Here is a 144179-nt window from a genome sequence, read left to right on the forward strand (position 1 = left end):
AATTTTACCACCAAAAACTGGGAAAACCTATTGACTCGAGTATAAGCCGAGGGTAGGAAATGCATTGGTCATAGCCACCCCCCAGTATACAGCCAACCAGCCCCCTATAGTATACAGCCTGTCCCCAGTAGTATACAGCCAGCCCAGCCTGCCCCCAGTAGTATAAAGCCAGTCCAGCTTGCCCCCAGTAGTATACAGCCAGCCCAGCTTGCCCCCAGTAGTAAACAGCCAGCCCTATGTAGTAAACAGCCAGCCCTATGTAGTATACAGCTAGCCCCATGTAGTATACAGCCTGCCCCCGGTAGTATACAGCCTGCTCCCAGTAGTATACAGCACCCCAGACTGCCCCGTGTAGTATACAGCCCAGCCCAGCCTGCCCCCAGTGGTATACAGCCTGCCCCGTGTAGTATACAGCCACCCCAGCATAACAAAAATAAATAAACTTATATACTCACCCTCCGGTGGCCCCGATGTGCAGCGCTGCTCCCCCGATGTCCGCGCCGCTTGTCTTCAGGCTTCCGCGCCCGTCTTCTGTCTTCTGCGGGGCGCGGCCATTGCTCTCTCCCGGGCTGGCGCCTAGTATGACGCGCCGCTGCTGACGTCATGCTAGGCGCCGCCCAGGGGAAAAACAATGGCGGCTCCCTGCAGAAGACAGAAGATGGGCGCGGATGCCTGAAGACGAGCCGCGCGGACATCGGGGGAGCAGCGGGGCCACCGGAGGGTGAGTATATAAGTTTATTATTTTTTTAAGTAATTTTTGCTGACTGACTGACTGACTGACTCGTGTATAAGCCGAGGGGATGTTTTTCAGCACATTTTTTGTGCTGAAAAACTCGGCTTATACACGAGTATATACGGTACCATCAAAATCCATCATGATACACCAGGGGAATTTACTCATAGATCTAAGCACTGTGACTGAGACAATCTTCTTAAATGTTTTATCCATGGCCTCCTTCTAAAATCAACATTTAAAATTAAGCAAATGAGCCTGAAGGGCTCCTGGGGGTGTTACCAAAGACCCTCCAAGCTGTAGCTTCACAAGCTGTTACTGTCTTCCCCTCTGATTCCTAAGCACTTTCCCCTCTCTCTTTCTGATGTAGTCTCACTGCAACAGAGGAAGCTGTAGCACACAGTGGGGAAGAGGGGAATTGCTTAAGCGCAGTGTAGCATCCTGTGAATCAGCAGCACGGAGAGGCTCTGGTAACAACCCCAGTAGCATTTCAAGCTTACAGTATTAGCATTATTTCAGAGGTTGATTTTAGAAGAAGTGAGGCCATGGATAAAAAATTTAACATGTCACATGTAGTGCAAGTGTTAGGTTTACAAATGCAGCGCCAATGTACAGAGTCAGGCTTTGGTCCAATCGCATATGCTTTTCTAATTCAAGACCCCGGGTCCTGGTTACGGATCGCTTGCGTTTCCATAGAAACACATATATCAGGCTTAGGTTTGCCCACATATGCTAACGTTGGGTTTGTATGGAGAGGGGCGGGGCACTGCCGTGCTACGGTAAGGCGGGCAACGGTAGTGTGAATGTAGCCTTATTGTTGGTAGACTTCTCAAACTTACGTGCATGTTCCTTTTTCAAAGTAAATGGCACCATTTTTTTTATGTATTGAAATGGCCTGATTCTTCTAAAAAAGACTTTTTAAAAATACGAAAACTACAGCGCTAGCAGCCATAGCAGCTTCTATGGGGTCTGCGGTGTCAGGGGGCCCAAGCATCTGAGCTGCCACACTGAAATGTAAGATATGCACTACTATATACATATTGTGCTGCACATTGTACACCATAATTGTATATCCTTGTACATACATAGATTTATCTTCCAACAAGACAATGATCCCAAACATAAAGCAAAATCTATAATGGAAGGTTCACAAGTAAATGTATCCAGGCGTTAGAATGGCCAAGTCACAATCCAGACCTGAATCCAATCGAGAAACTGGGAAAGAGCTGAAAACTGCTGCTCACAAACTCTCTCCATCCAACATCACTGAGCGTGAGCTGTTTTCCAAGGAGGAATGGGCAGAAATTTCTGTCTCTCGATGTGCAAAATCGATAGTGACCTGAGACCCCAAGCGACTTGTAGCTGTAATCGCAGCAAAAGGTGGCTCTACAAAGTATTAACAAATAATAATAATATTCCACATCTCACTTTTCAATTTATTATTTTTTTAAGTTTAAAATATCCAAAAAATTGTGTCCCACTTGTAGATTCTTCACCAAAAAAATTACAATTTTATATCTTTATGTTTGAAGCCTGAAATTTCGCAAAAGGTAGAAAAGTTCAAGGGGGCTGAATACTTTCACAAGGCAATGTATGTACATTTTCTAATGGCACTTTTTCGATGTGTGATGAATGTTTGAGAGGCGCTGGATGATTGAGTTGGTGGTTTCAAGTCTGATTTAATAATTAAAATTAACACATTTTAAAAATAAGAAAATATAAAACAAGAAATTTGTCCTGAGAACTACGCGTTTCACGCTCGGACTGAGCGCTTCATCTGGTTCATATAGAAAAGTATGATGAAGCGCTCAGTCCGACTGCAAAACGCGTAGTTCTCAGTATAAATTTCTTGTTTTATATTTTTATACTGTGTTAATTTTTAATTAATAAATCGGACTTGAAACCACCAACCTAGTCGTCAAGCGCCTCTCAAACGCTCATCACACATAAAAAAGTGCCATGGGAAGTTTTGCCCAAGGAGCCATTTTCTCATGTTGGAGAAGGAATTGCTCCAAGGGTGTAGCTGCAGGAAGACGCCAACAACAAAAAGACATATGCGAGTTGGGCCTGCTACCACAACCATGCTAGGTTAGTCGTTTCAGTACTACTCCTATTTCATACTAATCAACGGAGGGTACTACACTATAGGAGCGCCCCTTTCTCCACTATCTTTCAGATATGTATATTTTCTGAGGCGGGGAGGGGACGTCCCCATTCACAAGTCTGCTATGGGGCTTCGCTTCTCTTAGTGACACCCAAACTTTTAGCCCACCATTTTACTGAAAGAACCTGGGCCTTCATTCCTGATCCCTCCATTGGTGGTTCTCTTTATGAAACCCTGTTGCTTGGTTCCCTTATTTCTATCGGGATCCATCATCTATGGCACGTGCCTCACCGACATGCATTTTAATTATATATAGGATTTGCCGAATCCAACGATGGCTCTAGGGAGCACTGGTATTCCTGAGGAGTCATCATAGATCTGTGCCTGGTGGTTTATACTTCTCATGAATAAGATAACCCGGGAGTCAGACATGGAGAGAAGAATAGAGGTCAGTCAGTGTTCTCGTCTTTGATGTCTGTGTTATTTCAGATAGTACTGGGAATTCCTGGCCGCAGCGTCTATCTCTCCAGGACTCTGCGGTGGGAGCAGCCGTCCTCTGTTTACCATTATCTGCTCTTATCTGGGCACAGGAAAACACAGGCTGCAGGAAGTCCTCTAGGCCTCACTGTAATAAACTAAACTTTAGTGACCTACAGTTGAATGACCAGAGTCTTGTATTGAAGTTATTATTAATCTTATATAAGTTTTCCTGCTGCTTATATAGCACCGACATATTCCACAGCGCTGTACAGTACATCACTGCCATCAGTCCATAATGGGACTCACAGGCTGATTTCTGACACACATCAATTTTATCCAAAGACATTAAAGAAGTTGTTTAGTTTCAGAAAATAATTGATATTTGTTGTACAATGCAAAGTTACATTTTCCAATATACAGGCGGTCCCCCACTTAAGAACACTCGACTTACATACGACCCCTAGTTACAAACGGACCTCTGGATATTGGTAATTTATTGTACTTTAGCCCTAGGCTACAATGATCAGCTGTAACAGTTATCACAGGTGTCTGTAATGAAGCTTTATTGATAATCCTGGTTCATATGACAATCCAACATTTTTAAAATCCAATTGTCAAAGAGACCAAAAAAGTTCTGGCTGGAATTACAATGATTAAATATACAGTTCCGACTTACATACAAATTCAACTTAAGAACAAACCTACAGACCCTATCTTGTATGTAACCCAGGGACTGCCTGTACTTTCTATATCAGTTCCTAGTGGTTTTCTATCGTTCTGTCATTCAGTAGGAGCCTTTATTGTTCTCATTGGACCTTAGAGTTTAATCCGAGTCAAATCTTCTATGTCTTGAGATATATCATCATACAAACAGTAACATGTATTTCCGAGACTGGACAACATCTTTAACCCCTTAAGGACGCAGCCACTTTATAGCTTAAGGCTCAGCTCCATTTTTTGGATTCTGACTTGCGTCTCTTTATATGGTTATAACTTTTGAACTCTGTTACTTATCAAAGCGATTCTGAGATTGTTTTTCCCCCACATGTTGTACTTCATTTTAGTGGTAAATTGTGGCTGATAAGTTTTGCGTTTATTTACAAAAAAAAAAGAAAAAATTATGAATCTTTTGAAAAATTTGCCATTTTCGAAATTCAAAATCATTGTCCACTTTACATTTTCATAATTTTTGAAATGTCTGAATAATTTTTTTTGATGTCACGCGCCTTACAAATCGAATATCGCTTTTCCGGATTTTCAGAATTGACTATTTTGGGGATAAATACATTTTTAAATGAAATGTTACATAGTTAACATCAAAGCCCCCTATATAACCAACCCATTTTCAAATCTGCACCCCTCAAACTATCAGAAACAACTTTTAGGAAGATTGTTAACCCCTTGAGATCTTCATAGTAATTGAATCAAAATGGAGGTGAAATTTAGAATGGTCAAATTTTGACGGTCGCAGAGCGGGAAGGGGTTAAAGGGGTTCTCCAGCCACATACAAGTTAAAACCCTATCAACAGGATAGGGTCAAGCTTGCTGATCTCGCTCAGTGATGGGACCCCCACGGGTAACGTGATTGCGGCGTCACCTGTGTCCAGATGGTGGACTATGCAATGGATGGTGCCCTCTAACTATCTCTGACTCGCCTGCATGAGCTCATTGAAAATTTGAGTTCCCCCATCATTAAAGGGGTTTCCAACTAAACAAGTTTGGCCCTATCCACAGGTTAAGGACGAACTTGCTGATCGGTGGAGACCACAGGTCACGAGAAAAAGGAAGTTTGATGGGCTCCGGACGGCACTCGGCAAACTCCGCAAGCTCTATAGAGATGAATGGGACAGCACGGACATGCAGGGCCATCTGCTCCACTCATCTCGGGGAGCGACGGGAACCTCGGACTTCCCATTCTCATGATCTGTGGGAATCCCATCACTGAGACCCCCAATAATCAGCAAGTTAAGCCTTATCTAGTAGATAGGGCCTAACTTGTTTCGTGGGAAAAACCCTTTAAATAATCATGTAATTAGGTCCTCCATATTTTCATTGAATCATTGTAATGTTTTATTTATTATTTTTATATGTAGGTATAGGTTATATATTAGTCTGGCCCTCTAAACCCATTCTTTTGATTTGGCAAAATGGCCTGGAGTGCATCGTGTACAGCAGTCATCTATCTCTCACCGATAGGTACACTAGGTAAAAGTAGCCTCTAGGAGTTTTCATATTGGTCTCTTGTGACAAGACCCAGTGTCAAGACACCACATTTGCTATCATTGACATATGCGTTCCCATACTACTGTCTACAAGTGGTGAAGGAAGGTCCATACTTTGCTAGTTGAATACGTCATGAGGACTCCTGACCCATACCTCCAACAGGGGGCTCGAAATAGACATGTACATTGGGGGTTTCCTGGTATACCTGCTGAACATCATCAAAAACTAGTCATGAACTTTGCCTTAGGTCAGTGGTGGCGAACCTATGGCACGGGTGCCAGAGGTGGCACTCAGAGCCATTTCTATGGGCACTCAGACCATCACTTCAGGATAGAGTTCACCATGTAGAACCAAATCCTGAAATCCCAGGCTACTTAAGAGATAATGTTTTAAAGCGACATTTCATCCACTGTTTGTAACTGTGGGAAAAGTGAGAGGCTGTTGACAGAACTGCAATGTCTTTGGAGGTCCTCCTGCTGGACCCACCATTCTCCTTCTACAGAGAGATCTCAGAGAGAAGCTACAATGAGAGTCTGCATTTGCCCTTCTTTCAACTGTATTGGTGGCCTCAGGGGGTTAATACGATTGAAAATTGAGAAAGAACAGGTAGTAATAAGTTACTGCTTAAAATGCCATGTTGGCACTTCACGGTAAATAAGAGGATTTTAGTTGTAGCTTGGGTACTTGGTCTGTAAAAGGTTCACCATCACTGCCTTAGGTAGCTCTTCTATGGGAGACACAAACACTCTCCCTAGTGCCACCTATAGGTAGCGCTCTGTATTAGTTTGAAATCGATGTCGCATATATATTTATCCATGTAACCGTCATGTAAAAGTGGCATAAATGAAGTGGTATAAAACTCCTCCTGCCAGGCTGCCAGCCATCAGTTCTGTTACCCAGCCGTTTATTAGTTGCATCATTCAATAGGCTTCTGCACAGTGTGAGTCAAGTGTAAGTGTATGTGGACACAGAGTATGTGTCAATTGCTTTTAATGCTTCCTCTTTGACATTGGCAAAGTCTCCAAGAGGAACTTAAACAAGACCTTATCAGCACTGAGCAAAGAAGCAAACTAACAAAAGAAACAATGGGGGGTATTTAACAGGGCTTCTGCACCACGCTAGTGGCATAGAAGCCACAAAATGATCACAAATGCTACCTTATGGCCAGTACTTGCGATTCTTTTCCCCTTTCTGCCTCCACCACTCATCTTTGCTGGGTTATAAAACAGACATGTTCGGCATCATTCTATATTCTCCTCAGACCTGACCTACACATATATCATATATACTCCTGACACCACAACTGACCACACTGTGCCCCCACATATATCATATATACCCCTTACACCACAACTGACCACACTGTGCCCCCACATATATCATATATACCCCTTACACCACAACTGACCACACTGTGCCCCCACATATATCATATATACCCCTCACACCACAACTGACCACACTGTGCCCCCACATATATCATATATACCCCTCACACCACAACTGACCACACTGTGCCCCCCACATATATCATATATACCCCTCACACCACAACTAACCACACTGTGCCCCCCACATATATCATATATATTCCTCCCACCACACCTGACCACACTGTGCCCCCACATATATCATATATACTCCTGACACCACAACTGACCACACTGTGCCCCCACATATATCATATATACCCCTTACACCACAACTGACCACACTGTGCCCCCACATATATCATATATACCCCTCACACCACAACTGACCACACTGTGCCCCCCACATATATCATATATACCCCTCACACCACAACTGACCACACTGTGCCCCCCACATATATCATATATACCCCTCACACCACAACTGACCACACTGTGCCCCCCACATATATCATATATACTCCTCACACCACAACTGACCACACTGTGCCCCCCACATATATCATATATACCCCTCACACCACCACTGACCACACTGTACCCCTCACATACATCATATATACCCCTCACACCACAACTGACCACACTGTACCCCCACATATATCATATATACCCCTCACACCACAACTGACCACATTGTGCCCCCACATATATCATATATACCCCTCACACCACAACTCGCGATATACCGCCCCCAGCAATCACTGTATACTGCTCCCCCAGCAACCACTGTATACAGCTCCCCCAGCAATCACTATATACAGCTCCCACAGCAATCACTATATACATCTCCCCCCCAGCAATCACTATATACATCTCCCCCCAGCAATCACTATACAGGCGGTCCCCTACTTCAGAACACTCGACTTACATACGACCCCTAGTTACAAACGGACCTCTGGATGTTGGTAATTTATTGTACTTTAGTCCTAGGCTACAATAATCAGCTGTAACAGTTATCACAGGTGTCTGTAATGAAGCTTTATTGTAAATCCTGGTTCTTATGACAACCCAACATTTTTAAAATCCAATTGTCACAGAGACCAAAAAAGTTCTGGCTGGGGTTACAATGATAAAATATACAGTTCCGACTTACATACAAATTCAACTTAAGAACAAACCTACAGACCCTATCTTGTATGTAATACCACTGTAGTAGAAAAAGCAAAAAGCGGCACTCACCGGATTCGTGCAGAGAGTTCATTCGGATACACAGAGTATAGACGTGGACATGGTGCAGACCGCGGCAAGCGACGGGCCGTTTCGCGCCTGTATGGCGCTTTTTCAAGCCTACCTATCTTGTAAGTAAACCGGGGACTGCCTGTATACATCTCCCCCCAGCAATCACTATATACATCTCCCCCCAGCAATCACTATATACATCTCCCCCCAGCAATCACTATATACATCTCCCCCCAGCAATCACTATATACAGCTCCCCCCGCAACCACTGTATACAGCTCCCCCAGAAATCACTGTATACTGCTCCCTCAGCAATCACTGTATACAGCCCCCCCAGCAACCACTATAAACAGCTCCCCCAGCAATCATTGTATACAGCTCCCCCAGCAATAAATATATACAGCCACCTATAATAACTATATACAGTCCCCCTATAATATCTAAATACAGTCCCCCTATAACTACATACAGCCCCCTATAACTACATACATCCCCCTATAATAACTGTATACTGTCCCCCTATAATAACTATATACACCCCCTATAACTACATACAGCCCCCTACAACTATATACAGTCCCCCTATAACTATACACACACCCCCTATAACAACTATATACAGTGCCCCTATAACTATACAAACACTCTGTATAGAAACTCCTATAATAACTATATACAGTCCCCATAGAATAACTAGTCCCCCTAAAGCTACATACAGCCCCCTATAACTACATACAGCCCCCTGTAACTACATACAGCCCTTTATAACTACATACAGCCCCCTATAACTACATACAGCCCCCGGTAACTACATACAGCCCCCTGTAACTACATACTGCCCCCTATGACTGCATACAGCCCCATATGACTACATACAGCCCCCTATAACTACACACACATCCCTATAATAAATAACTATATACAATCCTAGGTATAAATAATAAAATTGTTCTCACCTTCCATTGTTCCCATGCACAACGTCCTCATCCTCTCTCGCGGTGTCAGGGTGGATGTAAACAAAGATGGCGGTGCCCTGCTACAGGCGGCGCAGTGATGTTGCGGCGCCGTGATGTCATACGCTGGCACTTCACACTATGTGCCGCAGCCATCTTTGCTGAAGTCCGATCGTCTTTGGCAGAGGAAGGGAAGTTCCCTCGCTCTGCCATAGACTAAAGAAAAGACACCGGCGGGCATCCGGCCCGCCGCCTGGGACCAAATAAACTGTTGGCGATTCGGGTGGTCATGCGACCGCCCGCATCGCCTGCATTTGGTGGGGGCCCCTTGGGGGGGGGGCAAAGTGGTGGCGCCCCGGGAGACCCCCTTATGATCCTGCCCTGTGTACCGCTAGCGCAGGGGCCATGCTGCGACCTGATCTCATTGGCATTGGCTCACTGCAAACGAAATTTGTTAGGGCCAAGGCATGGCCCCCTGTGCTAGTGCTTGAAAACGCAGCGCTAGCGGTACATATGAATGCACTCAATTAATTATTTAATATACTGCCCCACCCTTGTGAACTATTTTATATATTGGTCCAATTAATTCATTAATTGGGTCAATTAATTATTAAATATATTGGGACCCCTAACCATTAATTATTGAATATATTAATTATTTCCTATGCTGCCCCCCACCATTAATTATTTCCTATGCTGCCCCTCATAATTAATGATTTCCTATGCTGCCCCTCATAATTAATGATTTCCTATGCTGCCCCCCACCATTAATTATTTCATATGCTGCCCTCCACCATTAATTATTTCCTATACTGCCCCTCACTATTAATTATTTCCTATGCTGCCCCCCACCATTAATTATTTCCTATTTCCAAAGAGTGAAAAATAGGGGTCTGAATACTTTCCTTACTTATGGTATAATGGGGCACAAAACATTGTCCTATGGTAAAGGTTTTATTTCCCCTTACACAGTGCCACTCATAGTCCGTAGTATAAGTGCGGTATTGCAGCTTCTCAAGTAAATAATGTTGTCCTGCAATATCAGCTGCTGCTCATGGACAAAAGTTCAGGAATGAACAAAACTTTATGTAATCCTATAATCTTTTTAACCATGAGAGAACCTGAGCGTCGCAACGTGCATGCTCCTGCCATGTGCCTGGTGAGGCTATAGTTACTCAACATGCGTTTCTGCGTATTTACCATGCATTTGGCTGGTTTCAATCTGTTTTTCTTCATTAGCTGTGAAAATGTTAAAACACGATTGAAAACAGCCAAACGCGTGCATTTTTGACCCGTTTTAATTAAGATCATTGATAAAACCTGTCAAAAACGGATGCGTTTTTTAACGGACTGCTTAAAAACGGCCCAAAACTGGTTCAAAACGCAACGTGTGCCGCGGGCCTAAGTACTGGAGTCGTTATCATGGGTATATTTTAGTTTAACACTTTCAATGCCGCAGTGTAGAAAAGCTCAGGTGATGGGAAGTAGGGCGTTCTGGTAGGTTATCAATTAATGCATAAGACTTCCAGAAAACTGATTGTTACTTCTTTATTGTTTCTATGTTTAGAAAATATCCCAAGCAGCAGGAAAGGAAGTGGGAGCATGAAGAATAGGACATTATAATATTCCACTGAGTCAAAGGTTGTGATGTGTGGAAGCTTCTCATCATCAGGATATCATGATGGGAGCCCCTAGTATATATTATGAGTAATGTGTGCCGTATACATCTAGTATATGAGTGATGTGTGCGCTGTATACATCTAGTATATGAGTGATGTGTGCGCTGTATACATCTAGTATATGAGTGATGTGTGTGCTGTATACATCTAGTATATGAGTGATGTGTGCGCTGTATACATCTAGTATATGAGTGATGTGTGCGCTGTATACATCTAGTATATGAGTGATGTGTGCGCTGTATACATCTAGTATATGAGTGATGTGTGCGCCGTATACATCTAGTATATGAGTGATGTGTGCGCCGTATACATCTAGTATATGAGTGATGTGTGCGCTGTATACATCTAGTATATGAGTGATGTGTGAGCTGTATACATCTAGTATATGAGTGATGTGTGCGCTGTATACATCTAGTATATGAGTGATGTGTGCGCTGTATACATCTAGTATATGAGTGATGTGTGCGCTGTATACATCTAGTATATGAGTGATGTGTGCGCTGTATACATCTAGTATATGAGTGATGTGTGCGCCGTATACATCTAGTATATGAGTGATGTGTGCGCCGTATACATCTAGTATATGAGTGATGTGTGCGCTGTATACATCTAGTATATGAGTGATGTGTGAGCTGTATACATCTAGTATATGAGTGATGTGTGAGCTGTATACATCTAGTATATGAGTGATGTGTGCGCTGTATACATGTAGTATATGAGTGATGTGTGCGCTGTATACATCTAGTATATGAGTGATGTGTGCGCTGTATACATCTAGTATATGAGTGATGTGTGAGCTGTATACATCTAGTATATGAGTGATGTGTGAGCTGTATACATCTAGTATATGAGTGATGTGTGCGCTGTATACATCTAGTATATGAGTGATGTGTGCTGTATACATCTAGTATATGAGTGATGTGTGCGCTGTATACATCTAGTATATGAGTGATGTGTGTGCCGTATACATCTAGTATATGAGTGATGTGTGTGCCGTATACATCTAGTATATGAGTGATGTGCGCTGTATACATCTAGTATATGAGTGATGTGTGCGCTGTATACATCTAGTATATGAGTGGTGTGTGAGCTGTATACATCTAGTATATGAGTGATGTGTGCGTTGTATACATCTAGTATATGAGTGATGTGTGCCGTATACATCTAGTATATGAGTGATGTGTGCGTTGTATACATCTAGTATATGAGTGATGTGTGCTGTATACATCTAGTATATGAGTGATGTGTGCGCTGTATACATCTAGTATATGAGTGATGTGTGCGCTGTATACATCTAGTATATGAGTGATGTGTGCGCTGTATACATCTAGTATATGAGTGATGTGTGAGCTGTATACATCTAGTATATGAGTGATGTGTGAGCTGTATACATCTAGTATATGAGTGATGTGTGCGCTGTATACATCTAGTATATGAGTGATGTGTGCGCTGTATACATCTAGTATATGAGTGATGTGTGCGCTGTATACATCTAGTATATGAGTGATGTGTGAGCTGTATACATCTAGTATATGAGTGATGTGTAAGCTGTATACATCTAGTATATGAGTGATGTGTAAGCTGTATACATCTAGTATATGAGTGATGTGTGCGCTGTATACATCTAGTATATGAGTGATGTGTGCGCTGTATACATCTAGTATATGAGTGATGTGTGCGCTGTATACATCTAGTATATGAGTGATGTGTGCGCTGTATACATCTAGTATATGAGTGATGTGTGAGCTGTATACATCTAGTATATGAGTGATGTGTGAGCTGTATACATCTAGTATATGAGTGATGTGTGCGCTGTATACATCTAGTATATGAGTGATGTGTGCGCTGTATACATCAAGTATATGAGTGATGTGTGAGCTGTATACATCTAGTATATGAGTGATGTGTAAGCTGTATACATCTAGTATATGAGTGATGTGTAAGCTGTATACATCTAGTATATGAGTGATGTGTGCGCTGTATACATCTAGTATATGAGTGATGTGTGCGCTGTATACATCTAGTATATGAGTGGTGTGTGCGCTGTATACATCTAGTATATGAGTGATGTGTGCGCTGTATACATCTAGTATATGAGTGATGTGTGCGCTGTATACATCTAGTATATGAGTGATGTGTGCGCTGCATACATCTAGTATATGAGTGATGTGTGTGCTGTATACATCTAGTATATGAGTGATGTTATTTAAAATTATGCTAATGAGCCTGAAAGCTTCTGTGGGTGTTACCAGAGCCACTCCATGCTATAGCTTCAAAGGCCTGTTTAGGAACACTACCCTGTCCCACTGCCTGCTTTAATCTTACACCGTGGCTCTGTACAGTGTGACAGCCTGTGAAGCTACAGCATGAAGCGCCTCTGGTAACAACTCCCAGAGTCCTTTAGGCTTATTAGCAGAATTGTAAAAGTTTTAGAAGGAAGGAGAACATGGATAACAACTATGAGAGGATCACAACAGTCCCGGTGCCTGGATCTATCAGTAAGTGTCCCTGGTTTATCATGATGGATTTTCATGGGAGATTTCCTTTAAGTAAATATGAAACAACTATTGTGTCATTAGTCACCTGACTGTGTACAGGGAAGGGAAAGCAGGGATGTTTAGGGTGAAGACCTTTCTAGCGGGACACTGGAATTCCGAAAATTCCTCATTTATCCTGGATACAGAACAATCCTTTGTTTTACCTCCCATGTAGTTCTCCTGCAGCTGACAATGATCTGTCCTGGGGGGATCTATTATTAGACGTTATTATTAACCTAAAAATGTAATAATATACAGTATATTTATACTCACACTGCCGTATTAATATCAGACCCTCTAAATGCGCTTTGACCCCCGCAAAAAAATCACTAAATACATTTCTCTTGTTCTTAATGAGATCCAGCACACAGACGCATTATTAACTCTTGTTTCACTTCCCACAGGGGTTCATCATTTTGTATCCAGAAATTGGCCACAGATAAGAGACAAAAAGCTGAATTATAGCCATCATTTTAGGTTGCCCTATACCTAGACAGCTCTGGTAACTTCAGATGAGACATTCTGCTGTATTTCTGTACAGATTGGTCCCTGTACTGTATATCTGTTGCTGTATTTATAATTCTAGCATTGTTTTGGGGCTGCATTTCTGTATATTGCTTGGTTCTGGTGCTGTATTTATAAAAAAAAAGGGTGTATTCAGGCTGTATTCTGTATAGTGCTCGGTTCCGGTGCTGTATTTATATTTTTAAAAAAAGCTATATTCAGGCTGTATTTCTGTTTTGAACTTGGCTCTATTGTTGTGTTTCTATATTGAGCTTCATTCTGGTTCTGTTTTGAATTTGGTTATGGTGTCGTGTTTCTATGTTGAGCTTGTTTCTTGTGCTGTATTGCTGTTGGTTCTAGTATTGTATTTCTGTATTGAACTTAGTTCTAGTTCTGTATGTACTGAGCTAGATTCTGTTGCTGCATTTATATACTGAGTTTATTTCTCATACTGTGCTTAGTTCTGATGTTGTGTTTCCGTAGTGAGATTGTTTCTGGTGCATTATTGTACTTTGTACTGAGGATTGCTTATTGTGCTGTGTTTCTGTGATGAACTTGTTTCTGGTGCTGTATTTCTGTAAAGAGATTGGTTAATATGTTGTGTTTCTGTATTAAGATTCTTTCAGGTGCTGCATTGCCATTGGTTCTAGTATTTCTCTATTGAGCTTGATTCTAGTGCTGAATGTATTTAATGAGCTTGTTTCTCATACTGGGGCACATTTACTTACCCGGTCCTGTCGTGATCCAGTGGCACTTTCTCTGTGGAGGATTCGGGTCTGCCGGGATTCACTAAGGTAGTGCGCCGGATGTCCACTAGGTGTCGCTGCTGCACTGAAGTCCGTCGGAGTTCACCAAGCTACCCTGGGTGTAGGTAAGTGCGAGTATTTTTTTTTTTAAATACGGCGTTTTTTCCGAATCTGTCAGGTTTTCTTACGGCCACGCCCCCCCCCCCCCGATTTCCGTCACGTGCATGCCGGCACCGATGCGCCACAATTCGATCGTGTGCGCCAAAAACCCGGGGCAATTCAGGGAAAATCGGCGCAAAATGGTAAAATTTGGGTAACCCGACGGAGAAATGCGATTCAGGCCCTTAGAAAATGTCCCCCATTGAGTTTGGTTCCGGTGCAGTGTTTCTGTAATGAACTTGTTTCCTGTGCTGTATATCCCTTGGTTCTACTATAGGAAAACAGATTGGAACGGCACCGTGCAGAAGTCGGGTGCAGGTCTTCAGAGCGGGTCTGACGTGGCTCGCTAGATACAATGAGAAAGTAGGATGAAGCAGCACTCCAATATATAGTAAAGAAGAAAAAAGTTTATTCCACCATTGATGCGACGTTTCGCCTTATCGTTAAAGGCATTTTCAAGCATTGGTTCTAGTGTTGCATTTCTCTATTGAGCTTGGTTCTAGTGCTGCATGTATGTACTGAACTTGTTTCTGTTACTGTATTTATGTACTGAGCTTGTTTCTCATACCGATGCAGTGTTTCTGTAGTGAACTTGTTTCCTGTGCTGTATATCCCTTGGGTCTAGTGTTGCATTTCTCTATTGAGCCTGGTTCTAGTTCTGTATGTATGTACTGAGCTGGTTATTGTTGCTGTATTTATGTAAAGAGCTTGGTTATGTTGCTGTATTTATGTACAAAGCTCAGGGGTGGATGAAGACTGCCATGGTCCTTCGGCTGTATGAATATTATAGCCCCTACATGTCTGGAATCCCCTTACAACATATGGTTATAGAATCAAGCATCTTGGGGATTGGAGGATGTGCCTGCTTTCAATATTCGGTTTCAGGATCTTCAGAGGACCTTCAAAGGTCCTGAAATGGCTCTTGTGTACATGTGTATTGAGAGCAGGAACAGATGTATGAGGATTTCATGGGTGGAGATCCTCCTAAGCATAAAATTTGGTGGGTGGTTTGGGTGACCATGGGCCCCTCTAGTAGGCTTGGGCCCCAGGATACTGCCAATTATAATTGATTCAGGGAGGCATTGTGCATATTTCAATTAAGGGTCCAAAAATGAATTTGAAAGAAACATTGTATACGGCATGTTCTAAACAGTATTTGTATATTTATATATTATATAATTGGGGGGGGGGGGGGGTTATATATATTTTAATGACTTCTGGGGGTAGGGAGTAATTTTTTTTAGATTTGTAAGCTAATTTTCTAGGAACTGCCCTTGTTCACAGGGTTACTTGGTGACAATGGAGTAGTTTATATACTTCATATATTATTTCCTTGGTATTGCTGGGTTCTGATGGCTGCTTCCTGGGGGTCTGAACTCTGGAACACGCACAGGACAGCAGCCCCCAGGTGTCACATGTGCCATGGATACCTGAAAAATGTATTTTATGACAAAATCCTCTTTATATATAAGAAGATCATTTGCAGGTATCTGGGCAGAAGGGTCCCCAAAAAACTGCTAATTCCCACAGCTCAGTGTGTCTGCTCTAGCATCCAGGACGATTCTTACCACCGGGCCAGATGGGCACACATGTAAAATTATCAAGGGGGGAAGTGGCAGCACTGTGTAGCTGTAATGCCATACATATTATAGTCAGTGTGCTGTATACAGTATATACTACAGTGAGTGGGTTATATACAGTATATACTATAGTCAGTGTGACGTCTATAATATAGTTAGTGTGATGTATACAATATATACTATAGTCAGTGTGCTGTATACAGTATACACTACAGTCAGTGTGCTGTATATAGTATAGTCAGTGTTCTGTATACAGTATATACTACAGTCAGTGTGCTGTATACAATATGAACTACACTCAGAGTACTGTATACATTATATACTATAGTCAGTGTGCTGTATACAGTATACACTATAGTCAGTGTGCTGTATACAGTATATACTATAGTCAGTGTTCTGTATATACTATAGTCAGTGTACTGTATACAGTATTTACTATAGTTAGTGTGCTGTATACAGTATATACTATAGTCAGTGTGCTGTATACAGTATATACTACAGTCAGTGTGCTGTATACAGTATGAACTACACTCAGAGTACTGTATACAGTATATACTATAGTCAGTGTGCTGTATACAGTATATACTACAGTCAGTGTGCTGTATACAGTAAATACTAGTCAGTGTGTTGTATACAGTATATACTGCGGTTAGTGTGCTGTATATACTACAGTCAGTGTGCTGTATACACTATAGTGAGAGTGCTGTATACAGTTTATACTACAGTCAGTGTGCTGTATACAGTATATACTACAGTCAGTGTGCGGTATACACTATAGCGAGAGTGCTGTATACACTATAGTGAGAGTGCTGTATACAGCTGCGGCAGCACAGTGAGGGCAGGCAGGAGGCTGTGCTAGTCCCTGTACACACAGGAGGGGGTGAGGAGCACACATCTTCTCCCATCCTCCCTTCTTACTACCAGGACGGACGCGGCTCCTGTGCGGCTACAAGGCGGGGAGCTGGGACCTGCGCTACCGCCTGACTGACTGCCGGGTGTGGACGGTGCTCACAGGGGACTCCCGCCGGTTCCTCAGTAGAGGGGCTCATCACCGCCAGACAGGCGGACTGCGAGGAGGAGGCTGCGGCTGGACCCTGTGTCTCCCGGAGGTCAGTACGGCTGCACTGCTGTGCTGGATGTAGCTGAGCTGAGTTGGTCACATTGTCTGTGTTTACTTGTCTGCTATAACCAACACTAATGTTACCGGGGGGAACAAAAGCAGCGGCGCACGAGCAGCTCAGCTCTGCTACATCTGTATATAGGGGCTGGTATGTGCAGACATATAGATCTGGCTCACGTCACAGGATGTATACTGAATATATACTGCAGTTCTGATCTCCAAAAGACTGAGGATAATCTAATCTGGTCTGGTTCTGATTAGGTAATAATGGGTTCTGATCTTATAATGTGATGACAATTTTACCAGATCTGGGTTTATAATGGTGACTTGTTGGGTGGTTCTGATCTGATAAAGTTTGGAAGTGATCATTGATTTTCAATTGTATTGAGATTGATTGGATCTGAGTTTGATCAATGAGTGAGTCTGATGTGAAAGTGATTGGGCTTGGATCTAGTCTGATCTAATATTTACTGGGTCTTAATTGGTTTGGAACTGCTTTAGTTTTTCTGATTAGATAATGATTGGGTTTGATCTGTTTGTCCTCCTAGGTCTGATCTGTAAGGGATTTAATTAGATCTGATGTGATAGTAACTAAGTCTTTTTAAATTGATTTGGATCTGACATAGATTGGTTGGGTCTGATCTTTTTGCCTCTGACTTCACTTGGGTCTAGGTCTGATCTAAAATTGATTGATTTTTTTTATTGGTTTGGGTCTGAACCGTTCTGGTCTGGCTCCATGAAGATAATGATTTTGTCTGATCTGACAGTGACTAGGTCTTTTAATAATATGTTGGGATCTGCTGAGATCATCCCTATAAATCTTAGAGTTGGGTCTGATTGTCTCTTACCATTTGAAGTTAATCGCGCCTGATCTGATTGTCTGTGTCTACACTAAGATATCTGGGTCTGATCTGACATTGCTGACTAATCTGGTACTGATCATCTGTGTGTCTGAAATGATACAGATTGGGTCTGATCTGATAAGGATTTGGTGATGAGACCCAAACTGTAGATCAGATCATTATCTTAGGGTAAAGACACACAATGTGACAAGTGACAGGTACCGTTGTGTCCAAAGCCCATCCCACTCACTGTAACCGTCAGTGGCTGCACATAGTCCTAGGTCTCTTGGGGTGGGCAGGACTAATGACACTTCGCTGATCCCACCATGTGTCTTCACCCTAGGGTGCTTTCACACCCTTTCAGCGTGTTTGCTCCTCTACCGTTGTGCATCCGTTGCATTTTGTCTCCATTTTGCTTCCGTTTTGTCTCTGCGTCCACAAAAAAAAGAAGGTTCCGTTCCGTTTTAACGCATGCGTTTTCAGTCCGTTAAATAAGGATGGGATTTAGGCCACGGTCACACGTACCGCTAGGCGTCCGTTCATAACGTGACGCTAGCGCACAGGGGGAGGTCCTTGGCCCGAACCCACATGCGTTTCCAGAGAAACGCATGCAATCGGCTTAACAATCGCAAGCGTTTCCCCGGAAACGCATGTGCGTTCGTGCCGAGGACCTCCCCCTGTGCGCTAGCGTCGCTTTATGACGGACGCCTAGCGGTATGTGTGACCGCGGCCTAAAAAACACATATGTTTTTAAAGCGCATGCGTTTTTGACCGTTTATCGTGCGTTTGGCTGCTTAGAACCTGATTATCTATTAAGATAAACAGGTATTAAGATAAACGGATTGAGCCGCCGATGTTTTGCATTAAATTAAAGCAAAAGACCGGCGGCTCGTTCCCGATCGCAGGCGTTACCATAGAAACGCCAATGCGATCGGGCCGCGGCCCGCCCCGGTGGGTGCGGCTTTGTCTGCGTTTGAGTTTGCAAACGCAGACAAAGCTGCACGTCTGCCATCACCCTAAGGCCGGCGCCACACATAGCGCTTTGTCTGCGCTTGCAAACGCAGACAAAGTCAGGCCCGCCCGGCGACTTTGTCTGCGTTTGCAACACTAGCACACGGGGGCGTTTGCAACACTAGCACACGGGGGCGGGCCTCGACTACATGCGCTAGTGTTCTGTTATGAATGAAACACTTTCGGAACATGTGACCGCGGCCTCAGGCTGCATTAACACAACAATAATAATAACACATAACAATAAGGGTGATGTCACACATGGCGTTTTTGGGCCGTTTTTAGTTAGTGCGTTTTCAGATCGTAAAAAAATGCATGCATTAAACGCATCCTTTTTAAAAAACACATGCGCTTTTGTCTGTTTTAATTGCGCAAATTCGGAAAAATGGACAAAATGGCCTGCACGCCTTCTCTGCTCCAAGTGGGTGTAAAGGGGGTGTGGCAGGTGGTAGCGTTCTGTCTGTTGTGTAGATACAATGGATACGAGGGCTGATGGTTGTATCTGATGGGAATCTGTGTGTCTATGACCGCTTTCAGGTGATTTACATGTTTTCTTCCTCTGGTTATTGTGTGTAGGTTCCAGGGCCACCACCTGACAAATTTTGTGGGCTCACCACCCCCACAGAATGATAATTCGGGCCTGGTGCACAGTCGGTTCCCTTCACCTGGTAAGGAAGGAGGGTTTTCTGTTACTGGGGGCCCCTTGTCCTCCTCAGGGCCCCTTGAACGCCATCACACTAACCCCCCCCCTTATGGCGGCGCCCTTTATTGCTTCGTTTTATGAGCGGGGAAGGACTTCAGGAGCTGCGCTAGATGTTCTTTCTTGCATCATCTGTAAAAGTTGTTTCTTTGAAGTGTTCACATAAAGGATGTGTCATAAATACTGCATATAATGAATATAGTGGAAGAATTAGTCACCAGATGAAAAGACGAGGAGAGATCAACAACACGAGTTCCAAAATCATACAGGACATTGTCCTCTACACACAGAATCTTGATCGAGAGAGAAAGCTATGAGATGGATAGATAAAAAACAAAAAAGAAGCAGCACAGCAACATAAAATGACTTTATTCACCCGGCGTGCATTCTTCTCATTTTTTATTATTATTTTTTTATAAAATCAGGGGTGTGTTGAGGCACCATTTGGAGTGTGTACACACTTTGCTTACAGATTGGGTGCTGCTGTCTCCTTTTTTGTTGTATTTACCTGAAAAGGATAAAAGAGTGAAACAATAGATAACAGATAAGTGGATTCATACAAGAAAGATTAGAGAAAAGATAGATACAATAGATCATAGATACATAGGGGGAGATGTAGCAGAAGTTTCTGAGGTAAAACTGTTCTAGTTGCCCATGGAAACCAAACAGAGCTCAGCTTTAATTTTGTAAACAGCTGTGGAAAAATGAAAGCTGGGCTCTGATTGGTTGTCATGGGCAACTGGAACAGTTCTGCTCTCAGACACTTCTGATAAATCTCCCCTATACAATCTATAGATGATCCATAGAGCTAAGGACTCTTTCGCACTGGCGTTTCTCATCCTCTTACCAAACCAATCTTTTCTATGGATGTTTTCAGATTTCAGTTTTTTGTTCCGCTGATCTGTTGTCTGTGAAAAAAATGTAGAAGCTGTCCTTTTTTGTTTCACATATGTAGATCTCATAAGGTGATAGAAGTCTATGGGTGCACAAAAAGAAAATAAAACCTGGTGACAGGTCAGGTCCTTTTTTTCACTCAAGAAGCTAAGGGAACCAGGTTTTGGTTTTTCTAACCAATGTTAAACATTCATGCAATATCCGCGCCATTGTGATTCCACCCTAAGGCCTCATTCAGTTAGCGGTTTGTGGGCATGTATATGCTGGCTCATATATGTCCCCATAGACGGCAATGGCGGCACATCGGCGTTACGGTTCCACACACGATCCGCGCTGTAAACTGAGAAAAGATATGGCATGCTCTATCTTTCCCCGCGTCTGCGGCCGTGCTCCGCTGTTTTCTATTGAGGAGGGAGGGGTCATCTGCTCTCCAGCGCACGGCGGTATGCCCGCCCGGTGGGCATACCGCCTTGTGAATGTACCCTGAGGGCACCTTCCCACGTGGCGTTTTGGTTGCATTTTTAAACGCATCAAAAACGCAATTGGTAGTGGGGGGGTATGCATGAAACGCATGAGCGTATTGGCCAAACCCCCTCCCACTTTCATTTTGGATGTGTTTAAAAATGTGACAAAAACGCCACGTGGGAAGGCACCCTAAATATACATAGATAGAGTTAGGATAGATGTGAGATGGATAGATAGATAATTTGTAGGAAGGTAGATAGATATGACAGAGGGAATCCAGAGACACCATTATACTGCCCCCTACCCCCTTAGTATTGGTGGTGACCTGCGTGTAATGAATAGGCCATTTCCATATTTCATATCGCGGAGGGAAAACCTAATCTAAGCAGAATAGAAATCTTTATCCACAATCCCCGGCATAGAAAGTTTTAAGGGAAAAGAATAAGGGATTTCCTAAAATAAGCCCACTATTCTCTCACAGGAAATCGCACTATACATGGGAGAAGAAAAATGGTGAGTGGTCATGCACTAAGGCCACCTCGACCTCTGACCTCTGAGAGTTACAGGAAGTGACTGATTACTCTTTTGCCAAGTCAGTCTCCTTAACCCATCGTTTGCCAGTGCTCACAGGGCCATATTGTTTCTGCAGAGTGAATACAGGGTGACATGTAGGATCTGGGATGCATCGTGTTGGTGACATGTTACCAGCATTGTTCTGTGTTTTGCATGTTTCTTGAACTTCCCCATTTAAAGTGCAGCCTAGAGAGTGATGAAATTCTGTTTTATGCGGCTGCTTGGCCTTTTTTAGACTGCCCTATTCTCCCCCGGGCAGTGGCTGCTATAATACAGTCCTGACTTCTTCATACCGTATAGAGCCCATTGCTACTCTCTCTTCATCCCTCACCACTTGTAAAGTAGAGACTAACACTCTCCTGCAACAATTCCTTTCTATAGGGTCTGATATTTTTTGGTTCAGGGAATGTCATATTTTTTCCATAAACAAGAATCCACATTTATTTAAATATATAAATATTATTATCATAACTCACCGAACCCCGCATTTCAAACAGCTATAACTTCTGTACAGTTCAGTTCTGGTGTAATTTTAAAGTTGATAATCTACCCTTTATAATCGCACCAGGACTGTGTTTTTAGGTAGCACAAAAACTAGAAATATCCACAGTTGGGAGTGGGAGCTGTATATGAAAATCACATTCCCGACTGATATTTTAAGAGTGGATATCATTGATTCTGTGGAACCTAGAAAAACACGGGGAAATTTATCAGAAGTGTCTGAGGTAAAACTGTTCTAGTTGCCCATGGAAACCAATCAGTGCTCAGCTTTCATTTTATAAACCCCTATAAGAAAATGAAAGCTGAGTTCTGATTAGTAGCCATGGGCAGCTAGAACAGTTCTGCACTAAGCCACTTCTGATAAATCTCTCTCAAAGTCTTTGTGAATCAAAAGGAGAACACTTTAAACTGACACCAGAACTGTGGGTCTTGGTGCAGCAGTACAGGAGATTAAGCCGTTTGAAGTGTGCCATCTGTGATGTGTCATTTTTTTTTCAGGATAGGGATTGTAATTAAGCCTGACTTGAAAAGGCTGAAAATGTGATGCAGAGCTTATTTTTGAGGAATATTTAATTTTTTGGGAAACGGGGTAGCTTCCTGTGTTATTGATTCTGGAGAACCTACAAGGGTATTATGAGACCCTGCTTTGTTCCTATCCCAGAATCTGTCCTCCATGTGTACAGCTTTATTGTTATTAAAAAAAAAAAAAAAAGGGGGGCAACAAATAGATCAAAAACCAAAATCGAATACCATAACCGACAAATAACATAAAACAAGATAGATGCATACGGTCAGGATTTTCATACCAAAGATTAGCTTAAAAATGAGTGCCAAAGTATAATTCTGATGCTGCATCGTTAAGGTCCTGGAAGGTGTGGAGAATGAGGGTGCGGTCACACAGTGCGTTTTGGTTGCGTTTTCATTACATTTTTAAGCGCATTACAGTAGCTGAGGAGAGGTGATTTTACTAATTACATTACTGTTAACATTTGTGTTTACAAAACTGTGTAAATGCAATGTTAACACAAATATGTTAGCCATGTGTTAACTTTTCTGTTGTGTTAACATGTGTGTAAAGATCATTTTTACATTGCGTTTTGTAAACACAAATGTTAATAGTAATGTCATTGGGCGAATCACCGTTTAAAAACGGAATGAAAACGCAACCAAAAAGCACCATGTGACCGCACTCCTAGGATAGATGAATTGACCCCACAACAATAATATTCTATTGTGATGTTAACACAATAAAGATAATTTTAATTCTGTATTTTACCATTTTACACAGTTTTATTGCTGTTTTTGCTCCTATCACTCCCTCTGCTGCTCAGTGTAAAATCCCAGGGTATCGGCGGGGCCTCTCTAAGCAGACACATTATCATCCATATAGTTCTGTGGGGTGACAATGTGGTTAGATTATTAGGGTACAGGTGTATATACACTTTCATCTGACTACTGACATTATACTAACACACTGACACATAGAGTGATGAGATAGATCAGAGATGGATTAGATGAGATTACACAAAGGCTGATAGACCATTACACTGTTACACTGTGAGCACTGCTACATCTCTATGTGCCTGCCTCCCCCTTCCCCCCGGATCACTTATCTCCTTGTAGCTTGTAGTGTGCAGCCTCTTTCTCTGCTCACCATGTGCTGACAGGCTGTGAGTCGGTGACAGTCTCTGAGCTCCATGCAGGGGGCGGGGCTACAGCCAAACAGAAGAGACAGACAGAAACTCAGCTCCACGATCTTGCTCCATCATCCAAGATGGCGGCTCGACCCTAAGTGAGAAGTTACAGGGTCGTGTCTAGGGGCAACTGAAATTATGTACAGCAGGACTGATAGAGACAGGTTGGACTTATATCTGTGAAATGCTGCATTTTTGTTAATAACAGTGAATTAGAGAATGTGTTATTTTGTTATCCTGAGTTCATAAGGAACTTGTCTTTGTGGGAATACCCCTTTAACCATAACATGAATTGTACCTGTATATCTGTGACAGGCAGCACTGAGAGTGACATCTGTACATCTGGTTGATCCTGTTCTCTATCATTACGTAGCTGTCACACCGGTTTGGGAATTCTTTGAGAAAACCGCTTAATCTGCTTTAAGACTGTAAAACCAGCATCATCTTTTTTTCTTCTATGACATATTTTAATTTTCCCAATTAAATAGCACACAATTTTGAACCCAAATATTTTGTAAGTAAGAGTTTCCCCTAAGATAAGAAATGACTTCTATAACATTCTGGTCGTAAATGGGTTGTCTAGTTGAAAAATAAAATCTATGTCAGTGCACAGCCCTGATTTCCTGGTCACCCTTGTAGTGGTGACATAAATTCGGAAATTCCTCCCCGTTGCCTTTTTACCTCCTTATCTGTACAGATGAACTTTACTACTGAGCATGTACATAAAGTGCAGCATATTCATCTCATTTAAAAGCATTGATCAAGGGTGTACAACCTGCTGCTAACAGGTCACATGCAGCCTGTAAAGCCTAAAGTTGGGGCCTGTACCCTGCGATGAGGGGTTCCATAACTGTTGGGAACGTTCATTGGTGCAGGAGGCCGGGTAGCGGTGAGTGCAGCTAAGAAATCCTCACTCCTCCCCAGTATTATTAACTTCTCTAGGGGTCTCCAGTGTTATTATTATTGTCTGCTCTGGGGTCTCTTCATTATTATCGTTGGCTACTCTGGGGTCTCCACTATTGCCTGCTTTTAGTACAGTATTAATAATTTCTGAGGTGTTATTTTGTTCTGTAATGTGGCTGTTTCTGCATCTAGGGTGCTAGTTACAGGTACAGCCCCTTAATGTTGAGCAGTATGACAATGCGGCCCTCAGACAGATAAAGGTTGCTTTCAGCTGGCCTTATTCCTTAGATCAGGAATAGATCTGACTTTTAAAGGAAATTTCATAATTTTCCCAATTTCTTATGAAAATTTTATTGTGACTCCACCAAAATGGTCAATGACTCCACCCCCCTTGTTGCTTGACAAACAATAAATGACCACTACAACCACTACGCATCATATTGATCTCCTTTATCTCGTACACTGATACTGCTCAGATCTTCTACCATTCCTGGTCCCGCTTTCCATAAAGGAAGTAAATCAGCAAATCACTGAAACACAGCTGTAAATCCCGCCCCTGCGGAACTTCAGGTTCCCAATTAATTAAAATGAACTTATTCCATACCAAGTCTTGCGTTCCTGGGACCATTTTACAAGCTGGCCCTTTCTCCATAAGTGTTAGAGAGGGACTTGTCGCCATTGGGTCTATTGATTGGCCGCTTACTTTTGGCTATGTGGTGTCACTGCTGCTCCTGGCATAGGCTGCACTGTGGATGAATACAATCTCTGTACAGTGCTCTAGGATATTACTGTACAGTGATATTCCATTGCCATGACTCCATCTGGACACGAGTCTATTTTAGACAAAATTAACCCCTAGGCGCACCAGGACGTTATAGTACGTCCCCGGGGCTAGATGCTTAGCGCACGGGGACGTTCTATAACGTCCTGCTTCTGGCACCGGCTCACGAACGGAGCCGGTACCAGAAGCAGCGGCTGTCAGCTGTCTAGTACAGCTGACAGCCTGCGCTAACACCCGCGATCGGAGCCGGCTCCGATCGCGGGTGTTAACCCCTTACACGCCGCGGTCAAACATGACCGCGGCGTGTAAGTGTGTTTGAGCTGTGGATCGGATCCCCCGTGCCGCTTACCGGGTGATCCGATCCACTTCTGGGCAGCTCCGAGGACTGGCATGTGCCCCGGAGCTGCCCGGTCTCCATGGCAGCCAGACCCCTTCCGGGTCTGGCTGTAAACTGTCTGAGCATGCGCAAGCTTGCTCAGACAGTTTACACTGCTCTACAATAAAATAGTATTGTAGAGCAGTGTATTGAACTTAAACCAGTGATCAGAGCATCACTGGTTTAAGTTCAAGTATGTATAATTAAAAAAAAGTCAAACACTAAAGTTAACACATTAGAATAAATAAAAAATAAATACATAAAAATATAAGCCCCTAAAATGTCACTTTCCCATAAAAAAACTTAATAAAGTATAAAAAACATAAAAACACAAAAAACCCTGCATATTTGGTATTGCCGCGTCCGTAACAATCTGCATAATAAAACAGAATTGTTACTGGACCCGCACGGTAAACGCCGGAGGAAAAAAACGCAAAAAACATTCCGAAAAAAGATCATTTTTAATTAATACCCTATAAAAAATGCTCTAAAAAGTGATTTAAAAAATGTTATGCACTCCAAAATAAGCCCACTAAAAAGAACAACTGTTCTCGCAAAAAATAAGCCCCTAACAAGATTTATGTGCCAAAAAATAAAAAAGTTATGCATATAAAAAGATGGTGATGCTAAAATGAATAAGATTTTCCCCAAATTAGTTTTTATTCAGTACAATTGAATAAAATACACAAAACCCCCACATATTTGGTATCACTGCGTCCGTAACAATCTGTATAATAAAACAGAATCGTTATTAGATCCGCAAAGTGAACCCCGTAAAAAACAACCTAAAAAAACTCTCTCTGATAAAGATGATTTTTTATTAATGCCCTTTAAAAATGCTCTAAAAAAGTGATTTTAAAAAGTTACGCAATCTAAAATAAGACCACTAAAAAGCGCTATCATTCTTGCAAAAAATAAGCCCTTAAACAGATTTGTGAGGTGAAAAATAAAAAAGTTATGCATATGAAAGACGGTGATGCTAAAATTAACAACAATTTTGCCAAATTACTTTTTATTCAGTAAAAATGGGAAAAAATAAAAAAAATATATATAAATGAAGTATTTTCATAAACGTGGCGACCCATAGAATAAAAATAATATACTATTTTCATGCTATGGTTAACGGCCAAAAAAAAAAAACACATAAAAATTTTCCTAAAAATTGATGATTTTCATTTCCTCCACCAACAAAGAGTTAATTAAATCTCACCAATTAGCTATAGATGCCCCAAAATTATGTATTAGAAAAGTGCATCTCATGTGGCAAAAGAAATAAGCCCCTATAGGTCCTCAATAAAAAAAAGAAAAAAATTATAGCCTGTACAATGTGACATAGCAAATCTGATTTGAATGGCGCCTCCTTCCCTTCTATGCCCGGCCGTGCGCCCATACAGCAGGTCACCACCACATATAGGGTATCGGTGTACTCGGGAGAAATTGCGTATCAAACTTTGTGGAGCCTTTTTTCATTTTATCCATTACAAATGTTTAATTTTCCACCCAAAATGAGTGTATTGTGAAAAAATATTACAATTTGCAGACTCCACCTCCATTTTGTTTTAACCCCTAGAAAACACGTAAAGGGTTAACAAACTTCTTAAAAGTGGTTTTTCATACGTTGAGGGGTGTAGTTTCCACAATGGGGTAATTTACGAGTCTCGCTATTATTTAGGCCTCTCAGTGTCAATTAGAAACTGAGCAGGTCCATCTAAATACAGGTTTTGGCGATTTTACAAAAAATGTGAAAAATGGCACCCAAATTCTGAGCCTCATAACATTCTAGTAAAATATGTGGAATCTGAAAAACCCATGCCAACATAAAGCAGACATTTGGGAAATGTAAATTATGAATTTATTTGGGTGCTATGACTTTCTGAATCAAAAGTAGAGAATTTAGAACGTTGAAAATAAAGAATTTTTCAAAATTTTTGCCAAATTTTGTTTTTTTTCATAACTAAACTTTAAATTTTTAAACTAATTTGAAGTACAATGTGTCACGAGAAAACAATCTCAAAATCCCCTGGATATCTCACAGCGTTCCCACGCTATAACCACTTATAGTGACACAGGCCAGATTTGAAAAATGGGGCTGCGTCCTTTAGGCCAAAAGATGCTGTGTCCCCTAGGGGTTAAGATCTCACAACTTTTCCAAGTTCATCGACTTCTCTTGTTGTCAGTTGGAAGCGACTGATGGAATTATTTACTTAATCAAAGGAATTCTAATGTTCCGCCCTTGTAACGGAACGAGTGTCTAGCGCGTTCTTCTAGGCTGGGAACATCTCTTATCTGCTTTACCATAAGAATTACTGGCATCAAACTTAGATTCATGATATAAAAATATCATATCATATCAAGGGCGCTCACAATCTCTTACACACACACAGGGACACTTTCATAGGAGGATATTTTATGTTGTGAAGTATGAGTGGAAACTAGATTACTAGTAGTAGGAAGACACCTGGAGAACATGGCCCCAGGGCGGGTACAATTTTAGGGCACAAGAGTAAGATAGACAAATCCATTTAAAATTGACCTTAGAGCCCTAAAGCCACTAGAATTACACCACCAAAATAGCAGCACCGACAGGTATTATATATCCTTTCTAGAATTCCCTCTTTTATGTCAATATTTATTAGAATATTGCTTTAGAAGTCATATCCAATCGAGCTGAGAAGAGTCACTTTTTTGCCTGAGATGAGTCACTTTTAGTCACTGGAAGAGGAGTGTTACTTCAGACAGTCCTGTATGTTGTGCTACACGACAATGCTTTTGGTAACATATTGAAGATAAGAATCTCATCCTTCAAACAATCATCTGTCTGAAGCCCCCAACCGCCCTCCACCTGTAAAAGTGACTAATTTCAGGCAAAAAGTGACTTTTATCAGCTCATTCGCATATGTCTTTAGAGGCTTTTTTTTATAGTTAAACAGGTGTAATTTAATGTTAGAACAGGACATTTCATACCCAACCTAAAGGGGCTGTTATGTGTAGCTTGGTTAAAGCTGGTGACCGTGTTCCTTTAACCAGGTAAGGACCGGGCCCTTTCCTGTTTTTTCATGTCCATTTTTCACTCCCCACTTTCAAAAATCTATAACTTTTTATTTTTACACGTAAAGAGATGTGTGACGGCTTGTTTTCTGCGCAACAAATTGCACTTCATAGTGATGGTATTAAATATTCCATGCCATGTACTCGGAAGCGGGGAAAAAAATTCCAAATGCAGTGAAAATGGTGAAAAACCGCATTTGGCCATTTTCTTGTCGGCTTGGATATTACGTCTTTCACTGAGCGCCCCAAATGTCATGTCTACTTTATTCTTTGGGTCGGTTCCGATTAAGGGGATACCAAATTTGTATAGGTTTTATAATGTTTTCATACATTTACAAAAATTAAAACCTCCTGTACAAAAAAATTTTTTTTGATTTTGCCAACTTCTGGCGCTAATAACTTTTTTATACTTTGGTGTACGGAGCTGTGGGTGGTGTCATTTTTTGTGGTATTTGATAATATTTTCAATGATATCATTTTTAGGACTGTACGACCTTTTGATCACTTTTTATAGATTTTTTTTATATTTTTCAAAATGGCAAAAAAGTGCCATTTTCGACTTTGGGCACTATTTTCCGTTACGGGGTTAAATGCATTGAAAAACCGTTATCATATTTTGATAGATCGGGCATTTTCGGACGCGTCGATACCTGATGTGTTTATGATTTTTTTTTTTTTTTTTACTATTTTTCGGACTCCCTAGGGTACATTAACCCTAGGTTGTCTGATCGATCCTATTATATACTGCCATACTACCGTATGGCAGTGTATGGGGATTTTCCTCTTCATTCATTACAATGTGCTATCAGCACATTGTAATGAAAGGGTTAAAACGAAATAGCCTCGGGTCTTCGGAAGACCATGGAGACGGATCTCCGCTCCCCGATGACGTCACGGGGAGCGGCGATCCCAGGTAAGATGCCGGCAGCCATCGCTGTGATGACACCTGCGATCAGTGCTAGCACCGATCACGGGTGTTACCGGTAAGCCTTTGCTACTAGTAGCTGTAGCTACTCCACTCCCCAGTACCCTCCTCCGATACGATGTAGAAGGTGTTCAGCTGCTTGGCAACATACTGGTAGTGCTTTATTAGGTCAATTTCTGCTGACAGGTTCCCTTTAAGTCCTCACTATTGGAGTTAAGGAAGATGGACCTTTTTGGTTCTCATGTCTGTACATGGCTTAAGTAATGGTCTGATGATCCTTGAAGGTATCCAGAGCCCTTTTTTTTAGTTATTAAATTACATCTACCATCAGGATGAAAGACTGTATGCAAATGAGCCTGAGGGGCTCCTGGCACCCATAATGCTCATTTGCATAAAGTCCTTCATCCTGGTGGTAGCTTAATTTATTAACTTTGATAAACTAAAACCACAACCTTCTCCACAATACCATTTTTTTCATTGTCTGTGAGGACATCTTGGGTCTCCCTTGATGCGGCAGGGGTGTGCGCTACTCTCTTACAGGCCGTGAGCAAGCGTTGACACGTCTGCCATAAAACGAGAACACAGGACAGAAGCCAAAATAATAGCTCCTTGTGTGTTTGTAGTGGGAGTCAGTTTCAAAGACCTGTGAACAGTGGGCGAGGGACAGAGAAAAAGCTTTTTTATATTTTTTCAATACGCCTGAGAATTTGATTTCTTTGAGAGCATTGTTCATGTGAGATCCACTGGAGACATATTCATTATTCAAGCCCCCGTCTGGTATGAGGCGTCTCTGCTGTAACCTCTCTGTCTACAAGTCCTCAACCACCTAGAAAGTAGAGAAGAAGAACATCTAATGATACATCCGGAGACATTACTAACCTAAGCGCCATTCATGTGGTTAAACATCTGTCCCTGTCGTCAGATATCTTATACTTCATGTATGACATCAGAAAATGACACATCTGGGTCAGAACCTCCTAAACTTAACCCTTTCAGGACCTGGCCCTTTTTTGTTTTTTCATTTTCATTTTTTACTCCCCATGATCAAAAATCCATAACTTTTTTATTTTTCCATGTACAGAGCTGTGTGACGGCTTATTTTCTGCGTAACAAATTGCACTTCATAGAGATGGTATTGAATATTCCATGCCGTGTACTAGGAAGCGGGAAAAAAATTCCAAATGCAGTGAAATTGGTAAAAAAATGCATTTGTGCCGCCTTCTTGTGGGCTTGGATCTTACGGATTTCACTGTGCGCCCCAAATGACATGTCTACTTTATTCTTTGGGTCGGTACGATTACGGGGATACCAAATTTGTATAGGTTTTATAATGTTTTCATACATTTAAAAAAATTAAAACCTCCTGTACAAAAATTTTTTTTGGGATTTTGCCATCTTCTGGCGCTAATAACTTTTTTATACTTTGGTGTACTGAGCTGTGGGTGGTGTCGTTTTTTGCGGATTTTGATGACGTTTACAATGTTATCAATTTTAGGACTGTACGACCTTGTGATCACTTTTTATTGAATTTTTTAATTTTTTTAAATGACAAAAAAAAGTGCCATTTTCGAATTTGGGCACGATTTTCCGTTACGGTATTAAACGCAGTGAAAAACCGTTATCATATATTGATAGATCGGGCATTTTCGGACGCGGCGATACCTGATGTGTTTATGATTTTTACTGTTTATTTATATTTATATCAGTTCTAGGGAAAGGGGGGTGATTTGAGTTTTTAGGGTTTTTTATTATAATTTTTTTTTTTTTAACTTTTTTTTATTTTTATTTTTAGTACTTTTCAGACTCCCTAGGGTACTTTAACCCTAGGGGGTCTGCACGATCCTATCATATACTGCCATACTACAGTATGGCAGTATATGGGGATTTTACTCCTCATACATTACAATGTGCTGATAGCACATTGTAATGCATGGGTTAATCAAAAGTAGCCTCGGGTCTTCGCGAGACCCGAGGTTACCATGGCGACGGATCGCCGCTCCCCGATGACGTCACGGGGAGCGGCGATCCTCGAAAAGATGGCGGCGCCCACGCGCCGCCATGCTTTTGAAGCCGCCGGCAGCATTGCCGGCGGCGATCGAGGTGAAAACACCCGCGATCGGTGCTAGCACCGATCGCGGGTGTTACCGGTAAGCCTTTGCTGCAATATGCAGCAAAGACTTACCGGCTATGGAGAGGGCTCAGCGCGTGAGCCCTCTCCATGCACCCGCGGCCGACCCGTGACGTGCTATTACGTCACGGGTCGTGAAAGGGTTAAAGGGGTTGTAACAAGTTTTTAGACTCCACTCTGCATCTTCAATTAAATTTCATAAAATTCAGAGGATTTCTGTCAAAAATACAGTATTTTTCGGACTATAAGCCGCACCGGATTATAAGGTGCGCCATCAATAAATGCCTGCTAAAACGTCTAGGTTCAGATATAAGGCGCACCGGATTGTAAGGATGAATGACCAGCAGGGGGCAGACCTGTGCACAGTTCAAGGCAGCTGTTGTCTGTAAGTACGGTTCATATATAAGGTGCACTGGACTATAAGGCGCACCTTTGATTTCTGAGAAAATCAAAGGATTTTTTTGTGCGCCTTAAAGTCCGAAAAAATACGGTAGTTGGGAGCCGTCACCTTGGTGTCACATGCAAAGAAGCGCCAGGGCATCACTGCAAACCTGCAGCAATTCATAGTGTAGCCATAGTAGATGGCATGTATACAGATCCATACCCCGTGCTGAATAACATAAACTCAAAGCGTAAAATTATTTACACTTCTTAATCTTAGTATAAATCATTGCAATGCAATGGTTAAACCCGGCCCCCATACTCAGGATGTAGGCAGCAGACATTAGGCAATGATACAGCCCCATGCCTTCATGTGTCCCAGAAGGTTAAAGGGGTTGGCCACTCCTTTACAAATGTTGCCCATATGCCTTTCCTGTCTTGTATATAATCCCTGAATATTCATCAATTGATTTGAGCTCTGCTGGACAGGAGGAGATGTGTCAGGAGAGTTATGAATCTCCTCCCCTCTTTTAGTGGGAATGGACTGTGAGAAGAGAGAGAGGGTGACATCACATGGATGACCAGGAGCAGAGACAGAGACATTAGCTGTGTGTGTATGAGGAGGGCAGCATGCTGAGAAAGGGCTGCAGCCTTTAAAGAAGGTACGTATACATGCAGAGACATGTCTAAGAAGAGATTTATTGAAAAGTGGCCAAACCCTTTCCAACTTACAGTTCTTTATCAAAAAACTGGCTCAGGCCTGGATTGAGGATGCAGATCACAAGATATCACCTGAATCTAAGGCTCAATTAAGCTTTTCCATCTCTGCAGTCTGTCTCTCTCTGTTACTCAGTACAACATGCTAACCATTTGATCTTACCAGTCCACATCAGAACCAGGGAGGGACCCCTTTTTTATTATCCTTGGGTTCTCTAGGATTTTCTTGGTGACCAGCCAATTAGGATGCCTGCTTGCTACCAGGTGACAGAAGAACATATTTTAATAAGAGAGTACAAATAAAAAGGCCAGCAGTTGGTGGGTACTCCTGGGGCATATAACAAGCCCTTTCTTCTCCAGCCCTCTTGGTTTATCCAGGACCATAGCTTTTCCAAGTATAATTGTGTTAAAAGCTGTTGCAAGCTTCTGGTTGAATATTACAGCAGTCACTCAGAGCGGTGTGGCAGTAGAGTAGTTCAGTGCAGTGAGCACAGAGCCCAACAGTGAGAGGACACCCCTCCAGTGCAGTAAAGCTACAACCCTGGACTATAAATGTGTATCTGCCTGCGGTTTGGTATGGTCAACCCTTTTCAACGACTCCCTTGATAAGACGCCCATGAGATTGCAATAGCCAAACCCCCCTGACGCGTTTTGCAGATCTTTTTATATCCTGTGCTGTCACGGAATTGTTTTATACTGTATTTCCCATACTCCTTTGTGCTCTTATTATGACCATTTCCACGTAGGACTTCAGTTTTAATGGAGATTTACAGAAAATATTGGACTGTGCAGTGAAATGAGACTGAGCGTGTGTTATTCTTTCTGCTGGGGAGAGGGAGAGGGCGCGTGGGAGATCTGGGGAGAGGAAGGAAGTCAAAATTTTTAACAATAGCTGGAAACAGACAAGAAAATGGAAACTGGCAGGCAGTGGGCTGGATACGGCAGCGCAGCTGGTGGTTTGTGAGGGCACCATCGATTAGCATTGATAGAACAAAGCCTGGCTTCATTTCTCTCCATTGAATTACCTTCATTGTTGTAGTTGGGGCTTGTTAGCAGCTCTTCTGTTTCTTAAAGTGTTCCTCTTATTGTAAATGCGGGTGACGACCATTTTGTAGGTTTAACTCTTTACTGTCTGAATGTAGCTCTTCTGCCTTCTAGAATAGAAGCACCTACAGCAGTGATGGCGAACCTTTTACAGAAAGAGTGCCCAAACTACAAACAAAATCCACTTATTTACCGTGAAGTGCCAACATGGAATTTTATACAGTAACTTATTACTACCTGTCCTTCCACATCTTTCAATTGAATCGGCCGCCTGAGGCCACCAATACAGTTGACAGAAAGAGGGCAAATTCAAACTATTGTAGCTTCTTTCCAGGGTCTCTGTAGAGGAAGAATGGTGGGTCCAGCGGAACGACCTCGAAAGAAAATGCAGTTCTGTCAAGACCTTCTTACTATCCCCGCAGCTCCAAACAGCCAATAAAGTGTCACTTTAAAATAGCATTGAGAGCAGTTGAAGATTAAGTATTTGGTCAGCTCTGTCCTTGGACAATGGCCTGAGTGCCCGCTGAAAGGGCTCAGAGTGCCACCTCTGGCACCCGTGCCATAGGTTCGCCACCACTGACCTACAGGCACTGGCCTACTAATGGGTCACACTCTCTTTCAGAACTGCATTGAAGTTACAAGAATTTATCAAACTGTCAAAGATAGTGATCCACAACCACTGGGCCACAACACAATGGCAACAATCTCTTAAGGGTGTTTAATTTTGCCAGGGTAAGTATATTACTCTAATATGGTCACCCGTATTGTACATACCCTGGACAAGGTTCTCTTTAGGGTGGGTAATGTGACCCACTAGCAGCAAGACTTGGGACTTCCCTGGAAATACCGTGACCTGCTGACTTCCATCAGATCATTGGGGCCCTGTGCTCATCACCCCCGACCTTTGGACACCACTTCCATATTAGGGTTTGGAGGGGCTTGCCAATGACATCCACACACCCTCCAAATCTTCACAATGGAGAAGCAGGGAGCCATTGGCTCGTAAAGTGGAAAGTCTCTTGACAAGTCCCTATCCCTCCCAACCATCCCTGGAAACATTTTCTTGCATGTAGCCAGTTCCTGGTGTAAACAAGTTTGGGGACCACAGGTCTAAGCCATTGTAATAAATCTGATATGAATGAGACATCTAGAGAGCTCCAAAGACAACCTGAAGGAGCTCCATCTGAACCGGGCAACAGGATCCTCCTCCTCCTGATCTGGGACTGTTGAGGTGGCCTCACACCTATAGTTCGATAACTCTGTACCTCTTTTTATTTGGATATGTTATTTTTTTATGGATGAAGAGACTTTATACGGCCAACCATGGAAAGTACCAACTGATTTTGGAGGTCAACCAAAATCCACAAAGAAGTGCCGAGGAACCAGAAATATGTAGGAAGGAAATGTATTAACGTAAATCTATTACAAAAATGGAACTTTTGTGGGAGGTTGAGGTTTGGAAAGACCCTCTCAGAGATAAGAAAGCCATAAACCATGAAATATGTAGAACTCCTACAATATGGGTCAGATGTCTTAATGTGTGGATATGGTGGTTATTTGAGGGGGGGGGTCCCTTACAATAGACCATTCGCTTCTCTGGGCAGGGGCATCTCCCGTTTCCCGTGGTAGTGCCCACCTCATTGTATCATACAGTGTTCATGTAGTCCTTATTGTAGTCCTTACACACTAAGACTGGTAATAGATGGAACATATCTACAGAGCATGTAGCCCCGGGCTGCGCCTGCTATGGACGTGATTCACAGATACTAATATAGATACACAAGACAACATCGATTTTCCACGGAATTATTCATGGGAGATTTTCAAAGACAGGAAATAGGGACATTTCTGCAGTAATACTTTATGCTTTGTCATGATTGAGGTTTTATTAAATTCCTGGTTTGTGGGAAAGGGGGGGGGGGGGAGAGGAGGTGAAAAGAAGTAACGTGCGATGTGCCAAAACAAAGTACATAGACAAAAGGATCGAAACAAGATTCTAATAATACAGGATTTCATGGGATTTCATGATTGGGCTTTAGTATTTTCTCAGAGATGAATGAAGCAGAATGTTATACACAGCGCCAAACATATTTTAGTGGTTATATTTGGTAATGCAGCCTAGTCTGGTCTAGGTTATATCTGGTTTGTAGGCTCCTCTTTATGATTATTATTTAGTTCTTGAAAGTGACACTTTGCATCTTTCCGAACACAAGTTTCTGCAAAGTATTATTATTATCATGTTCCACAGGACACGTCATTTAGCAGATGTTAAGGGGGTTATCTCCATGACAGATTTCCTTTAATCAAGCATCCTTTAATCCTCTCCATATAAAATCATTTTTGAATGATTGCATGCATTATGAACCAAATATATCTTGTTTAATCCCTTTTGCTGAAAAAACAATTATAACATTCAGGACTTTGGGAAAGCTGGATTGCTTCAGCCTGCTGTTGATAAACACATGACATGGAGCTTTCTGAACAGTCCAGACAAAACTAATCAACCTGAGGTGGATGACTCATACACAGCAGCTTGGGGATGGTGCAGCAATTGATTACTTCTGCCTCTCAGGGATAATACAGTGCTTACATCATTCTCTGGTGCAGTGCATTGCTAATGTGAGAGGAGAAGCGCTGGAGCCTGGCAAAGGAGCGACATAGTTTCACTATAATAATTTTATAATTGTTTTTTCAGCAAAACCACTCAGCACAGGGGTTAAACAAGATATGTTTCTGCATCAGTGTAGCTACAGCAATCTCATGGTATGTTTGTTTCATAATGCATAAAAACAAATGGTAGATTTCTGCTTGCTATAATTTTGTTTAACATTCGCTATTCTGTGTATTTCCCCTTCCAACTGGTAGTAACATTTCCCAAATCTAGTATCACATCCATCCTCTGGTGGGAATATAAATCTGGTTCCTGCATAGCACCTAATCCCCGTTATATCAGCTCTAATGCATCAGTAGCTGTCTCAGCTCTGCTGTATAACAGTACCAGTGTCAGCTCTGCTAGATCAGTACCAGTGTCAGCTCTGCTAGATCAGTACCAGTGTCAGCTCTGCTAGATCAGTACCAGTGTCAGCTCTGCTAGATCAGTACCAGTGTCAGCTCTGCTAGATCAGTAGCAGTCTCAGCTCTGCTAGATCAGTAGCAGTCTCAGCTCTACTAGATCAGTAGCAGTCTCGGCTCTGCTAGATCAGTGGCAGTCTCAGCTCTGCTAGATCAGTGGCAGTCTCAGCTCTGCTAGATCAGTACCAGCGTCAGCTCTGCTAGATCAGTACCAGTGTCAGCTCTGCTAGATCAGTACCAGCGTCAGCTCTGCTAGATCAGTGGCAGTCTCAGCTCTGCTAGATCAGTAGCAGTCTCAGCTCTGCTAGATCAGTGCCAGTGTCAGCCTACTAGATCAGTACCAGTCTCGGCTCTGCTAGATCAGTGGCAGTCTCAGCTCTGCTAGATCAGTGGCAGTCTCAGCTCTGCTAGATCAGTGCCAGTGTCAGCCTACTAGATCAGTACCAGTCTCGGCTCTACTAGATCAGTACCAGTCTCGGCTCTGCTAGATCAGTGGCAGTCTCAGCTCTGCTAGATCAGTACCAGTGTCAGCTCTGCTAGATCAGTACCAGCGTCAGCTCTGCTAGATCAGTACCAGCGTCAGCTCTGCTAGATCAGTACCAGCGTCAGCTCTGCTAGATCAGTACCAGCGTCAGCTCTGCTAGATCAGTACCAGTGTCAGCTCTGCTAGATCAGTGGCAGTCTCAGCACTGCTAGATCAGTAGCAGTCTCGGCTCTGCTAGATCAGTACCAGTCTCAGCTCTGCTAGATCAGTGGCAGTCTCAGCTCTGCTAGATCAGTAGCAGTCTCAGCTCTGCTAGATCAGTGCCAGTGTCAGCCTACTAGATCAGTACCAGTCTCGGCTCTGCTAGATCAGTACCAGTGTCAGCTCTGCTAGATCATTATCAGTGTCAGCTCTGCTAGATCAGTACCAGTGTCAGCTCTGCTAGATCAGTGGCAGTCTCAGCTCTGCTAGATCAGTGGCAGTCTCAGCTCTGCTAGATCATTATCAGTGTCAGCTCTGCTAGATCATTATCAGTGTCAGCTCTGCTAGATCAGTACCAGTGTCAGCTCTGCTAGATCAGTACCAGCGTCAGCTCTGCTAGATCAGTACCAGCGTCAGCTCTGCTAGATCAGTACCAGCGTCAGCTCTGCTAGATCAGTACCAGCGTCAGCTCTGCTAGATCAGTACCAGCGTCAGCTCTGCTAGATCAGTACCAGTGTCAGCTCTGCTAGATCAGTAGCAGTCTCGGCTCTGCTAGATCAGTAGCAGTCTCGGCTCTGCTAGATCAGTACCAGTGTCAGCTCTGCTAGATCAGTACCAGTGTCAGCTCTGCTAGATCAGTACCAGTGTCAGCTCTGCTAGATCAGTACCAGTGTCAGCTCTGCTAGATCAGTGACAGTCTCAGCTCTGCTAGATCAGTGGCAGTCTCAGCTCTGCTAGATCAGTGGCAGTCTCAGCTCTGCTAGATCAGTGGCAGTCTCAGCTCTGCTAGATCAGTGGCAGTCTCAGCTCTGCTAGATCAGTGGCAGTCTCAGCTCTGCTAGATCAGTGGCAGTCTCAGCTCTGCTAGATCAGTGGCAGTCTCAGCTCTGCTAGATCAGTGGCAGTCTCAGCTCTGCTAGATCAGTGGCAGTCTCAGCTCTGCTAGATCAGTGGCAGTCTCAGCTCTGCTAGATCAGTACCAGTGTCAGCTTTGCTAGATCAGTGGCAGTCTCAGCTCTGCTAGATCAGTGACAGTCTCAGCTCTGCTAGATCAGTGGCAGTCTCAGCTCTGCTAGATCAGTGGCAGTCTCAGCTCTGCTAGATCAGTGGCAGTCTCAGCTCTGCTAGATCAGTGGCAGTCTCAGCTCTGCTAGATCAGTGGCAGTCTCAGCTCTGCTAGATCAGTGGCAGTCTCAGCTCTGCTAGATCAGTGGCAGTCTCAGCTCTGCTAGATCAGTGGCAGTCTCAGCTCTGCTAGATCAGTGGCAGTCTCAGCTCTGCTAGATCAGTGGCAGTCTCAGCTCTGCTAGATCAGTGGCAGTCTCAGCACTGCTAGATCAGTGGCAGTCTCAGCTCTGCTAGATCAGTGGCAGTCTCACATGTCTGCATTTGTACCAGTGTTAGTTCTGCTGTTTCAGTACCAATCTCACCTCTGCTACATAAGTACTTATACTTACTTATGACTATATTAGTACTGGTATAAGATCTGCTACATTGGTATCAGTATCTGCTCTGCTACTTTAGTACCAGTATCGGCTCTGCTATTTTAGTACTGGTATACGCTCTGCTACATTGGAATCAGTATCAGCTCTGCTATATCAGTACCAGCCTCTCATCTCTACATTTGTTCCAGTCCCAGCCCCACTGTTTCAGTGTGAATCTCAGCTCTGCTACATGGGTACCAGTATTGGCTCTGCTACCTTAGTACTGGTATCGGCTCTGCTACATTGGTATCGGCATCAGCTCTGCTACATTGGTATCATTGGTGGTGACACACATGGCGTTTTTGGGCCGTTTTTAGTAGTGCGTTTTCAGATCGGGAGAAAACACAAGCGTTTTTGACTAGTTTGAGTTAAGATAATTGGCCAAACCTGTCAAAAACGCATGTGGTTTTTAATGCATGCGTTTTTTACCATCTGAAAACGCAACTAAAAACGGCCTAAAAACGCCATGTGTGTCACCACCCTCAGGGTGCAGTCACACATCGCGTTTACTGCATGCGTTTAAAAACGCATTGCTACAGCTGAAGGGAGATTTGCCTAATTAAACAGCTGTTAACACCTGCGTTAACAAAACGAATGCGTTAACTGTGATTTAACGAATGTGTTAATAATGTGTTAACAGTCACATGTGTTAACCGCGACATTAACACATGTGTTAACAATGCATCAACAGCCGCATGCGTTAACCGTGATGTTAACGTGTGTTAATAATGCGTTAACATTTGCGTTTTGTAAACGCAAGCATTAACAGCTGTTTAATTAGGCAAATCTCCCTTCAGCTGTAGCAATGCGTTTTTAAACGCATGCAGTAAACGGGATAGGGCCTACCGTAACTTGTTTCGTGGGAAAACCCAAATCTTTTGCATGCATTCATCTTATGCATAATAATACAAGTAAACCTACCTGACCCCCCTATGTTATAGCATCAAGTCAACTGCTGAGGCCAGTCAATGACGTGGAGTGCGTGTAGACATCACCACTGAGGCCAGTGATTTGCTTTGACAGTAACCAGGCCCCGAATAGTTTGTTATCTGACAACAGCTGAACGGGAGCAGGAATGGAAGGGTCACTGAGGTCTATTTTACCTAATTGTGCATCTTGTGTAACCTGTTTTCAGAGGAACCCTTACATATACATGAAGGAACACACTACAGAAAAATCTGTAGGTGATGCAATGGTTAAAGCTGTGAGCAATGCTCTGTGAGAAAATCTGAGAGAAATGGTTTTGGTGGATGGTAAATCTGCTGTAAAAACTCTTTGTGTGGCCTCGGACATAGATCCTGGTGAATGTTTACCTCAGTTTTTAGTATTTTCTTCCATTTCCAGGAGGGATAATAGAGGGACAGCACAACACATGGTTGTTATTTTTATGGAAATGTCCCCAATTTGCTTAAACAGACATGTCAGAAAATGGTTTTAACTCTCTCCTGTCTGAAAGAGGTGGAGATGAACATCACACGCATACACTTTACACTTTAACCGTATGTAAAGGAAGATAAAGCCACGACTGGGGCCGATAACATCGACAGCAATGGTCAGCGCTTACAGCTCACTTCTCAGCTGCCGTCACTTCCCTTTCCTTTTCCTTTGCGAACGAGCCCCAAAGCCCGGTGCGAAAAGGAGAGATGTCCCGGCTGGGATGATGCACAAATCGTAACGCATACAGAGCTCCGCTGACAAGGCCAGACATTCAGGTAAATGGACGCCATCCTGGAGAGGATAGTCATCAGATTCAGCGTTACACTGGTACAATGCACCCATTATATGACTGCACATCTATAACCCTGCCTTGTATTAAAGGGGAAGAATGAATGAGAAGAAATCTATTTGTGGTTAGCATGTCACCGCCTAGAAACCCAAAATTCAGGCGGCTCAGTGATCGATGCCTTGTATTTTGGTACGGTCTAGATGAGAAAATTTCTAAAATAGCAATTTTAAGAAAGAAAGAAGTCTCCCTGTTCTACATCCCACATCTTCTTTCTTGAATTGCTATTTATTCTCTGTATGTCTGAAACTGTTGTTCCCTATCGAAAGGCATACTAAGCGAAAAGTGGAGATTGTGGCACGTGAAAGGTTAAAACCAAGATTTATGCATATAGACTATGATCTATGATCGGATCATACATTTTTAAATTAGTTTTTAATGTAACTTTTTTTAGACGAGTATCACAACCCCACCCCTTGTTCACCACAGTTTACTTCCCTCTTACTAAGATATCTGGTGGTTCTAAGTAGAATAGATTCCCCTTGCCAAACGTTAAACGATATTGATATGACATTGAGGTTGGGAATTTTTTCGGAAAGGAACCAGTCAGTTGTATGGATTATCCACCGAATAGCTGCCCACGGTGCATATGGTCATAGGAACAAAACTGAAAAGTGCTAAAATTGCTCAAAAAAAGTTACCAATCATTGTTTGCTGTAACATATTTACTCTAATTTGTTTAATACTATAAAATTATATACTAATATAAGGCCAAGTTTATTCCGCCTCATCTCCATCCCTTTATTATGATTGGATACTTTCCTTGTTCCCTCATTTCCTAGATGGGACCTTACAATACTACTGGTATCCAACTGCAGTCAGACTGGCCCACCAGAGAATCATTGGATCCTCCGATGGGCCAGGGCTCTAAGCTTATACTTCAACCTATAGATACAGCAGAAGACAAACTTATTGTTAGAGGATTGTTAGCCTGGAAGATAATACCTTATATACTCGAGTATAAGATTAGTTTTTCAGCACAAAAAAATGTGCTGAAAAACCCAAAGTCGGCTTATACTCGAGTCAAAAAAATAAATATATCTAAACTCACCTTTCCAGTGACCCCTGTATATCTTCTGTGCGATCTGTCGGCAGCGGCGGCAGGCTATATACACTGGGGCAGGGTCTGGCAGGCTATATACACTGGGGCAGGGTCTGGCAGGCTATATACACTGGGGCAGGGTCTGGCAGGCTATATACACTGGGGCAGGGTCTGGCAGGCTATATACACCGGGGCAGGGTCTGGCAGGCTATATACACTGGGGCAGGGTCTGGCAGGCTATATACACTGGGGCAGGGTCTGGCAGGCTATATACACTGGGGCAGGGTCTGGCAGGCTATATACACTGGGGCAGGGTCTGGCTGGCTATATACACTGGGGCAGGGGCTGGCTATATACACTGGGGCAGGGGCTGGCTATATACACTGGGGCAGGGGCTGGCTGGCTGTATACACTGGGGCAGGGGCTGGCTGGCTATATACACTGGGGCAGGGGCTGGCTGGCTATATACTGGGGAGGCTGTGACCAATGCATTTCCCACCCTCGGCTTATACTCGAGTCAACAGGTTTTCCCAGTATTTTGTGGTAAAATTAGGGGCCTCGGCTTATACTCGGGTCGGCTTATACTCGATTATATACGGTAATTGGTGGGTCCCACAGAATTATTTTACTAGGTGGGACCAAGTACTAGTGTTGACACTGCATAATGCAGCAACATTGATCACAGTTTGGTCCTGTTGTATGGCAGAAACTGACATAGTGGGGCACATTTACTAAGGGTCCGTGGACCGCATTTAGGGGCCTGTGGTGTGCTGCATTTAGAAGGGCTTTTTGTCGCACGCGATCGGATTTTGGCACATCGGCGCCCGCTTTCCCACAACACAAATCGGGAGGCGAGCCATCGGATGATCCAGACAACGCACGGGATTTAACATTCAAAATTGTGTCGCAAGCCAAGCACTTACATGCACCAGGAAGAAGAAGGTGAACTCCGGCGGACCTCAGCAGGGAAGCGGCACATGCAGAAAATTGGACGCAAGATCTTAGTGAATTGCAGCAGCTCCGAAACCTCGCAAGACATCGCACCTCGGTGGGGCACATTTGCTTACCCAGTCCGGCGGAGTTCACAGAAAGTGCATTGATAATACACTCTGCCGCATTTCACTAAGATTGTGTGCCCGATATCCTGCATATGTCGCTTCCCCGCTCAGTTCTGGCGGGTTCACCTTCTTCTTCCTGGTGCATGTAAGTGCATTGTCTTGCAACACAATTCAAATCCTAAATCCTGCGCTCAGTCCGAATCAGTCGTAACGTTCGACGGCCGCCCCCCCCCCCGATTTCTATGGCATGAAAGCCAGCACAACTGCGCCACAATCTGATCACTTGTGACATAATCCCAGCGCAAACCCCTGTTAAATAAGTGTCAAAGCAAATCCCGAAAACCGCGAACAGTCCAGCGAAAGTGCAATCCGCGACCCTTAGCAAATAGGCCTAAATGAGTAAAATGTTAAGAGTTTCTTTATGGGTGGGAGGTGTTACCGTTGTTGCAAATGAAGATCCAAAATGAAACTGAGATGAAGTCATACTAACCCCACTTTGGTGCTGTGTACTATCCCTTTTCCCATCTTTTATGCGCTACATTTTTGGAGAGAGTTAATGCCCATGATCGGCATCAGCACCAATCGTTGGCATTAACAATGGGGGGGGGGAGGGAGGTAAAGCTGGACCCAAACTTTTAATGAAAAGTTGGATACAAACCCGAACTTTATAGTATGGGTCCGCTTAACACTAGTTACAATTAATGCTACACATATACTGTACATTACATTTACAGTCATTCATTCAAGATTTCGCATAAAAATATTAACTCAATAAATTAAAAGATGTTGTAGAGTGGAAGCAGAAAAGTAATTAAAATAAAATTATTCAAATAATTGTAAAATTAAAATTAAAAAAAATGTACCCCCCCCCCCCAAAAAAAAAAAAAGATACATTTCTCAGCTTATATTCCATAATGTGGATGATCATCATATGTATAAGAGATGGTTAACTCCCCAAGAAAGTTGATGCCAATTTTTCCATATTATTAAAAAAAAAATTTGATTTCTAATTAACATTTGAATTTTTCCCTAATGTGGACCAATCAGAATACAGTTCATTGAACTTTCATTGACTATGTGAGGGCATCATGAAGGAAAGGCACATGTTAATGGAGGGTATTAATAGTCACAGTAGTAATTTCTCATCCTGGCCCAGACACAGGGCTGTATTATTCCCCCTATAAATGCCATTTACATGCTGGCAGTGGGATACGGTGGCAGATGTATTGTAAGGGGGGGGGGCTGCAGCTGTAGAAATTCCTCTAGTGTCTATTCTGTAGCCATTGCTAGGATCTAGCTACTGTATGTCCCTCCAATACGCTGTACAGATGTGTAACATGCATATAAATGATTGGTAGGCCTCATGCACATGGCTATGGCACCCTGTGAGCACACGCTGCATCGCCGCACCATGACCGAGCCAATCGGCTTTTGATGGAGAGGGGAAGGGTGGGGAGTGCTCACTGCTCCTCCCTCCTGCACCTGGCTGTATCCTCTAATATTTATCACATTTCCATGTTGTATACTTTTTGATTTTACTCTGGCATTGTTGCATTTAACTATAATATTTAGGTTATATCGGGCTCTGCAGCTTACTTCACCAACAGTACCACCCTATAACAGGCTTTTCTCTAGATAGGACACTATGTACAATCTGTTCAGTTCCTTCTGCTCTGTAACATGCAGCCTGTGTATATAGGACACTATGTGCAATCTGTTCAGCTCCTCCTGCTCTATAAATGGGAGGGCGGAACAGCCCTGCAGAAACCGGGACTGTCCCGCCGAATCTGAGACGATTGGGAGTTATCCCTGCCTTCTTCCAGGCCAGATTTGAAAATGGGTTGGTAATATAGGGGGGGGGGGGTTGATGTTAAATATGTAAAATTTCATTCAAAACAGTATCTATCCCCAAAATAGTCAATTCTGAAAAATATAGAAAATCGGTATTCAATTTGTAAGCCGCTTGGCATCAAAATAAAATTACCCAGACATTTCAAAAATTATGAAAATGTAAAGTAGACAAATGGGAAATGTTATTCAGCAACTTATTTAGGTGGTAAATCTATCTGCCTGAAAACGCAATGATTTCAAATTTTGAAAATGGCAAATTAAAAAAAAAATTCATCATTTTTTTCTTTTTTTTTTTGTAAATAAATGCAAAACTAATCAGCCAAAATTTACCACTAAAATGAAGTACAACATGTGGGGAAAAAAATCTCAGAATCGTTTTGATAAGTAACAGTGTTCAAAAGTTATAACCATATAAAGCGACGCAAGTCAGAATCCAAAAAATGGGGCTGAGCCTTAAGCTACAAAATGGCTGCGTCCTTAAGGGGTTAAATGGGTATATTCCACTTACACTTGCCTCCTCTGGTGTTCCCATTCATCCGTTGTGCTGCCCGTGCGAGTTTCAGGCTGTAGACAGACAGAGGCCGGCAGTGACGGGCAGAGAGCACCAGAGGAGGTGAATTGGTTCATTATTTTTATAGCCCCCAGTTATTTATGCCAATTTTTTAATATATCCCAGACAACCCCTTTAATAGGGCATCTGATGATAAGTAAACCTTCTAGCATTCATTACCTTCAGGGTGGGTTTCTGGTACAGGCGGTCCCCTACTTAAGAACACCTGACTTACATACGACCCCTAGTTACAAACAGACCACTGGATATTGGTAATTTCTTTTACTTTAGTCCTAGACTACAATAAACAGCTATAACAGGTATCACAGGTGTCTGTAATTAAGCTTTAGTGTTAATCCTGATTCTAATGAGAATCCAACATATTTAAAATCCAATTGTCACAAAGACCAAAAAAAATTTGGCTGGGGTTACAATGATAAAGTATACAGTTTCGACTTACATACAAATTCAAATACAAATCTACAGACCCTATCTTGTATGTAACCCAGGGACTGCCTGTATATATGCCCTGAAATTATCGCAATTTCCGGCACACTGCCCGATGGCAGGGCAGGTCCTGGCATAGACGGCACAGATGGCTAACCGATACATCAGGAGGCTCCAGCCTTGTGACGTGTTGGAGGGGCAGCGATTTTATCAGCATTTAGCCCCATGACTACTAACTTCCATTAAACCAAGTTGGTCACATGTAATATGCTTTAAGAAACAAGAGTTGTACTCTGATATTTTGAGAAGTCCCATAGAAGAGGTAAAAGGAACTAATTGTGATCAGTGGGGTTGCAGCAGTCAGATCGCTACAGTTTAGCAAATTTGTTCCATATCCTGTGGTTAAGAAATAACGTACAATGCATATACCCCTTTAAAGAGAACCCGTCAGACAAATTAACCCCCTAAACTAAATATATTTTCATAAACTGCCATTAGAGAGCATTGCCTCTATCCCTTCTTTGTCCCTCTACATGCCTGTAAACTTAGGTAATGATGTCCTAAAGCTGTATGCAAATGATTTGAGAGATGTCCAATGAGTCATTATCATATTCAAGCTGTCCAGCTTATTCATGAGTGAGACCTCAGCTACACCCCCAGCGCATGACTGACAGCCTGTATAATGATGTGAAGTATAATGGTTTAATGTCTCCTCCATGTGCTTCCTGGTGCTGGTGCTCCCTGCAGCCTGTGTGTATGAGATACTCCTATACACATGACTGACAGCCTGTATAATGATGTGAGGCTGTATAATGATGTGCTTCCTGGTGCTGGCCGCCCCTGCAGCCTGTGTGTATGAGATACTCCTATACACATGACTGACAGTCTGCATAATGATGTGAGGTATAATGGTGTAATGGCTCCTCCATGCGATTCCTTGTGCTGGCGCCCCCTGCAGCCTGTGTGTATGAGATACTCCTATACACATGACTGACAGTCTGCATAATGATGTGAGGTATAATGGTGTAATGGCTCCTCCATGCGATTCCTTGTGCTGGCGCCCCCTGCAGCCTGTGTGTATGAGATACTCCTTTACACATGACTGACAGCCTGTATAATGGTGTGAGGTATAGTGGTGTAATGGCTCCTCCATGTGCTTCCTGGTGCTGGCGCCCCCTGCAGCCTGTGGGTGTGTATGAAATACTCCTATACACATGACTGACAGTCTGTATAATGATATGAGGTATAATGGTGTAATGGCTCCTTCGTGTGCTTCCTGGTGCTGGCGCCCCCTGCAGCCTGTATGTGTATGAGATACTCCTATACACATGACTGACAGCCTGTATAATGATATGAGGTATAATGGTGTAATGGCTCCTCCATGTGCTTCCTGGTGCTGGCACCCCCTGCAGCCTGTGTGTGTATATGAGATACTCCTATACACATGAATGACAGTCTGTATAATGATATGAGGTATAATGGTGTAATGGCTCCTCCATGTGCTTCCTGGTGATGACACCCCCCTGCAGCCTGTGTGTGTATAGGAGAGATACAACAGCTCCAGGCAGCCATGTTGTAGCAGAACATGTCAGGTACTTGTGTAGCTAATGTCTGTGTCTCTGTGTATTAGGAGGATGCAGCATGTCAGCAGATGCAGCACACACACTAGCCATGCTTTACTATACATTACACACAGACATGAGCAGGGGGAGGAGAGGGGAGGGGTAACAGGGGTGACATCACTGCCTCTGACCATGTGACCAGACTCATTTACATAATAAAGAAAAGATGATTTTATAATGATTAATGTATGAATTGACTAGATAAAGGCTGGGATGGGATCCTAACCATCTACCTTAGACAAGGCAACCTAAAATAGGACAGTTCCATATTTAAGTTAAATATCCTAAATTACAGCTTTAAGCTCCTTTTTTTAACTACTGATAAAATATTATTTTATATTTCCACTTATAACTCTGGAACTTTATGACTTTTGCATTTGATTGACCAATGACCCAATACAATATAGAAGTCATGAAGGAAAAGTCCAAAATAAAAGGATAAGGTACAATCGTGTGGCTGCGCTTAGAGATGAGGCTTTGATGGTCTGAGACGTATGTCCCAGAAAGGGCTGAAATAAAGTGTGAAATAAATGTGACATGTTTCCACACCAGAAATAGAAGGCTGAGCTCATTTTTCTACAAACAGAGACCGGTTCCTCTTATTTATTTCATTACAGGAGAATTTACTAATTAAAAACATATATACGGTAGTTATACAAAAATATCTAAAATGTGTTTGTTGATTTTGGTTGATTTTTTTAATGATATTTTCGTACATGATTATGGGCCAGCCATATATTCATTTTTACACATGGGTGAACCTAAACTGCTGCCTGAGGCGAAAGACACCCTCTTGCCCCATCTGCTGCACATTTATAAAGGTTTTAGACATTTTTCTGGCATTCCTACGACTAGTTCGACAAAAAAGTCTGTGCGCCAAAAACTGCTGACCCCACTGAATTTTGAACTAATAGGAGATGCAAAGTACAACTAGACAGTCTTGTATCTTGACACAAATGTATCATCCATATCATTATACACTTGTATGAATCATGTGCAGAATAAGACTGTCTAGTCTAACCCTGCGCTGTCTAACCTTAATAGCCACCCGGTAGGCTATTTAATACTGATGCCGGCACATACTCTCTCGTGCCAGGTGGTGATGCCTGAGACAAGTGGCTCAACTCGCTGCATGGCTAATGCACCGTTGGTTTTACAGACACTACATGGACCCAAGGAACATGTAGACATCAGATGAGAGATTTTTAGAGTTTTCTAGAATGTTTATATGGAATCAGACCTAATGGGTATGTTGTATCTTTGGTTATTATAAATGGGGCCAATCATGAATGGTGCAAACACACAGGAGAACAGAGTGGATTAGGCAAAAAAGGCAACTGGCTTTGTGGTTATGGAACAGTCTCTCAATGAGGGAAGGCTTTATACAGAACACAGTCCCTATAATACATATTCCCTTGTGAAACATAATCCAATGGGCTGTTAGAATTCAGCAAATGGTCAGATGTCCACACAGTTCTAACTCTCATAAAGAAGGTCACGGCTGATAGGATATCTGATTCATCTTATAAGTTTAGTCTTGGGCCGAAGATTACACAGACAGGTCCGGCTTCAGGAAGAGAATTCTGCCTACCCCATAGCATCAAGGAAGAGCTAGGACCAGAAAGTAGCAGGCAACGCTTCTCAAATTCAGGAAGAAAGCCAAGGAACATAACACAAAAAAGACTCTACTTATAAAAAGGATTTAGTCTGTACTGTATTATTTTTTCCCTTGTGACTATTTTATGTTGTCCGATAAACCAACACTAATTCTGTCTGGGCGTTATTCACACTTCAACTTGTAAGAAGGTTTAAATCTTTTGGTTCACAGTCTCACAGACATTTATATATATAGACACACACATGTACTGTGGGTACAGAAAGTATTCAGACCCCTTTCCATTTTTCACTCTGTTTTATTGCAGCCAATTGGTAAGATGTTTTTTTTTTATTTTTTGCGCTTTAATGTACACTCTGCTCCCCATCTTGACAGAAAAACTGAAATGTAGATATTTTTGTTCATTTATTAAACAAGAAAACTGAAATATCACATGGTCATAAATATTTAGACTCTTTGCTGTGACACTCATTTTTAAATCACATGCAGTCCATTTCCTTCTGATCTTCCTTCAGTTGGTTCTACTCCTTCATTGGAGTCCAGCTGTGTATAATTAAACTAATTGGACTTGATTAGGAAAGCCACACACATGTCTATGTAAGACCTCACAGTGCATGTCAAAGTAAATGAGAATCATGAGGTCTAAGGCACTGTCCAAATTGCTCAAAGACAGAATTGCAGCAAGGCACAGATCTGGCCATGGTTGCAAAAGTATTTCTGCAGCAGTCAAGGTTCCTGAGAGCACATTGGCCTCCATAATCCTCAAATGGAAGAAGTTTGGGGCGACTTTGGCCATCCAGCCAAACTTATTGTGGTTTGAGAACCTTTGAGAGAGAGTTAAAGAAGAACCCCAAGATCGCTGTGGCTGAGCTACAGAGATGCCGTAGTCACCCATCACTGCAGCCTCCACCAGTCGGTCTTTATGGCAAAGTGTCCCAACGGAAGCCTCTCCTCAGTGCAAGACATATGAAAGCCGGCATACAAATGAAAGACTGCCAGACTATGAGAAATAATATTCTCTGGTCTGATGAGACAAAGATTGATCTTTTTGGTATTAATTCTAAGCAGTATGTGTGGAGAAAACCAGGCGCTACTCATCACCTACCAAATACAATCCCAACAGTGACACATGGTGGTGGCAGCATCATGCTATGGGGGCAGGGACAGGGACGACGGGTTGTAATTAAAGAAAAGATGAATGCGGCCGAGTACAGAGATATCCTGGATGAAATCATCTTCTAGGGCTCTGGATCTCAGACTGGGCCAAAGGTTCACCTTCCAACAAGACAATGATCCTAAGCAGAAAGCTAAAATAACAAAGCAGTGGCTTCAGGACATCTCTGTGACCATTCCTGTCTGGCCCAGTCAGAGCCCAGACCTAAGCCCAATTGAGCATCTCTGGAGACATCTGAAAATGGCTTCCACCAACGTTCACCATCCAACCTGAGGGAACTCGAGAGGACCTGCAAGGAAGAGGCAGAGGATCCCCAAATTGACGTACAAAAAAAATAACTTTTCTGATTTTACCAATTGGCAGAAATGAAACAAAGAGTGAAAAATTTTAAAGGGTCTGAATAGTTTTTGTACCCTCTGTATATATACAATCCGTGTAAAAAATAATGGCCAGACGAAGTTCTTTGAACTATTCTAGTTCTTTGTCAACCAAAATAAAAAAGTGATGGTGAACCTTCTAAAAAATGAGTGCCTGAACTACAACTAAAACCCACTTATTTATCGTAAAATGCCCACCTGACTTTTTAAAGGGCTATTCCCATTTCAGCACATTAATGTTATTGTTTGTATTATAAAAAGTTATACAATTTTCCAATATACTTTCTGTATTAATTCCTCATGGTTTTCTAGATCTCTGCTTGCTGTCCTGCTATAGAAAACTTCCATTGGACAGGAATCTGACCATGGTCACACAGGTGCACGGCTCGTTAGTATCACAGCGAGTAATCAGAGGCATGTGATATAATGAGCCGTGCACCTGTGTGACCATGGTCAGATTTCTGTCCGCTGGAAGTAAACATAGAGGCTTTTTAAAGAGTGACAGCAAGCAGAGTTCTCGAAATCTGTGAGGAATTGATGCAGAAAGTATATTGAAAAATTGTCTAACTTTTTATCGTAAAAATATTAACATTTATTTGCCGAAATGGGAACGCGCCTTTAACCCTTTCACGACCCGTGACGTAATAGCACGTCACGGGTCGGCCGCGGGTGCATGGAGAGGGCTCACGCGCTGAGCCCTCTCCATAGCCGGTAAGTCTTTGCTGCATATTGCAGCAAAGGCTTACCGGTAACACCCGCGATCGGTGCTAGCACCGATCGCGGGTGTTTTCACCTCGATCGCCGCCGGCAATGCTGCCGGCGGCTTCAAAAGCATGGCGGCGCGTGGGCGCCGCCATCTTTTCGAGGATCGCCGCTCCCCGTGACGTCATCGGGGAGCGGCGATCCGTCGCCATGGTAACCTCGGGTCTCGCGAAGACCCGAGGCTACTTCTGGTTAACCCATGCATTACAATGTGCTATCAGCACATTGTAATGTATGAGGAGTAAAATCCCCATATACTGCCATACTGTAGTATGGCAGTATATGATAGGATCGTGCAGACCCCCTAGGGTTAAAGTACCCTAGGGAGTCTGAAAAGTACTAAAAATAAAAATAAAAAAAAGTTAAAAGAAAAAAAATTATAATAAAAAACCCTAAAAACTCAAATCACCCCCCTTTCCCTAGAACTGATATAAATATAAATAAACAGTAAAAATCATAAACACATTAGGTATCGCCGCGTCCGAAAATGCCCGATCTATCAAAATATGATAACGGTTTTTCACTGTGTTTAATCCCGTAACGGAAAATCGCGCCCAAATTCGAAAATGGCACTTTTTTTGTCATTTAAAAAAATTAAAAAATTCTATAAAAAGTGATCACAAGGTCGTACAGTCCTAAAATTGATAACATTGTAAACGTCATCAAAATCCGCAAAAAACGACACCACTCACAGCTCAGTACACCAAAGTATAAAAAAGTTATTAGCGCCAGAAGATGGCAAAATCCCAAAAAAATTTTTTGTACAGGAGGTTTTAATTTTTTTAAATGTATGAAAACATTATAAAACCTATACAAATTTGGTATCCCCGTAATCGTACCGACCCAAAGAATAAAGTAGACATGTCATTTGGGGCGCACAGTGAAATCCGTAACATCCAAGCCCACAAGAAGACGGCACAAATGCGTTTTTTTACCAATTTCACTGCATTTGGAATTTTTTTCCCGCTTCCTAGTACACGGCATGGAATATTCAATACCATCTCTATGAAGTGCAATTTGTTACGCAGAAAATAAGCTGTCACATAGCTCTGTACATGGAAAAATAAAAAAGTTATGGATTTTTGATCATGGGGAGTAAAAAATGAAAATGAAAAAACAAAAAAGGGCCAGGTCCTGAAAGGGTTAAGCATTAACCTACTCGTTCCTGATCTGTCACAGCTTTCAATCGTATCAGTGTCATGAGGACACCAATACAGTAGAAAGGAAAAAAAAATTTGGATTATCATTGTAGCTTCCATCCAGAGAGCCCAGAACAGGAAGAATCTGAGGGCCCAGAGCAGGAGGTCCATGGATAACCCTGCTGAGCGCAGCACTTCCTGGGCTGTCTGGGACTGCAGGAGGAGGCCTTGTCTGGGGTGATGGCCTGGGTGGCCCTAGAGACGGCTCCAAGTGCCCCCTCTGGCATCTGTGCCAAAGGTTCACCACCACTGAATTTACTCTTTAAGTTCATATTGACTTTATCCAAAGTTCAGAAGATTTTCTGGGCAATGACATGTTTTGAAGATAAATTAAAGGGATTCTCCAGTGACAACTAGTTATCCCCTAACAACAATTTGCTGATCAGTGGGGGTTTCAGTGATGTGACCTCCTTGGTTCAAAAGAACAGAGATCTGTTGTGCCTTGCTGTCCTATTCATCTCTGTGGGCTCAAGGAGATCTCTGAGCACCATGCATGCTCCGCCATCTCCGTCAGTTCCGTAGACAGTGAATGGAGGAGCAGCGAGCACTGGGAAGCACAGTGGCTTAGTGGTTATCATTAAAGCCTTGCAGTGCTGGGGATATGGGTTCAAGTCCCAGGGTCAACATCTGCAAAGAGTTTGTATGTTCTCTTCGTGTTTGCATGTGTTTCCTCCAGGTCCTCCGGTTTCCTCCCACACTCCAAAACATACTCATGAGCCCCATTGGGGACAGGGACTGATTTGGCAAGCTCTGTGTAGAGCTGCGTAATCTGTGTGCGCTTTATAAATAAAGAATTATTTATTTATTTGATTTATGTGTGACCCGCTTCTCCATTCTTTTGGTAGGTAACGGGGGGTACAAAGGATCTTGTGATCCGTGGGGGTCCCGTGATGTAGACAAGTTGGTCCATATCCTATGCATAGGGGCTAACTTGTTGTACCTGGGCAACCCCTTTAAGGTAGGCATTAAACATTTCTCCATATATTTCTGCGCATACATTTTATGTGTTATGTATGTGTTACATTTCCTTTTGGTGCTTATCGTAATATAGACAGGTTGACGGTGAAATCTGTTTTAAAAGAGTTGTCCAAGTTAGGTTTTTTATTAATACTCTACGTTCGTTAGGACGTCCAGCAATGGGTTGTGTGTTAGGTAATAAATGAGTAAGGACGTTCCTTTGTTCAGCCTCTTTTTAGCTGAAGTAATCCTGTGTCGACAGACGATCAACAAAGATTGGGAACATTCACAGCCCCCAAAAGAACTGAGGAGTCAGACTGCATATTCTTTTTGGGAGATGAAAGGACCACTGAAAATCCTTTGTTGATTTTGCTGACGCGTGACTTTCACATTCTACCTAATTTCTCATATTTTGCTGAAAGCTTTTCGGTGCAGGGAGCAGAGGAGGCTCAAGATAAGATATAGAAATGTCGGCATGTTGTAGATTTCCTCCTTCCTATACTTTGCTTGTTGACCTCTCTCATGCTCTGCTTGGCTTCGTATAAAATTCCAAATTCTCTTTTTTCTTCCCTCTGCTAGACATGTGTTTAGTTCCATCAGAGAGGGCTCCAAGGCCAGAATTATTTTTAGATTGTGTCATTATAGTAACAATTGTATATAGTATATATATTTGCACTTTTGTATGTGTGATAAAGTAAAGTGTTATGTCTGTAGTTGTAGTAGTATACAGAAGGCGCCTCCACGGTCGCTGCATTGTTATATCTAACTATAAGCATACAACTTTTAGTTTTTTTGGCATAATCCGAAACAGTGGATTCTAGTAGAATTGCCAGGGCAAATATGAATGTATTTTTTGCACTTCTTGATTTTTTTTTAACATTAAAGAGACAACGCCTCAACCTACTATTTGTGGATGGTATTTTCTGTACTACCTAGAGCAGTGATGGCGAACCTTTAGAGACAAAGTGCCCAAGCTAAAACTAAAATCCACTTATGTACCGTGAAGTGCCAACATAGAATTTTAAGCAGTAACTTATTGGTACTGGTTCTTCCACATCATTAAATCGTATCAGCCCCTAAGGCTACCAATACAGTTGAAAGAAGGAGGGAAAATTCAGACTATCATTGTAGCTTATCTCCAAAGGAAGAATGAAGGGTCCAGCAGGATGACCTCCAAAGATAATGCAGCCCCTTCCACACCTTCTTACTTCCAAACAGCCAATGGAGTGTTTCTATAAAATAGCGCTGAGAGCAGCATCTCTTAAGTTTCCTGGGACTGCAGGAAGATTTGGTGGATTTGTTCCTGTCTGGTGAACTCTGTCCTGGGGTGAGAACCTGAGTGCCCACACAAATGGGTCTGACTGCCACCTCCGGCACCCGTGTCAAAGGTTCGCCACCGCTGATCTAGACGGTAGTTCTGCGTTAGAACGTACAGTTACTACTGTCTTGCCAAAAATAATATTATTTGGTGTGCAGCTACTCCATGCCATGGGATTCACCATATGCTGCTGGAAGGGAGCCATGTCATGTGAAACTTTTATAAAGTACTGAAATGATTCAAAATGCGGCTGACAAAGGCATTTTTAAAACCAGTATAACATAAGCTATTGAAACTTGTCACCAGCTAAAAATGACATTGCTGGTGAGAGGTTCGCTTTAATAATGCAAAGTGACAGGGATTTATCTCCACATGATCCAGGTTAACATCTGCAAAGAGTTTGTATGTTTTTTCCGTGTTTGTGTGGGTTACCTCCAGGTTCTCCCGTTTCCTCCCACACTCCAAAAACATACTGGTAGGTTGATTAGATTGTGAGCCCCGTGGGGACAGGGACTGGTTTGGTAGGCTCTGTGTAGCACTGCCGAATCTGTTGGCGCTATATAAAAAATTTTAAGTAATTATTACAACTTTTTGAGATTTTTTTTTTGTCTCAATTGAGACAGAGGAAGCAGAAAAGTGTCAAAATAATCATAAAAGAGACCAGAAAATGTGGTGAGAAATTTCCCCCCTCTGAGAAAAGTTGTAGTAGCTGAAGGGTGTGATGCAAACAAATGAGTGGCTAGTAGAGATGAGCGAGCACTAAAATGCTCGAGTGCTCGTTATTCCAGACAAACTTTTCCAGATGCTCGAGTGCTCGTCTCGAATAACGAACCCCATTGAAGTCAATGGGAGACTCGAGCATTTTTTAAAGGGATCAAGGCTCGGCAATAAAATGTATTATTTAATTGAAAAATAATGTCTTCTGATAAGTTAGCAGATGTATGCAAACATCTGCAATCTCTTCTTCACTGAAGAACACATTGCAGATGTTCGACACATCTGCTAACTTGTCGGGAGATACGCGCGGACAAAATAGTATGTGAAGAATAGTACGTGTTCGTCAAAATAGTATGTGAAGAACACTATATATGTGTGAAGAACACATTGCAAATGTTTCCATATGTGTTCTTCAGACATATATAGTGTTCTTCGCATATGTAACTCTAATACATATTGTAGTACAGCGCATTGAAGACGTTTTTGGAAGACAAATATGGGGACTTACCGTACTGTAATTTTCTTTTCCATGAGAGAAACTTCGTCATCTGTGCTGTCAACCAGCTTGAAGCTTCTAGAAGTCATTTTGTTCCTATCCCTACTCCAGAGAAGGCTCCACATAATATACTAGTGCATAGGTACCTGGCTCATTATATTGAGGACTATACAGTGTCGGAAGATACGCGCAGAACTGTGTTCGTCAAAATAGTATGTAAACAACACTATAAATGTGTGAAGAACACATTGCAGATCTTTCCATATGTGTTCTTCACACATATATAGTGTTCTTCACATACTATTTTGACGAACACAGTTCCACACGTATCTTCCGACAAGTTAGCAGATGTGCCGAACATCTGTAATCTATTCTTCACTGTGTTTTTCACTGTGTTTTTCACTTAAATGATCCTGTGTTCACTGTTTTTATTCTATTCTTCATTGTTCTTCACTGTGTTTTTTTAATTAAATGCTCGATCTCGAGCAGGGGAAATACTCGTCCGAGCAATGAGCCGTTTCGAGTACCTTAATACTCGAACGAGCATCAAGCTCGGATGAGTATACTCGCAGATCTCTAGTGGCTTGTTAATAATATGTACAACCAGTAGTCAAAGGCCCAGATATATAAAGACTGGTGCAATGTGCCTAGTTGTAGGTTGCACTTTCATTTTGCAAGTTGCAACACATTATTCATTACATTATTAGTGACATATGCTTTCAGGATGTGCAAACAGTTGCAATATCTTTTCTTGGTGCACTTGGCTTCACGCTGGTGGCGCATCCCAGTAATAAATGTGTCGCTAGCAAACACCAACGCGCCTATTTAGGTGCCCAGTTTCAAAGTGTCGGACAAAATGCAACTGTGAAACAATTGTGCTGCGCAAACATGATAAATACATGTGCAAGCTACAGAGACACTTTTTTCATGCAAATCTGAACAAAAAACTGGCACACGCGTCTAGGTTGCTTGTCTAAGTACATCAAGGTGTTCCCCCACTTTTTGCAGAAATTGTCTGACAAGTCTTTTGCTTCAAAAATTTGCAAAGGGTCTGTCAATTCTAGAGGGCTGAGTGCAGTGAAAGCATTGGGGATCTCTCCCGTGAGTCCGATCCAGGGTCCTCAACGGCTCCTGTAACTTTAGGGGAAATAATGTTCTCTTTGCTCGTGAATCCTGTTCTTTGAGGCTGTTGTATATGACCATTTGGTTTCATGGACAGCTTTGTGCTGCACAGAAATAATTTCAGTGACTTTTCTTTATTGAGGGAAATAAAAGTGGGGAAGAATATGGCCAAATATTATTTTATCAGATAATGTAAATTCAAAACCCCACAGTTAAGTGTTTTTAGCAAAATCAGATAGGAGGAGTTAGCTGAAGGAAACAGCTTTGTTCTCCTTGTAATGGTCGTGCTGTCATAAGGCACCCTTTATGGCCTCCTTCTGTGTAGTGTAATCCATTGGACACAATTAACCAGTACATCAGGAATATATGTGCTAATAAGTACATGTGGTACGAACATAGGCCTACAGCTCTGGCCAATTTGCAAGGATTGAGAAGTGTTTCAGGTAATATGACAGCTGGCAGCCATTGTAGCTCCATGCAGATGGAGGAGGGCCCTAAAGTATAATTTTCATTACTTGAGGGAGTTTACTTTGGTTTGGATGTATTTCAAAAAACAACACGTGACTTGTCTGTGCAGCAAACTCAGCTCTCTGCCCCCACCTTTGTGCTCCTACACAGGAGCAGAGCTCGCAGCCTAGTGAGATGACTTCAGTGGGGAGGAGCTCTTCAGGAGCACAAATGTGGGGGCTAAGAGCTGGGGAGTGAGCAGCACAGACAAGCCACATGTTGTTTTATTAAATGCATCCAAACCAAAGCCCAACCCCTGGGACTAAACTGAGGATTCTGCAAGGTAAGTCATAACACACAATTATATTGTAATGAAAATGCTCAGAAAAGGTAGAAAGAAATATCTGTAATGCAGCTGTAATGCTTCTGTTTTTAGTGAAAATGAGGTCCTTGGTGACAGGTTTCCTTTAAACCCATATGCTTTCTGTTTTTTATAGAATTTATTCCACTTAATTGTAAAGAATTTATATGCATCAAGTCTGAATTGGATTATTTATTTATATTTTTAGGTATCATCTGCTTATTCTGTCAAAATGTTCAGTTGGCGCCTTATCTGGTAGAAGCCGACATTTGGCCAGAAAGGACATGACGTCCGTTGCTGATGAAGAGGTGGATATTGCAGACTGGCTCTGTGCCATCCATCTGGAGAGATATCAAGAGAGCTTTCGACAGCATGGCTACCACAGAGTTAGAGATATTTTATCTGTAGACAATCAGGTTCTTCAGAAAATTGGCGTAGGAGCCACTGGCCACAGGAAGAGAATAATTAGCCGACTGAGAAACCTTTCTGGGGATTCAAGCATGGAGAAGGCCGAGTCTCTCGAATGCCTAAGCAAAGATGAAAAAGACTATAACAATGGTAATAAAAATGAAACGGATGGAAAAATTGTTTCTGCAGAACCTATTGTCAAGCCAGTGCCAAAGCCCAGAACCGTTTTTAATAAAAGTACTACAACAACAACCAAGGAATTTGTTGTCATAACTATGATGTCCACCACCACCTCCTCTGGAACATCATCATCTTCTCGTCTAGAACATAACTCACTCATGGTTAAAAAGGCTTCTCTTCAGGAAACAACTGTTCAAAAAGGAAGCAGCTTGGATTTAGAGAACTGTAACTCATGCTCAGGGTGGAAGCCAGGAGGGGTGGAGATGGAGGCTGGACCTTCTAGGTATACTTCCGCTGGGGTTGGGAAACCATTTCATCCCATTCCTTCTCTCCCTATGCGGCAGAACAAAGAAACTTCACAGACTGGCTCATCTTACCAGCATTACAAGCTCCAGATGGAAGCGGATACCGTACAGTGTTCTACGTTATCGATTTTGCCTTCCTTTGCTGGAAGTAAAGAGGAAGTCACCTCCTTTTCAACCAGTCCTCCATCTCCACAGGAAACACTAACAATGGTATCCAATGAGATCTATTCGGGGTTTGGTCCTAGGACTGACTCTCTCAGCTGTGTTACAGACATTAAAGCACCCCAAATCTATTTAAATCCCCCTGACATGATTCAGCAAGAAACCACATCAGCGCCAGAAAGTACAAAGTAAGTACACATTTTAACATTTTTATGACATGTGAAAATTATATAAGTTGATAACAAATGTTATAATCTACTTGGACTCAATTAGTAGATTATAATTTTTTTTTTTTTTTTCATTTTAAAAATTTACAATTCAATTCTGCAACATTTTGTTTATTCAAATTTATACATCTGCCACTATATTTTCTACGCAATGATTACATTTAGTTTGGTTTTGAATAAATTTGTATTTTGGGATATATATTTTTGTGCTTAAATTACATAGTACATATCCAACATTAATATGCTGCAACTGCTTTTGGTTAGCATAAAATACTTTACAAAATTTGCAGAAGTTGTGCAAATAATACATTCAAAAAACTAAAAATGGGAAGTGAACTATAACGTATATGATCCTTTTACGTTAACAATATCATAACCAAATCTGTATAAAACATATTTTTATTCTCAAAAAGCGCTGGAGTAAAGCAATACAAAAAAATTGGAGAAAAAAAATCACAATGAAATTCTGATCCTTAACTTTTTGTATTAACATTAACAGGAATTAAACATACCGTGTGATAGGATTGGGGGAGGTTAATATTTAAGTCCATATTAGTCTTTTTGCTGGGAACATTGGGTTCCTACAGATAAGTATACAGAGGGAGCCAACCATGGAAGTCTAAGATAGTTTCCTGGAGCCAATGGTTAAGGAAAGGGTGGAGATTACTTTACAGCTGGATTCAGACAATTGAAGGAAGTCTTGACCTTGCTGAAATTATAATAATGACTTTACATAACTTGTTAAAGGCACTAGCTACACCCAAGCATTGCATGCTTCGGGGAGACCGATCCTTTTATTTTACTCATGAAAATCAGAATGTGACTTTTCTATATCTTCTACATCGTTGCATGCATGGATATTAGGCACTGCTGCAGCAGTGGTGGATGCATATTGTTACTTCATCGTAACTAGCAACTAAACCTGATAAGTGGCTGCTTCGTTTAGATCACCGCAGATGAGGAATTCAACTCTAAAACCAGCCCAAATGAGGAGCACACCGTCACCAACACCAGGAAGCATTCGAGATGGTGTTTGTCCGAGGCCAGCTCCCGTAGGGATTTCTGCTTCCCCGACAACTTCACGGTTGAGGACTACTACCCCAGGGAGACCACTGCCTGTTGGTAATCAAACACAACTACTTACAAACCAGAAAAGAACTTCAGTACCTGCTACGTTTTCTGTTGCTTCTTTAAGACCAAATCCTGTAGGAGATTCTGGGTCACCAAGGCTTCCAAGAACAGGACAAGTTGCTTTCCCTCGACCTCCACCAATTGGGCACTCTGCATCTCCAATGTTGCCACGGGTGAAGAATTCTCCACCACAAAGGACAGAGAGCCCGCAGAATGATGACATTTCTTTAACTCCTTTAACTAATTCTACAGCTTCCAAGCAGGTGAAGAAGAAACCATCTGCAACGCGACATGAAGTAACAGGAAACACATCATTGCAGAGACAGAAGTCTGTCACCAAAAATACATTACGCTCTGCACCACTTGTCAGAAAAAATTCCTCAGGATCTCCACCGGGGGCAAATGACATTTTACAAAGGCCAACACCAGTAGGAAATGCTGGTTCTTCCAACATGCCAACCAATAGTGCTCCATCTCAGAAATCATTTTTATTGAGGTACACAACTGCACCGAGGCCCATAATACCAAAAAGTGGCCCAGTTTCAACTTCGGGTCCATACAAACCTGTCTTATATGCAGAGTTGCGTGCAGCAGATCCTGACTCTGGGAAAAGTGAGGTTTTACCTATGAACCCTTTGTCAAAAAGACCCACAACTGTGGGTATTTCACCATCTTCAACTCTTAAAAAGTCATTTACTAAGAAGCCTTCTCTAAATACTCCATCACCAAAAGCAGCAGTTAGCAACCTGCCTAAGCTAAAACCTAAGGAAACAAAAGTTGAAGACATGCATATATCACATCAGGGATCGTATGAAACTGTTTCTGGACCAAAGGCAAAGCCAAGTGGATTGGTGCCAAGGACAAAATGTATAGTGAGTTTGGCCGCACAAAAAGTAAAAGCTGCAAGAAACGATTCATCACTCAGGCCAATAGAGGCGGAACATTGTCCTGCAGAAAGAACAAAAGGGAAGGGAAGTAAGTTCTTATTGAAGCAGAAACCAGCAGAAAAATATGGATTATCAATACAGAAATCTGCAGGAAGTGTGACTTTCCAGAGGCCAAAGCAAACAGGAAACACTGGTTCACAACCGCCTAAATGCAGGAATGTTGTGTCAAGTCCGAAAAATTCACAGCCAAGTAGTGCTTTGCCAAAGCCTCAAGGGAATGCTGAGGTAAAAAAGCCTTCGACTAATACTGGAATATCACTATCAAAAGTGATCAAGAACATACCATCAGCACGTCCAAAACAAAACGATCTGGCAGTGACTAACCTGACTACATCAAGACCACAACCCGTCGGAAATATATCCACCAGTGTATCTAAATCTAAGAGCACTCTCTCATTGAACGGTGGGAAGCTACCTGAGGGAATTATTCGAACTCCACCGAAAAAAATAGCCGGTAATCTTTTACCAAGGTTACCATTCATGCAGAAAAAGTCTCCTTCTAAGATGTCCCTCTTGAAGACTTCATCTTCCAGAGCAGGAGAGAACAATTATTCAGTCTGTTCTCCAGGGAGGAAAACTGTCCCAAATGTTTCCGAAGAGGTAGACAATGATATGAATCCACTGCCTGCTGTATCTCCTTCAATCGATGAAAGCCTTGACTTACATAAAACATATAGAGACTCTTGGGAGGTGGACTTGACTGAAGAGTCTTTGGAAGCTGCTCTACGGGCAAGTGCCTCTACATTTAACCCCATTCAAGATGAGCATCTAGTTCTTGTAAGGCCAAGGCTATTGGGATCCCACTTAAGTGACACATTTCTGGAACAAAAATATCGGATTTCAAAAACAAATGATGCGTAGTTTTACAGCTCTACTTGGCAACGTTCAACATATTCTTCGCTACTTGGGACATCCTGTCATTTTGGCAGCTTCGTTTTGGTAACTGTGCAGGATGGCCTATTGTTATATGATTTTGTACTTCTTAGGTCCTATCATCATTTTCAAGATATTAGCAGGATATATATGTAAGATAGTCTTCTTAAATGGGTTCACGTATGGATTTTTATGAATGAGTCGATGTAGGTGATGCTACAAAGTTGGAAGATTCAAGTACATGGTTTGCTGTAATTGGGCAGATGTCCCTTTTTGGGGAACTTTTTATGTTCAGTTGTTCTAGCATCAAAGTGGTCTAAAATATTTTCATTGCCACTTCTGAGCCCAATACTTTTGTAATCTTCTCCTTTAAACCCTTTATATGAAACACGCAGAGGTGGAGGTGAGTACTTGGCACTCCGCTTGGCACTTCGAAGACTCAGTCTCATCATTGTAAGATGTATTTTATGAAGCTGAGCATGAAAAGAGATGTAAATGCCCTTAGGCTCTTCATTTGCACATCTCAAGTATTTTTTTTTTTAAATCCCAGAGTGTTAACTTTAGATTTTTTTGTATGTTTTCTTTGCTTGCTGGTTTTGAGAAAGCTCCACTTATGGAATTTGTAGAAAGCTCCGATAGTTGATATAGGTTGAGTGCAGGTGGATTTGGCAAATATATGAATATATTTTAGAACATGACTTAGGTAGTTTCCTGACACTACTGGATAGTGTAGGAAAAATTCTTTAGATGTTTTGAACTTTTTTGTAACTTTTTTTTATGATGAAATGAAAATTTATATTTTTGTAGTCTTTTCTTTAAAAAAAAAAAAAGAAAATTGAAAACAAGGATATGTAATACATATTGGTGTATATTATTTTTAACCTTGAGGGTAACCTTTAAAAATGCTTATTTCCATTTCTTGCACTTTCATTTTTTTAAATATATATGTGGTAACAGTTATTATGTGCATGGCTTTGCTTCTTGGGTAATCGGCCATTGTTTCTAGGATGTAGATGCAATTTGCAGTCCTCAGCACTTCTTTTTTTTTTTAGCTATTTATTACTTTTTTTTTTTTTTTTCAATTATGGGGGTTGTTTTGTAATCAAGGCAATCCCTTACAGTTATATACCTGCTAGGGCCTATATAGGGGGAGTTCCCTCCATAGCCAGATCAATGACATTACAAAAACTCTCCCACTGGTGGACATGAACCATGGGGAAAACTTACCGTAACTTGATTTCCTTCTCTCGAGAAGGAAGAAAATGTTACCGATATGAGAGGACAGTAAGAAAATACAGTAACTGTAGTTTATGTATATGATTTTGCCTTGTGGTAGGAATAAAATGGGAGCTTTGGTTATATCACTTGCATATAATAATATTTAATGCATATGCTTTTGCATAATTTTCACTGAAATATATCCAAATGTTCATTCTCCATTGGAAAATGTTGGGACACGCTGACCTGTATATGTGCAATACGTGGCTATGTTTAAAGTATTGTTTTCCTGGGAGGCTATATGCCCTATCAGTATAGATTTTATCTATATACTGCAATAATGTGCGCCACATCATTGGCCTTCCTTCTATATACTGCTTGGCCACACACTTATTCAGCTTTATCCTTTCCAACCCGTTCACACACATGTTCTGTGTGGAAGTCCAACTACGTGTCAAGATAATTGCCAATCCAGCCTCCAAGGGGCTCAAGAATTCCTAGAAACCCCTTTTAAGGACATGTCGATCATCCCATAAATGTACTATTTTCCAAATATGATAATATGTCCTTGTACTCTAATCTCCCCATGGGGGAGATTGTAAGAAGTGTCTGAGGTAAAACTGTTCTAGTTGCCTATGGAAACCAATGAGAGATCAGCTATAATTTTATAAACAGCTTTTGGAAAATGAAAGCTGAGCTCTGATTGGATGAGCAGATAGAACAGTTCTGAACTCAGACACTCATGATAAATCTCCCCAATTATCTTGAGCACCCTCCATTGCGCCCCCTCTAGTTCATTTATGTGCTAGTTATAGACTGGTGTACACAATACTCTATGTGTAAAAGTAAAATGTGTTCTTAAATTGCAAATCTTGGCATGTCTCAATATTGTACGCTCCTCTATATCATTTGCTTTGGCAGCTGATACCTGGCATTAGTCACTAGAGCTAAATGTACAGAGGTCCCATCTGATATAACATCATGTTTTGTGTTTGGGCCCAAGCACTCAATTTTGGGTCCAACTTTGGGCCCAAGATACCAATCCCAAAACAGTCCAGCTTTTCCTTGTAAAGAAATCTATATACCGATCTGAGCCTCACAGGCCACCATACACAATTACATATCTCTCTCTGTGCAAAGCAAGATCCCAGTTCTGTAAAAAAAAACATACTATTTGTGGACGAATGATGCTTGTCATTTATAGCGCACACATATTTCGATCATATTTTGTTTGTTGTAAAACAAATCTGTGTGTGATCAATACTGAACAATAAAATAATACATATTCTTATCAGAATTTACAGTTTTTTGTGTCATTTGTGCTATAGTATCAAAAATAATAGTATTAGGCCATTCACACAGCGGTTTTGGACACAAATTATGCAGGGGAAAAATTTTGTCAAATCGCCACCTTATGATATAGCAAATAAAAAACTGCTTGAACTTGCTACAGGCCTCATTCACACAGGTAAGTCCTGAAGATGATCTGTAAACATGGGCCCCTAGTGTCTGAATGGTTTAAGGCCTACTGGTAAAGATAGAAGGGTAAAACATTTATCCACATCCTATTATTATGGTCGAAAACACTGTATAAATACGACTGCAAAAAAACAAAAAAAAAACAAAACTAGACAAAAATTCTTAGCAACTAAAACATGTCTGAAATTGATGTCTGGGATGTTGCTAGGGAACAAGTTTGCCTTCGCTTTGAGGCCTAGCTCATGTGGTACTATAACATACTCTTGCTTCGGCAGCAACCACATGGATTTTTGTTCATGGTTGGATGGGAATATTAGTAAAAACCTCTACAATTTCACCCTAAGGCCCAGTTTGTAGGACTGGAGCATAACCTACCGGTGTTCCTGGCAGGGTTGTGGAGTCGGTCCCCAACTAGGACTCCAACTCCACCAAAATGGTTACCGATTCCACAGCCCTGGTTCCTGGTGACCCATCCCCACCCAGGATCAAGGAAGGATAGGCCAAATTCCCATCATTTGCTAAATTCTACTATGTCTTCTGGGTCGTGTGTCATTTTTAGGTGACAAGGATGCTATAGTGTGGGTTATGATCAAAAAATGGGCATGGACGACATCTTTAGGTCAATAAGTGAATGTATACATTTAATGCCCCTGTACGACTGTGGTTAAATGGGTTGTCCAGTCATAACAAGTTAGCCCCAATACAGAGAATAGGAGCTTACTTATCGCATCATTTTGGTCGGGTGGAGATGGGAGGAGTTAGCGCTCCTCCCATCTCCATAGGATCTCCATAGGATATGAGTGGCCGGTGACCGTTCACATTGGGACTCTGGGGTCTGTGAGCTAGTGGCTACCTCACAACCCTACATATGGTCATGTGCATGTAAACTAATAGATGTACAGTATATAAGAACGGTCTTAGGTATATATTCCAGTGCTATGTTGTGTTCTTTTTTTATCCAATTAATGCAATTTAATTTTTATTTACTCCCAAAAGTTGTCCAAGCGCGGCTGAAGTGGATTCACCTGCTGTCCCTGAGAGGCCTTTGTCTAGTTTTGGTAAGAATTTCTGTGTAGCCATAGGGTCTCTTATTTTCTTAGGGGAACCTGTCAGCAGAAATTGACCTAATAAACCACAACCAATATGTTGCCAAGCAGCTGTATACCCCGGCGCTGCTGTGGGTATACATCAAGCCCTGGGGCATCATGCGACCAACCTGTGATTAAACCCCCCAAGTCATTTGCACCTCCTATTAGTTAGTGCATAAAAGTCTGGCAGTGTTTGTCACATGTTATGTAAGCCACACCTTCTTTTACAACCAAGGCCACACCCCTTTTGGTGCACTACTCACCAAAGTGTCTGAAAATTTTTGATAAAACATGAGCTACAGTGGAGAGCTGCTGACACACATCTGGCTCATGTCACCAGACACATGACTGTGAGAAAGGTCTGATCTTTTGTTCTTAGTTTTCATTTCAGCTTAAAGGAATTCTCCACTTTGTACTATCCTTAACTGACAAGTGGATCCTCTAACAATAACCTAGTTGTAGATGGTCTTCCTGTTGTAATATTTGGGGGAAAGGGCAGTAAGTGCTTAGTTTCCCTGCAGCACCACTACAGGGGAGATTTGGTATCACATTTATTTGCAATCCAGGTCATTTCAGGTCCTCTACAGCAATATATATATATATATATATATATATATATATATATATATATATATATATATATATATATATATATATATATATATATATATATGTTTTAAAGCAAGAGATCCCCTCTAATATCTCCTTAATGGGGGTTACATAGTAATAGAATTACTACTAACTCTTCATAGCAACAGATGTCAGAATTGTAAGTGCTAATATGTATTTTTAGCTAAGGATTACACGTACTCATTATTCATAGCACTTTATGATACCCATAAGCACAGGTTATGTTTACATATAATTATATTAAGAATGATATACTACAGGTAGTAATACACTGATGTGTAATTACAGATGTCATCTATAAAAACACGAGATACTATAGACATTGTATAATATCTACTTACTAAAATCTTCTTCTTATGTAGTAGCTGCAGAAGCGATCAACCCGTACTGTGAAACCCTCTTCAACCGCCTCCCCCAGATACAAGACCTAAAAGTAAGGATTTACAGATTTACAATGTCAACTATACATTGCAATCACTGGATTGTGCAGACTCAGAGCTGCTTAAAGGGATTATCCAATGTTTTAAGCTTCAGGTTGGAGGAATAAAAGTTTACTCTCTTTCCTAGAAAGGACATAGAAAGAAAACAAGTGCACTATCCATTGTAGCCCCGCCTTTGTTGCACTAAGGAGAATTTTCTGTTACACAATAGCTCTCTGGGAAACAGTAGAGGGATTTCTGGAAAAATATACACCATACACCATGCTGGTTTTATGGTACTTTTGGTATGAATTTTTTTTAGACTCCCTAGAAATCTCAGTTTAAAGTAGTTGGCCAATTATAGAAAACTTTAACAGGGTAAATATAATAGGGTCACCCATGTTAAACTTTTCCCATTCGCCTCTGGTCACGCTGGGTAGCAGGACTCAGGACTCTGGACTTCCTGTGACATCCTGTGTCCTGCTGGCTTCCAGGGATAGGAGGGGCTTGTGCAGACATTACTATATGCTTAACCACTTACATCTGCACACCCCTCCAACCACTGATATAAGCAAATTAAAGGGGTTGGCCATTTATGACAAACTTTAACAGGGTAAGTATAATACTCTAATAGGGCCACCCATGTTAAACTTTTCCCATTCACCTCTGGTCACACTGGGTAGCAGGATTCAGGATTCTGTGACGCCCTGTGTCCTGCTGGCTTCCAGTGGTAGGAGGGGCTTGTGTAGACATTACTTAATGCATTCCTCCTCGGTCATAACCACTTAAATCTGCACACCCTCCAACCCCTGATTTTAAAAGGGATGGCCATTTATGGCAGACTTTTACAAGTTAAGTATAAGACTCTAATAGTTCAGCGTAGTTCACATGACCCCTTGGGCACTTCCCCCTTGGAACTTATTGTGAGGCTTGTGTGTTTTGGAGATGGATATGGCTAGTACAAACATTATCGTATACATGCCCCCTTCGTCACAAATGCTGCCAAGCACACAAACCACCGCATGCCCCCTCCATCCACAGGAAGTCCTGAGTCTTACTGCCCTGGAGTCACATGACCCGCAGCTCCCAGTGGTGAACGGGAAACTTTATCAGGGTAAGTATAATATGGGTGATACTTTTAGGGTTAGGATACTTAGCTTAAAGGGGCCATTCTGTAAAGTATAATACTCTAATAGGGTCACTTATATTATACGTACCTTGATAAAGTTTCTAGTACACTGCTGGTAGTTTTGGTTCATGTGGCCTATAATGAGTAATAGGGACAGAGAATAGTCACACTGGCTTGAGCCTTTGAAGGAACTAGTACACAATAGTAAGATATATTCAGCAGCTGAACACTCATCATGTGATGATGTACCTTGTCTATGGATCATCCTAGCATGACTCTTCTCCTTGCATGACTCTTCTCCTTGCATGAAAATATTGTGTAATATTGTCTGCATGACTCTCGTGTAAAATATAATTTCATATTATATATTTATATGTTATATTATGCTATTGATTTATACAAAGTTTGTTAAAAGGTCATTAAATAATTTAAAGGGACCCACAAGCTGCCACCAGCCTGTTATCCAGGACATTTATGGAAAAAAGTTTTGGGAGATACAGCATTAGGCCCCATGCACACGACCGTAGGTGGGGGGGGGGGCGTATGTACGGTCGCAAGCTTGCAGCCGTACATACATCCCCCATAGTCCGGCAATGGATCATTGATCCGGCCACGTTCCCAGATAACAGGCTGATGGATCAGGACTAAGGCTTTTCAGCCGAAACACGTAGATCAGAACCTGCTGTGTTTTACCCGATGTACGTCCATGCTGTTTGCTGAATAAAGATATTTAGTTTTTAAAAAGACCAAGGAGCCTGCGGTGGAATTCTTCTGTCTTCTTCTGATGGCAATTTTTGAGCCTAAATCGTTTGTGTTCTATTTATACAGGATTCTAAGAATGGCAAAATACGGACATGTTCTACAATGCCCATGTTTACTCCAGGAGAGGAAAGAAGTACGGCCAGGTATGTCTGTATTAACAACCTTGACCCTAAACCGACATTTAAAGGGCATGAGACAAGCAGGGTTATTTTGGTTTCCTTTTAACCTTAAAACTTAGACAGCATGTGATATGAAAGGAGGAACTAGACGGCTCAGCATCACTGGCGCGTGGACGCTCTTACTATAAAAGACGCTAAAATAGGAAGTGTTCAGCTGTTGCTTGGAGAAGAGTACAGAGCACCTACGGATGCCAAATTTATGCAACAATGAAAAACCAAACAAAAAACTGTGGATTCCAGACATGTATATTTTTGCTTTCACAAATTTTCTAGCAATAGTTATAGGCTAATCTCTGGCTAAAAGATATTTCATCCAGCATTTGTCAGTGGTGACCCCAAATTGGCGAAAGGTTAAAAGTGAGGCCCAAATCGAAAGGTCAAGAAAAAGACAAAAAAAATTCTAAAAAGTGCCTTGTGTACCAGGTCCCAGACAACTGGTTACAGCTGTAGCCTCCCCATTCTGTCCTCCTTTGCCAAGAACCGCCCCCGAGGAACCATAAGTTTAAGATGGAAGAGATAAACAAAAGATTAATGTGTGTCCAAAGTGGGAGGGAGAAAGAATAAAGAATATTCGTAAGTCTAGAAAGTTTTTTTTTATTACAGGACTATCGGTGAGGTGGCTAAAGACAGGAAGAGCGATGATGAAGAAGGAAAAACACAGCGAATTACACAGATTATTCACAATGAGCAGGAAGGATACTCCACATTGGACTCTCCGGAGGATAATAAGAGATTCAGTCTTCCCTCGGATCTGTACAAAGATGAAATACTTGATGATTTGACTATATCACCCTATGCCAGCTTCACATCCATCCACGACAAGTCTCGGCCAGTACTTAATGGATGGCTGGATAAACTGTCCCCTCAAGGGTAAGTTGGATGCCAGTTTCTCACAGTATCACCTTGTAATGCCGTTTGTTCAGGGTAACAGCAGTGGGTACAGGGGCTGGATGCTCCAATGAGAGTATTCCCCCATTTTCACATATCATGTCACTCATTTTTTCATAGTTACACATGCTCTTAAAGGGGTTGTCCACTTTCAGCAAATAATTGATTTTGTTTGTGTAATGAAAGGTTATGCAATTTCCCAGTTTACTTTCCGTATCAATTCCTCACATTTTTATAGATCTCTGCTTGCAGTCATTGAACAGGAAGCTTCAGTGCCTACTTCTTGTGGATAAAAAAATAGTCACTGGTCATGTTGTGTCATACAGATGCGTGGCTCATTATATCCCTAGTCATGTGATGTCACACAAGTGCAAGGCTAGTTATATCCCTGGTCATGTGATGTCACACAGGTGCAAGGCTTGTTATATCCCTAGTCATGTGATGTCACACAGGTGCACGGCTCGTTATATCCCTGGTCATGTGATGTCACACAGGTGCAAGGCTTGTTATATCCCTAGTCATGTCACATAGATGAATGGATCATTATAGCTCTGGTCATGTGATGTCACACAGATGCACAGCTCTGTGATGTTCAGAGCTGTGTTATTATAATGGCTCGTGCATCTGTGTGAAATCACATGACCAGGGTCAGATTTCTGTGCACTGGAAGTAAACATAGAAGATTTGTATAGAGCAAGCAGAGATCTAGAAAACCATGAGGGACTGATACAAAAAAGATTGAAAAAGTGTAACTTTTCACTACACAAACCAAATAATTTTCTTTTCTGAAAGTGGACAACCGCTTTATGTTAGTCAATTCTTGCCTATGTGAATGGTAGAGATATCTGTATATATTGATGATGTACTTGTACTGATACTACTAATAATTTTTCAGGAACTATGTCTTTCAGCGAAGATTTGTAAGATTTGATGGCAAGAATCTAATGTACTTCAGTAATGATAAGGTAAGTTTATAATTGTTGTGCCTTGTTACTTAAAGGGAATCTGTCAACACATTTTCACAACTACAGCTAGTGACTGGTTCCCTATTAACTGACACCCTTCTTTTAACTAAAAATTGTTTCCCTTACATCCCCATAAATCAATTTTATCTTATATTTCCTGGCATCAGAGGGGGTGTGTCCTGCTCAGCCAGCCCCTCCCATCTACAACTACCCGTGTCCCATGACTCTTCTCAGTATGTCATGTGACTAGGGTGATGTCATGTAAGGTCCTTTACCCAGTTACATATGCAACGACTACCCCATGTATGTATCTGATCCTATGAAATCCCAGCTTTATAATCAAGAAGGTGATTATAATTAAGTAATTTGGGTTTCTCTTAAGGTAGCTGCAGATGACAGGGAAAATCAGCTGTTTGCTGTCTGTAATTTAGTCAGAATTCACATGGCTGCATTAAATGCAAGACTTTTTAATGGATCGGCGCCCACAGACATTATTTTAATGGACTATGTGACCAATCCATTACAGGAAATCTAACATCAAAACTAAGCAGAATAAACCAGAGATACTTACTCATAGATCCAGGCACTGTGACTGCGGTAATCTTTTTATTTGTTTTCCATGGCCTCCTTCCTTCTAAAATTAACTTTAAAAATAATGCTAATGAGCCAGAAGGAGCCCCTCCATGCTATACCTTCACAGGCTGTTACACTGTGTAAAAACGGAGGGGGAACGTGAGACTTTGTAAAAGCCTGTGAAGATGAAACATGCATGGGCTCTGATAATACCACCCCCAGGGCCCTTCTAGCTCATTAGCATAATTTAAACAAATCATAACAAATATAAGAAGATTTCCACAGTCCCTGGACCGATTAGTTAGTGCCCCTGATTTATGATAATTGATTTTGATAGTAGATTTCTTTAAAAAAGTATAGAGCATGTCCTAGTCAGAATCGTTTATCGTGGTCAGTCACAGAATATAGTTTATGAGCATCTGTGTAAAAAGATGGCAGATTTTGGCCATGTTCTGAAGATGCTCTTTTTTGTAGTGGGAGTGGCTGAGGAGGAGCTTTGTTATGGGGCGGGTCTCATCAGTGTGTGCTTTACTTCAATGGGAGAGTTTCCTGCTGCAGACTTGTGTTGTAGAGCTATCCTTCATTTTTCTTCTTACTTTTCATAACTTTCCATAACCAAACCCCTTTCTGTTCTTCTCTCTTGCCAAGTCAGAGGAGCTGGACATAACCTCAGGTAATCTTCACGGGTCACTCACTCACTAATCCATTTACCCTCACAACATTGTTACTACATACCAGTATAGGTTTGTTAACATGCAGCTGACTTATTATCAACACTTTTTTGCTAGATCTGAAATAGCTTGTAAAAAGCAGATTTTTGGTTATTCAGATTGTACAAAGTGTCCTATCTTCAGGTGGCATGCTATAGAGCAGGAAGAGCTGATTGGATTGTGCATAGTGTCCTATCTATAGGCAGCATGTTATAGAGCAGGATGAGCTGGGAATATTCTAAATTGTGTCCTATTTGCAGGTAGGATGTTATAGAGCAGCAGGAGCTCAGCAGATTGTACATAGTGTCCTATCTGCAGGCAGCATGTTATAGAGCAGGAGGAGCTGAGTAGATTGTACATAGTGTCCTATCTGCAGGCAGCATGTTAAAGAGCAGAAGAAGCTGAGAATATTGTAAATTGTATTCTATTTACAGGTAGCATGTTATAGAGTAGGAGGAGCTGAGCAGATTGTACATAATGTCCTATCTGCAGGCAGCATGTTATAGAGCAGAAGGAGCTGAGAATATTGTACACAATGTCCTATCTGCAAAGAGCATGTTATAGAGCAGGATAAGCTGAGAATGTTGTACATAGTGTCCTATTTGCAGGCAGCATGTTATAGAGCAGTAGGAGCTGAGCAGATTGTACATAGTGTCCTATCTGCAGCAGCATGTTATAGAGCAGGAGGATCTGAGTTTTGTTGGAAATGACCCAATGAGTATGATGTGTCAATTAATAATTGCAAAAGCAAGGCAGTCTGTCACTAAGTGAACCCACCCCACTATATCTGCCTTTCCAGGATATCCCCATGCAGTACAGTATATCATGGGTAGTTGTATCTAATGCATGGTGATACTTGTATGCATCAGAGTTTCAGCCATGTGCATGCACCATTGACTCCTGGCAGGTCTATATTATAACGGGGACATACAGATATACAGTGTGGTCCAGTATTCTGGATCCATGTAATCTAGATCTGTGTACATGGGACCTCAGTCCGGATATAGTCCATCAAGGTTATGCTTTCCATGGTTTATAAGAGGAAAATAACAAATGTGACCTTAGAAGAATGGGAAAATCCTCAGTTTTAGGGCACATTGTTTTCTAAGTCTAACTTTACCTAATGGTTTTATCTCTGTCCACTTCCTTTTACATCAGTTTTGTGGTGTCCGCATGTTGATTATCCTTCCTGATGCTATCACACAACAAGACCAATATGATTCTTACCTGTCAAACCCTGTCTATTTGCAGGACATATATTCCAAAGGTGTGATCCCCCTGACCTCTATTGAAATGGCTCGCTCAACCAAGGAGAACAAGTTTGAAGTGGTCACAAAACACCGGATTTTTGTGTTTCGTGCTGAGAGTGAAGGTAGGTATAGAGCAATCAGTTCACACGGCATTATTTGAAAGTCCATGTTATATCAGTGTTAAATACTGGGTCAAAATCCATTGTTGGGTTTGTGGAACAACAACTCTACGGCCTCGGGGAGGGATTTTAGGGACAGACTGTTTCGATGGTCCTCTAGGTGACCTAAGTTATTACAGTGAACAGAGATGATTGCTCTACAGCCAGATATTCTTTATGATCACCTCAACCCCAAGGACGGCCAGACGTAAATGTGTTTTCATTAAGGGGGGAAACCCAGGTTCTGACTGGCTCACAAGGGGCAGGTGAATTCCTAGTGGGCCGTGTGCCAATGCACCCCCACTACAGCATGGGATAGTACTTATATAGACAAAGATAGCCAGTGTACATCATCACGACCTCTGAACCAGCCTAAGCAGCCATATTATAAACTAAGTTGATTATTGAACAGGTGAATGGTTATACACATACATTGTGTAACTAAAATGACATCTGGACAGACAGACCAGCCCAACCCACATTAAGCCTAGCATTATTGATGCAAATCGAATGTGCCCCAATAAGGTATTATGATGTAATCGAAGGATAAGGTGATTCTGCCAAACAGGGTCAGCTCCAGGTTTCAGTAGGCCCCTGGGTGACAGATCCTCAGTGCAATGAACTCAAGTAGTGGCATTAAAAATGCAGAAACTAAAATAGTTCCCCGTTCCTTAAAATGTTCCCCAGTTTATCATCCAAAACAGTCCCGTCATGTTTATTTTAAAATACAGCCCCCTCATGGGTTTTATTATATACAGAGCTCTATGGATTAATTATATACAGCCCCCCCCTTATTAGGCTGTAGGGGACTCAGATTTAGGAATCACAGGTAGGGACGGCACTCCGCGTAGTTGTGGTGCACAAGGACAGGCGAATACACGCCAAGCATACATAGAAGAAAATATCCCAGCACTCACGTCTTGCTTCGTTGCGATAGGTTTATTAATCAGAAGTCATATACACATATAGTAGAACGCGTTTCGGCTAACAAAGCCTTTGTCAACTGCAGTTGACAAAGGCTTTGTTAGCCGAAACGGGGACTCAGATTTGGCCATGTGGGTCCCCCCAGCAGTTCTGGTCCGTGGTACTTACCCGGGTTTGACGGGTGCTGGCACTGGCCCTTCTGCCAAAGGTGGACCTTTATCTCAAGAATGGAGGTCTTTTGGTCTTTTAACCGCCCATATCTCTAATTTTTTAGCAAAGAAAATCATGATACATTTTGAAATGCTCACACACCGCCGCAAGAACGGTAGCTAATTTGCATCCGCCATTGACAGTGTGGCAAACACATTTTGATACACCAAGGCAGGTCCTGCCCATATTTAGGTCCTGCTGCCCGGCTTCTAGGTAGATGGGAAAGGTGGGAGGCTTTCACCCCTCCCATTTCTACCTATCCGAAACAATCTGCAAACGGTGAAGTTTCTACACATGGATGCCTGACACAAAAGAAAACATTTGGTATAGACACCAAGATAGAGGCGCCTGATGTCTCACATTTCAGCCTCTAAAAGTAACTGATCTGAGTGGACCCTTCGGTGACTCATCTCAGTTCATTACATATGACTTGGCAGAAGATTTTATATTAGTAAATGTGCAAGTTTCGCCTAACAGATGGAATGCTGCAAATAATATTCCAAAATCTAACCGTGATAGGTGCTGGTAGTTTATATTTGGGTAAAATCTTTAAAGGGAACCTGTCACCAGGAGACCCATTTTTAGCACTCCCCCAGTCCCCACAGAGCATAGTACATACACTGCCAAAGTGTGTTTGTATTAAAAATTGGTTTTACAGAAAAAAAGATATGTTATATTGTACCTTTCATTAGCATGTGCTGTGTGACTAGGCAGTTGCCTTTTGGGAGGAGCTGGTAAGGAGCAGTTCCCCCCCACCTTTGGGGAACAGCTTCTCCATGTGACATTTTCAAATATATGAAAACACCCATCACTGGGCTTAGCGACGCCCCTGTTCCTCTACAGCCAATCCCGAGTGAGGGGAGTTATTCATATATTTGAAAAGGTCACATGTTTCCCAAGGGTGGGCGGGAACTGCTGCTTTCCAGCCCCTCCCAAAAGGCAACTGCCTAGTCACACAGCAGATGCTAATGAAAGGTACAATATAACATATCTTTTTTTCTGTAAAACAAATTTTTTTATACAAAAACACTTTGGCAGTGTATGTACTATGCTCTGTGGAGACTGGGGGAGTGCTAAAAATGGGTCTCCTGGTGACAGGTTCCATTTAAGTCACTTAACAACATTGTCTAAAAAGAGTGAATCGCCATGAGGCGCATAAACCATGGAACGTCCAGGCAAGAGGAATAGTCAGGAAGGGACACATCTGTATCTAACCAGCTGAGCAGCGGCTATGAGGACCATCCACACCCAATAAATTGGTACATAAACATGGTAAAAATATCAGACATAATAAGTAGAAAGATACAAATAGCCATAGACATTTATAAACCTTCAGGGAGGATCCAGGCAGCTGTCCTCTGACATCTTCCTCGAGTGGCCCTCGGTGACTTCCTGCTTCCTGATCTTTAATGGCTCCTCAATAGGATTTCCTGTCCTATAGCGCAGGATGTCGCTGGATTTTATAGGAGAAATTGTTTCTCTCGAAAACTTCAGCAGGTGACGGTATATTGTCATTGTCAGCTATTCATGAATACGCTCTGTTTATTTTGGGGGTTCCTTTAAATCCCAGGCTTATTTTTATTGTGCCTGATGATAATTGTGATGTAAAATAGGAAACGGATTGTCCAGGATACCGAGTCTCCATTCGTGTTCCTTTGTGCTTATTGTCTGCTTTGCGGTTCTTCAAGGACAACGTGTTTTGTAATTTCTAGACGGAGATTTTACGTGTGCATTTTGTTGATTATTACAATTGCAGGAACTGTGTGAGCATTGTTTTTTTTAGCTAATAAAATTTAAAAAAAACTAGGAGCTAAACCTGTTGTGCAAATGAACACACCCAAAATAAAGACTTCATTAAAAACTGTTTAAAAAGCATTGCCCTTATCACTAAATGGTTCCTTTCCATGGCTACAATCTTACAAAGATCAGTTTGTAAACTTATATGTAACTCACCTCCGATTTGAGTCATTCCCACTAATTTAGCCATGCATATTAAAATTCACCCCCATTACCCCGCCTCCTTAATCCTGATTGACAGGCTATGATATTTTGCTGTATGGAGAGCTCTGTTACATCATTGGGCACTGTGAGACACTGAAGGGGTTAACTGTGGATGGGCAGTATGTTTCCCCTAGGTTTTCCTATTATGCAAGGCCTTAGTGCTGAGGTTGTGTTGTCCAGCACCTTGGACACAGGTGGTGGGAGCAACCTAATCAATCTGCATAAAGCTGCTGAGCAGAGCTGAGAGCATTGTCTTTCTGAAAGGAGGCTGGAGAGCACACAGCCCTGATCTCTGTGCCTGGAGCAGAAAAGTCTTTTTTGTTAGTGGTGCGTTAGAGAATCACTGTATAGTTAGTACCCTGACGGGTAGGTTATTATTTGTTTTTGATGCCTGAATGTGAAGGCTGTTTTATTTTGTTCCTGTTGCAATAAACGCAGGCGAGACCTGTTTTAGACTGTACCTTGGTGTCACTGTCTTGAACTGCATCACAAAACCCCGCTACCACGGTCTCTACTGGGCCAAATCTCCCACAGCACTTAAAGTGATGTGACCAGGATGAGATCATCTGATCATCCTGTTACATTTGCAACATCCTTCCTCATGTATGTATCTGATCACATGAAATCACAGCAGTTTCCATGGAGGATATGGAGGAAAAGTCATCCATGGAGGCTACTGTGATTTCACGTGATCAGATATATGCATGGGGTACAGTTTGCTAAGGTTAGGAGGGTAAAGGACCTATGATGATGTCATTCCGATCACATGACATGCTGAGAAGAGGCATGGGACAAGAGCAGTAGTAGATGGGAGAGGGTTGGTCGAGCAGGAAAAGCCTTCTCTGATGCCAGGAAATATAAGATAAAGTTGATTTATGTGGATATAAGGGAAATAACTTTTAGCTAAAAGAAGCGTGCCAGTTAGTGATTAGGGTTCTATAGGAACTTGTCACTGGCTGTGTATGTGAAGATTTGGTGACAGGTTCTCTTTAAGTGCAAATTCAAAAACATGTTATAACATATAGAACAAAAGAATTACCAGGCTGCTACCTCAGAAAACCAGAGTCCACGTTCTCAAGATAAACAATCCAAGTGCACTTCTCATTGCTGAAAATAATCAAGAACCCCCTCTGCTCCAGGTGGTGTACACATGGTGGCAGAAATTCTGTGCGTCTTACCGCTCCGATCTCTCAGCTTCTCCAATGAGGCAAACTAGAGGAGGATAAATCCATAGTGCAGATCAAATAATACTTAGAATCAGGTTAAAGTATTTCTTATACTGTATTCATAAAAAGAAAAGTCTTTAACGTTTTGTATAAAATCAATTCCCAAACACAGAAGTGCCCGATCCAGGTTTCGCCAGTTTGCCTTCTTCCGGAAGAACGGTGACCTGGAGCGGAGGAGTAAAGGGGACCTAGGTTTCTTTATTTTCACGTAGGATTTTGACTTGGCATTTCTCATGTTTTATAGCTATTGTAGTTTATGGATACTACCCAATAGCTTAGTTTACATTTACAGCACAACCAATCCAATTTCACCCCCAATCTTTAAAGGCTTTACAATCTACAAAGGAACATGTTCCCTACAGGGGCTGTAGGTGGTTGAAGCACAAAATGTATTTGGAAGAGGGCATCATGAGCCCTATGGCAGCCTGGTAGCCTTGTATAATAGTCTGTGATGTCTCTGATATGTTCAGAGTCTATACTAAGAACAGTCTCGATGTAAAGTGCCAGCACTAATCCTCTCTTATTTCATGTATTTAACCCTTTGTACATTTACTACCTCCGCAGCACAAAGGATTGAATGGTGCTCCACCATACAGAACAGAGTGAAAGAGCTGCGCATGTTCAACCAACGTCCTCGCTCCACCGGCACCTTCTCCAGGACGGGCTACCTAGAGCTGAAAGGCTATAAGTCAAAAGTCTTTGCAGTCCTCACTACAGATGAATTATGGGTCCATAAAAATGAACAGGTAAGAAGGAAAAAGATACTACGTCGTACTATGAAGATAATTCACTTCATTGTTTGAAGATGAGGAATAGCTTCACATGATTTTCTTATTCAAATTTTGCTTTATTTGGCTTGTATAGTTTGCATGTATATACACTACATAGCAAGCTGCCAGATGACCTAAGACTGACTGTCTAATAGCTCTATAACCAGTCCTCCTTCACCTCTTCTAAACTATCTGAATTTTAATTTGGTCATAAATATTTTGAATGGATTGTTAATGAAGGAGAGGCGAGATCTAACCACCTGCCGGCTAGTCTGATACATAACTACTGCATGGCATCCTGCAGCTTTCTATGTATTGTACATTCATGCCCAATATACTGTATCCATTTCAATGGAAAAGGTCATGTGAAGGTGTATATGACAGGTCTGTGATATGACAGGTCTGTGTTATCTATATGGATACTCTGTGTATAATAAATTCACAGAGAAAATTTTTTGCAACCATGTTTTTTCTATATTCTTAAAAATTGATAAGATGTCACAGTTCACACAGGTAACAATAAAATGGCAAATCTTACATCTGCAAGTGAAATGGAGATTACGGTACAACCTTATCATTTATTTTCTTGTAGTTTTTCAAAATGGGGATTGGAATGTTTATCATCGAAATGAACGGCTCCACCATCCGAGATCCACGCAACAAGACCTTTGAGCTGATCACACCACACAAAACTTTCAGGTAATATAGAAAACAAGTAATCCTACAGGTAGACATACAGCGCACAAGCCAAGAGTAACAGAAAGATAAATAAATAAGACAATTATAGTCAATGTTTAGGTCACCCGACAGTGGTGGAGCTGCAGCGTATTCTGGTAATGGGTGTTCAAGATGCCCTGTCCAGAGGTAGTTATAGGTAATATAGAGGAATACTATAAGAGGTAGCGAAGATGTGATGCCTCCTGCACAGGAACATGCTAGCAGTCCATGGAAACTTGCTTGTCAGGACCGGTGGACATAGCACAATGCAGTGGACGGGAGTCCTTGCATCATTCAGAAATATGATACAAGGACTGGTCTGCCAACCGCACAGCAGTGCTGACATTGTTACAGTTGTTACCGTGTTGATGGTGCTGTTCGGCCTGCATCTGAAGAGTCCTTCATATATCAGTATGATGCCGGGAATCCCCTCCATTGGGCTGTCGCCTGTGCTCGTAAGATGGCTTTTGTGACTCTTCCGTTATTTATAGTGGAATCACTTACATGGGCTACAGTTCTATTTTCTTCTGCTCAATTGCCAATGCTGAAGCTTGGCTACATGGACACAAGCATGTGCTCACCCAGGCCGGATCATGGCTGAGCATGTGGCCGGGTGAAGAAGCATCGAGCACTCCTCACCACTCCCCTCTCCATAGAAAGCCTGGTAGTTTCCGGTTAAAACATATAAATATACGTAATATACGTTTTCCAGCAGCCACATGGGCCATTGTTGGAGATAGATGTTCACTATCGGAGAGTGTAGTAGCAAGTTTTGTGACCTGTGCAGGGGCCTTTCTGAAGAGAAGGACAGTAGATAAGACATCACCTATAGATATATAGATAACAGAGGTGTTATTTGTATGTGATGATGCTGAGACAGTGGCTGAAAAGTGATCAGTATAGGGGACCATACACAGAACCAAAAGTTTTTGCCTTAGTGGTCACTGTGAAAACTGCAAGATTTTAGATACTTGCAATGAAAATAATAACAAACATCACCAGAAATTCTGTAAAAATATGTTTGACATAAATTCTTATTCTTTTATGATACAACACTATTAACTATATTATTCAAGGCGGAATTATTATTAGAATATATATTTTTACAGAGATGCCTAAAAATATATTTCTTTATTTTTAACAATGATTTTTATTGGGTTTTGATAATATGTAGAGCGTACAATAATTTCAGGTTATAATACATCAAACTGTCACTTGTACAGAAGTAGTTGAAGCTCTTCAATGTCACCAAAGTTGAAAATTAGAGGTGATAAATTAGGTAAATAAGTAATAAAATAACAAGGAGCAATAACAATAACGGTAATCCACAGGCACGAGAGAATCCATGTATATCATGTGTGTGTATATATTATTACACATGAGATGGAAATATAAAATAAATATTATTTATTATTATTTAAAATGTTTATTTTATATTTATTTTATATTATTTATATTTTTATTTTCATTTGATTTTAATAAAATATTTATATAGTAGGCATCTATGTTGTTGTCTGTATTAAGTTTTTGTCTATTTTCAGCTTTACTGCAGAATCGGATCGGGAGAAGAAGGAGTGGATGGAAGCCCTGCTGGAATGTATATCCGAGTCCCTCTCAGACTATGAGGTGGCCGAGAAGATTTGGTCTAACAAAACCAACAAGACCTGTGCTGACTGTAAAGCCTGTAACCCAGACTGGGCCTCCATCAACTTGTGCGTCGTCATATGCAAGCAGTGTGCAGGTCGGTTGCAGGATTGTCACATATTATATGTTATAATGTTAGAAATGTCATCGATTTTATCTGTAAAGGCTAAATACAATTGGGCAATATTAGCGACTTGAGATGATCTCCGACAATTGCGTCCGTATAGGTAATGATTGGCTACGGAGCTCTCAGTGAAAATGAAACTGAGGCCGAGAATCTAATTTTAGACAATTTTAAATGCCTATAATTAGTATGAATATTGATACAAGTAATATTGGTATCATTGTATGAATGTTGTGGAATTTCTCTCGCCGCGGTGTCTTAGTCATAGCGAGACTTGCCTGATCTCTCCAGCTGTAGGCTCTTCTGTCGAGTTTCACATCTTGTGTTTGTTCTACAGGTCAGCACCGAAGTCTGGGGACAAACGTCTCCAAGGTGCAGAGTCTGAAACTAGACACCAGCATCTGGAGCAACGAGATTGTGCAGGTGAGAAACGCCTCTGGTTTAGGGTTACGATAAGTACAAGCAGCGAGGGGCTGGGATTTACTGACAGTCATTTCTCACCTTCTCTCGGTTTGGTCTGGTCAGATGTAAAGGTCGTTCCTTACCAGAAACTGAACTCATTTCAAATAAATGGAGAAAGTTAAAAAAAGATAAAATAAAAAAGAAGCCACACTCATACCCCCTGCTGTTATGTTACACTGGAGTTGTCCCTGTTCTATAGTCCTACTTGGATCAGAAATAGTGAGACCCCTGTGACCATTGCTGACCATTTACAAGTCAACAATCAGCAGTGATGTCACCATTTGGCCCCAAAAAAACAGTTTGACTTAAAGACTTGACTTTAATAATTTAAAAGCTTTTTAAAGGGAACCTGTCACCAGGAGACCCATTTTTAGCACTCCCCCAGTCCCCACAGAACATAGTACATACACTGCCAAAGTGTTTTTGTATAAAAAATATGTTTTACAGAAAAAAAGATGTTATATTGTACCTTGCTGTGTGACTAGGCACTTGTCCACTGGGAGTGGACCTTTTCAAATAAATGAATAACTCCCCTCACTCGGGATTGGCTGTAGAGGAGCAGGGGGCATTGCTAATAAAGTGATGGGTGTTTTCATATATTTGAAAAGGACACATGGAAGAGCTGTTTCCCAAGGGTGGGGGGGGGAAACTGCTCCTTTCCAGACACTCCCAGTGGACGAATGCCTAGTCACACAGCAAGGTACAATATAACATAAATTTTGTTCTGTAAAACCTATTTTTTATACAAAAACACTTTGGCAGTGTATGTACTATTCTCTGTGGGCACTGGGGGAGTGCTAAAAATTGGTCTCCTGGTGACAGGTTCCCTTTAAGCTACACATTTATGGCAATTTTTTATTTGATAAATGAATAGTGCAGGAGATAATTGTAATACACTTCAGCTTTGTAATATACTTCATTAGGTAAAGCAACTTCTCTGTGTCTTCTCTCTGCTCCTTCTTTCTCCTGTAATGAGCAATGAGCACTGATATTCCATAGACAGCAAAGAGTCAGGAAATAAGGCTAAAGATTAAACGGGATGGACACTCTTTTACATAAGTTACCCATATGCCTTTACTGCCTTGTGGGTAATCCCTGAATCTTCACCAAGTGATTCAGCAGTCCTGCTACTTTTGTGCTGTGTGCAGTCTCTCTCTGTGATTCTTTGTTTACTTGTCTGAGCTCTGATGAATAGGAGGAGCTGTAATAGGAGAGTTATGACTCATCCTGCTCCCTCCTCTCCCTGTCTTTATCAGTAAGGACAGGCAGTGATAAGAGAGACACAGTGGGTGATGCCATGTGGACGGCCTAGAGCAGTGAGAGAGGAAGCTGTGTATACTTGCAGAGGGCAGCATGGTAAGAACAGGGAGAGCCTGTAGCTATCACAGGAGGCAAGGATGTAGGTATGTATACATGCAGAGACATGTCTAATGGAAGAGATCTATTGAAAAGTGGCCAACCCCTTTAACTCTTTCCATACCTAAAATATATTCCACTTAATAATTTAGCTCACTGAGGAGAGTAGACTTTCCAGGGACTTGTCTGTAAGGAGTTGAGTAAATAGACACTTTATCAGGTTTCTCAGTGGATACAGGACAGAAAGTTAATTTTCACTAACAGCTAAAAGGACATCTACCACCAGGATGAAGGATTATAAACCAAGCACAATGACATGCTGATGTGTACCCCATCTGGCAGGATCTGCTCTTCTTTAAGCTTCCTATGCCCTTGTTTTTAAGAAACAAAGGCTTTAAATTATGCAAATTAACCTGGGGGCTCCAGGCTCCATTAAGACCTATGGAGCCTGAAGCCCCTCAGGCTTAGTTGCACAATTTTAAAAGCCTTTTTTTTAGGAAAAAAAACCCAACATAACAAGCTAAAAGAAGAGCAGTATGTCAGTGTGCTTGGTTTACAATCCTCCATCCTGGTGGTAGATTTACTTTAAATAAAAAACAAAGGCAGAGGAAAAAGGACACAGGAGCTTATTTCTTTGCTAAAGTATATTACAGAGTTAACTCTTATCACCTGCACTTTTGATTTATGAACTTTTGATAAACGCTTAGTTCTCCTTTAAGATTGAAGTATTAAATGTTTTTGTACTTTTACAGCTATTTATTATCCTGGGGAATGATCGAGCCAATCGCTTCTGGGCAGCACGGGTCCCACCTTCAGAGGTCCTTCATCCAGACGACTCCACAGAACTACGACGTGACTTCATAGCCCACAAGTACCGTGATGGGAAGTACAGAAGTCCTCACCCTCACTACAGCACACAGGAGGAGATACTTAAGGTATTGACGGGAAGGCGTCAGCCTTTACAAAGCTCTTCAAAGATTTCTAGGGTGCTGTGATGTCATCCTTCTCTCTAGGCACGGGTCCTATATTATCACGTTTAGATTTATGGTGACTGTTATGGGGACTTATTCAGCTTTTCATGTTTTCCAGGTGCTCTGCACTGCAGTTTTAGGACCCAACCTGCTGAAGACAGTGATGCAGTTTTTTTCCGATGCTGAATTGGCTGCGGATCCCATTGACGTCTCCACCCTCTCCCTACAATCATCTGAGAACTGGAGGGCGAGCAACTGCAGTATCAATGGTAATGACGTCAGCACTAGTCTAGCATTGCTATTTGCTGCAGTGAGGGGTTTTAAAGAAAATATATGAACTACGGTATTTCTTCAGCAGTTTGACCTGTCCTCCAGCCATAGGATGTTCTCCTCCCCCAATCTCTTCTCTGTTCAGGCAGCGACGGGCTGTATAGCTCACAGGACGCTGTAGAGGAGTGAGCACTTACCCTCCATCTTATGGACGGGTGCAGCAGGCTGCTGAGCATTATGTTCTCCTCCCCCTAATCCCTCCTTCATCAGCCCATGTGACATGGCAGTGACAGGCTGTGTAACAGAGAACACAGCCTGGACAGATCGCTCACAGGACGCTGTAGAGGAGTGAGCATTCATAGGAGTTTGTGGTAACATGACCCTCCATCTTATGGACGGGTGCAGCAGGCTGCTGAGCATTATGTTCTCCTCCAGCAATCCCTCCTTTGTCCAGGCGGATCACTACACACAGCTTCTCATGTCAGCCCCTGTGACATAGCAGTGACGGGCTGTGTAACAGAGAAAGGAGACTGCACAGATAGCTCACAGGACGCTGTAGAGGAGTTAGCACTTACCCTCCATCTTATGGACGGGTGCAGCAGGCTGCTGAGCATTATGTTCTCCTACCCCTAATCCAGTGGTTCTCAACCTTTCTAATGCTGTGACCCCGCAATATAGTTCCTCATGTTGCGGTGACCCCAAACCATGTACAAGAATATTGTATTTGTGCCAAAAAAATGCAATAAAATCGTGTCTCCGATGGCTTTAGGCGACCCCTGTGTTGTGGTCGTTCGACCCCCGCCGGGGTCGTGACCCACAGGTTGAGAACCACTGCCCTAATCCATCCTTTATCAGCCCCTTTGACATGGCAGTGACAGGCTGTGTAACAGAGAAAGGAGACTGCACAGATCGCTCACAGGACGCTGTAGAGGAGTGAACGCTCATCTCCTGCCATCTTATAGGCGGGTGCAGCAGACTGCTGAGCAGGAAGGCATGTCACTAGGGCTGTGGCTTCTGATTACATGAAAATAGTGCCGAAATGTATCAGAGTATATAGTGGTATATCATGTCCCCCAATAAAGAATAAAATAAATACACATAAAGTGGCCAATCCCTTTAATACAGTCAGTGAAACATTGTAAAATCATGATGATCGTATAGTAAAGGTAGAAAACATGCAATGCTAATATCTTATTTATTACAAAGTGTGACTTATCCACAATCTTTCTCTTAGGAATTCCTGACCATAAAAGGCAAATCATTGCAGCTTATAATTTTCCCTTTATATAATTTCTCCAAAAACAAGAGCTCATTGTAGAAGTCCATGTTCTGCCAAAGGAAGGGGGGTTGTCCCATAGCGTGTCCCCCCTGAATACTCCATAATTGTGACTGCATTAAATCATTTACATCTGATTCATAAAAATGACTCATTTCCCACATCATCCTGGGATCCGTGGACACAATAGTGGTTATTTATTACATTCTAATTAGAATTTTACTGCGATAAAAGCTAAAAATACAAAAAGTATAAAACAATGAGTGGAGGCGTTATTGACGTATAGTAAGAAGGCTCCTGCGGTTTAGGTTTACTTCATCTTAACATACTGGATATACAAATGAGAATAAGGCCCTGCAAATATAACCACAATGAAAGGCATTGTGGTGATATTTGCATGGGCTTATTCTCATTTTGTAACTTTGGACCCATCTTAGATTAAGAATACAGCGGGTTGGGGCACAGTTCCTAATTCCGCAATAATTCACATCAATATATGAAGGGGATTTATTAGACTATGACAGCATCTTGTAGTTTCCTCCTTGTACACATTACATTTTTACATTTCTAGTAGAAGGAATGTCGCCAGATGACGACAATCACGCCAGAGTCTACGATGAGATCATGCAGCCGGTGGTGCACTCTGGGTACTTGAACAAAGCTGCTGTTGTGAGCAAAACCTTCACGATGAAGAAGATGAAGGACGGTAGAGTATTTTCTATAATGTTTATTAGTCATAAATTGATACTAGAATATATGAATTAATGTTGTCTTATGAATATGTGGTCCTCCCTGACTTTAAAGGGGTCTTCCCACTACAATACAACCTCATTGAAGCAACCAATTTCTTCCTTCAAAAACCCCTAATCATCAGCCGACCACCACAAACCTACCATCAGTGGGCTCTAAACTAGGAACCAGAATAATGAAATAATTGAGCCAATTTACTATACAGTTCAGTATTATTACATAGAGAAGAATGAATCCCTATAACGCAGATATAACCCAAGTAAACCTGTTCATCCTGAGCCACCTGATTCATGTTTGGAGATTGTGAATATAAGGCTGCATTCACACTAACCCGAGGGGGATGTATATACGGCCGATATACGTCCCCCACAGACGGCAATGGGCGCGCGGCGCCCTATGGGAGCAGTACGGTTCCGCACACGTGCGGCACCGTACCGCTCCGTACCCCGTGCACCATGTATCCCTATGGAGAGGGGCGGAGGTGAGCAGCGCTCTCCCCCTCCTCCTCTCCCCACGCGCACGGCGGGCAACGTTAGTGTGAATGCAGCCTAACACAGCTAGAACTTTGTTACTATTGCAAGCAAAGATTGTTTAATTTTTTTTTTTTTTCTGCATTTAGAGTTTCACAAACAATGGTGCGTCCTGGAGCGATCCCTCAAATTTTATGAAAATGACAAGAGTTCTGAACAGATCGGAAGGATTGATCCATCAGAAGTTGTCTGTCTTGGGGTGAATAAGATTGACACATTACAGAGCCCGGCACCTGTGGAAAGGTATAAATCTACCTGCATATTTTAGAAAATTGGCTGAGGGTCATTGGTACCTGGGTGTCCACGTTCAGTTTTGCAGTTTTGAGATCTTTGGAACAGCTTTATGTATCATAATTATCTTTCAAAACTATCCAACTAACAAGACTTTAACTTGATAATTTTATTAATGATGTTTTTTGTTTACAAAAATATTAAACAAATTACTAAAATTTGAAAAATGTATAGCATTAAAGGACATCTACCACCAGGATGAAGGATTGTAAAGCAAGCACACTTACATACTGGTGTGTGCCCCCTCTGGCAAGGGAGCCCAGAGCCCCTAAGGCTGCTTTGCATGATTTTAAAAGCCTTTAAAAAAAAAAAAACCCAGGGCATGGAAAGCTGAAAGAAGATCAGAACCTGCCAGAGGGGGCACACACCAGTATGTCAGTGTGCTTGGTTTACAATCCTTCATCCTGGGGCTAGATGTCCTTTAACACATTTGGAAGAGGATATTTGCCTAGTTACATTATTGTCAACATTGCGTTTACAAAACACAAAGGTATACGCAATGTTAACACATTCTGTACCAGTGTAACACGTGTGCCAACCTAGTGTTAACACATGTGTTGTATAAATGCAGTTTTGACAGCAATGTAAATGGGCAAGTCATCTCTTAGGTGATGTGATGCGTTAACGCAAACAAATACGCACCCGATATCCTGCACCTGTCGCTTCCCCGCTCAGGTCTCAGGTTCACCTTCTTCTTCCTGGTGCATATAAGTGCATTGGATGCAACACAATTTGAATGTTAAATCCTGAGCTTAGTCCCCCCCCCCATTTCTGTTGCATGAAAATCCGATCACATGCGACACAATCCCCTTCTAAATACCTGTTCCAGCGGCGCAGATCCCGAAAACTTTGGGAAGTCTGACGGAAATGCGATCCACGGACCCTTAGTAAACAAGCACCCATGTGTCAAAGCAGCCTTAGGGTGCGGTCACACGTGGTGCACGTGGTCAAACGCATGCGTCAACACATACGTTTGTTACCACTACGTTAAGATATGTGTTAATATTGCCTTAACACATGCAGTAAGTATACGCAATGTTAACAGCTATATATATCCTCTTCCGCATCAGAATATCCTCTTCTCAGCTGTTCTGATGTATTTCAAAACACATTGCGATAGACAAAGAGAGATTTCCCTAATTAAACAGCTGTTTACATTTGCGTTCATCAAACACATGCATTAACATGTTAACATTGTATGAACAGTGGTGTTTTGTAAACACAAATGTAAACAGCTGTTTAATTAGGCAAATCTCTCTTCAGTTGTTGCAGTGCATTTAGAAACGCATGCGTTAAACGCCACGTGTGACCGCACCCTCACTTTAGGTCTCCAGGAAGCCTTTAAAGGGGTTGGCCACGTTTATCCTCATGTGTTTTGTAATGTGTAAGTGTGTGGGGCAGGACATTAAATAATTTACCAATAAACACCTATTGATAATTCTGCTCTTGATATGTAAAGTGAAGCCTCCTGTCTTTTACCTCATCAGCCAGACATTCCTGTACATAAAATGGCTGCAGATGGAGGGTCATGTGATCTCTGACTGTCCGTGAATAATCGCCCTGCCAGGACCATGTGATACTATTCATGAATGGAAAATTGAGGTCCTGGCAGGACAATTGTTGATGGACATTGGGGATGTTTACTCAAAGGGTCTTTTTAGTAATAATTTATAGATAATAACCACATTTATTAACTGATCAATACAGGCAGTTTTATTGAGCCACTTACCTTTTTGACAACCCTATAATTATATGTTTTGTGTTTTAGGTTCCGTTTTACTTTTGAGATTTTCTTGAGATCCGAAAAAGTTCACCAATTCGGAACTGATGCTGCTGAGACCCTCCAGACCTGGAGCACAGCAATAGGGAAGGTGAGTGGGTGATCTCTGTGTTACTGGTGTTAGGACGGGGATTATGTGAGCGCTGAACCAAGATTGTTCCCCTATGTACTCAGTGGTTCACCCCGATCAGCTGTCACTGCCTCCTGGGGTACGAGTTCCAGCGTGTAGGGAGGATGCGCTATAAGGCCATGCTGAATCCGGACCAGTGGATGGAGGGCTTCTTCCTCTTACAGAAATGTCACCTTTTTATCTGCCCCGAGGAGCAAGGAGCAGCTGAAGACAGCGTCAACCTGCGTCGCCTCCAGGAACTGAGTGAGTACCAAGCCTGCGCTAAACCACCCGCACAGTGCACCACGAGTTGCACATTTTTACAGAAAAATGGGTAATTGTAAAAATTACTTTTGGGTCCAATAATCTTCAATATTTTCATCCTCATCCCTTAAAGGCGTTTTCCCACAAACTAAAGTTAGGCCCTATCCATTGGTATAAAAACATTTCCTAGAATGGTCAGCCTGTCTCTTTTGTATCTTGTTACAGCTGTGGCGCCAATTACTGAAAATTCGGAAAAGAAAGACGTCCTAATTCTGGTAGAGAAAGGAAGGTGAGATGCACAGGATAGATAGGCCATCTAGTGGCCAGTAGTGAGAACTGCAGGTCACAGCAATATTTGCTTACAATTTAGTTACCACCTATCTATAAATCTGTATTATAAGAGTGTGAGTTTTTTGTTCTATACTTTGTGATTTTTCTTCCATTTCTTAGGACACTATACCTGCAAGGAATCACACGTGCTGACTTCTCGGCGTGGAGCAGCGATATCCAGGCAGCTGCATGTAGTGGAGGAAACATGCTACGAGATCAGCAGCTCAGCCGCAATGACATTCCCATCATTGTAGACAGCTGCATTGCTTTCCTGACACAGTATGGTGAGTTGTTTCTAAGTGGTGCATAATATATTGAATAATATTTAAAGGGGTTGTCCAGAGGTTGGAAAACATGGTTGTTTTTTTTCCAAACAGAGCAACATAGTGGGTGGTGTTGCAGTTAAGTTTTATTCATCTCCATACAGCAGAACTGAAATATCGGCAGAAACAGCGGTCAGGTGTAGAAGAAAGCAGCCATGTTTTTCCACCTCTAGACATTCCCTTTATTGCCAGGTCTCCATGCTGTGGCTTTGCTATGAATATGTAGCAGGTTTACTGAAATTACATTGATACCACTTCAGTTTGATGACAGTTTTGCTGTTATTAATGGAAATTTGCACCACATAATGAATCTGAGCTACACTGTGCTATTCAAGACACACTACACAGGACACGCCATGTGTTCAGCTGATGCTGCAGTGCTCACTTGTCTCAATTTGATGAGGATAGGCCTACAAAACAAAACTGGGTAACCCCTTTAAGTGCTCTGGTATACAATCGTCTCTCTCCAGGTCTCCGTCATGAGGGAATTTATCGTAAAAATGGCGCCAAGTCTCGGATAAAGCTTCTAATGGACGAATTCCGCAAAGATGCCCGAAATGTGAAATTACGGATCAGTGATAACTTTATCGAAGATGTCACGGATGTACTGAAGAGGTTCTTCAGGGAATTGGATGATCCCATTTTTACCACAGAACTGCACCCACAATGGAAAGAGGCAGCAGGTAATGGACTACCTAGGCTTAGAAATCCCCTCAGAGCACAAGCGAAATGAGTAAATCAGTAACAATACCTGGCACAGAGCTGGAAATTGCACCTAATTCCACATCTATGTCATGTGGGCGGGGCATGGAGTGTCAGCGTAGAACTGTGCGGTAGTGTGCCCACCTCACCATGTAAATATTAGGAGCCGGAGCCTCTTGATATATCAGGTGTGACCCGAGGAATGGAAAAGCCCAGGAAGCATCAGCGCTTGATAAATCTGCTCTTGGTATATTGGGTATTTATATTATATTCAGGCTTTATTCACACGTTTGTATGCTCGCCCAGACTGGATGCCATAAGTAGCATACAGCTGGTTGGTAAGGGAGGGAGGGTGAGCGCTCCTCACGCTTCCCCTCTCCATTGAAAACCGAGTAACATATTCAACATTTTGCTGCGCGCCCCACTCGGCCCTGTCACTGTGCAGTGAGACACTGGCCCACATTTATTAAAGTGTTTGCGCCAGTTTTCACCAGTCTTACTTTGGATTTGAAAGAACGTGCAAACTGCTTGCACCTGTTTATAAAGTGTCAGTGCCAGTTTTGTGTCACGGCTGCTCTGTGTCTGCGCCACAATTCTGCAGCATGAACAATGTGAACCAAAATGGAGCAGTGCAGGGGGCACAAGATTCTTGAAAAACGTACAATAGTACACACACACTGCACATAGTACACACACACTGCACGTAAATGCGGGCCACTGTGTCAGGGCCAGCCTCCGCACTGGGCATACCTGGGCAAGTGCCAGAACTCCTGGGGGAGCCCACATAAGGCTGTACATAAGGAATCCATAGGGGGTGAGGAGGCTGTATATAAAATAACCATTATAGGGAACAGGAGACTGTTTTAGTTTCTGAATTTTTAAGGCTCTATCGCCCAGAGGCCAACTGATACCTGAAGCCCACCCTGCACTGTGAGCTCACTGCACCATGGCCGAATTCTATAGACTTTAAGGCTGCGTGAATGGGGCCTTAGGTAAAGTTTTTATTTAGATTTTTTTTATTATGGTTTTTATGACTCATTTCTATCATTTCATCATTATTGGTTGTAGCATCTTCAAATAAACAGGTGCAAACAGTACACAAGTATAATACAAGCAATACTAACTGTGGCCATGCGATGGCAGCAGCACACCCTAATTTTACTTGTGAGGCCTAGTAAAGCCTAGCCTGGAGAGCGCCATTTTGAGCAGCTTTTACTTTTAACAACAACCTTCTACCTCCTGACCTTGAGACTGCTTTCAAAAGTTACTTCTGGATCACAATACAAAACGCAAACAGAACAGGGAGGGGCTCGGCCCAGATCACGTATGCTTTTTAGTTCAAACTCCTCTGGGATCGCTCCCTTCAGTTTTCCTCTGCTCCCGTGCTACTCATCTTCGAGACCCTAGGGAGAAGGCAGGACGGTTTATTACCGCTTCTCCCTTCTCGGCTCCTCTCCCCTGTAACTGAGGCTCTTATAGATGCTCCAGGGGAAAACTTGTAAAAGAGAAAAAAAAAATAAAATTGCCTCATAGGGCACATAGAAAGTAAAAACACACACAAAATATTCATAAAAATGCATTCACATTTCCCAATATAATACAAATAACATCGCCAGAGTCGCCCCGTTTGCCCAAGACTATACATATTATATGCCTAAAATAGGGGATTCATTAATAATGTTCATTTTTAATTTAATTTAAAAATAAAAATAAATGTACAGGTGGTCCCCTACTTAAGAACACCCAACTTACAGATTAACAAACGGACCTCTGGCTGTTGGTAATTTCCTGTACTTTATCCTTAGGCTACAGTAAACAACTATAACAGTTATCACAGGTGTCTGTAATGAAGCTTTATTATTAATCCTGATTCTTATGACAACCCAGGAAAAATCCAATTGTTACAGAGAACCAAAAAAAATTTGGCTGGGGTTACAATTATAAAATATACAGTACCAACTTACATACAAATTCAACTTAAGAACAAACCAACAGAACCTATCTTGACTGCCTGTATACTATAAATTACAAAAAAAAACTATTTTCCACTTTTAACTCCAAATAAAACTAAAAATGGAAAAAAAAATCTTTAAACTTTAATTATGTTTTAACTAGCCCTATGTGTCCCCAAAAAAAACAATGCAAAAATTTTAAGGTTGCACTCAAAAAAAAAAAAAAAAAAAAAAGAAGTTATGGCCCTTTAACCGCCATGTACAAAAATTCACTAAAAATGGCAAAGTCATTGAAACCTTTTCAGGCTGCGTCATTAAGAGGTTAATAACGAGCGCCCGGTGTTTTGCATTGTTTACATGTACCAGTTCCCGTTCGCATGCCATTCCTCTGAATCTACCCTTATCATCTATGTGCTATGTGTCACTTTCAGCATAAATAAAAAAAAAGCAAAAAAATATACTACTAAATCCACTAAACATTTTGTCCCCATTTTCAATGAATCATGTAGTAGTTGACATGGCCACAATATACTTAAAACAATAAAAGATGGTGATCAGCTCACCCCATGTGATTGTTGGCTGCTGTAGAAAAGAGGCTGTGTAACAGGAGACTTGGTCCGGTCCCACGGTGCATTGAAAATATATGTTAGAGAGAACTTGTCAGGTCAATTTGGGACCCAAAAATACTACAGGTCTGTATGGTTTTGTTCCCATATCGACCTTAATGACAGCTGTCCATGGGCACAATGTAAAAAGATACATTGATACCGACCTACATGTGAGTTTGTTGAGGCACATTGGACTTACCGGCACCTCCTCTTGCGTTGCTTCAATAAATCTGTGATAATACCGCAGCTGCATTGTGCATGCACTGAGGCTGAGATGTACTACGTCGGCTTCACTTGCTACAATGCACAGCTGCCGAGAGCTCTGGAACGTGGTAATGTGTAAACGTGGAAATGTTTAGGCTTTTTAGGCACCACGGAATATGATGCCGCTATATAAAGATTATTACTATTATATTATACGCCCACAGAGAAAACTCATACAGGTTAATTTTGGACACATCTGGTTTAGTGTCCCAAATCGCCCTGACAGGTTCCCTCTATCTAACACCTCTGACCAAACTGGTACAATCCAAACATTTATTATAAATAATGATAATCTTCATATTCCGTAGCGCTTTACAAATCATAGGGGACATATACAAATAAAATAAGACATTACAGAGTACAAACAGTGGAACAAATAGGTGACTAAATACAAAAAACATCTGGTGGCGCATTCTGGAACATATATCTCACTGTTTTTGGCCCAAAACGCGTCAACCGGTCATATTTTTTTCGGATGTGTTCACTTATTTGTAACCACGTTATTTTTTTTACCACTTTTGCCAGTGCCGTATATTTTATCATTTTAAAACCATGATCCTGCACAATACCTGACCTATGTTAGCCCTGAGCGCTGACTTTAAGGTCACGTGATCTGATTTACTGCAGATAAAGCCTCAGATCGCCAGTTTTCTATACATAATGTCCAGCGTCTTGTTACAGATTCGCTCAATTTCTTCTCCTCCGTAATCAGTTTGCAATTTACCATAAAAGTGAAGTAGTGCTCAGAAAGCCATGAAATTAGAAACACAAAGCACTTGACTCGTCGCCCGCTCACTCGTTCCCCTTGTAGTAAATTCATTTTATGTTTGCACATTTATTTTTGTTGGTTTTTAGCTTGGCTTCCTCTGCATCTCAAAAAGGCCAAGGGGACTTTTCAATATCTCTAGCTGTAAAAGCCTGTGACGCCTTCTGTATAGTGATGTGCAGAGCAACAAGTGACAATCGGAGCTTAGAGTAGGGTTAAAAATGAAATAATTCTAATTTGAGGGGGTGTACAAGCTGCAGTCATAACTGGCCCTAGGAGTTTTAGGGGGTCTGTAAGGTGTCTCTACCCCATATGAGTGATACATATAGTTTCGGGCCCTGGTGTCACAATCACCCGATGGTCTCTACTTCCTGTTTCATCTTCACATGTAGGAAGTGAACTCTGAACAAGGGCCGGCACCAGCACTAGGCATACCTGGGCATGTGCTGGGGCCCAGAGCTGTTGGGGGGCCCATATATGGCTTTACATAAGGAAACCATGGGGGTGAGGGGGACTGTATCTAATGGATCCATAGAGAGTGAGGGGGGCTTTATGTAAAGTATGAGGGGGATGTTTGGTATGATGAACTAGGGAATATTTAAGCAACAGGGGACTGTTTTAGTTTCTAATTTTTTAATGCCACCATGTACGTCTACTGTAAACGGGCCCACTGAGGCTCTGTCGCCCAGGGGCCTAGTGAAACCTGGAGCCGACCCTGATCTGAACCATTTTGTGGCAACCCCCTCAGTCAGTTAATCGGTGGGCAGCATTTCCATAGGGCACAGGCCACACATATGTACTACAAGTCTGGAGATATTAAAGGGAATCTATCAGCATTTTTGATCATACAGATCCACAGACCGTGTTAGGCAGCAGCCATGGCGATCCATGCAGTAATGCTTTTGTATGTGTTATTTAGTAGTGACCGGACAGTGAAAAATGAAGTTATAATCCAGGTAAACAGCTCTTGCAAGTGCTCTGTGCGGGTCTTTCAACCTGAAGAGCTTTCTGCTCTCTGCAGCTACTCCCATTTACTAAGAGTAAGAACTTTGCAAGATTTTGATTGAATACTTACTGCAGCCACTCAGAGCAGAGGGGAAGGGCTGTGGAACAGTCTAGTGCAAAGAGCAGAAAGCTCTTCAGGCTGAAAAACCCAACTGAACATTTGCAGGAGCCAAAAACCTGGATTAAAAATTATTTTTCATAGTCCTGGCGCTACTTACCACATACACAATTAATCCCCTAGTTTGAGTCAATAGTCTCATTTAAACCAGTTTTTACTATATGGCTGTCTGAAAATGCCCAAAACATGTCTCTGTTTATTTGTCATATACTTGTGTGATATGTCATTTATATTTTTGGTTGATTATTCATTACAAAAAATAAAAAATCTTGTTTCCATTAATGACTTGTTTTCTTCGTATTCAAGGCGCTAATGAAAACCAATTTTTTTTTCTTCAGAATCTTCTGACAAAATGAAGAGACTAGAAAAATACCAGGAGTTAATAACTCTTCTTCCAAAAGTCAATCGGGCAACACTGGCAGCGCTGATCGGTCACCTCTATCGGTAATGGGATGGCCCGATATAATCCATTGCTTTCTCCCATCTATTTCCCCTCCCCCACATATTCATTTCTATTCCTTTCTCCCAGGGTCCAGAAATGTGCAGATCTCAACCAGATGTGCACCAAGAACCTGTCTCTGTTATTTGCTCCCAGCTTGTTTCAGACCGAAGGAAAAGGAGAACACGAGGTCAAAATAATGGAGGATCTGATCGACAACTATGCCAGTGTCTTCTGCGTAAGTGAACACTTTAGCTTTCATTTAGTGGATCAGGGTCGGCTCCAGGTTTCATTTGGGCCCTGGGCAACAGAGCCTGAGTGGGCCCCTTTGCAGTGAACTCACAGGGTGCCATTAAAATTTTAGAAACTAAAACAGTCTCCTGTTCCCTAAAATATTTGTAAGTTTACCATACCGAACAGCCCCCTCATGCTTATTTTATATAAAGCCCACTCACCCCCAGCCCCATGGATTCCTTATGAACAGCCTTATGTGGACCCCCACAAGAGCGGGCCCCGGGACTTGCCCAGTTTGGCCCAGTGCTTAGCCGGCCCTGGATTGGATGTGTACATCTATTTTATTCCAAATCTAAGTAATTTCTGATACCTGAGAGAAAGGGAAAGTAAGTACTAACATTGAGATAACCCCTGCTCAGGTGCCCCTGGTGTAGACCGCATAGATGGAAGGTCTCACAAACACCTACCACAGATTAACTATTTGGGCTGTAACTGGACAGATGAACACATCTATACTTCCACTTTAGTTGCCAAAGCTACACTATATATAGATTAATTACACATTATTATAGTGTATGTGCAATGTTCCTCTCAGTGCCTAGCATAGTTCAGGGAGCTCTAACCCAAAATTGGAGTGGTCTTATGCTGAGGCCTAGCAGGGTGGTCTCAATGACACTTTCCTGGCTAGTGTTAAAGGGGTTGTCAATGGGTTTTGAAAGAAAGCTATACAGGGCTTGGGGGGCTATTAAAACAATAAACATCTTATACTTACCTCCTCAGACTCTCTAGTCTAGCCACAGCACCGTACGTCACTGCTGCACCCCTATTACAGCATTAGCTTTAGTGTGTAGAAGGCGCGCCACAGTAGTTGGGCTGTCACGTGGCTGTAAGCATACCCCTCAGGCACTCCCAAATAATATTGGTCCCCGTCTTACTGTACAGGAAAAGCATGTGGACACACATGGAAACTTATGGCTCAAACTCATTGTTCTTTATTCTGGTCCGTGTAACAACAGAAATAGTACGCTTGATAGTGTGGAACCTGGTAGCAGGAAAGGCTGAGGTAGGGCTGGCTGTATGCAGGCATAGCTGAGGCCTTGAGGTGGCTTGTAGACCCAAGATAATTTCCTCAGGCTTGAGATTGTGGCTCCTGAGGTACACCCCTGAGTCTGGGTCTGAATGAATTAATTACAGCTCTGCAGGCTGTACCCTGGATTCTCAGTATACCTCTCTGTATCTCACAGGATATCTGCTTCTTCTTTTCTCACATACTTTCTTCTTCCCTCCAATGTTCTACACTCAGAAACTCACAGAGGAACCCCTTGTATATAAACTACAAGGCCCCTAGTATATAAGAAACAAACTTATAAAACAGTACAAAACAATGTATTACCATAAACAGCCATAAAGTGATCGTACAATTGCACTTTTCTCATCCATTGCAAAATTGAGTGACTGGATGTTGTGATCAGGGAGAGAGGGATGATCAGTCCCTACTCTCTGGCACCACAGAAAAAGTACTAGTGGCCCAATTCTGGGTCACTGTATATGTATACTATTATAATGATCTTTTCTATCTCTTCCAGATTGATGAAGAACAAGTAACGCAGATGGATTTAGAAAATAGCCTCATTACCACATGGAAGGATGTGCAGGTAATAGCAGGAGAGTTAGTGACGCCACTTTTGGCTTCACATTGTTACAAGATGTTTAAAAGGAGTATTTTCCTCCGGACATGTACATTTAATTTAATTCATCTGCCATATACAAAAATTTCTTAAATTGGATATTAAAAATCTTTTTACCTGTGTGAAGATAATTTCCCATAAATGTAGTAATGTTGTCCCTTAGAAACATGGTTGTTGTCCTTGGATACAACCACTGCTGCTTGAGGGATTGCACAAAAAAAATTATTTTTAGAAAGGGAAATGTCTGTGAGTTACTACATGTCCCACTTATGGCCCTTGGTAATCCAGGTGTTTGAATGCAGGTGTTTGAGCAGGGCAGTAACTCATGTCTGGCCACCACTACCAGAGCGCAGGGTGGTCGTATCCAAGGACACATATCTTGTTTCAATGGGACAACATGTTGACATTTATAATAAATAATCTTCACACACAAATTTGTAATTTAATAACATGTCATTAAAGAAATGCCTAAATATGGTAAATTAATTAAATTAAATGTGAATGCCAAGATTTGGAATACCCTTTTAATGTACCAAAAAGACATTCTTTAACACAAGACACAAAGTTCAGTGCTCTATTCTCTTCCCTCTATAGCTGTCACAAGCTGGAGATCTCATCATAGAGGTTTACTTGGAAAGGAAGGAGCAAGATTGTTGTGTCACCTTGAAGGTCAGTCATTCAGCAATGTTGGCGTTCATCTAGTGATACTGATTACTTATGTGACCCTATATTCTGCGATAGGTGCGTCCCCCATCAGGTCTCTCCTAAAATGACAGATTATTTCTGCAGGGAAGTTGTGTGTAAGTTTTCCCGTCCATATTTTGCAGTAGAAGGTGACGTGTCTGTGACCTATGTAAAACTTCCCTGAAGAAGTTAATGACCTTTTTAGGACAGACTTGTGGGAGGCAATGGAGCCATCTGGGGCATTGACTCTTCTGATTCTTCATATGTTATTACACCCTATACCATCAGTAATGTTATTTACCTATCATTCGCCTTAGGTTTCGCCAGTCATGACGGCTGAAGAGCTGACTAACCAGGTACTAGATATGCGGAATATTCCAGCCAGCACAGACATCTGGTTAACTTTTGAAGTGCTTGAAAATGGAGAATTGGGTAAGTGATTACATAAAACTTTAGTCCTGTTCCTTACATTTCTGGATGATTTGAACTGAATTGAGCTGATAGGTTAAACTCAGTTCAGAGTTCCAGCCAGTAAATCTGGGTGATAACTTGTGCAACTACCCTTTACAGGATCTATTAATTCCCTTTCTACATGGTAGGGTTAGGCTGCTAAGTTGTAACCTCTTGCATTCAATCTCTTGTACCCCTGAATGCATGGAGCACAGGGTTACTATACAGCCGCTCCACTTACTCAGTGGGACAGGTGAAGATGCTTGATCCATCCTGGTGTACAATCCATGGCCATTCTTGAGATAATTGTACCCCAGAACACCCCCTTTGACCCTTTCCTTCCAGTGCCTTTTTTCATTTCTGCGTTTATATTTTATGCTCTCCTTCTTTACAAATCCAAACCTTTATTTATGGCTTTGCTGTACCTACCTACTTTATTTAGAGAGACCTTTGCACCCGAAGGAGAGGGTCCTAGAGCAAGCCCTGCAGTGGTGCAAGTTGGCCGAGCCCAGTTCTGCGTGTCTACTGGTGAAGAAGATCTCCTTTGGGGAAGGAAGTTGTCTATTTACAGGTAATCTACAGGTTTCGGAACTGTATATAAGATGCATATGGAGATTTTTTGAGGTTTCATTATAGGATTCCTTCAGTAACATTATCCTGGTGTCTACCAAAGTATTACATGTTGTACATAATAAAAATGATTATGACTCTATATATTCTTGATAGGTGCAAAAAGAGAGACCCCAAAATGTGGATTGTTGAAGTGCAGAGAGGAGTCTCCGAAGCTCCTGGGAAGCAAGTTTCAGGACAGATATTTTGTGATCAGAGATCGTAAGCTGCTGCTTCTTAAGGAGAAAAAGGTACGAAATCACCTAGGCTTCTGGAGGTTTGTACATACAAGGCGTTGTCCTGCTATGGTAGCTGCATGGTGCTGCTAAGAGGGGATGCAGATGTATTGTAGCAGTGACACGTGGTACTTAGCGGGGCTCAAAAGCAAGTTGTGTCCTATTTGGCTCCATTTTTTATTGGTATCCATCCATACTAAATCCAGTAAGTACTTTTCATTGCCAGAACCATTTCCCATATTGTTCCATGTACAGGCATTCCCCGGGTTACATACAAGGTAGGTTTGTTCTTCAGTTGAATTTGTATATAAGTCGGAACTGTATATTTTATAATTGTAACCCCAGGCCAAATTTTTTTGGTCTCCATGTGTGACAATTGTATTTTAAAAATGTTGGGTTTTCGTGAGAACCAGGATTAACAATAAAGCTTAATTACAGACACCTGATAACTGTTACACCAGAGGTCTGTTTGTAACTAGGGGTCGTCTGTAAGTCGGGTGTTCTTAAGTAGGGGACCGCCTGTATTACCCAGAAGAATAATATTTAGTCCCATACAGTCCGCACATAATTACTAGATAAATTCTACCCACATTGCCGTATGTGTCACCATACTGACTAGCGGTGCCCATGTAGAGCCACATAGCGTCTTACATGGGTCCTAATCAGCCAATCTTGCAATTACATAGTGTAGAATAGTGGACCCACTTACTTTTTCATTTAGATATTGCATAAACCTCCCATCATACATCAGGAAGGAATTGATCTATCATTGCTCACCATCTTTACTGCCATTCATAATCTTCAGAAAGTAATTTGAAGAAATCCTTTAAAGGAAATCTACCATCACACAGTGGGAGGGCGAATGACTCTGGCACATTGTAACAGTCTGTGAATCTGCAGCACTGATGGGCTCTGGTAACACCCCAGGAGATATTTAGGCTCCTCAGCATAATTTAAAGAGCTGATTTTAGAAGGCAGGAGTCCATGGATAACAAAAATCAAGATTACCACAGTCACAGTGCCTGGATCTATGAGTGGGAGTCTGTCTATCAGTAATAGGACCCCGTGGATTATGAGAATGGGGTCCATTGTACCTCCAACATACCCTGAGATGAAGCGACCCAAGGGGGTCCCATCTCTGAGACCCCCACCGATCAGCAAGTTAGCTAACTAACTAACTTGTTTGTAACTGGAGATCCCCTTTAAATAAAGCAGCTCCTTCTACATTAATGTCTGACTCTCAGGGAGCCTTTTAACATGACATACTAACATGGAGAAATTATTCTACAACATTGCTGCCTGCAATTGGGTGTCTGTTGGTCTTGGTAGAGACATACTGGTTTGGATATTAGGCTTCTTGAAAGTCGGACTCTGATATATAGGTAGCTATACAGGTAGCACTCTGCATTAGTGTCCTATTCCCACACCTAGAAAATGTATTTGCGTATGTATTCCTGAGACCAGAATGAATGTATAGAAGACTGAAGCAGATATGGAGTCCATGACTAAAGAATCCTTCAAAATCATTGTCCCACTATATCAGTGTGGACAAATCGAGATTTTTTTCACAAATTGGATTTATCTGTATGTATAGTGAAATCTAAATAAGTAAATTATGGAAGACAATAAAACTTCTATTGGCTGCTGACAAAAATAGCACCAGCTTGTAAAATGCTCCAATCGCCTAGATTTGGGAATTGATTTATTCAGCATCAAGGAATCAGTATTTTCTAAAGCCCTAAACTACTGGCACCGCACTATATGAGTCTGTATCATTATCACATGTTTAAGGTTTTTTTCCTTTATCTTACAGAGTTCCAAGCCAGAGAGGGAATGGTCCCTTGAAAATGCCAAAATTTACATGGGGATTCGGAAGAAGCTGAAACCTCCCACCCCGTAAGTGTTCCCTTCTGTGATTTTAACACCTTCCCCGCCGCAGCCCTTTTTCATTTTTGCGTTTTCATTTTTCACTCACCACCTTCAAAATTCTATAACTATTTTATTTTTCCATGTACAGAGCTGTGTGACTGCTTATTTTCAGCGTAACAAATTACACTTCAAAATGGTGGTATTTAATATTCCATGCCATGTACTGGGAAGCGGTAAAAAAATTCCAAATGCAGTGAAATTGTGGGCCTGGATTTTATAGGTTTTATAATGTTTTCATACATTTACAAAAATTAAAAACTCCTGTACAAAAATTTTTGGGGGATTTTGCCATCTTCTGGCGCTAATAACTTTTTTATACGGAGCTTTGGGAGGTATCGATTTTTTGCGGCTTTTGATGACGTTTACAATGTTATCATTTTTAGGACTGTACAACCTTTTGATCACTTTTTATAGAATTTTAAATTTTTTTTAAAATGGCAAAAAAGTGCCATTTTCGAGTTTGGGCGCTATTTTTCGCTACGTGATAAACGCAGTGAAAAACCGGGCATAGATCGGGCATTTTCGGACGCGGCGATACCTAATGTGTTTATGATTTTTACTGTTTATTTATATTTATATCAGTTCTAGGGAAAGGGGGGTGATTTGAGTTTTTAGGTTTTTTATTATAATTTTTTTTTTTTTTTACTTTATTTTTACCATTTTCAGACTCCCTTTGATACTTTAACCCTAGGTTGTCTGTACGATCCTATCATATACTGCCATACTACAGTATATGGGGATTTTACTCCTCTGCTGATAGCACATTGTAATGAATAGGTTAACCTCAAGCAATCTTGGGTCTTCGGAAGACCCGAGGCCGCCATGGCAACGGATCGCCGCTCCCCGATGATATTACAGGGAGCAACGATCCCGGCAAGATGGCGGCGCCCATGCGGGCCTTTGTCAGACCCGAGGCTGAATGGTTTCAGAAGGTTCGTTACAATGAGCCAGTGGCTCATTGTAACGTATAATATGCAAAAACTCCATATACTGCAATACAGTTGTATTGCAGTATATGGTAGGAACGATCTGACCATCTAGGGTTAATGTACTCTAGAGGGTCTAAGAGGGTTTAAAAAAAAAGTTTAAAAAATGTAAAAAATTTATAAAATATTAAAAATTCAAATCACCCTTTACCTAGAACTGATATAAAATATAATAAACAGTAAAAATCACAGACACATTAGGTATCGTCGCTTCCCAAAATGCCCGCTCTATCAAAATATATAAACGGTTATAACCGGCGGTGACCTCCGAGACGGGAAATGGCGCCCAAATGTCTGAAATGCGACTTTTACACTTTTTTACATGACATAAAAAGTGGAATGAAAAGTGATCAAAATGTTGAACAGACCTCAAAATGATAGCAATGAAAACCTCGGCTCATTTCGCAAAAAATGACCCCTCACACAGCTCTGTACAGCGATGTATGAACAAGTTATTAGCGTCAGAAGACGCTTTTTTTTTCCTTTTTCGTACACATTCGTTTAAATTTGAAAATGTATTAAAATGCAATAAAAGATGTATAAATTTGTTATCACCGTGATCACACTGAACCAAAGAACAAAGAAGAGGTGTTATTTAGAGCGCAGAGTAAAAGTCATATAAACTGAGCCCACAAGAACGTGACGCACATGCGTTTTTCAATTTTTCCACATTTGGAATTTTTTTCCTGCTTCCCAGTACATGGCATGGAATAATAAATAACATCACGGGAAAATAAAATTTGTCACACACAAAATAAGCCTCACACAGCTCTGTACACGGAAAAATGAAAAGTTATGGATTTTTGTAGGTGGAGAGCGAGAAATGAGCAAAAAAACCTTGCGTCCTTAAGGGGTTAAAAAACATGGCTCCTGTACAGCACTGAGGAATATATTATGGCCGCTTTCTTCCAAAAACAGATTCAACCCTTGACCTCGGTTAGTGTGGTATGGCAACTAAGCTCCATTTATTTCATTAGAGCTGAGCTGCAGTACGGGCACCAGCCATGGTCAGTAGAGGGGGCTGTTTTGGAAGAATGCAGATATGTTTTTCAACCTCCTGGAAAAAAACCCTTTCATTTTATAAGCAGAACATGCATTTAGCAAATTAGAATTTCATAGAAAATTGGTATGTTTAATTGTGTACAAGAACCAGGGTTGGGCAGAAAGCCCCCCAAAAAGCAAAAAGTCACAAAAAGAAGTGCAAAAATAGAGAGAGAGGGGTGTGATAACTCTTCCCTATGTATTGCAAAAAGTCAAAACTGCAACAAAGATCCAGAAAATGAACAAAAAAAAGAGATAAAATGATTGGTGCCATATCCTGCATACTCTAATTGCAATACTTGGATTTTTCCTCTAGGTGGGGCTTTACAGTCTACATGGATAAACAGCAGTTGTAAGTATTATTTGTATATTACATTTTTGAGATTAGATATTAAAGTGATTTTATCATTAAAGACAGTTATAGGTAATACATTTTTTATAATGGAGGGTCCAACTGTCAAGGACCCCAGAAAACGGCAAAATAGGGGACCACTTGCCCACCTAGACCACCCGAAAATAAGTAGAATTCATGGAATAAGTAATTTCATAAGCTGTTCCAGAGGTCCCATATAAATGAATGATAGAGTATACAGCACGATCAATACCAGAAGTCCAGTGGCAGCTCAGATTCATATGACCCTGTTCTGCCAATCACAACAAGTGGCAACACCTGGATTCCCTACTCATGCACAGTGTAATGGTCTGTGAATCTGCAGTGTGGATTCAGAGCCACTCATCAGCAAAATTATAAAAGTAGATTTTAGAAGTACGGAGGCCACGGATAACAAATATAAGAAGATTGCCACAGTCCCAGTGCCTGGTTTATCATGATGGATTTTGATGGTAGATTCCCTTTAAGTACACTATGGATTGTTTTAAAACTGTTCATTAAAGGGTTTTTTCGATTAGATGATCAGCCTCAAGATGTGGCTGATCACTGGGGGCAGCTGAGACACATCACAAGAAATAGGCAAGCACATGTTGTCAGCATTGCCTGATATTGCAGCTCAGTCTTATTGACTTGGATATGAGCATAAGGGGCACCCTCTCCATATAGTTTGGTGTTTATTAGTATTTATACAAAGGGTGTAGAGGAGATTAACTAATGTAATAAGGGAATTGGGATTGGATTGGGATTGGCATATAAAGGAAGTTTATAAAACTTGAGGTTCTTTAGAAAAAATATGGGGTGCTGTAATTGCAATGTACAAATATTTGTATAGCCAATACAGAGATCTTTCTATAGATTATTTGACATCTAGGTCTACAAATAGAGGAAAGATGGTATCACTATGGTCGCAGGCAGGGATTCTTTGTGTTTTTGCCTTCTGCTGGGTGAATACTGTAAAATTATATTTTGGACCTGAAGGAGTCTTCTACGATACATTGGTATTAAAATTAGGGAATTAACAGATGTCTAGTGGTTTGGACAATGTGACCTTCTCTTGGATGATGGCTTTCCTCCCACATCAATCGGGACGCTCTAAGAAGGGGGCCGAACGGCTGTAAGGATCCCCCTGAGGCACTCCTGTCTGGTAATGGGCTTATGTGAAAGCGTAGGCTTGTAATGGTGATGCGACTTGCTCAGGGACAGTGGAGACAGTAAACTCAAACTTAGTTTTTTATTCCAGAATCCAATGCCAGAATCTGTCTGGTAGCAGGCTGTGCTCAGGTAGAAATGGCTGGATGCAGGCCGTGCTGAGGTAGAACTGGCAGGATGCAGGCCGTGCTGAGGTAGAACTGGCTGGATGCAGGCCGTGCTGAGGTAGAGCTGGCAGGATGCAGGCTGTGCTGAGGTAGAACTGGCTGGATGCAGGCCGTGCTGAGGTAGAGCTGGCAGGATGCAGGCTGTGCTGAGGTAGAAATGGCTGGATGCAGGCCGTGCTGAGGTAGAACTGGCTGGATGCAGGCCGTGCTGAGGTAGAACTGGCTGGATGCAGGCCGTGCTGAGGTAGAACTGGCTGGATGCAGGCGGTGCTGAGGTAGAACTGGCTGGATGCAGGCCGTGCTGAGGTAGAACTGGCTGGATGCAGGCCGTGCTGAGGTAGAGCTGGCAGGATGCAGGCTGTGCTGAGGTAGAAATGGCTGGATGCAGGCCGTGCTGAGGTAGAACTGGCTGGATGCAGGCCGTGCTGAGGTAGAACTGGCTGGATGCAGGCCGTGCTGAGGTAGAACTGGCTGGATGCAGGCGGTGCTGAGGTAGAACTGGCTGGATGCAGGCCGTGCTGAGGTAGAACTGGCTGGATGCAGGCCGTGCTGAGGTAGAACTGGCAGGATGCAGGCCGTGCTGAGGTAGAACTGGCTGGATGCAGGCCGTGCTGAGGTAGAACTGGCTGGATGCAGGCGGTGCTGAGGTAGAACTGGCTGGATGCAGGCGGTGCTGAGGTAGAACTGGCTGGATGCAGGCCGTGCTGAGGTAGAGCTGGCTGGATGCAGGCCGTGCTGAGGTAGAGCTGGCAGGATGCAGGCCGTGCTGAGGTAGAGCTGGCAGGATGCAGGCCGTGCTGAGGTAGAAATGGCTGGATGCAGGCCGTGCTGAGGTAGAAATGGCTGGATGCAGGCCGTGCTGAGGTAGAGCTGGCTGGATGCAGGCCGTGCTGAGGTAGAGCTGGCTGGATGCAGGCCGTGCTGAGGTAGAACTGGCTGGATGCAGGCCGTGCTGAGGTAGAACTGGCTGGATGCAGGCCGTGCTGAGGTAGAACTGGCTGGATGCAGGCCGTGCTGAGGTAGAACTGGCTGGATGCAGGCCGTGCTGAGGTAGAACTGGCTGGATGCAGGCCGTGCTGAGGTACAACTGGCTGGATGCAGGCCGCGCTGAGGTAGAACTGGCTGGATGCAGGCCATGCTGAGGTAGAACTGGCTGGATGCAGGCCGTGCTGAGGTAGAACTGGCTGGATGCAGGCCGTGCTGAGGTAGAACTGGCTGGATGCAGGCCGTGCTGAGGTAGAGCTGGCTGGATGCAGGCCGTGCTGAGGTAGAGCTGGCAGGATGCAGGCCGTGCTGAGGTAGAGCTGGCAGGATGCAGGCCGTGCTGAGGTAGAACTGGCTGGATGCAGGCCGTGCTGAGGTAGAACTGGCTGGATGCAGGCCGTGCTGAGGTAGAACTGGCTGGATGCAGGCCGTGCTGAGGTAGAACTGGCTGGATGCAGGCCGTGCTGAGGTAGAACTGGCTGGATGCAGGCCGTGCTGAGGTACAACTGGCTGGATGCAGGCCGTGCTGAGGTACAACTGGCTGGATGCAGGCAGTGCTGAGGTACAACTGGCTGGATGCAGGCCGTGCTGAGGTACAACTGGCTGGATGCAGGCCGTGCTGAGGTACAACTGGCTGGATGCAGGCCGTGCTGAGGTACAACTGGCTGGATGCAGGCCGTGCTGAGGTACAACTGGCTGGATGCAGGCCGTGCTGAGGTACAACTGGCTGGATGCAGGCCGTGCTGAGGTAGAACTGGCTGGATGCAGGCCGTGCTGAGGTACAACTGGCTGGATGCAGGCCGTGCTGAGGTACAACTGGCTGGATGCAGGCCAAGACTCTGAATGACTTTATGGAACTTGAGGCTGTTACAAACAAAATATTCCCTCGACTCTGGGGCTGCATTAGTCTTCTCCAACTCTGCAGTGAAGGTCTCCAGGCTGTCTATCTTGGTCTTCACTAACACTCCACAACTTCATCACTTCACTGGAACACCACATTCTACTTACTACTAACTTACCACATCCAGACCTAGGGAAAGGGTCCCTTTTATTAACTTTAGATTCTCCCTACTAGAAGTTTCTGGTTGGCCAGCTAATCAGGATACCCACCTGCCACCATGTGACAGGTTTAAATATTAATCAGCAAACATAAATAGTATATTATAAAACACAATGCTTACAAAGGCCAGTAAGGGCCCCATGGTACTCAGCCTTAATCACTTATATAATAAATTAGTAGGGATCCCACTCTGGGTCACAAAATGTATTTCCCCAGTCTGGCAACCCTGACATCTGATTTTAACTAGTTCACTTCAAAATTGTAAGTAGCATTGTAAATACCATACGTATGTTTGTATTTTGTAGGTGCTTATGTTGCGCGGCTCAGGCTGAAATGTGGGACTGGATGACAAGTATTCTCAAGGCTCAGGTAATAGGGCTAGTGTAAAAAATTGCTGAAAAATTATAGTGGCTAATATGTTTCATATACAGTGGGTACGGAAAGTATTCAGACCCCCTTTAAACACTCTTTGTTTCATTTCAACCAATTGGTAAGATAAAAACGGTAATTTTTTTTTTTTTTTGCTCAAACTGAAAAAAAAACAAAAATGTAGATATTTTTGCTAATTTATTAAGCAAGAAAAACTGAAATATCACAAGGTCCTAAGTATTTAAACCCTTTGCTGTCACACTCGTATTCAACTTACATGCTGTCCACTTCCTTCTGATCGTCCCTTAGATGGTTCTACTCCTTCATTGGAGTCCAGCTGTGTATAATTAAACTGACAGGTCTTGATTAGGAAAGGCACACACCCGTCTATGAAAGAGATTCAAATGATCCAGCACTTTTTATATGAAAAATTCTTGCTTCTTTATTAAATCATCATATAAAATCTATCAGCACATAGTGGTATCCACAACTAGCTGCGCGTTTCGAAGAAAAAAACTCTTCATCATGTCATGACACACCCATCTATATAAGACCTCACAGCTCACAGTGCATGTCAGTGCACATAAAAATCATGAGGTCTAAGGAACTGGGATGACCACAACTCTTCCTTGACCTGGCCGTCCAGCCGAACTAAGCAATTGTTGGAGAAGAGCCTTGAAGAGAGAGGTAAAGAAAAACCCCAAGATCACTGTGGCTGAGCGCTAGAGATGCAGTAGGAAGATGCAGTAGAGATGCAGCCTTCATCAGTCGGGGACTTTTTGGCAGAGTCTGGTGACGGAAGCCTCTCCTCAGTGCAAGAAATATGAAAGCTGCATACATATTGAAAAAAAAAAAACACATGAAGGACTCCCAGACTCTGGTCTGATGAGACAAAGAGTGAACTTTTTGGTGCTTATTCTAAGCAGTGTGTGTGGAGAAAACCAGGCACTGCTCATCACCTGCCAAAACTTTCCCAGCAGGGACATATGGTGGTGGCAGCATCATGCTATGGGGGCAGGGACAGGACGACGTGTTGCAATTAAAGGAAAGATGAATGCGGCCGAGTACAGAGATATCCTGGATGAAATCATCTTCTAGAGCACTGGATCTCAGACTGGGCCAAAGGTTCACCTTCCAACAAGACAATGATCCTAAGCAGAAAGCTAAAATAACAAAGCAGAGGCTTCAGAACATCTCTGTGATCATTCCTGACTGGCCCAGTCAGAGCCCGGACCTAAACCAAACTGAGCAGCTCTGGAGAGACATGAAAATGGCTTCCACCAACTTTCACCATCCAATCTGAGGGAACTGGAGAGGACCTGCAAGGAAGAGGCAGAGGATCCCCAAATCCAGGTGTGATAAACTTGTAGCATCTTCCCAAGAAGACTCATGGCCGCACTAGCTCCAAAGCTGCTTCTTCTCAATACTGAGGGGCTGATGACTTATAATCATGTGATATTTCAGATTTTCTTGTTTAATAAATCAGCAAAAATATCTACATTTCAGTTTTTTTATTTCTGTCCAGATTTGGAGCAGAGTTCACATTAATGAGCATAAAATTGATGTTGGCTGCAATGAAACAAAGATTGAAAAATTTAAAGGGGTCTGAATACTTTCCATACCCACTGTATGGTTGAAGGGATATTCTCATATCAGATCTTTATATCCATAATCCTTCAAAAATTCCTGTAGTGTTGAATGAATCTGTATTCCGAGCGGCCATTACTAGTCACCTTAGTCACTAGTTTTCTACGGGTGACATCTAGACATGACAAACGTATCATAACTGGTGGGGAATGCCTCTGAACGCAACATTAAAATCCATTTACCTCTTTTATACTGAGACCATTAATGTTATTATCTAATTTTTTTCCAGCATGATGATCTGCGTCCTGTGATTTTAAGGCGACACTCTTCCTCAGATGTCACAAAACAGAAATTTGGCACCATGCCCCTCGTACCAATCCGTGGAGATGACACCAACGCCACCATGGTTTCTGCTAATCAGCAGCTGGTGAGTTGTTCTGTATTTATGGGGGTCAGCAGAGCAGCGCTGGAGGGGTGTATGGATCCATTGTCTCTTCCTCCCATGTATCGCCACCTAGTGCAGAAGAAACGTATTATGTAAGTGTAAGCTCCCTGGGCCACATTTACTAGTACTTATAGGATGTCTATAGGATGCATATGTGCAGTTCATATGTAAATGACAGATTACTTTAAACAAGATTTTTTTGATGATACCTCAATTTATGTGCATTCTGCTACACCAGCCGTGTACTGTATGTTACATAGATCAGAGAAGCTCAGTGTGAATATGTATTGTATAGTCTGATATAAACATAGAGGAAATCTAGTGGTGTCCTCTCTGCTCATTGGTGGGGGGTCAGAGGTGAGCATGACATCATAGCTCAGTGTGATGTCATTGGAAAGTAGAGGAGGAGCAAGCGGTGACTTTTCTCTGGGGGTGTGTAGGTGTATTACTTGTTGTGCACAGCATACACCCGACCCTCATTTCATGTTATTATAAACCGTGTATGTATAAATGGTTTGGTTTCTGTCTGTAAACTGTGATCCAGGGCTGTGCCCCAATTTGTTACATGTTACATGAGACTGGTCTTTAAGGGAGCCATAAAATATTTTGTTTCACAATATATTTTAAACTAGATATAAAAAACTGTTTATCAAGAGATAATCACAATTCAGCTTTTCCCTGGGAACTGTTTTGTACATAATAGAAAAATTAAACCCAGACATGTTGGTTTTTTTCATTAAGAGCAGAAACATCAAATATTCCTTATGTAATCGGGACCATCACTGTCAATCACTGTGTGTGGGCGGGGTAATCAGGACTCTCACTGTCAATCACGGTGTGTGGGTGGGGTAATCAGAACTCTCACTGCCAATCACTGTGAGTGGGCAGAGTAGTCAGGGCTCTCGCTGCCAATCACTCTGTGTGGGCGGGGTAATCAGGACTCGCTGTCAATCACTGTGTGTGGGCGAGGTAACCAGGACTGTCAATCACTGTGTGTGGGCGGGGTAATCAGGGCTCTCATTGTCAATATTTGTGTGTGGGCGGGGTAATCAGGACTCTCACTGTCAATCACTGTGTGTGTGGGAGGTGTAATCAGGACTCTTGCTGTCAATCACTTTGTATGAGCGGGGGAATCGGGACTCTCACTGACTCTACTAGGTTTCAAGAATGACTCTTCCTTTTTGCTAAGAAATCAAGTGGATTTCAGAAAGTCTAGGCCCCACTTGAACTTCCTCCCATCTTGCACAGATGGCCGTTTAAGTCCTCCTTAAAGTTTCTCTAAAATTCCTGTTCCTCTTTCATACCTTATTTCTGTTCCTCAGCGCCGTCTCCATACACGAAGGACACTGTCCATGTTCTTTGTAAGTATTTGTATGGCAACATAGCCATCTGCATGTGCCCCTAACATGCCTTGGATACCGCATGTCAGGTCCCTAGGCTGAAGATGTTGTCCCCACTACTTCCCCACTACCACTGCTTGTGTCATAAAACAAGGTAAAAAGTAAAGAATATGATGCAAAAAGAAAGTTGCTGTCTTCACATTCAATTACAATACAGCTAGTGAACAGAATTTTATTAATATGATTAACATTTTTAACCCCTTCTTACATTTCCATCTCCTGTATGCACACATAATAGTGCCAGGCCATTGGCCTTAAATCTTTGGTTACTAACCAGAATGCCAACACTTTGCATGTATTTGCTTGTATACCACTGTTTGCATGATTAACTACAGTACATTATTTTGTTGTCCCGGGCAATAAATACTACATTACAATTATTAATAACAAATACTTATCTTCTTCCAGCCAATGAAGATGCATCAGGGCTCCCTGGAGGACCTGCAGGAGAAGCAGGATGAGGAGCACGAGCCCTTGTATGAGGAGGTTGGAAATTTCCAAAGCATTCAGCAAACCGATTCAGACTGTGTATTTTCCACCGAACGACTCCAGATGCCCCCTCCTTTAGATCGGACAAAAAAGCCAGTACTGAACCAAGAACCTATAAAGCCAAGCCCAATAAAACCCCAATCCCCCGAGAAGCATGAACGGAACAGTTACTCCAAGACCCAGTCTCTAGACAGAAACCTCTGTCTGGATAATCTTAAGACGGTCCCAAGTGACTGTATGAGATCCCCAATGTCGGACAAAGGTCCAGGCCCTTCCTTTACCAAAACCAGTTCCCTGGAAAGACAAGTGGAGCCAAACAGAACTCAGACAGGTCCTATGAGAAGTCAGATGGTGAAGAGCGCACTAGACTTAAGCACGCTACCATTGTTTTTTGAACCATCAGCACCTTCAGATCCAACAAAGATTCCTCCTTGGAAGAAGGTGTCCCCCATGTCTTCTAATATGCAAGACAAACTGCTGCAGGAACTTAACAGCATGCTGACTAAGAAAAGCGATACAGGGTCTGGCCCCGGACAGCAAGTAACGTGACCGAGGATAGGAAATGCTGATACGGCCTCCAGATAATAGGGACCATCCATGGTCTCCAACGTCAGCTTAGATGGTTACAGTGGAGCTCAGCTTTGACCCTTCTTCTCTGTATTCTAGATATATTTCTTGTATAAACTCATGGTCATGTATGTCTTTCTCATAGAACCATGATTCTGCACAGATAACCCATGTATAGAGTCGTTGTGGGGTGAACTATTTAAGTTTTGGAGCTATTAAGTTATATATTTTTTAAAGACAATCTCTAGCATCGTGCCACTCTCTGATGTCCCCCTTCCTATTGTAAAATAAACTACGGAGCAGCAGGTTTGTAAGTACATATGTATAAATTAAAAAATAGTGAAAATATTACCCGTGTTATATTCTTTTTATACTATGTATCCTCTTACAAATTCCACAGCCCTGCACACTGCATCTACATCAGTCTAAGGGTATATTCACACACCAGTATTCTGTTCAGTATTTTAGGAACAAAGAGATAACTGGTAATCTTGTGGCCCTGTGATGTCACAGTACAGGGATAATACACACAGTGATGTCACAGTACAGGGATAATACACACAGTGATGTCACAGTACAGAGATAATACACACAGTGATGTCACAGTACAGGGATAATACACACAGTGATGTCACAGTGCAGGGATAATACACACAGTGATGTCACAGTACAGGGATAATACACACAGTGATGTCACAGTACAGGGATAATACACACAGTGATGTCACAGTACAGGGATAATACATACATTGATGTCACAGTACAGGGATAATACACACATTGATATCACAGTACAGGGATAATACCCGCAGTGATGTCACAGTACGGGGATAATACACACAGTGATGTCACAGTACAGCGATAATACACACAGTGATATCACAGTACAGGGATAATACACACACTGATGTCACAGTACAGGGTTAATACACACAGCAATGTCACAGTACAGGGATAATACACACAGTGATGTCACAGTACAGGGATAATACATACAGTGATGTCACAGTACAGGGATAATACACACAGTGATGTCACAGTACAGGGATAACACACACCATGATGTCACAGTACAGGGATAATACACAGAGTGATGTCATAGTACACAGAAAATACACACATAGAGATGTCACAATACAGAGATAATACACACCGTGATGTCACAGTACAGGGATAATACACACAGCAATGTCACAGTACAGGGATAATACACACAGTGATGTCACAGTACAGGGATAATATACAGTGATGTCACAGTACAGGTATAATACACACAGTGATGTCACAGTACAGGGATAATACATACAGTGATGTCACAGTACAGGGATAATACACACAGTGATGTCACAGTACAGGGATAACACACACAGTGATGTCACAGTACAGGGATAATACATACAGTGATGTCACAGTACAGGGATAATACACACAGTGATGTCACAGTACAGGGATAACACACACCGTGATGTCACAGTACAGGGATAATACACAGAGTGATGTCATAGTACACAGAAAATACACACATAGAGATGTCACAATACAGGGATAATACACACCGTGATGTCACAGTACAGGGATAATACACACAGAGAAGTCACAATACAGAGATAATACACACCGTGATGTCACAGTACAGGGATAACCCACACAGTGTATACACAGTCAGTAACAATATAATAACAGAGCTCCATAATAATACATAATATAAAAACAGGACTCCAAAATTGTATCAGGACTGCCTCGGTATCCAATATAGTAAAACTTCCCTAAAAGTAGCCAATATAACAACAGGCAATATGGTAACGGCCCTGTAGTGCCCCCACCCCTGTTTCCAAGTCACAGTGCCCCACAGGTGCCAATGTAGGGACAGAGTTCCCACAGTAGCTAACATAGTAACAGTAACCTAAAGTAGCCAATATATTAACAGGATTCCATGTTAGTCAATATAGTAACAGGGCACACACAGTAGCCGATAAATTAAAAAGCACATTAGCCAATATAGTCACAGACTAATGCCACGTAGTAGCCAATATAGTCACAGTGTCCTACAGTAGCCGATACAGTTGCAGTGCCCCACAATAGCCAAATGTCTTACTGCCCCAAGCAACCAATGGTCACAGTTCACCTAGTAGTCCGTAGTAATAATGTAGCCAGTAATGCTTCCATTTGCCAGTAGTACAAATGCCCCCAATAATAACAGTTCTCACATAAGTCAGTAGTAACAGTTCACCCTGTAGCCAGTATTTCTCACATAAGTTAATAGTAAAAGTGCACCCAGTAGCCAGTAGTAGAAGTGCATCCAGTAGTCAATAGTAGCAGTGCCCCAGTAGCCAGTAGTAGCAGTGCCCCAGTAGCCAGTAGTAGCGGTGCACCAAGTAGCCAGTAGTAGCAGTGTCCCAAGTAGTAGCAGTGTCCCTAGTAGTAGCAGTGTCCCCAGTAGTAGCAGTGTAGCCAGTAGTAGCAGTGTCCCCAGTAGCCAAGTAGCCAGTAGTAGCAGTGCACCCAGTAGCCAATAGTAGCAGTGCACCTAGTAACCAGTAGTAGCAGTGTCCCCAGTAGTAGCAGTGTCCCCAGTAGTAGCAGTGTAGCCAGTAGTAGCAGTGCACCCAGTAGCCAAGTAGCCAGTAGTAGCAGTGCACCCAGTAGCCAATAGTAGCAGTGCACCTAGTAACCAGTAGTAGCAGTGCACCCAGTAACCAGTAGTAGCAGTGCTTCCAGTGACCAATAGTAACAGTGCACCTAGTAACCAGTAGTAGCAGTGCACCCAGTAACCAGTAGTAGCAGTGCTTCCAGTAACCAATAGTAGCAGTGCACCTAGTAACCAGTAGTAGCAGTGCACCTAGTAACCAGTAGTGGCAGTGCACCTAGTAACCAGTAGTAGCAGTGCACCCAGTAACCAGTAGCAGGAGTGCACCCAGTAAAGCAGGGACGCAATGCAGGTGGATATGATAATGAGGCCCCCGTTCTCTGCAGCCCACTAGGGGGAGGGAGCGGGATCACAGCCCAGCTTCTCCCTAGCTCACCGAGCTTGCTTAACAATTGACTCACGCTAGCCAGAGAGAGCTAACCAGATCCCACCCCTGATTATACACAAACTAATGCCACAGTATGAGGTTAAAACACATAGGGGCACATTTACTAAGGGTCCGTCGGACGCATTTCCGTCGGTTTTCACAATTTTTTTTCCGATTTTCCCTGAATTGCCCTAGGTTTTTGGTGCACGCGATTGGATTGTGGCGCATCAGCGCTGGCTTGTATGAGACACAATTTGGGGGGCGTGGACGTTGGACAACCCGACTGATTCGGACAAACCGCGGAATTTAAAAACCAAATTGTGTCACAAGATCAGCACTCACATGCACCGGGAAGAAGAAGGTGAACTCCGGCGGACCTCAGTGGGGGACGTGACACATGCAGGAAATTGGACGCACGACCTTAGTGAATCGCGGCAGCTCCAAATCCTCATCGGACATTCCGGATCGTCGGCGCCAATGGAATGGTAAGTAAATGTGCCCTATTGTGACGTCATAGTTTAATGATAACATAGATGTCCCATTGCAGTTTAGATATAACATTGATGTTACAGTACATGAATTATACTATCAGTCACTACAGGAATAACATACAGCAGGACATAGATTAGGAATAATGCAAGAAATTAATGCTTCAGTGATGGAATAACTACTACATACAGCTCAATAGTAACAATTTGTAGAAAGAAGTTAAAGGGAATCTGTCAGCAGTTCTGACCATACAAAGCTATTGACATTGTTGGGTATTGTCCCTGGAGAGCTGTGTAACCATCATGTTGTATGTGTAGCAGCAGGACTGTGAAAAACGCAGAAATATTCCAGTATTGTAGCTGCATTCAGCCTTACATGGTCAAAACTGACGACAAGTTCATATTTGTGAAATGTAAAATTTACAAGAATGTACAAGGATTAAATGAGTATAAAATGTGCTGGTGGTTTGGGTGGCCATGGGCCACTACTGACTAAAACTATGGCACGAAGCCAAATTGAGTACAGTATTTTTCGGACTATAAGGCGCACCGGATTATAAGGCGCACCATTAATAAATGCCTGTTAAAACGTCTACGTTCATATTTAAGGCGCACCGGATTACAAGGATGAATGACCAGCAGGTGGCAGACCTGTGCACAGTTCAAGGCAGCTGTTGTCTGTAAGTACGGTTCATGTATAAGGCGCACTGGACTATAAGGCGCACCTTTGATTTCTGAGAAAATCAAAGGATTTTTTGTGCGTCTTATAGTCCGAAAAATACAGTAAATGCTGAATGTGATGATGAAACAGGATAAGTTTTAATTTCTTCTTCCGGATGCTGGACTGTTTGCTGTGCTTGTGTATGATTTTGTGGTTTTTGAGTCATTCTGTGCATAAGGGAAGCAGTGCGGTACTTCTGTTTTATTTTTTCTAGATTTTGATTTCCTGTTGTAATACATACCCTGAGTAATTGCCAGGTAAGAACGTCTCCATTATCATCGCCAGGACATCCCATGTCAGCCTGGACACCAATACGTTTGTTTGCTAATAAGACTCGTGGACATGGTGCAAAGGTGGAAGCCAGTATACAAGGACCAGAATTTACCAATCTCAGACTCTTTACATGAATCCTATCAAATGTAACGCTGGAGTATGAGTATGCATTGCCATGTACTGTTCAGAGCACTTACAGAGTGGTTGTATCACAACACCAGGGGATGACCATAGGGGTTCCTACAGCACAGAAGCATTTGAAGAAAGAGCCTATAATGTAAGAAATGGTCTATAGCAAGAGATCACAATCCTTTTTTTCCTTTTTTATCATTGTAATTTCAACTTTAAAAGACTGCATTTGTAACCACCAACATAGAAGCACCAATAACCATAATACTGGACACAAAACCATCACAGAATCTATAAATACCACAGAACAGCACAAAATACCACCCAAGAACTACAAATATCACAGTGCAGTACAAAATACCATCCCAGAACTACAAATAGCACCGTGCAGTACAAAACAGCTCCCCAGAACTACAAATAGCACAATGCAGTACAAAATAGCATCCCCAGAACTACAAATAGCACAGTGCAGTACAAAATAGCATCCCCAGAACTACAAATAGCACAGTGCAGTACAGAATACCACCCCTGAACTAGAATTAGCACCGTGCAGTACAAAATACCCCCCCCCCAGAACTACAAATAGCACAGTGCAGTACAAAATACCACCCAAGAACTACAAATAGCACAGTGCAGTACAAAATACCACCCCAGAACTACAAATAACACAGTGCTGTACAAAATACCACCCCAGAACTACAAATAGCACCGTGCAGTACAAAATACCACCCAAGAACTACAAATAACACAGTGCTGTACAAAATATCTCCCCAGAACTACAAATAACACAGTGCTGTACAAAATACCACCCCAGAACTACAAATAACACAGTGCTGTACAAAATACCCCCCCCCCCCCCCAGAACTACAAATAGCACAGTGCAGTACAAAATACCACCCAAGAACTACAAATAGCACAGTGCAGTACAAAATACCACCCCAGAACTACAAATAACACAGTGCTGTACAAAATACCCCCCCCCCCCCAGAACTACAAATAGCACAGTGCTGTGCAAAATACCACCCCAGAACTACAAATAACACAGTGCTGTACAAAATACCACCCCAGAACTACAAATAGCACAGTGCAGTACAAAATACCACCCCAGAAGTACAAGCTATCAGCTGTGTGTGCTCTATGGGAATAGACTACACCAGTCGCACGTATGTTTAACATCTGTGCAATTTCTGCCTTTTTGCAATGTTTTTGCAAAGGAATATCTCAAAATTTAGCAAGTTTGAGATAAATCTCCCCCCTGTTGTAGCACTGGACCTCCGATGTGGTCTAGTTTTGCGATTAAATTTGCATTCTTTTGAAAATTCTCAGTTGATAAATGTGTTGCACACTCTGTGGTGTATTTTTTCCGCCATTGCGTGACTTTAGAGTTGCAGTTTTTTCTCGCTAAAAAACCCAGCAAAAACGATGTTTGCACAAAAGTTTGCGACAATTATACAACAAGAAATCTCCCCAAAAGAGTTATATCCTGTGCTTAGTGGTAATAATGAATTGGGGAACCAACGGATCAAACAATTGATGGAGAAGCCAGTGACACATGCGCCCTGCCATATAATGTGCCATTTCCAGCAGCACTCAGTCTAAAATGCCCTCTTTCCTGCAGCTGCCCCCTTTTCTGATAGTGTTACTTTTTCTGTTGTTTGTCTATAAAAGAAGGGAAAAGAAAAGGGAACACTATAATACCCCTATTTCTATAGCCCCAAACATCTATGATGTCTCCTGTCTTTGGCCTTTTTACTATGAGGAAAAAACGATACATACTGTATATACATGCTACTATAGTAGTATGAGCATAAGCCTAAGGAGGGGAATACAGCTGCTACTCATTAAAAAAACTTATCCACAGAAGAGCCCCCATTTAATGTCATTTCCACAGCAGAGCCACCCTTTATTGAAATGTCCACAGCGGAGACCCCCTTGAATGTAATGTTCACAGCAGAGCCCCCCCCTTTAATTAAATGTCCACTGCAGAACCCTCCTTTGATGTAATCTCCCCTGCAGAGCGCCTCTTTAATGTAATGTCCCCTGCAGAGCCCCCCTTTAAGTTTCTACTTTATGGGCGAAAACAGAAACAAAAAATACCCATTCCAAAATGCAACATAACAAGTAAAAACAGGGTTTGCGTAGAAGGAGGAATCTCAATGGGGCTCATTTACTAAGGGCCCGTCGGACGCACTTTCGTCGGGTTTCCCAACAATTTTCGAATTGCGCCGGATTTTTGGCGGACGCGACCGGATTGTGGCGCATCGGCGTCGGCTTGCACACGACAGAAATCAGGGGGCGGGCCGTCGGACAACCCGAATCCTCGTCGGACAACGCGCCGCGGGATCACGACAGGACCGGGTGAGTAAATCTGCCCCATTGCCTAACTTGGCCAATGCATTTTCTGGGGGCTTTGGCTGCCACAAGCAATGCAATGCCAAATGACTGACTCAAAGTGAAAGATATCTTCCTTTTTGTATGACCTACAGGCCCCCTTGGGCTTGTGAGCCCTTGGAGGCAGGGCATGACACAGGGCAGGATGCATTTCCAAAAAAAAGGACAGATCATGCTTTTTGAAAACATTTGTATGTTATCAATATTTTAGATCGGTTAAACCCTTTACATGAGAGACAGAGGCTTCCACACAGAAAGAAGTGACCATGCCAGTGTTGTAAATGTTTCCATATGACCAAAGACGTCTGGGTTGAGATTTCCCATTTATAAACCGGTATAAATAAGACGGAAAAACCCTTCACCAAGATACGTAGAAGGAGAATATGACCAGCTGGTCTCTGCTTACGACACTGAACATGACTTCCACGCAGACACTGCTTAAAATACAAAGGAAGTGAATAAGCTCCTTCATGAGCATAGATTGGCAGCTATGTATTTTGTGTGGGTAGGTGTTTTTAGAAGAGGAAGTAATAGAAGTCTAGACTCCACACAAAGACGATAATTCCAGATCTTATAAAACTGAAAGCAATACCCTGCAAGTCATTGACGCTCATTTCACATGACATTGATAAAATTTAGCAGCAAATGTGTTCAGTTTGGACTTACCTTGGCGGACTGTGCGCTCTCTTGTAATTCACAGGACTGGTGCAGTGCCCACAGGGTACAGATCATGACTGATCAATTATGACATATTCGGATAATAATGCATTGTCTGCACAGATGCACACCATAATATCCACTTTTCAGTGAATTGAGACGTGCAGCAGAGCTTCTCCATTTACCTTGGACGACTTGCACCTTACTAGCATTGGCTGCCACCTCAGGATGGGAAAAAGATGCTGCAACAAAGCTCAGGGAACCTCTCCAGAGCATTGCACCACTCTTTGCCCCCTTACAGTGAATTAATTTCTCCTTTGGGAGATACACGCCAGATCCAATATGGCACCGATTGGTGGTCCTCTTCCACAGCAGCAGAGGCAGTGTCCACCTCCTCCTGCTATCAGGGCCCTGATCCTCTGCAGGACCTGAAGATCAGAGCTCACAGGTTCCCTGCCTGCAACGTCATCTGGGGATCCCGTTGAGGTACTCCATGTCACTGATCCCATTCACACTTTACACCATGTAGCTATTGGGGGGCACACTGAGTCGCAGTCCCTCTTCAAAGACCTGGCACCACCAGACACATGCAGACCTGCCATAGCTGAAATATGCCAAGGATGATCATGGGGCATCTAAGAAAGCTATAAATACACTGCACTCCCGTCCACTTGTACAAATTGAAACTTGCAGTCCCACGTGGAAGACCTAGATAATCAGAGGCCCAGGTACAACATCAGAGTGAGAGGGGTGCATGAGGCTAAGGACTGAAAATGTAACCAGCTACTTTCAATCTTTTATGCAACTCCCTGTTTGGAAGAAACCCAGATGAGCCCTTTATGATGGATAGAGCCCATAGAGATCTAAGACCGAAATCAGCTCCAGGACTCCCTAGAGACATTATGGGGCACATTTACCTACCCGGTTCTGTTGCAACCCCAGACGGCCACGGCCCCCGATTTGTGTTGCATGAAAGTCGGCGAGATTGCGCTGAAATCCGATCGTGTGCGCCTAAAACCCCTGTTAAATGTGGCGCAAATCGGAAATAGTTGGGAAACCTGACAGAAATGTGGTTCGCGGACCCTTAGTAAATGTGCCTCTAAATGCTGCATCATTTCCTCTTGAAAGAAGAAATTATGGCTAAAGTCTGAAATGTGCCCCATATACTTCCAGCGTTCTCAGATCCAGCAGTTACAAGGTTAATGACGTTTGTGTAATATAACCGCTCCAATGGGTTTAAGCTCTTGAGTAGCTGTAAACGGGCTGCCACAAGCAATGCAATGCCAATTGACTCAAAGTAAAAGAGATCTCCCTTTCTGAATGACCTACAGGCCCCCTTGGGCTTGTGAGCCACTGGAGGCAGGGCATGACACAGGGGAGGATGCATTTCCAAAAAAGGACAGAACATGCTTTTTGGAAACATTTGGAAGTTATCAATATTTTTGATCGGCTAAACCCTTTACATGAGAAACAGAGTCTTCCACACAGAAAGAAGGGACCGTGCCAGTCAGAAAATTCCAAGTATTGTAAATGTTTCCATATGACCAAAGACGTCTGGGTAGAGAGCGGCTACTTTCAATCTTTTATGCAAGTTCCTGTTTGGAAGAACCTCAGATGAGACCATTATGATGGAAAGAGGCCATAGAGCTCTTAGACCGAAATCAGCTTCAGGAAACCCTAGAGACATTGGGGGTCATTTACTAAGGGCCCGATTCGCGTTTTCCCGACGTGTTACCAGAATATTTCCGATTTGCGCCGATTTTCCCTATATTGCCCCAGGATTTGGCGCATCGGCGCCGGCATTCACACGACGGAAATCGGGGGCGTGGCCGAGTGAAAACCCGATGGATTCGGAAAAACCGCCGTATTTAAAAAAGTGTAGCGGGACTCACGCTTACCTTCACCAGGAATAGGCCGGTGAATTTCAGGGCATTCCGCCGGGCCTCGGGGAACTTCAGCGCAGCACCGCCACCTGGTGGATGTCGGAGGAACTACCTTAGTGAATCGCCGGAAGACCCGAATCCACTGCAGAGAATGCGCCGCTGGATCGCGAATGGACCGGGTAAGTAAATCGGCCCCATTATATGCTGCATCATTTTCTCTTGAAAGAAAAAATTACGGGTAAAGCCTGATGTGTGCCCCATATACTTCCAGGGTTCTCAGATCCAGCAGTTTCCGGACTTATCCTGAGTTACTTTGTAACGCTGCAGGACCTTACGATACGTCTCCTCACTAGAGACTTCTGCGTCACTCCATAATGGTCCGTCATTATTTTCTGACCATTTTGGGCTTGATACTGGTCAGCACTTGGGTCTGTCTTTAGGAATCCAACATTGGGACCATTGTCCTTCCCCCGCTGACATCCTGGGCATTATTCATTGAACTATTCTATTGTGGGACTGGCTTTCCATATTTAGTTGTGTTTCTTATATACATCATCTTCTTTTATCTTGATTTCTCATTATGGTGAAATATATTTCTCTTAATCTAAAATGCTTCACTCTGACACCAAGTGCTGGTTGCTGCTGCAGGAAGGGACAGTTTCAGACAAAGTGGCGCCCCCAAATATGATCAGTCACAGTCAGCAAGAGGCACCTTTTAGCCCTATACAATAATAGCACTGTGCAGTTTCCAAATACTAATATAGTGAGGTAGTGAGGTAATATGTGATTTAAGCAGAATTTGATAGATAATAGATAGATGATAGGAGAAAAAATTACAGATCTAAAAATAAATATTCAAGCAGCACGCTTAGGGTACCTTAGGGCTGGACAAGAAAAGCCCTCCAGAATTATATGTAGAAAAAAATACTCCAGTCCAGGTATCAGGTGAAATAAGCTGCAATGTTTTAAGCATGAAAAAGGCTACTCAACCGAAACATCACAGTCTGGAATAAAGTTCACAGCTTATTACACCTGATACCTGGACTGGAGTGCTATTTTTTCTAGATGGGCAGATAGTTATGAGATTGTTAAGGAGGTCGCACTGGTTTCGGACGCCATCTTGACTACTGTCCGCCATCTTAGATACAGCGGCCACCTTGGGGGGGGGTATGCTTCCCTCTTAGAAGCTATAGGGTTAAATGTTTTAATTCAGCTATTTTTCTCGTTTAAACTGTTGTTTGACTTTTCACAATATCCTTGGCATTTCTTACCGTCCTTCGGGCCTCTGTATTCTTGTTATTTATTTTGGTTATGAAGAAGCTTCTAGGAGCCATTGTGTAGATAAGCATGGCTGTAAACAAGGCCTAGTCATTTTTCCCAGAATGTGCTGGTACAAAAGCATAATGGCCAATAGGATCTAAGTGTCTTATCTCCATTCATACAACACCCCAAATGCTGATCTCTATGTGTTAAAATATAGCTGTATCTGTTTGAAATAAACAGTTTGATTTGAGTGCATTGGAAGACCGACTGTGTTTTTCATTTTACTCTGTCAGCTCGCTGCCGGCAGCTATCTCATCCTCCCTCAAAGGGTTAATTAGGACTCACCTTACAAAAGTCAAGAGGGCTGTTGGGGCCCTGCATAAAAATCCCTAACAATATTTGGCGTCCCTGGGTTGGCTTAGGAGTAAACAACAACAACACCGAGACAGCCTCCGTGAAGAGTCCCCGCCGGCTTGGTGAACAGAACTGACCAGAGAGCTCTCAGGGTAAGATATTAATTTTTCTTGTCTACCTTGATATGTCACTTCTGGTTCACTGGTTGGACGGACCGGGTAAGACTGTCTCTGTGTTATATATTTGCCACTGTTGTTCACTGTAACCTAAGCTCAGAGTTTTTGGCAAAGAACCACTTTGTAAGGTGATGGACAGAGACTGGACAGAGACTGGACAGTGACGGATGGTCAGACAGTCTGTGATGTTAGCTGAAGCTGTGAGGCGGGAAGTAGTAACCCTTAGATGTCTGCAATGCTACAGTGGAAGATATTCTGTTGTGATAGTCGGATTATCATAGTGTCTGGGATACTGTTTGTTTGGGACTGGTTTTTCCCATAGATTGTGACAGAGTTCAGATTGCGGAGACCCGCCCTGATCAGGTGAGCGCTAGACTTTCTTCGGGAGTCTGAGCGGTCTCGTGTGACTGTGAGAACTAGTGGAGGACGGCGGCATGTTTTAGTCAGTCTGGAAGAAAGTGACTTGGTATAGAGTCAGTCTAGTCAGGCAGTGGCTTGGTGTAGCGTCCTTTGTGAGATATTCTCTGGTAGCTAGTTTCTTTGTTTGTCAATAAATCGAGATGTTGGCATCCGCTGAATCTTTGGGGATGTGTCCCTGTAACGGTATCGTAGTTGTAGATACAGAGAGCACAGCAGAGTGAATTGGAATTGAGCCAAGTGCGTTGCATTGCAGACATAGGCAAGAAGAAAGATTGTGTCCCACATGGAGGGGAAAGATGCACAGAGATAGAAGGTTGTTGAGTTAAGTAGGACTGATGGAAAAGTGCAAGTTGACATGATCGGACATAAGGGCTGGTAGTTTTGTGTTTGAAGTGAGAAGTAGTATTGAAGGATTTGGGATGTGTCAGATGATCTGATGATTGTACAAGTGAGAAAACTTTGGAAACAGACACTTATAGCCTCTGACTTTGACGGACGGACCAGGACAGAGTGACAGGAATCCTTCAGAGTGCCCAATGAAGAAAGAGACAGGCGATAAGGGACATTTCAAAGTTTTTGATGTGGAAAGAATTTGAGAAAAAGAGATTTAATTATATTTTCCTTGGAGTGAAAAATGGCCCCTGTAATCCAGACTCCACCCCTGTATCTGGTGGTTAGAGAAGATGACACGCCCTACCATTCTTCAGTGGAGGCCATCTTAAGACAGTTTATTTTTCAGTGGCGACCATTTTAAGTTATATTCCCTTCAAGTCGATGAAAGTTGATTGCTGTTGGCAGCCATAAAAGCTGTTGTGGGGCTTTGTAGGATAACAGCTGACCATGCTTGGGCCGTCTGCTAGGGGTCTTGGAGTGTGGGAGGTTGTTTGAGTATTATTAAAATTTATTGATCCGACAATTAGAGAAAATTTACTATGAAAAAGTGTTACAATGTCTCTGGTACCTGCTTTTTGGCATTTAAGGGGTTAACAAAAGGGTGGGGGCTGTTGGAGCTGCATTTTGTTTTGTGAAGAACTGACATGTGCTGTGTCTGTCAGTGACCTTGATGTTCACGGAAAACTGGATTTCTCCATATTGAGTTGCTTGGAATCTGTGTTTTGTTATCTCGTGGTTTGCAGGCTAGTGAGAACATTTACATTTGGGAGGGGTAGATCGCTGCGTTTAGACTTCTCCCTGACAATCTAAAAAAGACTTGAAGGAAGTTATTTGGTTGTGGAACAGGGATACAGTATGATGTGATGTCCTCCTGTGTACCCCATGAACAGACTAAGCAAGAATGAGCCCCCCAACTGTATTACAGAGCCTATGACTGACTTTTGTTCCTTTTTGATTAAAAACCATCTTAAGTGTACCTGGATTTTATTGAGACGTTGGAGTCTGGCCAGAACTTTATAGGTAGCACAGAACACTGGACTGGAGATGTGGTGGAGGGACTCTGACATTGACATACAGAGGGAATAGAGGATGTTTCACAGACCACGCCAAAGTGAGATTGACAACATCTCCGGAAGTCTCAACCGGCCAACCCAAGTGGGCGTTGCGGGGAGGCGACATTACTGTAATGAGTGGCGGAGACGGCCCCAACAGGGCAGGACAAGGGGTGGTTACGGACAAGGATGTTAGCGAGAACAGCCCCCCCAAACAGAGTTATCGCCTTTCATTATAGAACTCTCCTCTGCTAGTCCGATGATGATTTTAGCCCATTCACGGTCAAGAAAAGACTCAGAAAGAACAGCCGGATACATGTAGGATGGTCCAAGACCTCTAAGCTGCCAATGAGTGTACTGAAGCCCAGTGGTCCCTAGCCCAAACTGGCAGCAGTCCCTGAGAGTGACATGTTATTCACTGTTATTGATTTGGCAAATGTCCTCCTCTCTGTGCCCCTACATGAAGATTGCCAGTACCTATTTGCCTTTACCAGTTCAGTATTCCAGTACACCTGATGTAGATTCCCACAAGGGGGGGTGAAACTCACCCAGCCAATACCCCACGGCCCTACAGGGAGTAGACTGCCAGACTAGCCCCTTACTGGATGTTCTCCTTTTCAGTATGCGGATGACCTACTGTTGTTGTTTGCCAGGATGCATTTATTGACCTTATGTGTTTGCTGTTCCAGAAGGGTTGCAAAGTTTCCAAAGACAAACTCCAGTACTGCCAGGAGAAGGTGGTCTTCCTAGGCCACTGCTTCTCAGCCACAGGCAGATACCTGACAGAGGAAAGAAAGCTGGCAGTCTAGAATGTACCCCTGCCCTGAGGCCCTAAGCCTCTTCACATGTTTCTAGGACTGGCCAGCTCCTGCAGGCCTGGGATAAGGTCTGCTGCCCCCAGCCTGATGCTGCCCCTTTCTGACTTAATTGCCTCTTCCCCATTTGCCCTTAGTCAGGAGGCAATTGATGCATTCCATAGCCTTAAGCTGGCAAATCCTGTCTGCCCCGGCCCTAGGCACATGCCACTGAACCATACCTTTTATTTTATTTTGCACTGAGTATGTAGGCCACAGGTGTCCTAGCCCAGGAACGTGGTGGCCTCCCCAGTGGCCCACTATTAGGCCCGGTTAGACTCAGTCGTGAGGGGAGCCCCTCATGTGTCAGTAGCTGCAGCCAGCAATCTGCTCAGCAAGGCCAGTGAGTTGATCCTAGATCCCAGATCACTCAGTTACAGTGCAAACCCCACATACCTTGCACAGTGTCCTCACCCAAGTACAGCCCAAGCATCTGAGCCAAGGCCAGTGTGCACTCCTGATGCCCCAGGATACACTGATAAGGTGCACAGCTCTGAATCCTTCATTCTGTCCCCAGTCTTCCAGGATTCAGAGGGGGGGAGAGAAGGGTAATTAACCCAGATGTTGAGTTTTTTTCTCATAGATGGCTCCAGGTCTGCAGGAGAAGACAGACGGTTCTACACTGGATATACAGTGGTCAGTGGTGCACATGAGGTAGTACAAGCAGAACCACTCCCTCCACACAGGTCAGCGCAGGAGGTGAAGTGATGGCACTCAGGGAAGCGCTACAGCTGGTGGAAGGTAAAAGGGCGAACATCTATACTCAAGGTATAGTCCTGGGGTCTAAACACGACTATGAACCCATATGGAAGGCTAGAGATTTCCTCACCTCTGCAGGGACCCCCGTTAAGCATGGCACGCTGGTTATAGAGCTCATGGATGCTTTCTTACTTCCACAAGAGGTGGGGATAATAAAAGTTAAACCACACACAATTTGGTGACTCCACAAGCCAAGGGCAAGTATGTGGCTGACGGGATGGCGAAGGCAGCTGCACAGATGGAACCCGGAGACTGTCCTGAAGTCTCAGCGCTGAGTTCTGAGCTAAAAGTTTGATCCACAGGTGTTCCAGTCCCTGGTGGCCCAAGAGTCATCAGAAGTGAAGGAAGTGTGGAGGAGAGCTGGAACCCAGATGCCGATGGGACCTGGATGCTGGGAGAGAGGGTGTGCCTGCCAGGAGCCCTGCACCCGAAAGTAAGTCAAGTAGCCTACAGACACATACACATCCAAAATGGCCATGCTAGTGCTCATAAACCATAAGTGGTTTGCCCGGGCGTTACTACCCCTGTCACTAGACTAGTGAAAGCCTGTATAGTCTGTGCCCGCCACAACCCGGGTAAGGTGGAAAAGACCCCACAGAAGGTGACACCCAAGCTGCTGTATCCCTTCCAGAGACTGCAGATGGATTTTATCCAGCTACCAAAAAGTGGTACGTAGGAGTACTTGCTTGTGTGCATTGATCTCTTTCCAGGGTGGCCAGAAGCTTCTCCCATGACCAAGGCTACTGCCAGAGCTGCAGCCAAGAAGTTGGTGAGTGAGATTTTTCTGCAGGTTTGGACTTCCAGAGACCATAGAGTCCGGTCGCAGAACCCACTTCACTGGACAGGTAAAGACCTGAAACCTCGTCCCTCCTGGGTGTAGAACAGGCCCTGCATACCCCTTACCTTTCCCAAGTTAGTGGTGGGGTTGAGAGACTAAACGGCACTCTTAAGTTAGAGATCCGGGAGGCCATGGAAGTAACAGGGAAACCATGGCGCGAGTGCTTTCCTGCTGACCATCATTCAGTTAGGACCACACCCCAACAGAAAGATGGGATTGTCCCCCTTTGAAGTACTTTTTGGCTGTGCACCCAGACTAGGCCTCTACTTTCCACAGATCCTATAGCTGACGGCAGGAAACCAAGTGGAATATGCCGCACAGTTGAGCCAGGCCTTGGAAAAGGTCAGCAAAAGTGTTTCTGATTCCTTTTTCAGATTCAGACAGAGACCTCAGGATGCATAACCTGGAGCCTGGAGACTACGTGGTGGTGAAGAGAGACACCAGAGAGAGAGAGAGAGAGTCTGGAGCCTTGCTACGATGGTCCTTTCCAAGTCCTGCTGACCAGTGCCACGTCTGTGAAGCTAGAGGGAAGTCAGCATGCTGCAACGCTTTCTATTGCAAACTTACTTATTCTTCTTGCTAGCTGGTCTCTTCTGACTGACTGTATGCTCAGGGACACCCCAACCATGACTATCACTGTATCTATAGGGGTGACCAGGATGCCCCCAGGGTAGGAGACTTTACCTACGGTTGGTGCAACACGACAATGACCTTCTTTACCATTGACAGCACAGATAACCCTGTCTTAGCAGTGTCTGATGTGTACAGGATTTGTGGGGAGAGGAGAGTCAGGTCCGGCCTAGAGGCTGGGAAGGTGAGTGTACGGTGATAAAACTTGTGCATTCCTTCCTCGTGATCCCCAGGGATAAGGTTGATCAGACACATAAGAAAAGGTAGAGAATCCCAAAGGATTCTGGAGGTCTGAGAAAGAAGCACCTAGATGACAACGTTTATATAGATACAGTGGGAGCACCAAGGGGGGTCCCAGATGAGTACAAGGCCCACAATCAGATATGGGCAGGTCTAGAGTCCATTATTCCCCAGAGAGCTATGAGCAAAGATGTTGGTTGGGTAACTGGTTTTTATTGTAATCAACAGAGATTTGTGAATTATATCGGAGATGCTTCCCAGAACCGTGTGGCTTTGGACATGATCCTTGCTGAGAAGGGAGGAGTCTGTAAGATGGTGGGAGTGGCTTGTCGCATATACATCCCAGATGACATCACCCCCTATGGATCCATTACCCATGCTCGTGAAAAGATTGAAGGACTGCCCAGGGAACTCAAGAGAAACTCTGGGGTGGACACTTTGTCCTTCACTTTGTGGGTGGGGGATTGGAAGGGTTTCCTTTAAGCAGGGGTGATATTGGGGATTGTGATTTTGCTCTTGTCACTTACTGCGTGTTGTGTGGTCCCCCTCATCAAGTCCACCATGTCCCAGATGGCCGTCAGGAGAAGTGCCCGGAGCGGAGGATGATGCTGCCTGTTTACAAACCTGTGAACTATGGGATCTCAGTGATGTGATTTGAGTGTGCAGACCTTTAACCCTTTTAGTGACTGGCCTCCAGGGGATCTGGTGAAGAGTTAACAAGTCCAGCAGGTACGGGCTTAGCCTACCTGTATGTACCTGGAGCTTGAGGAGGTCGCTTTAAGAGGTTGTAGGTCTGCAGTCTCAAACAAGGGGGGAATTGTTAAGGAGGTCGCACTGGTTTCGGACGCCATCTTGACTACTGTCCGCCATCTTAGATACAGCGGCCACCTTGGGGGGGGGTATGCTTCCCTCTTAGAAGCTATAGGGTTAAATGTTTTAATTCAGCTATTTTTCTCGTTTAAACTGTTGTTTGACTTTTCACAATATCCTTGGCATTTCTTACCGTCCTTCGGGCCTCTGTATTCTTGTTATTTATTTTGGTTATGAAGAAGCTTCTAGGAGCCATTGTGTAGATAAGCATGGCTGTAAACAAGGCCTAGTCATTTTTCCCAGAATGTGCTGGTACAAAAGCATAATGGCCAATAGGATCTAAGTGTCTTATCTCCATTCATACAACACCCCAAATGCTGATCTCTATGTGTTAAAATATAGCTGTATCTGTTTGAAATAAACAGTTTGATTTGAGTGCATTGGAAGACCGACTGTGTTTTTCATTTTACTCTGTCAGCTCGCTGCCGGCAGCTATCTCATCCTCCCTCAAAGGGTTAATTAGGACTCACCTTACAAAAGTCAAGAGGGCTGTTGGGGCCCTGCATAAAAATCCCTAACAAGATACATTATAGATAGGAGATAGATAGATAGATAGATAGATAGATAGATAGATAGATAGATAGATAGATATGAGATAGATAGATAGATAGATATCCCCATCAGGAACCCTATCCCGGGTGCCCTGCTATATTCATGCCACTGTGGTTTATCCCTGCTGAATTCACTGCCAGATGTCTTCAGCTCTGCCTAGCACATTTCCACACTGGGTCACTAAAAATACCACAGTCATTGACAGTATGACAGGCTTACATACATGAACCCCTAATTATTATTATTTAGTTTATACAGCCTTCCCCTAAAACCCCCAGTAGCTGAACATTCGTGGGGGGGGGGGGGTCTCTGGGGTAACCAGCTTGTATTGTGTAATGTTTACCCTTCAAGCTTGGGACAGTTAGTCAATATCATTTGGATTTAGAAAATAATTGTTTTGTAGCTATAACTGGTATGACCTGTGGAGAGTGGACCCCTATGGATCGTACATATTCCTTCTACTCACACTTCCATATGACCCACATTGTTATTGATCTTTTTTGTGGGTGGGGATATATCCGTCTTCCGATTTTTATGCTCTGGTGACATGGGTATGATCTCATGCTCCGACAACTCCCCAGTGACTGTCCAACTCTCCCTGTTGTCCCCTCCCTATCACCCACTGCACTGGAGATTGAATGAGACCCGTTAATAATTATCCTTCTGATGATATTATGAAGGATAAGTTATGTAACCGCCTTCTCCAATAATTTGCAGATAACTCTCCCTCAGCTCCTTCACTCTTGATCTTATGAGAGGCCCATAAGGTAGATTACTGCGCTTAGGCCATTTCCCACGTGGTCTACAAATAGAAGCCAGCTAGGGCTGTGCACTTGTACTGTAAAAGGGAACTTAAAACTTTAGAACGGAAATTGTCAGCTTGCTCCTACTTCACAATTTTGCAGCTTGTGCTAGACCTGTGGGCGAAATTGTGTGAATCAGCGATAGCAGGAGCTGAGAAACTACTCCTGCCACGGAGACTACTCCCGTATAAGGAGACCAAAAAAATCCACACTCTGCTGGCTCGGGAGTTAAGAGACTGCATGAGCACTACTAACCCATATGGACTATGTGACCACTCAGATGCTATCTACCACAAACCTGGAAAAAGTATCCCAGATATCTGTGGACAATTACCGCTCATTATACAATCTACCTTGTCCTTTTCCCTTGGTCAGGCTATCACTCTGGAGCAATATACCAGGAAATCACAAAAGAGGTAGTCAAGGTGCTTCCAAATGGCAAGTCTCCTGCCCCTGAGGGTGCATTCACACGTTGCAGTTAAAACTGCATCACAATCAGCTTTGAGGTGGCATTAGGTGCAGTTTTGTCAATTGAACAGGTGAAAGACATGAACTGAATGGGTGAATTTGATTTTGAAGGGGAAACCTGCTCCACAAATGTCATTCACTCGTTCAGTTCATGCCTTTCACCTGTTCAATTGACAAAACTGCACCTAAAGCCACCTCAAAGCTGATTGCGATGCAGCTTTAACTGCAACGTGTGAACGCACCCTGAGGGTCTGCCTTATATTTACCATATAACTTAGAGTGATATTCTGCTACCACACCTGGTCAAGTTGCTCAATGCTTTGATGTCAGGTACTTCCATTTCTGAAAGCATGTTAAGTTCATATATAGCAGATAATCCCGTTGGATTGTAGCAGTTAATGCCCTATTGCTCTTTTAAACTCCAAACTAAAAGATCTTCACCAAATTATTAGCTCATAGATTAGGTGACTGGTTGCCTTGGTTAGTCCATAAGGATCAAGTAGGATTTGTGCAGCACAGGTAGGCAGGGGACACTACTCGTTGTCTTTCCGAATTACTTGTGGTGGTCAGGAATAACGATGAAAAGTGCCTTTTATTAAGTTTAGATGCCAAAAATGCCATGCTTTTGATTGCATGGTTTGTACATTCAAGATTTCAACCTTATATCTTTTTAGTGTATATGGCCCCCAAGAGGATCTTTATTCTAGATCTGTGTGCGACTCTCCTATGCCAATTCTATTTTTTTTCCAATTCACAACAGTACCTGCCTGACTTTCCGCTCTCACCTTTACTATATGTTCTAAGTATTGAACCCTTAGCAGCATTTACCTCACTGGTACATGTGTTCGGGACACGCAATTCAAGATTTGTTTTTTTTGCAGAGGATTTATCTTCTCCCAATAAGTCTCCCGAACCTATACAGGCGTTCGGATCAGTACAGTATCTTCTTCACAGTATCTTCCATTCGCGTTCCAGCGGTGGCTTCTCCGATGAGCGTTCGCGTCTTCCGGCGATTCATGAAGGACCTGCGCCCGATGTCCACCAGGGGTCGCTGCTGCGCTGAGGTGCGTCGGAGTTCACTGATCTCTTTCTGGTGCATGTAAGTATGGCGCGTGCGACCAATTTTTTTTTTAAAATACGGTGGTTTTTACGAATCCGTCGGGTTTTCTGAAGGCCACGCCCCCTATTTCCGACGCATGCAACCCATCGCGATTGCGGCGAAATCCGATCGCGTGCGCCAAAATCCCGGCGGAATTCAGCGCAAAACGGAAAAAATACCAAAACTCGACGGAAAACGTGAATCGGGTCGTTAATAAATGTGCCCCCTTCTATCTGAATGGCAACCTATGCATATATTGTTGTTGGGTTATATAGCATCTGTGAAAATATTCATCCTCTCCATGCTGCTGTATCACTTTGAGACACTCCCGACTCCCATAGTCATGTCCTGATGGCAGTTCTGAGTAGAATTCAATCTATATTGCTGGGGTTTGTTTGGGGGAGAAGGTTTTTTTTTTTTTTTTAAATTTACATGGTGGCACGGTGGCTTAGTGGTAAGCATTACAGCCTTGCAGGGCTGGGGACCTGGCTTCAAGTCCCAGAGTCAACATCTGCAAAGAGTTTGTATGTTCTCTCAGTGTTTGTGTCGGTTTCCTCCGGGTCCTCCGGTTTCCTGACACACTCCAAAAGATACTGATTAGTTTGATTGTGATTGATTAGATTGTGAGCCCCATTGGGGACAGGGACTGATTTGGCATGCTTTGTGCAGCGCTGCGTAATCTGTGTGCGCTATATAAATAAAGGAATTATTATTATTATCATTATGCGCTTGGAATTGCACATATTTCAGGGCTTGTACTCCTTAAAATTGGCATACAAGCCCTGATAAATCTGCCCAATTGTTCTATGGTGTGCAGACAGCAATATATGGTTTATACCAGTCTGATTTGTACTATCATTGACACTTATACTCTGTTACCTTCTGTAGTCGAACTATACCCTGAAGTCTGATGCTGTATTTGTACTACTAGGAGCAATGGGATGGACAGCTGAGTGCGGATGTTAGTCCTATACTGATATGCTGTCTATTTAGTCTACATGCTAAATGCTAAATGACAGGATTTCCTGGAAGTCAAAAATCAAGTATGAAAAGTTCAGCTGATATCTGTGTATAGTGTAAGTGAACTCCACGGCACCGCAGACGTAGGATTATTCCAAGAAATTCTCATCCAATTCAAGTAGTATAATATTAAAATGTTTATTGTACTTACAAATGCTACAGCTAGAAGGACACATATCACAGTAACACTACAAGCAGATCACCCAGTTCTATACTCGAGTTCCGACCTTGCAGTTTCCTTCATGTCAGGTTTTGCTTATTTTTGCTTTACAGAAGATAACAACCGTAATAATCTACTTATATAACTAAGACTTTGACTAAGATGTTTTTGACTACTCAGTATTATAGCCCACTTACAGTCATCCTAAAAAAATATATATGGAGAAAATGTAACAAGGAAAAAAAAATAGCACAAAAAAGTGCATCTATATAATGTAATGTACATCATATATATACATTATATACATCAGGACAATGTATTATGCCATTTATTATTGACAAATATTATCAAGAAAATTTGACTTTATTGGCCCAGAGTAGTTTGATTTTACTAATTGGAAAATCTTATTTTACTAATGAACATTTATGGTTAGCAATACTATAGATTTTACAGATCCTCTTTATAAGAAAGTCTATGATTAAAGAGCATTCTGTGATCCAGGGAATTATTCTGATCGCCGGATCAGGGGTCGGGAAGGAATTTTTCCCTGCTTCGGGCCAATTGACATCTTTTCTTTCTGTTTCTGCCTTCTTCTGGATCAAAGCGTTATAATTTAACAGGATGAAGTGATGTATTTTTCTAATCTTATTTACTATGATACTTAAAGAGCATTTACGTATCGATGATCTAGATTTAGGACAGGTCAGGAATTTGTAATCGGTGCTCTCAGTTCCCATTGAGGTAAATGGAGGTTAAAGGTTGCCCTCTTTTCCTCATGTTTTTTGTAATGTGTGAGCTAGTGTGTGGGGGCAGAATATTAGGTAATTTACCAATATACATCTATTAGTTCTGCTTTTTTTTTTACCTCATCAGCCAGACATTCCTGTCCATAAAATGGCTGCAGATGAAGGGTCATGTGATCTCTCCTATTCAGGACTAATCGCCCTTTAGGACCTTATGATAGTATTCATGAATATAGAGAAGATGAAGTCCTGGGAGGACGATTGTTCATGGACAGATAGAGGTGTTTTACACACTGGAAGTTGTAGCCATGCCAGGGCTGACTAACATATATAAGATACAAACTTGTATGTCTGTGACATCCCCTGAGGAAGCCTGCTTGACAGGTGATACGCGAAATTTTTACCACTTCAAGAGTAAAATATCTATTTAGAACGTGTTACAGGATACAGTTTCTGCCTATTGTTGTATATTATCATTCATTGCTACCCCTTACATGTACTATGTTTGTTACATCAGGGTTTTTGGAAGTGTTTTGGTTCGGTTACCTATTTTAGCTGTTTTTAATTCTGTACTTTGGTGTAAAAATAAAATATTTTCTTTCTGTACACATCTGCTTTTATGTTTAGTCGACAGATAAGTTCGCATGATCCTCCATCTGCGGCCATTTTATGGACAGGAATGTCTGGCTGATGAGGTAAAAGAAAGCAGAGCATAACTTTTAATAGATGTATATTGGTAAATTACCTCATATTCTGCCCCCCACACTAGCACACACATTGGGCTTCACTTTACATATCAAAATAGCAGAACAGAACTATTAATAGATATATAGTGGTAAATTACCTCATATCCTACTCCCTACACTTACATACACATTACAAAAAACATGAGGTAAAGTGGCCAACACCTTTAAGCCTGCAGTAAGACTGAACCTCCTGTGGACAATAGACAAAACTTTCTTGTTCCAACTGGAACCTGGTGATGTAATCTTGTCATGGGGGTGCTGAGTGTCACAAAATAACAATAAACTATCATTAACATGTTTGGCCAAGAAAAAAAAACTTTAAATAGGAAGTTATACAGGAATATTAACTAGAGTGCCACATGTAACCCTTTATGTAGAAGCTCCTGGGCCTGAAAATCTGTACTAGGCCCCTCACTTAAAGGTGTCATTTATAGTTATTGGTCTCTTTGTATGTTAAAGTGACACATGATGGGCTCTTGATAAGTGCCGCCTCTGCCTTCATGTACCTTTCACATTAGCATCACAAAAGTGGTCAGTAACTGGCAATTTTCTTGGATTTTTCATTTTTTGAGTTTTTCATTAGATTTTTTTTCAGTATTTGTTTTTATTGCTCTTTTTCCATCCATAGTTATCAATTTTTGGATGATTAAGGTCATTTCTAGCTTATAGCAATGAATCAGTAGGAAAACAGACAAATCTCCGTCAGGATTTTTTCATTGACCCATAATACTTGAATTGGGAATCTAGTGCATTAAAAAAATAGGAAAAAAGGGATGTGAAAAAAACGGAGATATGAATACAGGCCGTCCCCTACTAAAGGACACCCGACTTACAGACGACCCCTAGTTAAAGACAGACCCCTCTGCCCACTGTGACCTCTGGTGAAGCTCTCTGGATGCTAGAAGGAAACCTACCACTTGTAGTGGCAGGTATAAGGGGGAACTACCAAGCACCAGCTCAGGGCGAGCTGGTGCCGGAGCTTAGGCGCAGGGAGGTACGCGCTCGGCGCACCATGCGCGCGACCGTGCCCGCGGCTCTCATTCACTTCCTATGTAGCCGCGTGCTCGGTCGCGCGCATGGTGCGCCGAGCGCGTACCTCCCTGCGCCGAAGCAGCTTCGGCCATAAAGTTTAAAAAGTGTTTTAAACCGCGATGCTGCGGTTTAAAACACTAACAAAACTAAGCTCGGTAGTTCCCCCTTATTGTCCCAGACTGCACTGATCAGCTGTTAGGTGTCTGTAATGAAGCTTTATTGATAATCCTTGGTCCCATTACAGCAAAAGAATTTGAAACTCCAATTATCACTGGGGCAAAAAAAAATTTTTTTGTCTACAGCTACAATTATAAAATATACAATTTTCAACTTACATACAAATTCAACTTAAGAACAAACCTATCTTGTACGTAACCCGGGGACTGCCTGTATATCTAAATATTATGCTACATGTATCCCTGTTCTGTCAGTTTAAATATTTAGGGTCATTGACTACCATTACATAAGGTGCTTTGTTCCAGATGAACTTTCCAAGTTTACTGACTAGGGCAATAGAAGGTTCTACTTGGGACACCAACCAAGCCCAGCCCTGATCACTTTCATGCTTGTACCTATTTACATGGGAAAGTGGGGATTTCTTTGAAAGATTTGATGATACTACAGATATACCCTAAGGGTCACTCTGTAGTAAATTATGACAAAGCGCCAAACCTCTACTACAAACACAAATCAGGTGGACCACAGATGGTTGGATGAACCCTACAAAGTCAACTGGATTGACCAATCCTCATTTGCCCTGTATGATCAGCATTACCATGCTAGACCCCGGAAGTTAACATCTCTCTCTCTGACGATGACGTGAGCTTGGTTTTCTTAGTGCTTTGTGACGATGTACTGTTTCCTGCCCTGTGGATACACAGTGTTTCCTTTACCAATGTCCAGAAGTCACTAGAAACATAATAATAGATAAAAGGGTCAATACAGCTGTTTAGTGACGTCAAACACAATGCCAGCATATACCAGATGTATAGTTGGTTGTGTCTCTCCCAGCTTGTCTCCAAGTAATGAAGTACAAGTAAAATATTGCTGGGTGTAAAGCACAGGATGAATGTGAGGAGCACCAATGATAAGAGTCCAATCACACGTCTGTAAGATTCTCTTTTCTTGGCCAATGTCACGAAAATCCGCAAGTAGCAAAATAAAATGATGAGCAGTGGAACGGCAAAAACCATGATAAAAAGTCCCAGAAAATAAAGGGTGTACCAGTCATAGCCCTGGCAGTGTGCCCAGATGTCATGGCAAGTGACTCTGTGTGGGTCGATGAAACATTTTGTCTGGGGAACCATCGTAAATCCAGACACGGCGGCCACACCCATAATCCAGATACCAATAGAGGCTCCTGTGTAGAGTCTCCAATCTCTGAGACTTTTTGAACAAAATGGGTGAACTAATCCAATGTAACGATCAATACTGATGCCCGTGAGAAACAACACTGAGCAGTACATGTTCCCATAAAATACAGCAGTCACTATCCGACAGAGGGGTTCACCGAAAATCCAGTTATTTTCCATGAAATAATAAGTTATCTTGAAAGGTAAAGCCAACATGAACATCAAGTCTGCAATGGCCAGGTTGATTAATAAAATGGTAGAAGGCATCTTCTTAGCTTTGGAAAGTACCCACAAAGCTACACCATTGGTTGGGAGACCCAAGAAGAACACCACAGAATACAAGGCAGGCACAACCCTGGTAGTGATGATCGACTCCAGATGCTTCTGAGCGTCTTTGTTAAGTCTTGAAGAATTACAATCAGTGCGGATTTGTCTACCCCTTGGAGGCACTACTGGAAAAAAAATACATTGACATTAATATTGGTGTTAAAGGGGATGTATAGTATAGAAAACCCATTCTGTTGAGAGCAATGTCTAATGTTCAGTTACTCATTAGGTATAGTGGAGTGTGTACTATCTCTGTGGGGGAGATTTTACACAGAGGACATACTGTAAAAAACACCTTGCCCACTTTTCTTGCTTTTCCACTGAAAAACAAAATGTTGTAAAGTACCTGGTTCTGGGTACCTTTTGTCACCAGTGTCCCTCTCCATGGCGGCCCTCACTTACCTCTCCACGCTCCTGCTTCCTCCATGTCTAGTTGGTGCACGTGTCCCCACTCCCTGGGGCACACACGCGCCGGCTCTCGAATATTTAAAGGGCCAGCGCACCGGTGATTGCCACTCGCCACTTGTGGGTATTCCATAGAAGCTGGCTGCTTCGATCAACCCCCTCCGGATCTTTGTGCTATATGCCTCTGAGAAAGCTTCCTCCCTGCATCCCTTGTGTTCCTGTTTTGCTCTCTTGTTGTGATCCCGGACTTGACCCTGACCTTGCGTCTCCGCCGCCTACCCTGACTTACCTGCCTGTCCCAGACTCTGAGACTGCACGTAAGCAATGCAAAGGAAATGGGGGTGAAGTGAGCCAAAATGGTACTAAAGTCTCACTGCTCAGTTCTGATTGGTCAGCAGTAACTGTGTTACCGCTGCAGAGTTACCACATGGTACCTCACCCAGAAAGATCCAAACTGAAATAAATGGGCGAGATTTATCAAGCTGCTTAAGAGTAAGAATGTGCTTAGTTACCCATGGCAACCAATTTAAGCTCCCCTTTAAAATATCCATGAGCAGTGGTAAAATGAAAGCTTAGCTGAAATTGGTTGCCATAGGCAACTAAACACATTCTTACTCTTAGGCAGCTTGATAAATCTCCCCCAATGAGTCAATGCAATGTAAAAGAAGAAGGTAGACATGTTTTTGTAATCTGTCACCTCATTTTCACAAAAGACAGGTTACAGAAACCCTTTACACCTGCATTTCACATCTGCGATTCTGCTTTCTCTAAGCATTTGCATTATAATATAATTGTGGGTTATAACTTGCACACTGACAGAATCCTCTGTGTAGTCCTAGGGGTTGGGCTCTGCTTTGGATGCATTTCAAAATACAACACATGACTGCAAAATACAACACAGACTGCAATAATAGGATAATACATGCAAAATGACATGGAGCACAACATATGATTACAATATAATTGTGTGTTATAACCTACCTTGCACCCTGACTCCTGAATCCTTTGTGTAGTCCAAGGGGTTGGGCTTTGGTTTGAATGCATTGTACAACACAACATGTAACTTGTTTGTGCTGCAGACTGCTCAGCTCTCAGCCCCAACCTTTGTACTCCTGTACAGCTTCTCCCTCCCCCACTGATCAGCTCACCAGGCTGTGGAGGGAGGAGCTGTACAGGAGCACAAAGGTGGGGGCTGAGAGCTGAGCAGTCTGCAGCACAGACAAGTTACATGTTGTGTTGTACAATGCATTCAAACCAAAGCCCAACCCCTTGGATTACACAAAGGATTCAGGAGTCAGGTTGCAAGGTAGGTTATAACACACAATTATATTGTAATCATATGTTGTGCTCCATGTCATTTTGCATGTATTATCCTATTATTGCAGTCTGTAAGCCTAGAACTTTAATTATTACACACACGTATATGTATATATACATATATATGTCAGGCTCCAGGGGAGCGTCAGAGCCCGCCACAAAGTGGGTTTGACTTGCTGCGGAGTGTTACCGCCATGTCGTTTCACAGGTGCGACTTTGTCAGCGGTGGCAGCCAAAGCGAAGTACAGTGACATAGAATCGTAGTCGGGGACATGCAAGTGGTCGAGACAGGCAGCAGAGGATCAACTTCAAAGGCAGAGCAGAAGGTCTGGGACGGCAGCAAAGGAGTGTATACAGGAACAGAACCGGTCAGGAACAACAGGAAATCAATAAACACGCACTAGGCAAGGACACAAGCTTTTTCAACGGCATAGAGCACGGAGATCCGGCTGGTAATGCTGGGAGAGGCCGGCTTTTAACCATATCCTGGTATGGCCTGCACCAATCAGCGGTGCGTTGACCCTTTAAATCTACTGAAGCCACAGGCCCACGCCCTAGGAGACGGGGAAGCGCGCATGGCTGCCGGATGGGAAGCAGGAAGGAGGACGGGTACGTGGATGCTGAGGCACACGGAGGGGCACCACGGAGCATCCATGACAATATATATATATATAATTTTACCAATATAATTACACATATATATATATATATATATATATATATATATATATATATATTTGTAAGTATTACATTGTTATCAGATGTTGTGCTCCTTGTCTTTTTGCATGTATTCTCCTATTATTATTATTGCAGTCTGTAAGTTTAGAATTTGAATGGAAAATTGAAATAACAGAAAATTATAAAAATTCCACTTTTTTTGTTTGCCAGTAATGCTCTTGCCTAATGTAATAGTGTACATCCTTTGTAGATAAAACATTGCAAAATCCACTGTTGGTTTGGTTATATCATTAGGCCTTCTATACGTGTGACTACATGTGGTTACTCATAGGAAGGAATTCAAAGAGAAGTTAGATCCATCTGCATCCCATATGGGGAAGAAATCTCATCTTCTGGTAAGACGCGGGTTTATCAACACACTGGGAAATGAAAACATGGAATTCATGTAATTATGTGTCATAGACATAAACTCTATAATCCCAACCAGATGTCTGGAGAGTGGTAATGGACATGCCCGTACAGCCTAGTATCAAATATAGGAATTTAGTGGATGTGTCCTCCTTACCTCTCGGTTGGCCATGTCCAGATATATGTGTGTATAATGATGAACAGCTTTATTTTTGTATATATCCTATATGTCTCTATCTAGAGAACCCCTATACTTATATTACATTTGGTTCCATGAGAAACTGAAATCCTCAACCAAATTTGGGCTAAAGTGTAAAAGCATAGCTCTGTATATCACATACACATGTCCCTAGCTAGCAGATATGGTAAGCTAGATATGGTATGTAGTATAGGACAGTGTAAACAGAGACATAAGCACTTACTAAACACAGCTGGGAAAGGTATGCGGGCCAGAACCACTAATGCACATACCTCTATACAATGTTCTTCATAATCTCTAATAAATACATGAGGATGGGAGTCTGAGTTATATATGGGCAGCCATTCATTTATAGGTTTAGCTCATATTACTATGTTATCAGTAAGAGTTGCTCCTGGGGGTAGTTGGTAAGAAGGAAAGGGGTTCTGTGGGTTCAGGTAGTGAAGTTGTGATCTTAAAGGAACTCTACCTTCCAAATCAAGCATGATGAACCAGGGACACTTACTCATAGATCCAGGCACTATGACTGTAGTAATTGTCTTATATTTGTTATCCATAACATCCTTTTTTTCTAAAATCAACTTTTACAATTATGCTAATGTACCAGAAGGGCTCCTGGGGGTGGTACCTGAGCAACTGCGTGCTGTAGCTTCATAGGCTATTACACTGTCTCACTCTCCCCTTCTGCTCCCTTAGCATTTCCTACTTTGCCTGATGTAATCTCACTGAAACAGAGGAAATTTCGCTCCTGCGAAGTGCTCCTGCACAGTGTCACAGCCTGTGAAGCTGCAGCAACAGAGGTGTTCTGTTAATGCTCTTCTGACTCATTAGCATAATTATAAAAGGAGGCATTTGATAACAAATATAAGAAGCTTACTATAGTCACAGTGCCCGGATCTATGAGTAAGTGTCTCTGGTTTATCATACTTGATATTGATGGTAGATTTTGTTCTATGATCTACCTTTGTATTTTCCTTTCACATAACAATCTATTTAGTATCTATAGTATAAATCCTATAAATAATCTAGGAAAGTATATAGATTTCTGTGTGTATCTACATATAAAACATAAACAGGCAGACATTCAAGCTCCCAAATGTGAAGGTGAATCCTTTTCTATTCACAATTATAATAAACATATATTGTTATGCAGGGTCTGGGAATGGACTGGAGACCCAGACAGAGGGAGTGGACTTCCCCCTACCCAGTTTCCCTACCTACTTGTCCGGCCTACCCAAGGTGGTGTGTAGACATTGAGTTAACCTTCCCTTCCTTCACCAAACTCCAAGCAAAGAGACAGAGACAAACAAACAGAGAAGCATGGTTACCAAAATCAGGGCAAAGCTAAGAGGACAAATGCAGTACAAAATCATAAGGCAAAATGGATACTGAGAATACAAGCAAAGGATCAGAGATATCAGAATGCTAAAGGCAGTGAACAGGAGCTAGCTAACTATTAAACTACAGCAGGCAAAGAGTACTGATCAGGTTAACTCTTGGAGATCCGGAGAAGGTTTTGCAGGAGACAGACGGGAGTGGTGCAATTCCATCAAGGCTGTCAGGGAAAGGAATACACAACAGAAACAGGCAAGAACAAAACAAACTGACATTATCAAGACATCTTCAGCCGAATGACGTAGGCACAGATGTAACATATGCCTTCGTTTTTTGGAACCTTGAAGTACTACCCATTCTTCATAAATAGATGGGATCAATATAGACAGAGATAGATTATAAACTGATACTGAAGACTGCGAGATAAACTGAAGGCAAGACCAATATAGATCATTACAGATGGTCCCGGAGACTTCCCCTCTTTGGGGGATTATCCTCTGAATTATATTTCCTTTCCTGCCTGTCTATCTTAATAGAAGAATATAAAGACGTTTGGTGGGTGCCTGAAGATGCAGCCAGGTCCAAGATTACAGATCCTCCAAATGATAAGAAGTAGCAGCACTCCAGAGAATAACAAATGTAGGTTTATTATTTCATATCAGTGTAACATTTCTTTTCCCCCACATTACATTAGCTATGACATTCTAATGATATTTATCATCTATCAATTACCATATATACTCGAGTATAAGCCTAGTTTTTCAGCACAAACTTGCTGAAAACCCAAACGCGGCTTATACTCGGGTAAAAAAAATTATAGGTTTTACCAGGTTTTTGTTGTAAAATTAGGGGCCCCGGCTTATGCTTGGGTCGGCTTATACTCGAGTATATACGGTATCTATAATTTATCATCTATCTCATACACAGTTCTCTTCCATATTTAGCGATGGGTACAGAGTGCTGGACTATCATTTTAATTATGCAAATCAAGTTTACTGTGGACTTGTATCTATGCAAATCAGTGTTAGATAAACAGATGCGGTAACATGTGGGCGATGATAAACATACAGGAAAACCACCAGAAAAAGGAACAAAAACACTGTATACAGTAGGCATATACAATGTATGTAAATACATTACGAGTAATTTACTGCAATCTTAAGAGACAGATTTGTTCTATCATCTATTGATCAATCTGTCTTCAGTTTATCTAAGTACATCTTATTGGGGGTCGTTTATCTTTTTCT

General features: G+C 42.4%; 2 protein-coding genes and 1 long non-coding RNA gene across 8 annotated transcripts in view; 1 reads left to right on the plus strand and 2 right to left on the minus strand.

The window, feature by feature from the left end:
- Nucleotides 1–17196: 17196 nt before the first annotated feature.
- On the plus strand, nucleotides 17197–113232 carry ARAP3 (ArfGAP with RhoGAP domain, ankyrin repeat and PH domain 3). Of its 5 annotated transcripts, none has more exons than XM_072145653.1 (34): nucleotides 17197–17422; nucleotides 58764–59798; nucleotides 66482–66543; nucleotides 67566–67636; nucleotides 69580–69656; nucleotides 70296–70562; nucleotides 71476–71545; nucleotides 74080–74200; nucleotides 79162–79343; nucleotides 79960–80066; nucleotides 81626–81825; nucleotides 82190–82275; nucleotides 84423–84605; nucleotides 84760–84910; nucleotides 86759–86893; nucleotides 87557–87710; nucleotides 89527–89629; nucleotides 89713–89911; nucleotides 90137–90200; nucleotides 90362–90525; nucleotides 91035–91247; nucleotides 96318–96423; nucleotides 96509–96656; nucleotides 98239–98307; nucleotides 98935–99009; nucleotides 99342–99456; nucleotides 99917–100045; nucleotides 100201–100334; nucleotides 102133–102215; nucleotides 104592–104627; nucleotides 108332–108395; nucleotides 110272–110409; nucleotides 111750–111788; nucleotides 112236–113232. In XM_072145653.1, exons 2-34 carry the CDS (start codon nucleotides 58840–58842, stop codon nucleotides 112863–112865), a joined length of 5334 nt encoding a protein of 1777 aa, XP_072001754.1. In that variant the 5' UTR covers nucleotides 17197–17422; nucleotides 58764–58839; the 3' UTR covers nucleotides 112866–113232. The 5 variants fall into 5 exon arrangements, with proteins under 5 accessions (XP_072001754.1, XP_072001759.1, XP_072001757.1 ...); XM_072145656.1 differs by lacking the exon at nucleotides 17197–17422 and adding an exon at nucleotides 17586–17694; XM_072145654.1 differs by lacking the exon at nucleotides 17197–17422 and adding an exon at nucleotides 41258–41369.
- LOC140128927 (uncharacterized) lies at nucleotides 20387–22578 on the minus strand. Its single transcript, XR_011855193.1, has 3 exons — nucleotides 22395–22578; nucleotides 20834–20894; nucleotides 20387–20494 (listed from the first exon to the last, which is right to left on the minus strand). It is a non-coding gene; the product is annotated as an uncharacterized lncRNA (long non-coding RNA).
- Nucleotides 113233–137025: 23793 nt separating the features above from the next.
- The window catches only part of LOC140128928 (proteinase-activated receptor 4-like), a 9196-nt gene continuing 2042 nt past the window's right edge, over nucleotides 137026–144179 (minus strand). The window contains exon 2 of one of the 2 annotated variants that reach the window (XM_072150614.1): nucleotides 137026–138712. In XM_072150614.1, coding sequence (XP_072006715.1) covers nucleotides 137691–138712 — 1022 coding nt within the window. In that variant the 3' untranslated portion in view covers nucleotides 137026–137690. Of the gene's footprint in view, nucleotides 138716–144179 lie in introns of both variants that reach the window. The other variant, XM_072150613.1, reaches the window with a different exon arrangement.

The sequence above is a fragment of the Engystomops pustulosus genome, chromosome 4, assembly GCF_040894005.1.
Source record: "Engystomops pustulosus chromosome 4, aEngPut4.maternal, whole genome shotgun sequence".
NCBI classification, from domain to species: Eukaryota; Metazoa; Chordata; class Amphibia; order Anura; family Leptodactylidae; genus Engystomops; species Engystomops pustulosus.

Coding starts and splice junctions, on each gene's coding strand:
- ARAP3 (XM_072145653.1), top strand. CDS start 58,840: ATGACGTCCGTTGCTGATGAAGAGGTGGATATTGCAGACTGGCTCTGT. Junction 87,711..89,526: donor AGCCCGGCACCTGTGGAAAG/GTATAAATCTAC, acceptor TTTGTGTTTTAG/GTTCCGTTTTACTTTTGAGA. Junction 110,410..111,749: donor TTTCTGCTAATCAGCAGCTG/GTGAGTTGTTCT, acceptor TCTGTTCCTCAG/CGCCGTCTCCATACACGAAG.